Source organism: Jatropha curcas, chromosome 6, assembly GCF_041381405.1.
Source record: "Jatropha curcas cultivar XTBG-Jc1 chromosome 6, XTBG_Jcur_1.0, whole genome shotgun sequence".
Classification (NCBI taxonomy): domain Eukaryota; kingdom Viridiplantae; phylum Streptophyta; class Magnoliopsida; order Malpighiales; family Euphorbiaceae; genus Jatropha; species Jatropha curcas.
This window is the reverse complement of record NC_143156.1, coordinates 3,451,899-3,568,901: the sequence shown is the minus strand read 5'-3', so window position 1 is coordinate 3,568,901 and position 117,003 is coordinate 3,451,899. Positions and strand designations below refer to the sequence as shown.

The 117,003-nt window shown below is 33.8% G+C and overlaps 9 protein-coding genes, 1 long non-coding RNA gene and 3 pseudogenes across 18 annotated transcripts; 10 read left to right on the top strand and 3 right to left on the bottom strand.

Annotated features, from left to right (window-relative positions):
- Positions 1–14,430: 14,430 nt before the first annotated feature.
- On the top strand, positions 14,431–24,141 carry LOC149495287 (cullin-associated NEDD8-dissociated protein 1-like). 5 transcript variants are annotated; one of them, XM_089722887.1, is made up of 15 exons: positions 14,431–14,584; positions 15,777–15,887; positions 15,969–16,052; positions 16,147–16,287; positions 16,438–16,530; positions 16,612–16,733; positions 16,835–16,997; positions 17,080–17,319; positions 17,443–17,691; positions 17,785–17,961; positions 18,062–18,208; positions 23,298–23,414; positions 23,528–23,605; positions 23,840–23,901; positions 24,025–24,141. In XM_089722887.1, exons 3-13 carry the CDS (start codon positions 16,020–16,022, stop codon positions 23,564–23,566), a joined length of 1,521 nt encoding a protein of 506 aa, XP_089579013.1. In that variant the 5' UTR covers positions 14,431–14,584; positions 15,777–15,887; positions 15,969–16,019; the 3' UTR covers positions 23,567–23,605; positions 23,840–23,901; positions 24,025–24,141. The 5 variants fall into 5 exon arrangements, with proteins under 5 accessions (XP_089579013.1, XP_089579014.1, XP_089579011.1 ...); XM_089722888.1 differs by lacking the exon at positions 14,431–14,584 and adding an exon at positions 14,591–14,825; XM_089722885.1 differs by lacking the exon at positions 14,431–14,584 and having other exon boundaries at positions 14,591–15,887.
- A 122-nt stretch (positions 24,142–24,263) lies between these two features.
- Positions 24,264–32,795, top strand: LOC149495285 (uncharacterized; annotated as a pseudogene). Its single transcript, XR_016321315.1, has 11 exons — positions 24,264–24,403; positions 24,501–26,357; positions 26,747–26,994; positions 27,102–27,253; positions 27,347–27,544; positions 29,582–29,716; positions 29,804–30,827; positions 30,922–30,985; positions 31,076–31,219; positions 31,277–31,608; positions 32,221–32,795. The product of XR_016321315.1 is annotated as an uncharacterized LOC149495285 (transcript).
- Positions 27,543–29,524, top strand: LOC149495286 (mitogen-activated protein kinase kinase kinase 1 pseudogene; annotated as a pseudogene).
- A 931-nt stretch (positions 32,796–33,726) lies between the features above and the next one.
- Positions 33,727–35,820, top strand: LOC149495284 (uncharacterized). The gene is made up of 2 exons (XM_089722688.1): positions 33,727–33,874; positions 34,028–35,820. Exons 1-2 carry the CDS (start codon positions 33,727–33,729, stop codon positions 35,818–35,820), a joined length of 1,941 nt encoding a protein of 646 aa, XP_089578814.1.
- Positions 35,821–38,158: 2,338 nt separating this feature from the next.
- LOC105629767 (uncharacterized) lies at positions 38,159–41,480 on the bottom strand. The gene is made up of 4 exons (XM_037635236.2): positions 39,979–41,480; positions 39,636–39,799; positions 39,350–39,538; positions 38,159–39,129 (listed from the first exon to the last, which is right to left on the bottom strand). Exons 1-4 carry the CDS (start codon positions 41,408–41,410, stop codon positions 38,287–38,289), a joined length of 2,628 nt encoding a protein of 875 aa, XP_037491164.2. The 5' UTR covers positions 41,411–41,480; the 3' UTR covers positions 38,159–38,286.
- A 2,880-nt stretch (positions 41,481–44,360) lies between these two features.
- On the top strand, positions 44,361–50,297 carry LOC105629766 (uncharacterized). Its single transcript, XM_020677569.3, has 12 exons — positions 44,361–44,561; positions 44,667–44,751; positions 44,938–45,069; positions 46,739–46,963; positions 47,050–47,235; positions 47,373–47,578; positions 47,896–47,941; positions 48,023–48,110; positions 48,607–48,692; positions 48,767–49,000; positions 49,167–49,304; positions 49,376–50,297. Exons 1-12 carry the CDS (start codon positions 44,497–44,499, stop codon positions 50,084–50,086), a joined length of 2,202 nt encoding a protein of 733 aa, XP_020533228.2. The 5' UTR covers positions 44,361–44,496; the 3' UTR covers positions 50,087–50,297.
- A 6,236-nt stretch (positions 50,298–56,533) lies between these two features.
- On the top strand, positions 56,534–58,291 carry LOC110009051 (uncharacterized). Its single transcript, XR_002283869.3, has 4 exons — positions 56,534–56,550; positions 57,081–57,126; positions 57,208–57,295; positions 57,794–58,291. It is a non-coding gene; the product is annotated as an uncharacterized LOC110009051 (long non-coding RNA).
- Positions 58,292–59,334: 1,043 nt separating this feature from the next.
- Positions 59,335–61,554, bottom strand: LOC110008694 (mitogen-activated protein kinase kinase kinase 1-like; annotated as a pseudogene).
- Positions 61,555–63,339: 1,785 nt separating this feature from the next.
- On the top strand, positions 63,340–67,129 carry LOC149495283 (mitogen-activated protein kinase 4-like). The gene is made up of 6 exons (XM_089722191.1): positions 63,340–63,682; positions 63,915–64,044; positions 64,503–64,640; positions 65,234–65,569; positions 65,991–66,138; positions 66,799–67,129. Exons 1-6 carry the CDS (start codon positions 63,516–63,518, stop codon positions 66,963–66,965), a joined length of 1,086 nt encoding a protein of 361 aa, XP_089578317.1. The 5' UTR covers positions 63,340–63,515; the 3' UTR covers positions 66,966–67,129.
- Positions 67,130–67,764: 635 nt separating this feature from the next.
- LOC149495282 (uncharacterized) lies at positions 67,765–76,912 on the top strand. Of its 3 annotated transcripts, none has more exons than XM_089722188.1 (6): positions 67,765–67,925; positions 68,566–68,679; positions 68,804–69,141; positions 74,805–74,900; positions 76,322–76,381; positions 76,482–76,912. In XM_089722188.1, the coding sequence occupies exons 2-6, from the start codon at positions 68,574–68,576 to the stop codon at positions 76,683–76,685; spliced, it is 804 nt and encodes a 267-aa protein (XP_089578314.1). In that variant the 5' UTR covers positions 67,765–67,925; positions 68,566–68,573; the 3' UTR covers positions 76,686–76,912. The 3 variants fall into 3 exon arrangements, with proteins under 3 accessions (XP_089578314.1, XP_089578315.1, XP_089578316.1); XM_089722189.1 differs by having other exon boundaries at positions 67,766–67,925; positions 68,539–68,679; XM_089722190.1 differs by having other exon boundaries at positions 67,922–68,061.
- Positions 76,913–78,505: 1,593 nt separating this feature from the next.
- Positions 78,506–90,941, top strand: LOC105629730 (cullin-associated and neddylation dissociated). 2 transcript variants are annotated; one of them, XM_089722880.1, is made up of 29 exons: positions 78,506–78,669; positions 79,491–79,595; positions 79,958–80,127; positions 80,349–80,559; positions 80,643–80,808; positions 81,802–81,931; positions 82,270–82,384; positions 82,492–82,649; positions 82,740–82,863; positions 83,115–83,165; positions 83,242–83,324; positions 83,708–83,792; positions 83,885–83,986; positions 84,096–84,194; positions 85,789–85,899; positions 85,981–86,064; positions 86,186–86,326; positions 86,490–86,582; positions 86,680–86,801; positions 86,903–87,065; positions 87,148–87,387; positions 87,530–87,778; positions 87,871–88,047; positions 88,148–88,294; positions 88,376–88,492; positions 89,402–89,570; positions 89,802–89,879; positions 89,960–90,098; positions 90,442–90,941. In XM_089722880.1, exons 2-29 carry the CDS (start codon positions 79,560–79,562, stop codon positions 90,536–90,538), a joined length of 3,657 nt encoding a protein of 1,218 aa, XP_089579006.1. In that variant the 5' UTR covers positions 78,506–78,669; positions 79,491–79,559; the 3' UTR covers positions 90,539–90,941. The 2 variants fall into 2 exon arrangements, with proteins under 2 accessions (XP_089579006.1, XP_089579005.1); XM_089722879.1 differs by having other exon boundaries at positions 80,316–80,559.
- A 1,572-nt stretch (positions 90,942–92,513) lies between these two features.
- On the top strand, positions 92,514–97,231 carry LOC105629729 (nucleic acid binding/RNA binding protein). Its single transcript, XM_012211371.4, has 8 exons — positions 92,514–92,796; positions 93,809–93,877; positions 94,527–94,634; positions 94,810–94,892; positions 94,997–95,072; positions 95,813–95,989; positions 96,414–96,542; positions 96,846–97,231. Exons 1-8 carry the CDS (start codon positions 92,722–92,724, stop codon positions 97,005–97,007), a joined length of 879 nt encoding a protein of 292 aa, XP_012066761.1. The 5' UTR covers positions 92,514–92,721; the 3' UTR covers positions 97,008–97,231.
- A 2,407-nt stretch (positions 97,232–99,638) lies between these two features.
- On the bottom strand, positions 99,639–103,639 carry LOC105629728 (Major facilitator superfamily protein). Its single transcript, XM_012211370.4, has 5 exons — positions 103,373–103,639; positions 102,575–102,792; positions 101,641–102,078; positions 100,841–100,986; positions 99,639–100,677 (listed from the first exon to the last, which is right to left on the bottom strand). Exons 1-5 carry the CDS (start codon positions 103,518–103,520, stop codon positions 99,780–99,782), a joined length of 1,848 nt encoding a protein of 615 aa, XP_012066760.1. The 5' UTR covers positions 103,521–103,639; the 3' UTR covers positions 99,639–99,779.
- Positions 103,640–117,003: the final 13,364 nt, after the last annotated feature.

Here is a 117,003-nt window from a genome sequence, read left to right as displayed (position 1 = left end):
ATAAAGAATAATCTCTCGGGCTCCAGATTTAGGACTAATTGATAAACCTCCATACATATCCCAATTTCATTATAATGCTAATACATTATATGAATGGAATATTGATGGATTATCTGAATATAAAATCTTAAGTATTTTGCAACAAATGACCATGGCTGCAAATGCTTATAAAACCCAGTCACCTATATCTGATAAAGCAGTTGCTGAAATCCTCGTTGCGGGATTTACAGGACAATTAAAAGGATGGTGGGATTATCACCTCACTGAAAAAGATCAATTAGATATTTTAAATGCAGTTCAAGTAAATGATCAGGATCAACCTTTATTTAATGAACATGGTGAACCTATTCAAGATGCAGTTGCAACTTTAATATTAACCATTTCATTACATTTTATAGGAGATCCATCACATATAAAAGATAAAAATGCTGAACTTTTAAGCAATTTAAAATGTAAACACTTAGGTCAATTTCAATTATATAAAACCACTTTTCTTACACGATTAATGTTAAGGGAAGATTCTAATCAAGCTTTTTGGAAAGAAAAATTCTTAGCTGGTTTACCTTACTTCTTAGGCGAAAAAGTTAGGAATTATATTAAACACCAATGGTAATCCAATTCCCTACAATAAATTAACTTATGGTCAATTAATAAGTATAATTCAAAAAGAAGGATTACAGATTTGTCAAGATTTAAAACTTCAAAAGACTTTAAAATCTGAATTAAAAAAGACTAAACAAGAATTAGGAAGTTTTTGTCAACAATTCAATTATAGTATAACCCCTACTCAGCAATGTAGTGGTCAATGTTCTAAACCATCAAGTTCTAGGAAACACTATAAAAAACATTATAGATCTAAGCCTAGTAAAGAAGACTATTATCGTAAAGATAAAACTAAACATTATAAGAAATCTAAAAATAAAAGACCATATAAAAAGTCTGAAAAATTTCATACAAGGATTTAACTTGTTATAAATGTGGTAAGAAAGGACACACATCAAAATTTTGTAAATTCAATAAGAAATTGCATGAATTAAAATTAGAAGATGATGTTATAAATAAAATTCATGAATTGTATCTTACTTCTGATACATCAGATTCTGAGATACAAGAAAGTGAAAATCAAATTGATGAACTTGGTTCAACAACTAGTTCTTCCGAAAAATCAATAAATATGTTAACTAAAGATCAGAATACACTCTTAGAAGTAGTAAAAACTCTCACAGATAATGATCTTAAAAGTCAACTTCTTAAAAAATTAATTCAAAGTTTTGAAGAAGATAAAGAAGTTAAAATTAACATACCTAAATTCAGACTAATACTTATGATTTAACTACTATATTAAATAAAAATAAAAAATTGGAGACAAAACTAACATTAGAAGATTTGCATAAAGAAATTAAAGTATTAAAAAATGAAGTCAAAGACTTAAAACATCAGGCACAAGTACATAATGAAAAAATAAAACAATTAGAAACCCAGTTGGTATCTAGTTCCTCTTCTGATGAACCAGATGATAAAATCACAGATGGAATAAATGAGATAAATGAAGATGAAGAAATAAATCCACATTTTCTTTTTCTTTTACAAGAAATAACATCTAGAAAATATTTAGTAAAATTAACTTTACAAATTTCACATGATTTTATAGTAAATGGTATAGCTTTATTCGACACAGGAGCAGATTTAAACTGTATAAAATCTGATTTAATACCACATAGATTTTGGTCAGAAACCCATGAAAAACTAACTACAGCTAATAAGTCTAAATTAGAAATTCTTGGTAAAATTGAAGCAGATATTGTAAATAATGAGTTAGAAATTAAAACAATATTCTTACTTTCACCACAGATAAATTATATGGTAATCTTAGGAACACCATTTATAAACCTCATTACACCATATTCTGTAAAAGAAGATTGTATTAAATTTAAAGTAAAAGGAAATAAAGCTAGGTTAGAATTTACTGAAAAACCTAGGAGAAAAAATTTAAATTTATTAAAAGCTCATTCTATTAAAACTTTGGAAATTAATTCTTTAATAAAATCTAAAGAAGAAGAATTAAATAATTTGAGAAATCATACATACCTCCAAAGGATTAAAAATCAACTCGAAGATAAAGATATTCAAACTAGAATTAGTAAATTAAGAGCATTTATGGAACAAAAACTATGTGCAGATCATCCCAATGCATTTTGGAAACGTAAACAACACATGGTAGATTTACCTTATGAAAAGGACTTTGATGAAAAGTCTATTACAACTAAAGCTCGGCCTATTCAAATGAGCCCTGAACTCATAGACCATTGTCGAAAAGAAATTCAGGATTTAGAAAGTAAAAAATTAATTAGCAAATCCAGAAGTCCTTGGTCTTGTGCAGCTTTTTATGTCAATAAAAATGCTGAAATAGAAAGAGGAGTACCTAGATTAGTAATTAATTATAAGCCATTAAACACAGCTTTAAAATGGATAAGGTATCCATTACCTAATAAAAAAGATCTATTAAAACAATTGTATAATGCAAACATTTTCAGTAAATTTGATATGAAATCTGGTTATTGGCAGATCCAGATTCATCCTAATGACAGATATAAAACAGCATTCACAGTTCCTTTCGGACAATACGAATGGAATGTAATGCCTTTTGGATTAAAAAATGCTCCTTCTGAGTTCCAGAGGATCATGAATGATATATTTAATCCCCATAGTAAATTCTGCATAGTGTATATTGATGATGTTCTAGTTTTTAGTAGAACATTAGAAGAACATTTTAGACACTTAAACAAGTTTTGCACGGTAATTGAAATGAATGGATTAGCATTAAGTAAAACTAAAATGGACTTATTTAAAACTAAAGTTAGGTTTTTAGGCCACTATATAGAACAGGGTATTATCCAGCCCATAGAACGAGCTATGGTTTTTGGGACCAAGTTCCCTGATGAATTAACCAATAAAACCCAACTTCAACGTTTTCTTGGATGTTTAAACTATGTTATAGATTTTTATCCAAACCTCAATTGCATGATAAAACCATTACATGATAGGCTTAAGAAAAATGCTGGCCCATGGACAGCCCAGCATACACAGTTAGTAAAAAAGATAAAGGCCTTAGTAACAGATATTCCATATCTTTATATCCCTGATCCAACAGCTTTTAAAATTGTTGAAACAGATGCTTCAGATGTTGGATATGGCGGTATTTTAAAACAAGTAATTAATAGTAAAGAACGTATTATTCAGTATACGTCTGGTCATTGGAACCCAACTCAAATGAACTATTCTACTATTAAAAAGGAGATTTTAAGTATAGTAATTTGCATAAACAAATTTCAATCTGATTTATTAAATAAAAAATTTTTACTTCGTATTGATTGTAAATCTGCAAAAGATGTTTTACAAAAAGATGTCAAAAATCTGGCTTCTAAACAAATTTTTGCTAGATGGCAAGCTTTACTTAGTATATTTGAATTTGATATTGAATTTATTCAAGGAGATAAAAACAACATTCCAGACTTTCTGACTCGAGAATTCTTACAGAACGATGGGCAGGAAAAAGGATAAGGGCAAAGCCCCTAAAGAAGAACCTGCATCACCTACTAAAGCTCTTTCTGAGCATTCAGAAGATTTACCTAAAACCCTAGACACTAAAATTTCTCCAGATCTTAAAAAATGGATTGAACAGTTAAGTCAATCCCCTGAAGTGTTTAAGGCGTTACAAAGTATAGCGTCCTCTTCCACAGAGGCGCCAGGTATGTCTTCTACACCTAAAGCGATCGTACCCGTTCATGGTACGGCTAGTCTGTCTCAAACGGTAGACAGTAAAGACTTATCAAATCCGTTGATGGCTGTGGGTTTGCCAAAAATCCAGTATACTCCAAGTATACATAAATGGTTTGTTAAAAATCATTTTGATTATGAAATTGAGATTGAGGATGGATATAACAATATTAATTCTTGGTCTGTTTTAAAACAATATTATCCTGAGGATTGGTATTTTCCTCCAACAGATCTCTCAAAACCTCAGGAATATTATCACAATATTCTTTTGAATACAGGCTCCGTAAAAATTAAACATAATTATGATTCAAAAAATAAATCGATTATTTTGTATTCTTCACTTAAAATCCACAGAATTCTTCATCCCAAGGATTGGCCTAAACCCTCCCTTTATACACCTGTACAATTTAAAGTTTTATATAAACATGTCCACAGTACTGTTTATAATTATTTTGATTACCGTGATGCATGGGAAAGAGTTTTTGCTATTCAAAATCCCACTGCTACGCATTCATGGTTAATCTATTTTGATACTTCATTCCGTACCGACTGTAGAGTGCCTAACTGGTTTAAAAGATGGTGGCAAACAAGGGGTATTTCCAATGAAATTCTCCCTCCTCCAATTCAGGCCTTATATCAGTATTTTAAAGCCCATTATAAACCTAGTCCTGCGGAAGCCCATATTCCTTCCCTTATGTATTATTGTATGGCCTTCTTCACGCCCTGGGTATATCAATGGTATTTGGACACTCAGTATGCCGTAGGAACATATCAGATTCCTATATTGGTAAAACGGCACAAGATTAAATGGTGGGGATCATTCAAAAACTCTACCACGGAACTTAAAATTGATCTTTGGATACGTGATAAATTAAAACAGGTCTCTCCATTAACCTATGCAACCACTCTTGCATTAAAGGATCAACCGACTTTCGGAATCCAAAAAGCACAGTGCCAAGCAAGGTTAGCTGCTGCTAAAACTCCGGATGAGTATAAAAGAATCTGTCAAGAAATGCTTCAGCATCTTTCAACAGATTCTGATTCTCCAGTAAAACCCTCATCAAGTAAAAAGCATGCAGACTGTTCCAGTAAAATATCTAAATCAAGCAAACAGAGGTGGGCTGACATGGCTTCCTCTTCTTCATCAACATCATTCCCACTGTCCTCCAACGAAGATAGTGATGATGAGACTTTTGAATCCATTATAGTCAAAAGTAAAGCTGATACGGCAAAAGAAAAATTAAAGCAAAAAAGCAAAGTAAAGAAAAAAGAAAAGAAAAAGAAGGACCCATCGTCCTCATCTGAGTAAAAGGCAGGTGAAACCTCATTTCACCATCACTTTCTCTCCAGGTAAAAACAAAACATGTGACGGCTACAGTAAAATCAAGTGGAAGACAATTCACTGTTCATCCACAGTAAAGGTCAACACTATTCAAGATTCGATGGCAGACCAAGAACTGTTCATCTACAGTAAAAGAAGCATAGTAAAGATTCTTTTCTATGTTATTTAAAGGGAGCCTTTCCTCTTGTGAAGGCATAAGCTTGAATAACCAAATATTCTAAACTCTCTCATCCTCTCCCCTAAGAGTTCTTTGTAAGCATTCAACGTTCGAAGTCTGGATTGTAAACTTTAAACTTGTAAGTTTAAATTTGAATTTCATATTTAAATAAAGTTATTTATTTAAATTTATAAACTGCTACTACTAAGCCCTGTTAAAGGCTTCCTTCTCTTCTCCCTCCACATTCTGACTTAGTTCTGGGGATCCCAGGCTAAGGTTGCAGGAACCCTCAACCTTAATTAAAATCAAATAATTAAAATTGATTGAGTTAATTGATAAATATTAGTTTGTAAATTTATAAGTATGCTCTGTGGTTGCACCTTCGTGTGATCTTCCACATCAGAAATATTGTTCTTGTTTGTTCATAAACATATACTGTTCATTCACTGTTTAAATTAAAACGGATACTGTTCATCTTTAAACAGATACTGTTTAAATTAAAATTCTTTGGTATATCAGCTGGAAACACATAACCTCCTGGTGTTTATCATTGCACTTGATAAACAAGGGAAACTTTGTGCTACAACGCTAAGTACCATATGAATTATATTCATGTTTTTGTAAATTTAAGAGAAAATAATATTTTGATTACAATATATAATATTAATTTAAATATTTTTGAAATATTAATTAATTTAAATAATAGATCTATTTTAGTTGATATGTTTGATATAAATTTGGATAATATAAATCATTTCTTGTTTGAAATATAATAAATACTTAAATCGGTCGATCTTGGTTATTTATGGTATCAGAGCCATCGATTTGAGTATTGGTTACTATCACCCAATAAAGTATTAATTTTATAATATATTAATGAAGCTTTCAGCTTTGCCCACTGAGCCGATTCCATCTGAACCCGTTGTAAGACCCATTTGTTGAGATTTGTTGGGCAGTGAAGGGTATAACCGGAGGGCATAATCGGGTAGCGTCAAGATTCTTTAATATATTATACAATGGATCCTTTATTGTGTCGATCTGTAAGTCATGTTAAGTCGGATGATTCTGATTCCTCAGAAATAAAAAGAATAATAAATAGGAATGAATTGATATTGCAAGATTTTAGTAAAGCTATAGATGATTGGGAAATACCTAAAGTAGATAAAGAACAAATTTATAAAATTAGTAAATTTCCTTTATGGAACACAGATTATGTTATTAAAACTGAAGAACGTGATTTTCAATTAAGTAAACCTTTTGAACGGATCACTCTTCTTTCATCAAAAACATTACAGCAACATAAAAGTAAAAAGTATAAATATATTCATATAGGATTAATTCAAGTAGGAATAAAACCTTTAACTAGAGAAGGATTAAATACTAGTATATTAGCAGTAGTTCGAGATGCTAGATTTTTAAATTTTCAGGATTCGTTATTAGGATCAGTTGAAACAAGCTTAAGTGAAGGGCCGATCTCTTTTGAGGTCTATCCAGATATGACTGTTTCTTTAAATGACCTTAATATTTTAGAAAGTATAATTTTAGAAGTTAAAACTCATAATTATAAAATGAAGCAAGGATCTATTCCAATTGCTTTAATCTATAAAATCCATTATAAAGCTATGAATTCAGCTTTTAGTACTAAATATAAATTACAACCAAAAATTGGAGAAACTAAATTTCTTCAAACTGATTTGACTAAAACCAATACTGTTATACCTAAAACCATCCAATGGAAGGATATCACCTTACCAGAGGAATGGATTTTGGAAGGGATTGTCCCTCCCCCTGAAACAGAACCTATTAAACCAAATGTCAATTTACAGAAAATTGAACAATTTGAAGATGGTAAAGTAACTTTAAAATTTAATAGGAGTCAAAGCTCTAGGTATACAGGATCCACATCTTCTATTGTAACAGATGATGATAAACCAAAAATACCTTCAGTCATTTATGCCAGGTATAAGGAACATGAACCTAAACCAATTCTTCAAACCCTAGTAAAACCTAGGTATTCTACATCAGATATACCTGCATCTAGTCCATCATTTAAAATGAAAGGAGTTGATTATAGTAATATAGTTCCACAGGCAATTTATAACCCTGTAGACAATTATTTAAATCAACAATCTAATTTAGTAAACAATTCACCAGAGTCACCAACAGCTTCAGCCATCACTGAAAATGTTAGTGAATTAAATAGAGAACTAAATGTTTTAACTAAAGATGAAATTAATAAAGAGTTGGTAAAAGAAATAACAAAAACAAAGAATTTAATGAAGTTTAATAGCATAGTAAAAACTTATAATTTTGATATCTTAAAAGAAGAATATTTTGCATATCAACTTAAGACTCAGACTAAAATTAAATTTTTAGATTGGTTTTCATTAATTAACCATAATTCAAATAAAAGTCTTAACCCAATAACAATTCGAGATAAAAGACCAGAATGGATAGTAAATGATAGGATAATTCAGAGTGATTTTCCTCCTAAAGCCATTAGTAAATTTAAATATCAAGATAATGATATTACTTGTGCACCATATAAAGTAGCTAGAGAAAATGATTCAGATAAAAAATTAATTGAACAAAATAATTTTAGTAATGCTAGTCTAATCTGTTTGAATACACAATTAAAAAAGATAGAACAATTACTTCAGGATAAACCCATAATACTTGAACAATCTAAAAGTAAAGAATTAGTAAAGTCACATATGTTTAAACCATTCCAGGTATCTAAGTCAAGTCAAAAGGAATTAAATTCACAATTTATAGGAGCTTTAAAACACCAGCTTAGTCAACTTGAGGCAAGTTCGGATTCTACTCCCCAAATAGTTCAGGATTCTACTAATGCTTCTAGAAATATAAATCTTTTAGAAGAAACTTCTAGCTCTGAAAATAGTAAACCTGACTCAGATAGTGCTCAACAATTTGTAAATACTATAACCCATAAAGAAATAATCTCTCGGGCTCCAGATTTAGGACTAATTGATAAACCTCCATACATATCCCAATTTCATTATAATGCTAATACATTATATGAATGGAATATTGATGGATTATCTGAATATAAAATCTTAAGTATTTTGCAACAAATGACCATGGCTGCAAATGCTTATAAAACCCAGTCACCTATATCTGATAAAGCAGTTGCTGAAATCCTCGTTGCGGGATTTACAGGACAATTAAAAGGATGGTGGGATTATCACCTCACTGAAAAAGATCAATTAGATATTTTAAATGCAGTTCAAGTAAATGATCAGGATCAACCTTTATTTAATGAACATGGTGAACCTATTCAAGATGCAGTTGCAACTTTAATATTAACCATTTCATTACATTTTATAGGAGATCCATCACATATAAAAGATAAAAATGCTGAACTTTTAAGCAATTTAAAATGTAAACACTTAGGTCAATTTCAATTATATAAAACCACTTTTCTTACACGATTAATGTTAAGGGAAGATTCTAATCAAGCTTTTTGGAAAGAAAAATTCTTAGCTGGTTTACCTTACTTCTTAGGCGAAAAAGTTAGGAATTATATTAAACACCAATATGGTAATCCAATTCCCTACAATAAATTAACTTATGGTCAATTAATAAGTATAATTCAAAAAGAAGGATTACAGATTTGTCAAGATTTAAAACTTCAAAAGACTTTAAAATCTGAATTAAAAAAGACTAAACAAGAATTAGGAAGTTTTTGTCAACAATTCAATTATAGTATAACCCCTACTCAGCAATGTAGTGGTCAATGTTCTAAACCATCAAGTTCTAGGAAACACTATAAAAAACATTATAGATCTAAGCCTAGTAAAGAAGACTATTATCGTAAAGATAAAACTAAACATTATAAGAAATCTAAAAATAAAAGACCATATAAAAAGTCTGAAAAAATTTCATACAAGGATTTAACTTGTTATAAATGTGGTAAGAAAGGACACACATCAAAATTTTGTAAATTCAATAAGAAATTGCATGAATTAAAATTAGAAGATGATGTTATAAATAAAATTCATGAATTGTATCTTACTTCTGATACATCAGATTCTGAGATACAAGAAAGTGAAAATCAAATTGATGAACTTGGTTCAACAACTAGTTCTTCCGAAAAATCAATAAATATGTTAACTAAAGATCAGAATACACTCTTAGAAGTAGTAAAAACTCTCACAGATAATGATCTTAAAAGTCAACTTCTTAAAAAATTAATTCAAAGTTTTGAAGAAGATAAAGAAGTTAAAATTAACATACCTAAAATTCAGACTAATACTTATGATTTAACTACTATATTAAATAAAAATAAAAAATTGGAGACAAAACTAACATTAGAAGATTTGCATAAAGAAATTAAAGTATTAAAAAATGAAGTCAAAGACTTAAAACATCAGGCACAAGTACATAATGAAAAAATAAAACAATTAGAAACCCAGTTGGTATCTAGTTCCTCTTCTGATGAACCAGATGATAAAATCACAGATGGAATAAATGAGATAAATGAAGATGAAGAAATAAATCCACATTTTCTTTTTCTTTTACAAGAAATAACATCTAGAAAATATTTAGTAAAATTAACTTTACAAATTTCACATGATTTTATAGTAAATGGTATAGCTTTATTCGACACAGGAGCAGATTTAAACTGTATAAAATCTGATTTAATACCACATAGATTTTGGTCAGAAACCCATGAAAAACTAACTACAGCTAATAAGTCTAAATTAGAAATTCTTGGTAAAATTGAAGCAGATATTGTAAATAATGAGTTAGAAATTAAAACAATATTCTTACTTTCACCACAGATAAATTATATGGTAATCTTAGGAACACCATTTATAAACCTCATTACACCATATTCTGTAAAAGAAGATTGTATTAAATTTAAAGTAAAAGGAAATAAAGCTAGGTTAGAATTTACTGAAAAACCTAGGAGAAAAAATTTAAATTTATTAAAAGCTCATTCTATTAAAACTTTGGAAATTAATTCTTTAATAAAATCTAAAGAAGAAGAATTAAATAATTTGAGAAATCATACATACCTCCAAAGGATTAAAAATCAACTCGAAGATAAAGATATTCAAACTAGAATTAGTAAATTAAGAGCATTTATGGAACAAAAACTATGTGCAGATCATCCCAATGCATTTTGGAAACGTAAACAACACATGGTAGATTTACCTTATGAAAAGGACTTTGATGAAAAGTCTATTACAACTAAAGCTCGGCCTATTCAAATGAGCCCTGAACTCATAGACCATTGTCGAAAAGAAATTCAGGATTTAGAAAGTAAAAAATTAATTAGCAAATCCAGAAGTCCTTGGTCTTGTGCAGCTTTTTATGTCAATAAAAATGCTGAAATAGAAAGAGGAGTACCTAGATTAGTAATTAATTATAAGCCATTAAACACAGCTTTAAAATGGATAAGGTATCCATTACCTAATAAAAAAGATCTATTAAAACAATTGTATAATGCAAACATTTTCAGTAAATTTGATATGAAATCTGGTTATTGGCAGATCCAGATTCATCCTAATGACAGATATAAAACAGCATTCACAGTTCCTTTCGGACAATACGAATGGAATGTAATGCCTTTTGGATTAAAAAATGCTCCTTCTGAGTTCCAGAGGATCATGAATGATATATTTAATCCCCATAGTAAATTCTGCATAGTGTATATTGATGATGTTCTAGTTTTTAGTAGAACATTAGAAGAACATTTTAGACACTTAAACAAGTTTTGCACGGTAATTGAAATGAATGGATTAGCATTAAGTAAAACTAAAATGGACTTATTTAAAACTAAAGTTAGGTTTTTAGGCCACTATATAGAACAGGGTATTATCCAGCCCATAGAACGAGCTATGGTTTTTGGGACCAAGTTCCCTGATGAATTAACCAATAAAACCCAACTTCAACGTTTTCTTGGATGTTTAAACTATGTTATAGATTTTTATCCAAACCTCAATTGCATGATAAAACCATTACATGATAGGCTTAAGAAAAATGCTGGCCCATGGACAGCCCAGCATACACAGTTAGTAAAAAAGATAAAGGCCTTAGTAACAGATATTCCATATCTTTATATCCCTGATCCAACAGCTTTTAAAATTGTTGAAACAGATGCTTCAGATGTTGGATATGGCGGTATTTTAAAACAAGTAATTAATAGTAAAGAACGTATTATTCAGTATACGTCTGGTCATTGGAACCCAACTCAAATGAACTATTCTACTATTAAAAAGGAGATTTTAAGTATAGTAATTTGCATAAACAAATTTCAATCTGATTTATTAAATAAAAAATTTTTACTTCGTATTGATTGTAAATCTGCAAAAGATGTTTTACAAAAAGATGTCAAAAATCTGGCTTCTAAACAAATTTTTGCTAGATGGCAAGCTTTACTTAGTATATTTGAATTTGATATTGAATTTATTCAAGGAGATAAAAACAACATTCCAGACTTTCTGACTCGAGAATTCTTACAGAACGATGGGCAGGAAAAAGGATAAGGGCAAAGCCCCTAAAGAAGAACCTGCATCACCTACTAAAGCTCTTTCTGAGCATTCAGAAGATTTACCTAAAACCCTAGACACTAAAATTTCTCCAGATCTTAAAAAATGGATTGAACAGTTAAGTCAATCCCCTGAAGTGTTTAAGGCGTTACAAAGTATAGCGTCCTCTTCCACAGAGGCGCCAGGTATGTCTTCTACACCTAAAGCGATCGTACCCGTTCATGGTACGGCTAGTCTGTCTCAAACGGTAGACAGTAAAGACTTATCAAATCCGTTGATGGCTGTGGGTTTGCCAAAAATCCAGTATACTCCAAGTATACATAAATGGTTTGTTAAAAATCATTTTGATTATGAAATTGAGATTGAGGATGGATATAACAATATTAATTCTTGGTCTGTTTTAAAACAATATTATCCTGAAGATTGGTATTTTCCTCCAACAGATCTCTCAAAACCTCAGGAATATTATCACAATATTCTTTTGGATACAGGCTCCGTAAAAATTAAACATAATTATGATTCAAAAAATAAATCGATTATTTTGTATTCTTCACTTAAAATCCACAGAATTCTTCATCCCAAGGATTGGCCTAAACCCTCCCTTTATACACCTGTACAATTTAAAGTTTTATATAAACATGTCCACAGTACTGTTTATAATTATTTTGATTACCGTGATGCATGGGAAAGAGTTTTTGCTATTCAAAATCCCACTGCTACGCATTCATGGTTAATCTATTTTGATACTTCATTCCGTACCGACTGTAGAGTGCCTAACTGGTTTAAAAGATGGTGGCAAACAAGGGGTATTTCCAATGAAATTCTCCCTCCTCCAATTCAGGCCTTATATCAGTATTTTAAAGCCCATTATAAACCTAGTCCTGCGGAAGCCCATATTCCTTCCCTTATGTATTATTGTATGGCCTTCTTCACGCCCTGGGTATATCAATGGTATTTGGACACTCAGTATGCCGTAGGAACATATCAGATTCCTATATTGGTAAAACGGCACAAGATTAAATGGTGGGGATCATTCAAAAACTCTACCACGGAACTTAAAATTGATCTTTGGATACGTGATAAATTAAAACAGGTCTCTCCATTAACCTATGCAACCACTCTTGCATTAAAGGATCAACCGACTTTCGGAATCCAAAAAGCACAGTGCCAAGCAAGGTTAGCTGCTGCTAAAACTCCGGATGAGTATAAAAGAATCTGTCAAGAAATGCTTCAGCATCTTTCAACAGATTCTGATTCTCCAGTAAAACCCTCATCAAGTAAAAAGCATGCAGACTGTTCCAGTAAAATATCTAAATCAAGCAAACAGAGGTGGGCTGACATGGCTTCCTCTTCTTCATCAACATCATTCCCACTGTCCTCCAACGAAGATAGTGATGATGAGACTTTTGAATCCATTATAGTCAAAAGTAAAGCTGATACGGCAAAAGAAAAATTAAAGCAAAAAAGCAAAGTAAAGAAAAAAGAAAAGAAAAAGAAGGACCCATCGTCCTCATCTGAGTAAAAGGCAGGTGAAACCTCATTTCACCATCACTTTCTCTCCAGGTAAAAACAAAACATGTGACGGCTACAGTAAAATCAAGTGGAAGACAATTCACTGTTCATCCACAGTAAAGGTCAACACTATTCAAGATTCGATGGCAGACCAAGAACTGTTCATCTACAGTAAAAGAAGCATAGTAAAGATTCTTTTCTATGTTATTTAAAGGGAGCCTTTCCTCTTGTGAAGGCATAAGCTTGAATAACCAAATATTCTAAACTCTCTCATCCTCTCCCCTAAGAGTTCTTTGTAAGCATTCAACGTTCGAAGTCTGGATTGTAAACTTTAAACTTGTAAGTTTAAATTTGAATTTCATATTTAAATAAAGTTATTTATTTAAATTTATAAACTGCTACTACTAAGCCCTGTTAAAGGCTTCCTTCTCTTCTCCCTCCACATTCTGACTTAGTTCTGGGGATCCCAGGCTAAGGTTGCAGGAACCCTCAACCTTAATTAAAATCAAATAATTAAAATTGATTGAGTTAATTGATAAATATTAGTTTGTAAATTTATAAGTATGCTCTGTGGTTGCACCTTCGTGTGATCTTCCACATCAGAAATATTGTTCTTGTTTGTTCATAAACATATACTGTTCATTCACTGTTTAAATTAAAACGGATACTGTTCATCTTTAAACAGATACTGTTTAAATTAAAATTCTTTGGTATATCAGCTGGAAACACATAACCTCCTGGTGTTTATCATTGCACTTGATAAACAAGGGAAACTTTGTGCTACAACGCTAAGTACCATATGAATTATATTCATGTTTTTGTAAATTTAAGAGAAAATAATATTTTGATTACAATATATAATATTAATTTAAATATTTTTGAAATATTAATTAATTTAAATAATAGATCTATTTTAGTTGATATGTTTGATATAAATTTGGATAATATAAATCATTTCTTGTTTGAAATATAATAAATACTTAAATCGGTCGATCTTGGTTATTTATATATATATATATATATATATATATATATATATATATATATATATATATATATATATATATATATATATTGGCGTGAGGGTTGGGATTTAAATTAAGCTGCTTATGGAATCTGATCTGAAGTAGGATTGCCAAGTGGATGCAGTACATTCTTTGGGCTGCTTTTCTAGAGCCTGTAAAAGCAGTTAGTGCTTTGGGCTTGGGATTGCTTCCCCCCTTCCCACTCTTTTTTCCTTGAGACTCAAGGTTTTGGCTGCTTGGAATACTCTAACAAGTGAGTCTATCATTTGATTGCTTACTCGGTGTTGGTCTTTGATGTAGCTTGTTGGTTCCTATGGTCATGGCACTGTGATTATTGATATGATGCTGGCTTTGTCATGTTGGGAGATCGAATTGCAATGCTCTAGGTTGATTAGGAATCACTTTGAGGGCGTAGGATTTCATTGTGAGCATCGCCAGCGGAATTGGGAGAGAATTAATACTGGTGCTAAAACTATGGTTCTCTGAGATCCTCTGTGAGTGTTGCCGCATTGGGGTGTGTGTGTGGGGGCGGGGGGTGTTGAACTTGACTGTCGACTTGACTGGTACATGAATTAGGGAGTTCCATTGTGGATCTGGGACTTGCTTTTTTATAGTAAACAGACTGTGATGTTATTACTATGGATTTGGAGATAACTTGGGAGTTGGTACTTGTCGTATTATGATTTGAAGTGAAAAGCAAGTGCGCTGTTGATGTTGCTAAAAGAGGATGTGTGGAGCTGAATGACCAGTTTGGTTGTGTGTGGTTAATTGGATTCCTGCAACAATAGTGGATGATTAGAAATTTAGAATTGCCCATGTCTATCAGGAAGAAATTATGGCTGCTGATTGAGCCTTCTAATGGCATTCGCATATGCCTCTTACTGGGTTTTTTTTGGTGTAGCTTGCCTTAAAAGCTGTGTTGTCTTCTGATAATGGGACCCTCAGCCAGTTCTTTCTAGAATAGGAAAAAAATCTTTGCACTAGGGTTATCAATTTTTTTATGTACTTGTTGGAGGTTTAGAAAATTACTTTGGTGTTTGAGAACAACAAATTGACTTTTTGAGCTGTGCTCACACGACGAAAGCCAGAAAGCTAGAGTTTGATTTTTAATTTTTTTCTGTTATTCTCCTCTGATAGATAGAAAGCACAAATATTATGTTGATGGAGGAATAAAATCTTCGGATGCTATCACAAGCTACCAACTTCTATTTTTTTTTCTTTTTTCTTTTTTAATTCCTTTTTTTTTTTTTTTTTTTTTTTTGAGTTAGGGAGGAGGAGGTGGTTTCTCTGTCTCTTTCTCTTGAGTAATTTCTTTTAGTTGGAAGTGCATATCTTAATCTTAAGTCGTATTGAATTCATATCATGCAGTATCTCTAATTATTTTATGCATGAGTGAAATGATGTTGATGGTTGGATCAATGACATTACAAATGCTGTTCATGCAGGCTCTTTCTAGTCCTGTTTTATCAGCAGTTGGAGAGCGGTACTCTAAGGTAGCAGCTGAGGCATTAAGAGTATGTGGCGAACTTGTTCGTGTTGTACGTCCAAATATTCAGGTTAGATTATTGAGTGGCCTCCTTGTTGTTCAAAATCTTGTTAGATTATTTCCGATGACATGAAATGGTCTTCTGATGTAGGGATTGGGTTTTGACTTCAAACCTTACGTTCATCCAATATATAATGCCATAATGTCTCGCTTGACAAACCAAGACCAAGACCAGGTGAGTGTTATTGGCTTTCTGCTTTCTATCTTATATGCATAGTGCCTCAGTCAGGCATTTCCTTGCTAAAATTCACTGGCTTCTTTTTCTCCAGGAAGTCAAGGAACGTGCTATTTCTTGCATGGGACTTGTCATTTCAACATTTGGTGATAACCTCAGAGCAGAATTACCTGCATGCCTTCCTGTACTTGTTGACCGGATGGGCAATGAAATAACACGACTCGCTGCTGTAAAGGTCAGTTTGTTTTACCTATGCTTTTCTAACTGCAATGTCTCTTAACTAAGCCTTCTCATCTGTTTGTTACTGTTATTTGTTTAATGAATTTAACATGTGTCGGTCATCATAGTGTATGATTACTTATACCTTTTGAATTTCTGAATTCAGGTTTTTGCTGTCATTGCTTCTTCTCCTCTTCGGGTCGATCTATCTTGTGTTTTGGAGCATGTAATTGCTGAGTTAACAGCATTTCTGCGGAAGGTGTGGAGTTTGTTTACTTGCTGTCAAAAATTGATGAGCAATATAAGCCCAATATTGACCTCTGATTGTTTTGGAAAATAGGCTAATCGGGCTCTAAGGCAGGCAACACTTGGGACACTAAATTCCCTAATTGTTGCTTATGGTGATCAGATTGGTTCATCTGCATATGAAGTTATTATTGTTGAACTTTCAACTTTGATAAGGTTCATTATTTTTCATTTCATTCTCATGGTGACCTTTGAAGTGATGTATGATTAATTATTATGTTATTCTTAATGCTTCTCTTGTTTGGCTTGTATTTCAGTGATTCGGATTTGCACATGACAGCTCCTGCTCTGGAACTTTGTTGCACTTTGATGGCTGACAGGAGATCCAGCCCAAATGTTGGCTTGGCTGTTAGAAATAAAGTTCTTTCTCATGCCCTAACATTAATCAAAAGCTCGTTGTTACAGGGTCAAGCCCTTTTGGTACTTCATCTGCTACTGCCACTTATTATAATTTTCTTATAGAATTAATGCTCAGTTGCTTATATTTTGTTTGATATTGCAGGCTTTACGAAATTTCTTTGCTGCATTAGTCTATTCTGCAAATACAAGTTTTGACACATTGCTGGATTCCCTTCTTTCAAGTGCTAAGCCGTCTCCCCAGTCTGGTAGTGTTGCAAAACAGGCATTATATTCAATAGCCCAATGTGTGGCCGTTCTCTGCCTTGCTGCAGGTGATCAGAAATGTTCCTCTACAGTGAAAATGCTGACTGACATTCTTAAAGATGACAGCAGTTCCAATTCAGTAAGTTTCTTTAGTATGCTTTTCTAACTACTCTCTTTTCCTTGATGGATAATTTTTTTTTATGTTTATAATAATTATTATTAGTATTAATTGAGCTTAAACTTTTTCTTGTTTGCTCTCTAGGCTAAGCAGCACCTTGCCTTGCTATGCCTTGGGGAGATTGGGAGAAGGAAGGATTTAAGCTCACATGTACTTACAGAAACTATCATTATTGAGTCCTTCCAATCTCCATTTGAAGAGATAAAGTCTGCTGCTTCCTATGCTCTTGGCAATATTGCTGTTGGTAATCTATCCAAGTATCTGCCTTTTATCTTGGATCAGATTGATAATCAGCAGAAGAAACAGTATCTCCTGGTTCATTCTCTGAAGGAGGTAGGTTTTCTGATTTAGGAATCTATGCTGGGTTCAATCTTATAGTTCAAAAATACTGACCTGTTTTAATTCCTAACTTCCTCCACGATGAAGGTTATTGTAAGGCAATCTGTAGATAAGTCAAAGTTCCAAGATTCTAGTGTTGAGAAGATACTTAAATTGCTATTTAATCACTGTGAGAGTGAGGAAGAGGGCGTTCGAAATGTTGTAGCTGAGTGCCTCAGTAAAATTGCACTTATAGAACCTGCAAAACTTGTTGCTGCGCTTAAGGTATTTTTCCATAAAAAATTAGCGCACTGGATTTTGTACTTATTTAGTACTTGGTGTTTATTGGGTATGGTGTTTGATTTGTACCCTAATTTTCATAAAGGTGAGAACAACTAGTCCAGCTGCATTCACCAGAGCAACAATGGTCATTGCTGTAAAATATTCAATAGTTGAACAGCCAGAGAAGATAGACGAAATTATATATCCTGAGATTTCATCATTCCTTATGCTCATCAAGGATCATGATCGGGTGAGGTTTAGATTTGTGAAAAAGAAGAAGAATGAGAGGAAAATTCACTCTGATATTCCCTCCAGAATTGGGGATATAAATAGTACTACATATGTACAATTTATGACAGCTAATTACAGCTAATAACAGCTAATAATAACACAGCAACAACAGCTAATCATAACACAGCTACAACAGCTAATCATAACACAGCCACAGCATCTAATCATAACACAGCTACAGCATCTAATCATAACACAGCTACAGCAGCTAATCATAACACAGCTATCAATTAATGACAGCTAACAACAGCTAATCATAACAATCATAACACTCCCCCTCAAGCTGGAGCATACATGTTGTATGTTCCTAGCTTGCCACAAATGTATTCAATTCGAGGTCCTCGTAAAGATTTGGTCAGTATATCTGCCAATTGATCGTTCGAACTGACAAAGGAAGTAGATATGCATCCTGACTCGATCTTTTGTCTGATGAAATGACAATCGATCTCAATATGTTTCGTTCTTTCATGAAACATTGGATTTGAGGCAATATGGAGTGCTGCTTGATTGTCACATATCAGTGTCATCTGTTTTATTTCTCCACACTTCAATTTTTGAAGAAGTTGCTTGAGCCAAACAAGTTCACAAGTGGCTAATGCCATGGCTCGATACTCTGCTTCTGCGCTTGACCTAGCCACAACATCCTGCTTTTTACTTTTCCATGATATCAAATTTCCTCCAATCATGATACAATAACCAGAAGTGGACCGTCTGTCAGAGGGAGAACCTGCCCAATCTGCATCTGAATAGCCAACCACTTCTGAATGACCCTTGTTCTCATATAACAGACCTTGCCCAGGAGTTCCTTTGATATATCTCAGAATGCGAACAACTGCATCCCAATGACTATCACATGGAGACTGAAGAAATTGACTAACCACACTCACAGCAAAAGAAATATCCGGTCGTGTAATAGTAAGATAGTTTAATTTTCCAACAAGCCTCCGATATCTGCCAGGATCTTTAAATGGCTCCCCTTGTCCTGGAATAAGTTTTACATTGGGATCCATAGGAGTATCCACAGGTTTGCAATTCATCATACCTGTTTCTTCTAGTATATCAAGAGCATACTTTCTTTGTGAGATTGCAACTCCAATCTTGGACTGTGCTACCTCAATCCCAAGAAAATATTTTAGCTTTCCCAAATCTTTAGTTTGAAAGTTGTTGAATAAATGCTGCTTTAGTTGAGAAATCCCTTCATGATCATTGCCAGTTATGACAATATCATCAACATAAACAACTAGATAAGTACATTTCCCATGATTTCCATGTCGATAGAAGACTGAATGATCAACGTCACTTCGACGCATGCCAAATTTCTGGACAACAGAACTAAATCTTCCAAACCATGCACGTGGAGATTGTTTCAAGCCATAGAGAGATCGACGTAGTCGACATACCAAACCAGACTCCCCCTGAGCAACAAAACCATGAGGTTGCTCCATATATACTTCCTCGGTCAATTCCCCATGCAAGAAAGCATTTTTGATGTCAAGTTGATGAAGGGGCCATTGATAGATAGCTGCTAAAAAAAGAAGAAGACGAACATAGGCTATTTTGGCCACAGGGGAAAAAGTATCACTATAATCAAGGCCATAAACTTGTGTGTACCCCTTTGCCACAAGCCTAGCTTTTAACCTATCAATTTTACCATCTGGTCCAATTTTAACCGTGTAAACCCATCGACAGCCAACAGTGCTCTTCCCAGGAGGCAAAGAAACAAGTTCCCATGTACCATTATTATGCAAAGCAGTCATCTCCTCAGTCATAGCAGCAGACCAACCAGGATGGTTAAGTGCTTCACTGACACTCTTAGGGATAGAAACAGTAGACAATGTGGAGATAAAGGCATAATATGAAGGAGATAAACGGTGATAGCTCAAAAAATTGTAAATAGGATGAGAATTACGAGTGGAGCGAATACCTTTGCGAAGGGCAATGGGAGCATTGTCTGCCTCTGTGTTTGGCACGATCGGTGCAGGAGATGAAATCGGAATAGGAGATGAGTCACTAGGCTGTATATCTGCATTCAAAACAGGGTTAGTAGTAGGACGACGAGAATAGACCTGAAGAGGGCGAGATGGAGCTGAAGGAGGAAGAATAGTAAAGGGGAGAACATTGGAAACAGATTGTTCAAGCTCCGGCTGTTTAGAAAAATAAGGGGTAGTTTCAAAGAAAGAAACGTCAGCGGAGATAAAGAACTTGGAAGAGATTGGGTCATAACACTTGTACCCTTTCTGAAAACGAGGATATCCTAAGAAAATGCACTTAATGGACTTTGGTTGAAGCTTGTCCCTGCCAGGGGTATGATCGTGAACAAAACAAGTACTCCCAAAAACACGAAGTGGCAGATGAAAGGGGTCCTGTTTGGGAAACAAAACAGAATGAGGGCTTTGACTCTGTAAAACAGAAGAAGGCATCCTGTTAATAAGAAAACAAGCAGTATGTACTGCATCTCCCCAGAAATGAAGTGGGACTTGATTATGAAGAAGTAATGTTCGTGCTGTTTCAATAAGATGACGATTCTTTCTTTCGGCAATTCCATTCTGTTGGGGTGTATAAGCACAAGAAGATTGATGGAGAATACCCTGAGAAGACATAAACTCATTAAATTGCTGAGAAAAATATTCCCGAGCATTATCACTACGTAATGTTTTTATGAAAACACCAAATTGAGTTCGAATTTCAGCACAGAATTTTTGAAAGATAGAGAATAGTTCAGAACGACTTTTCATTAAAAACACCCATGTACAACGAGAATAGTCATCAATAAAGGTAACAAAATAATTAAATCCCAGAATTGTACTAACACGACTAGGACCCCAAATGTCTGAATGAACAATATCAAACATAGCCAAAGCTTTATTATTGACAATCTTAGGAAATGAAACACGAGATTGTTTTCCAAGTTGACAAGATTCACATTCCAAAACACTTAATGAAGATAAGCTAGGAACTAAATGTTTAAGTTTAAGAAGACTAGGATGACCAAAACGATTGTGTAGAAGCTCAGCGGAAGCAGTAGAAGCTAATGTAATAGTGGCTTTCAGAGGGGATATGTAATACAAGCCATGTGACTTATATCCTATTCCAATCGTCTTCCCCGTACGCCGATCCTGCACAACACCATAGTTAGCTATGAAAATGACAATGCAATTAAGCTGTTCGGTGATTTTGCTAACAGAAATTAAATTATAAGGACAGTCAGGGGTGTATAAGACAGATTGTAAAGTTATTGATGGAATAAGCTGAACGGTCCCAATGCCTTTAACTGTAGTTTTGGAACCATTAGCTAAGGTGACTGTGGATGAGTCTAGAGTAGGAATGAGAGTAGAGAACAATGTTTCATTACCAGAAATGTGATCGGAAGCGCCGGAATCAAGTATCCAAGGAGTACCGGTTGAGGACTGAGACAAACAAGCAATTGAAGTGCTAGAGTGCTGTAGACTAGATGACTGTTGTTGAGCTTGTTGTTTGGCTGCTTGGAATTGGGCATATTCTTCATATTGTGATCCTGTCAGAGTGATGCATTTGCTTGATGTACCAGGCAAAGGAAGAATTCCAGCTCCATTACTCTGAACCATATAAGCTGCAGGTCGTCCAGTACCAGCCGATTGATTCTGAGACGGTTTACCATGTAATTTCCAACAGGTTTCACGAGTATGTCCTGGTTTATCACAATAAGTGCAGTGAACCTTATACCTATTACCTTTCCATCTTTGATTACTATTCTGGATGGCCAAAGCAGAAGCTTCAATGTTAGGAGGTGCAGCTGGAGTGGTGGAAATACGAAGAAGTCGAGCAGAGATATCTTCTAAGGTAGGAACAAAGGAACCAGTCAAAATTTGATCTCGAACAGAGCTAAGATCGGGTCGAAGGCCGATTAGAGCCAAGACCATAAAAAACTTGTCTCTTTGTTTTTCTTGTTCAGCAATATTCTCTGTGAAAGGCATAATGGAAACAAACTCATCTTTCAATGTCTCAACTTGCCCAATGTAACTAGCCATATCCATTTGATTTTGCTGCAAATGGACAATATTAGAGACAACATTATAAATTCGTTGTATATCATTGGTATACAATGTTTTGGCTTTTGTCCAGACCTTACAACAGGTTTTACAGGACTGAAAAAGAGGAAGTAATTTGGGATCAAGAGTATGCCATAATAGGCTACACAACTGAGCATCAATTCGAATCAATGCTGTCCTATCGGTTGCAACGATATCAATAGCATTCTTCATAAGATGATCATCATATCCTTGGCCTAAGAACCATAGCTCAATAGAATTGAACCAAGAAATGTAATTGCTACTGCCTTGAAGTTTTACAGTAGTAATACCAGTAGAATTAGGAAGAAGAGACTTGATTAGACCTGATTCAGCCATATTCAGTAGCAGAACAGTGAAGAGGAAGGTTGTCGGAGAAGGGCAGGCCTGGGATAGTGGCTATGACTATAGAAGAGAGAATGTATTCAGGCCCTTTGCAGAGAGCGCAGAGGCAGAAAATACAGAGGCAGAAAGTGCAGGAAATGCAGAAAATATAGAAGCAGAAAGTGCAGGGGCAGAAAGTGCAGAGAAATGCAGAAAATATAGAAGCAGAAAGTGCAGAGAATGCGGAAAATACAGAGGCAGAAAGTGAAGAAGCAGAAATCAGCCCTTCTTTGGCTCTGATACCATGTGAAAAAGAAGAAGAATGAGAGGAAAATTCACTCTGATATTCCCTCCAGAATTGGGGATATAAATAGTACTACATATGTACAATTTATGACAGCTAATTACAGCTAATAACAGCTAATAATAACACAGCAACAACAGCTAATCATAACACAGCTACAACAGCTAATCATAACACAGCCACAGCATCTAATCATAACACAGCTACAGCATCTAATCATAACACAGCTACAGCAGCTAATCATAACACAGCTAAGTACAACTAATGACAGCTAACAACAGCTAATCATAACAATCATAACAAGATTCAATAATGCTTTGAGGTGGGTTGATTGGGTCTTCAACCTGACAGCTATTTTCGTATATTATGTGCAGCATGTCAGGCGTGCAGCTGTTTTGGCCTCAAGTACATTTGCACATAAGAAGCCTAACCTTATTAAAGGACTTCTTCCAGAATTGTTGCCACTTCTCTATGATCAAACAATTGTTAAGGTAACCTGAAAGTCCTGGAGTTTCTTATGCCTGTGCTGTATTTTAATTGGTCCTTTCAACAAGTAAATCAAAACTTTGGTTTATTTATTTATTTGTGTTCTTCCTTGTACTAGATCATGGTTTTATTCCAAATGAAGGGTATTTTCTACTGAATTTATAAATTAGCATTGAATGAGGACCAACTGGTTCAGGTATTTTCCACCTCTTTGATGCCATATTTTTTCCTTTTTCTTTGATGATTGTTGTGGTGGTTCTGTTTCCTGATTCATGTAGAATTATATCTTTTGTGTTATTTAATGGGGTGATAATGCTTCTTCCACTTGATGGGCATGTTGCAGGTAGAGAAACTTGCAATTTCAAGTTAATGAGTCAGTTTTTTTTGAAGGAAACTGACAAGATATGATGCAATTTTTGTTGTTCCATAGGTCCTTATGGAGCCAAAAAATCTCTCTGTAAACAGTACAAGAAGATGTTCAATATGAATAATGTAAGTTTTTGTTCCTTGCTATGCATGGGAAACCTTTCTGCTCTCTTCTCCTTTTACGTGTAATAATTGATGCTGATATATGGGGCCAATTATGGTTTGCTTGTCATCTCTATAATCTTTCAGGTCACTACATTTTCCTGAGAATTCGTTGAGATCAATTGCCAAGAAAGCAATGGCTAAGAACACCGGTGCCCGAGGATTGAGAGCTATCTTATAAAATATTCTTACAGAAGCAATGTATGAGGTATACTTCGATTTCAAATTCTACCACTCTTGATCCATCGAGTACATTAAATGTTGGGAGTATATTTTATTTGTTATGCTAATTATTATCTGGTTACAGGTGCCAGAGAACAAGACAGGAACCAATTATATTACAGCAGTTTTGGTTGATGAAGAGGCTGTTGGGTCAGTGGATGCACCAGGATGTGGAGCAAAAATTCTTTATTGGGATGGTGCATTTGGGTGTAATTTTCATGAAATGAAGTTAACAAATTCTAAGGTATTGCATACTTGCAACCCCTCTTTCTTTACTAGAATTTATATTGAATTCACCGCAATGCTGTAAGATTGTCTGCCATTATTAACATTCACTACAGGATGATAGTCGGGTTGCAGAAGGAGAGTCATCGGAGTGTGAACCAGAGTTTCAATCGAGAGCCCTGTGCCTGTAACTAATTAGATAGCCTGTGTATATTATGTCTACATGTATACTTTACATGATATGATTGCAATGCAAAAGCCTAGCAAGTTCCTATTACTTATGCTCGCTTTCCGCAAGTGAAAACCGAAGACCAAGTTTAGCTTGACAGTGAATGAAGTCATGATAATGGTTGTGGATTGGTTCATCAATGGAGATGCATCTGGGGAGAATTGGGAGTCGGCTCTCAATACTAACTCTAAGTACCTAGACTCAACATCAAAGAGAAATTTCAGATCGGAAGCAGAACAACATGAACTTCCCAATCCTTCTTCATTAGTTGATGGCACTGAAATATAAACCTAGATATTGCAACTTCTTATCCAGTATTTTGACCTGCCAAGTATTCAACATGCTTTCTGCATTAGTGCTAAAACTTCTAAACTCATCTCAACTCAATAGATTAAGTTCTTGCAAGTTGAATAGTGATTAGTACTGATGTGAGAAAACTGGTCTTCAACTTACTGGAGTAAGTTCTTGCAAGTTGAAGATGAATTGAGCACTTTTGGCACTATTGTTGAAAGTAATAGGACTAACATTTCTGCTATTGGTGGGCAGTGAGCAGTACTATTGTTAAGAATCCCAAATTGAATAAACACCGCATCCATGAAAAACATACAAGGGTGGAAAGTTGCCTAGTTAATTGGTTAGTACTAACATTTTAATATTTGTTGGCCCAAGATCAAGAACCCCACTAAAAATTGTAATATGGTATCATGACATTGGTTGAAGTCCAGTTTTGTCACATTAGTACCAATCACAATTTAACAATAACAAAACTTAAACTAGGAAAACTATAGAAGGGCTGAAGAGACCCAAAACCTACGAAGTGTAGGTTGAAGTCCAGTTTTTCTCATAAATAGAAAGGTAGCGCCAGCGGCAAAAAAGGACAAGTAGCAGGAGATTTTCTATTTATGAGATGTGTGCATGTGTTAATGTTTTGAGCCACTCAAAAGGTTCCCCACATAGGTCTTCCCCACTGGAATGCCAGGCGGAGTGTTACTGCCTTTTGTCACATTAGTACTAATCACAATTTAACAATAACAAAACATAAACTAGGAAAACTATAGAATGGCTGGAGAGACCCAAACCCCACAAAGTGTTATGCAACAGAAAGCTGGAATATACATAGGGAAAAGCCCTTACCCCTTGGTAATAAGACAATAGAGGATCGGCATCAGCTTCCTTCTTCCTTTTGCCATTAGTACTGTCTGCACTATGATTAGATCTCCGGGGTCTATGCAACTCTTTATTAATGTCTTCAATCTCTAAACCTCCAACACGCCTCAATTCTTCGATTGACACACGATATCCTCCTCTGTTGAGTTGTTTATCAATTCCTCATCTGGTGCAGAATCACTCACAGTCTGTTTCTACATATGTGAATTGCTGTTTTTTAAACATTATAAGAGGTTCAAAACTCTCTATTGGTGTGGCTGTTTCGTAACTTCCAAATGATGCTGTTGGACTGGAGCTATCAAATGATGTAGACTGTACAGACTTAGTTGCTTCAATTGACATAGCTGTAAAATAACCAAACAAGTATTTATCTGTTTGCATCAAAATATTCTGGTTAACAATTATATATTCTAATTTTAGCAAAGTTAATGCTTTAGCAGTGGAGGGTGCTAAAAATAGAAGAGATGTCGTTGAAGATTTGCAAGACAGGTTGGTACGGGATTTAGATTCGTGCAACACTTCATCTTCAAGCAACGAGAATGCAGAGTCGTTTTTGAATGATTTTAAGGACTTCAAGGTATTTTCATGCCTTTTCTGTCACTTGATTCAAAAATTGAACCCTTCTCCTATTCCAGCTATTAACTTTATTTATGATGGGAAAATCGATTCTCTAAATTGTGTATTTCGTAAATTGTTGAAAAAAATGGAGCACCTGCTTGAAGCACTTCAAATAGACTATAGTGGCAAAGAAAATGTCCGACCTGAATGGTCTCTGTATCTTGCCATTTTAGAAGAACTGAATTTCATATCTAAAATTTTTGAGGATGCAAACGAGGAATTTTGGGACGTATTAAAGAAGACGAAGGTTTCAATACGAGTACTGATTCTTTGATGCGCTGGTAGAACAGATGATTATGACTATAGGTGGCTTCTTAAGCATAATGATGTGACTTATTCTGAATCCAGGATGCATTTAGCCTTGTTGATGATACCTCAAGTAAAAGAACCTGATGTGAAGACGATTAAGAAGGTTTTTGATTGGTCTCAAAACAATCTACTCGCTAATCTGTTGGGAGTTTTCGTGAATGAGGAACTTACAGATCCTCAAGTTTTGAAGGATTGGTTGTGTAAGTCCAGTAGAGCTATATTCAACTCAGAAAATCCCCTTTTCCTGGCACGTCCAAATGATCCTACGAGGTTCTATCTGAACCACGGTAAATTTCCAAACTTGCTTTTTCTGAATACGATATTACTGAAATAATGACACTAGTATATAATGGAATTAATACCATTTCTTTCATATATACATGTGCATAAACAGAGCTCATCCCACAATTCTTTCACCGTGAATGTGTGAAATTTGCTGGAGAAGTGATTGCATTAGCTTTGATATATAAAGTGAGAGTAGGTGTCACATTGGATCCTGAGTTGCTATCGCCCTTTAAGGTTTCATCTTTGGATAGTAAGAGCCTGGTAAGTTCAATAATTCACAAGACTTGAGATTCTTTTCAAGGGAATTTGTGATACAGCAAGGTTCTTGAACTTTCCACTGTTATCTACAAGCAGGTATCATGTTTCTCAAGTGGCTTTTTGAATGTTTTTGGTGTGTCAATCGAAGAATTGAGGCGTGTTGGAGGTTTAGAGATTGAAGACATTAATAAAGAGTTGCATGGACCCTGGAGATCTAATCATAGTGCAGACAGTACTAATGGCAAAAGGAAGAAGGAAGCTGATGCTGATCCTCTATTGTCTTATTACCAAAGGGTAGGGGCTTTTCCCTATGTATATTCTAGCTTTCTGTTGCATAACACTTTGCAGGGCTTGGGTCTCTCCAGCCATTCTATAGTTTTCCTAGTTTTAGTCTTGTTATTGTTAAATTGTGATTAGTACTAATGTGACAAAACTGGACTTCAACCTAGACTTTGTAGGTTTTGGGTCTCTTAGCCCTTCTATAGTTTTCCTAGTTTAAGTTTTGTTATTGTTAAATTGTGATTGGTACTAAGGTGACAAAACTGGACTTCAACCAATGCTATGGTACCATATTACAATTTTAGAAGGGTTCTTAAGCTTGGGCCAACCAATATTAAAATATTAGTAATAACCAATTAGCTAGACAACTTTCCACCCTTGTATGTTTTTCATAGATGGTTATTTATTCAATTTGGGATTCTTAACAATAGTACTGGTCAGTGCCTAACAATAGCAGAAATGTTAGTCCTATTACTTTCAACAATAGTGCCAAAAGTGCTCAATTCATCTTCAACTTGCAAGAACTTACTCTAATAAGTTGAAGACCAGTTTTCTCACATCAATTCTAATCACTATTCAATTTGCAAGAACTTAATCTACTGAGTTGGGATGAGTTTGGAAGTTTTAGCACTCATGTAGAAAGCATGTTGAATACTTGGCAGGTCAAAATACTGGGTCGTGATATTCAGAATTGGCAAAGGGGCTCAATGTTGGGGAGTGGGTCATTTGGAGAAGTCTATAAAGGAATGGATGATCCTCAAGGGTTCCTTTTTGCTGCGAAGAAAGTTCCACTTACTGATGCACAAAAAGTCAGCTCAATTGAGCGTGAGATTGATTTATTATGTCACCTACGTCATGAAAATATAGTTGAATATTTTGGCACAAAAAGGGACGAAACAGATCTCTACGTTTTTCTTGAGTTTGTAAATGGGGGCTCCATTGATAAAGTTTATCGAGAGTTTCCCCTTAATGATTCCCAAGTGTCCTACTACACCAAACAGATACTGAAAGGTTTGGAGTATCTCCATGAGCAAGATGTTGTGCATGGGGACGTTAAATGTGCAAACTTACTGTTGAATGAGAATGGAGTCGTGAAAATTGCTGATTTTGGATTAGCAAAGGTAACTGACTTGAAGACTCTTCGCAAGTCAGGTAGAGGGACTCCAGCCTGGTGCGCTCCTGAGGTCATTAATTTGAAGAGACAAGGATGGAATGGATTCCAAGCTGATATATGGAGTCTTGGCTGCACGGTCTTGGAGATGTTAACAAAAAACCATCCGTACTATGGTTTAGAACCTTGGACGATATGGTATCAGATTGGAGAAGGTATACTGCCTAAAATTCCTCAGACTCTCTCTGAGGATTCGCAGAAATTTATTCTGAAATGCCTGCAAACTTAGTTTTCTATGTAAACACACTTCTTATCACAATATTATGTTTTAATCTTGAAAGTGATAGTCAATGTAATTTTGTTAATGAATGAAGAGATTAAGTAAAAGAAAATTGTTGACAAATAGGAGTGGGTAGAAGAGTAGAAGGAGATATAATGGGGAGAGAAAAGTGTTAAAATCATTTGTGTCAAAGAAAGAAAAGAAAAATTTTGATAAAATCGCGAGAGGCTGTTAGACAGAGAGAGAGAGAAAAGGGATTGAAGAAAGCAGAACCAAAAAAAAAAAAAAAAAATGTGAGGGAGAGGGAGAAGAGAATTGGAGAACGTTAGGAATAGCTTTGCTGTGCTCTTACAATAGAGCAATACCTGGTTCAGTGTAGGCCACGAATGGTTCATTTAGTACTCCTTTTCTGGTGAAAAGCAACTTGTTGATGGTGTCATATCTCATCTAGAATGTTGAGAGTTAAATCAATTTGATAAATCAAACACTAAGAACATAGTCTCATGCCTAATTGAATGCACCTTGCCTAAAAATTTGGAATGGCATCGGCGCTGGGAGTCATGCCTTGCACCCTTGGTGCCAGTTTAAGAAATCTGCCCTTGCAGCAGATCTTATTTTGTCGTCCAGAAGCTGTAAATTCTGAAGAAACAATTTCTTGTAGGTTATACTGCATGAAGTAATAGATGTTGAAAATGATGAAGATTGCCCTGATGTCATGATTCTTGATGCGAAAGCTGACACAAACTGTAAAGGGAAAGCTGTAGGACATAATTCTGATGGTTACAATCAACTAAAGGTATTATGTGCATCAAATAGTTTTCTTCTTTAGATGTGTTTCGTCTGCTTCAATTTTGTCTTTATTTTATGTTTTCTTTTTCTCTAGGATGCTAAGGCCAATTATCTGTTCTTTCAACCTAAAAGCTCTGCTCCAGGATCACATAAGACAATCAGCAAAGATGGTGTTGGTTCTGGCTTGGCATATTGGGACAATTATATTGACATTTCCGATGACTTCACAGATTTTGATGAATATGCATATATACAAGCTCATTTTGATAATGTGGATATTCCTCCTGGTGTGGAGGCTCCTATTCCTTGCTTACTGGATTCTGTTCAAAGGAAAAAGACTACTGCTAATGAAAGTGTTTCTTTTGGAAACCAACAACATAAGAATACTCTTGGTCCATGGTCATCAAAACCTGCTGATGTTGGTGAGAAGCAGGCTTCAGTGAGTAGTTCGCGTTTCCAAATCCCTGCAGACTCTGAGTCATGCTTCTGGAGCAGACCTATCTTCTCATTGGTCATTTCCGCAAACTGTCTCAAATAAGGAGGAGCCAACTGCTATGCAACATGGTGGGAGTAGTACAGCTCCCACAAATCTCCAGACGAAAAAGATCCCATTTGTTTCAAGTAGTTCAACTAATTATAATTCCGAATATCGACTGAAAAGAGTGGAAATTCCTCATAGTGTTGTGTCTTTAGGAAATTATACTTCATTCGGTATAAATGACCAAGGTGGTACAAATGATCTGTTTTTTCCTAGTTTTCCAGAAAATATGGATAGTTTGAATCAACCTGGTACAAATCACCAAGGTGGTTCAAATAATCTGTTTTTTCCTCGTTTTCCAGAAAATATGGATGGTTTGAATCAACCTTCTGTAGTAGGTCCGTCAATGTCTTGGTTCACATCCAAATTCAAATCTACACACACTAACCCTGCAAGTTACCAAAAATTCCATAAGCCATTGCATGCTGCACCTATTCTTTCTGAAGATGGTGTTGCCAGAACTCCAAAAAATGTGAATAAAGGTGATATTCTAAGGAAGTACCAACTTTTTAAGCATTTTGATACTGTGGAAGATCATTCAGATCATCATTATAATTCTAAAGCTACTTCAGTTAAGCAGGTAACTAATTTAGAAGCAGCAATTCATTTCTTTTATGCTTTCTGATCTCATATTCCTTTGTAATTTTAGTGTTATGTTTTTTCATTCTCCCCAGCCGCCCAAGAATTGGGCAAAGAGAATTCAGGAGGAATGGAGAATTCTGGAGAATGATTTGCCAGGTAAGTACTACGCATACATTTTCCATGGATCTTGTGTCCTTTTTTCTGCTCAACTATTTTCTGAGAAAATTTGTTATGTTATGTCAACAGATACTATATTTGTTAGGGTTTATGAATCAAGGATGGACCTATTGAGGGCTGTAATTATCGGAGCAGAGGGTACTCCCTACCATGATGGCCTTTTCTTCTTTGATGTTTTCTTCCCTAGCAGTTATCCCAACGAAGCACCGGTATGTGGTTGAATCGGTGTATGATTATGAATGAAGCTTGTGTAAATTTTTGGTCTCACAGTTTATGAACTCTTTGTGTTGCATGTCTACTATCATTCTGGCGGCCTTCGACTCAACCCGAATTTGTACAGTTGTGGGAAGGTATGCCTCAGCCTTCTTGGCACCTGGCATGGGAACAAGAATGAGAAGTGGCTTCCTGGTGTTTCGACTGTGTTACAAGTACTAGTCTCTATACAAGCATTGATATTGAATCAAAAGCCCTTTTTCAATGAGCCAGGATATGAATATTTGAGTGGGTCACCAAATGGTGAAATGCAATCACAGCAGTACAATGAAAATACATTTATGTTATCACTGAGGACAATGGTTTACACAATGAGGAGGCCACAAAAGGCACGTCTGTTTTTAATCATTCATTCTAGCTTTTGAGTTGTCATTAGTTAACCCACATTATTGGAAATATGAAAAAGAAAAATCCACTAACCAGCTTAACTTGTTCTCTTTTTATTTGAATAATCATCTTGTGAAGACATATTAAGACAAATTAAAGTGACATGGGCAATTTGTCAATGACACCTATGGTACATTGGCATATATTGTCATTTTTCTAAATAAGCACAATTGCGCCAACCGTGTCTGTTACATTTTGGCTGAAATACACTGACATGTACTCAACCATGACCACCACTGCAATTCAAAACCTTGTAAGTTAAGCTTAAACAAAGAATATTACCATAAATATTCCCTTAAAAAATTCTATGTATGTCGACTTTCGAAGCACAATTTTTTTCCCGAAATTAGAAGCTAACTGACCAATTCCAATGGTAACCAATTGTCATGAATAGACTTAGAATTTTGATGCATCTATGATTATCTTGGAGCAAAGTGTTGCATTTGTTATTTGCATTTGCTGGATTTGTGTATTCTGAGAATGCTTAATTGACTTGGTTTTTTTGTTATCTCTGGATACAAAACTAAATAATTGAAAACTGTGGTTGAACACAGCATTTTGAGGACTTTGTTTTGGGCCATTTCCACAAGCACGCTAATAACATTCTGGTGGCATGTAAAGCATACATGGATGGTGCTCAGGTGGGGTGTTTGGTCAAAGGTGGGGTTCAGGATGTTGACGAGGGCGACAAGAGCTGCTCAAAGGGTTTTAAGGACTCTTTACCAGGATGTGTTGATCTGCTTTTGAAAGCATTTTCGGAAATTGGAATCAAGGACACCGAGTATTTTCAAAATTTAGCAAAAGGAGGGAATACTCGAGCCAATAATCTGCCTTTAGCTGCAATATGAATGAGTTCTTGGTGAGTAGTCAATTTTGAGACATGACGCAAAGCGTCTTAACATTTCTTACTTGGAAATATAGGCCTCTAATTCATAACGAAAAGTTCAAATTCAGTTATGGAGAGGATGCTTTAAACATACTTTTCAAATTGTATAGAGGTATAGATATGGAGAGGAAGATGGATGGTATAAAATCTTATGTAATTAATTATTTACTTAACTAAGATGGTACAGGATTCAGTGTTTATATTTTACAATAACTTGTTTTATTGACATTGAAGCCTTTTGCAGCTGCCTGCTCGTTAACTTTCTTTAAAGTAGTACTTTAATTAGAGGATCAAAATGTTGAGCAAATTCAAGATAAACTAAAAGAATCATTTAATATTTTTTTAATTAATATTCAAGAATTATTTATATTTATAGTTTTATCAAATACTGTCTAGTTAGTTGTTCAATCATTTAATTTTTGGTCCTTACATTAACAATGGATTTTTATTAACCAACAAGGTGTTAGTTGAGGTGGCAAGCGATTTTAATTCCGGTAAAAATGAAAACACATGTTTGAAGAGTTAAACTATACTTAACTCCGACTATTTTTCATTGAGCTTTGGAGTTTCCACTAACCTTTTGTCACTACACGGGAGGAGTTCCAAGCCGGCCATTATTGTAGTTGCAAGAGAGAGAACTCCTCCAACTTAGTGTATGTATCCATCAATTTATTTTTTTTTATCATCAAAATTCAGCCGGCATAATTTGACAATTAAATGATAAATCAAGCTTTAGAACAATTCTTCTCCACTATAGAACATAATCACGAGTTCTTCTTTCATATTCATACTATCAAGAAAACTATGCTCATCTTAATTAATTCTTTCACGTATTTCCTTCTTCTATTGTCTTTCTCTTCTTTAAACTCTGTTGTGTCCTATGCAAGCCAACTCTCTTATTCTGATCATTGCTCTTTAGTAGTAAAAGACTCTCCTCCAAAGCTAAACACTGATCCACCATTATTCCCACTAGGCCATTTCCAAACTGGTTATGGAGGTGGCAATGAAATTTTCAAGCAAAAATCTTCCATTTTCTCAAAATCGTTCGTTTTTCGCACTCGAAATTCATATTATACTGATACTAAAGGTATACTCAAGAGTTGAAGCGGATTTTATTTTTCCATTCCCATACATATATAAATATGAGACCAACCTCACAAGTGGAAGTCCTAAAATGGGGAGAGAATTGGTAAGTCTCTTTCTTGAAGGGTTTTGGTCAGAATCTTCAGGTAAACTTTGTATGGTTGCTTCAACTAGTAGTTTTCTTGATTTTAAAGCTGTTCTTAAGCTGGAAAACGTGAAGAATTCAAGTAGCGTTAAGAGTTTGATTAGAGGAACTTTTGAATGTTTGGATTCTTATTGCTTTGAACCAATATCAATCTTGTTTCTTCCTCAAATGAATTATGAGTACAGTTTGATTCCTGAAGAATTTGATTATGAAGTCAAGAATTAACCTTTTAGTTTCTGCAATGAAGGATGGTGGCCACCTAATGGATTTAATTTGCAATATGCAACTAATTGTGGTTCTGCGAAAAATTGCAGCCCTTTCGGTGATTCTGACTTAGGATTCCCTAATATTGTATTCATTAATGGATTTGGATGTTTGAATAAAGAAAGAAAATTGCGAGTTCTAGTAGAGTTTACTAAGAGCAGCTCTAGTGGGTTTTACCAGCCTTTTTATCCAAACACAACATTGGTAGGAGAAGGATATTGGAACGAGACAAAACTTTCTGTTGTTGCTTGTAGGTTCTTGGATGTTGTTGGATCTTTGGCTGATGCTCGTGTTGCAGATTGTTCGACAAGGTTAAGCTTGATTTTTTCTTCTGCATTATCGATCGGAGAGACTAGTAATGTAGCAGGTGAAATGTGGACTGATAAAACAGTGAATGATTTTGGTTTCTTTGACAGAATCCTGTTTCGAAATTCAGAGAATCGGGTAGTTGATATTCCTGAATTGAAGTATGAGTACACTCAAATGGAAAGGGTAAGGCAACTATGCCTTAAAACAGAATTAGTTAAAAGTTCTCAGGTGAAATACCCAATTGGGAATTCGATTCATATGAGATTTGACATGTCAGTTAGTAATTCTCACGGAAAAATCGCTTCGGGTTATGCACTACCTTTTAATGTTGGTGGTCAGTTTTATAAGAAGCTTTTAGATGAAGTATCTGCAAATTCTGCAGATGATGCAAAGTTCAACAGTACCGTCAATATGAGCTATAAAATAGGACTTTCAGTGATGCCTGATATAAAAATAGGAGAAGGCATTTCTCTTTTTACTAGTACTTCACTTTTAAATGAAGTAGAAATTTCTGCTGAAGGAGTCTATAATGAAAAATCAGGGGGCTTGTGTATGGTAGGCTGCAGAAATCTCGTGTTTGATAATCAGACAGATACGGGGAAGTCCTTGGATTGTGAAATTCTTCTGAAATTTCAATTCTCTCCATTGGAAGAAATCAAAAAGGAAGGTTACATTAAGGGAATTATTGAAAGCCTGCGCGAAAAATCTGATCCTTTTTACTTTGAACCTTTAGAAGCATATTCAACTGGCTATAACATAATCCAAGCAAGACAGTTCATTTGGAGGATGGATATGGAGATTGCCATAGCTATTATCTCTTGCACACTTGCTAGTTTCTTTGCAGTATTGCAACACTTGCATCTAAAAAGGCGGCCTGAAATGCTTCCTTTGATTTCAATCGTTATGCTTATAATACTTACTTTAGGCTACCTTATGCCTTTTGTAATGAACTTGAGCTCATTTTTCTTGCAAGATGGATTTCTTCAGGTAAATGAAGTGACCATAAACTTACTGAAAACAGTAGCTTTCGCCTTCCAATTTCGTCTTCTGCGGATAACTTGGCTAGCAAGAGTTAGAGATGAAAGACATAAGGGAATGAAGCTGGTTGAGAAGAATACTTCATTACTTCTTATAGCAATTTATGGTTTTGAGGCCTTAATTGGTTTTATAGTTAATGATAGGCTTGAGTTAAAAACCTATGGTGAAGTGATCTCAGATGGGTTTCTTCTGCCACAAATTCTGCTAAACTTTCTCAGCAACTCTAAAGAGAATGTTCTTGCTTGTTCATTCTATATGGGAAATACATTCCTCCAGTTGCTACCCCATTTGTATAATCTTTATGATGCTTACACTTATTTTTATCGAGTTTCTCCGTTGGATGTGATTATAGTATTTGGAGATCTGCTGTTTGCAGCAATCATTTTTCTGCAGCAGAACAAAAGATCAAGAGCTGGAATGGTATTATAATGACTGGGGTGTTTAAGCGTTCTCTCTGATTCTCACCTTGTTTTTCCTTCTGTAGTGTAAAAGAAACGAATTTAATTTTGTTTTTCCTTCTACAGTGTAAAAGAAACAAATTTAATTTGTCCATATTATTAATGTTTAAATATTGTTATTTTTTTTGAGTAAAAAATATGCTGCCCAACCATGGAGGATGGGTTGGCTGAAAGGCCGTAGCTGGTCCCATGTTACTTAACAATGTTTATATAGATATAGAATTAATTCTATTGAAGAGACACTTTAATATATTAATTTGTTATAAAACTGAAACATATAGTAATTTTTATTTTCAAAATTTTTTAATTTTAATTAAATTAAAAATTCAAATTTTCGATCTCATAGATTACAAGTGTTAATAATTATATTCAAAGTCTAAAATCGCAAAGTTGAGCTCTAGCTCAAAAATATGTTATCGAAAATTCTAGTCGAGAACTTTCTAAAATTTTCAAGAACAAATATTGAGCTTTAAATATTAAATCTATTAAAAATAAATAAATGAAAATAAAATAATAAATAAATAGTAAGACAACTATTTAAATTAATTGTCTTAAACTCAATTATTATTATTATTATTATTATTATTATTATTATTATTGAGTAGATTGCAGAAATATTCTAAAACCTAATTTACACCGATTAAAATAAATCACAAACCAGTAAAAATAGGTTAAAAAATCTAAAATTTTCTATTGAATCGGACCAAACTCGAATTGGACCAAATCAAGGCATAAATATCTTTTTGGGTTTAGGAGAGAAAAATCCAAATTTTCCTCTCCTTTCTTCGTAGCGCGATCACAGCGCCGCCTCCCTCTCCTTCCCGTTTTCCGGCCAAATGGCCATCGTTACCGACTAGTGAGAGCTCTAACCTCAAGAGCTCAACAAGACCAACACTCCTGTGGCTGTAGTTCGCGTGATGAAGGCCTGGATCGAGGGGAGTGGCGAGTAACGGGATTCGGTGTCGCGCGGCGATACTTTTCGGCGATTCCCGCCGTTACCGGCGATGACAGCCTTCATGAGGGCCTCCGATCAACTCCTCATCAACTCCCAATCATTGCGCATCAAAATTAAGATCAAAATTGGGTTCCCCATGGTAATACTGCAGTGGGTGTTTTTTGAGTTTTCTCTTATCAAAATAAGTTTCTCATTTGTGACTAATCCGAATTTGGTAATAGTAATTCTAAAGTTTTCTTCCGCATTGACTAAATAAAATAATAAATAATAATAGCATTATTACTATGCATAGACTAAAATTTATTATGAGAAAATAATTCAAAAAGGATATAATTAATGTAATAATGATATAAATTATTGTTTTCTTAATATTATAAAATTTATAATGGAATAAAACATAATTAAATACAAAAGAAATTAGAGCACATAAAATAGCTAATATATAATATTGAGAAAAGGCTGTAGATGGATGGAGCTAACCTCAAGAAATAAAAAATTAAGTGTAGAAAATTAATCGTTTGATCACTCAAAATTCAATTCAATATTTACTTTAATTTCTTTTGATTTAATAAAAAAATATGATTTAATTGATTGAAATAAAAGAAATTCAATTAATTTTCATTCGACGCGGGATGTAATTTATTTTTGTTAATTCTTTGTCTAGAGAATTCGAAAATAGATTTTAGGTGGCTTTCCACTGGATAAAAGATTTTTATACCCTTAATTCAAGTAGTTTGCACAACAGTTTTATCCAAATTCTCATAGAATCAAAATGAATTATGAAATATCATATAATAATTACAATATAAAATACAATTTCATAAATTTTCTTTTTTAAACAAGCACTCAAACAATAATTTTTTTAAATAAATATAATCTTAATTAAAAATAAATTTATTTCCGGCATTTTTATATCTCTCTGAAGAAATGGGCGCTGCCTTCCCCTTGTCTTCTTGATTCTCTTTCTGTTCCTGAATAGCATGGTAATAAAGGCGTGAAAATGCCTTGAAGTCACGAAAATCACTCAATACAAGGACTATGTTAGGATATATTATAATAAGTATTGATATGGGAGCTTTATTGTGATTAGTTGCAAGTACATGAGAAGCAATTAATTAGGTGTTGAACTGATATTAGTGTTGAGCAGGCACATTGTATGTACTCTTGTATTGAGATATTGAAGGTTAATAAATTAACGAATGAATATACTATCCTCTTTTCTATTCTCTCTCTCTCACCCTTTCTTTTCTTTTCTCATCTTCCAAACACTACTGTTATGTTATTCTCGCATGAACAGTTAGGATCCATTGTATATGATCCTAACAGCGAGTGTTGCCATATAAGAAGATTCCTGTGATACCAAATTAAAGATTCTAAGCAATTACATTTCCCAATCCAAAATCAGCAATTTGCACCATATATCAAATTAAATCATACATCGCTCTTTACTATAAGCATTAATCAATCCATTTTGTCGTCAGTTCATGACATATTTTTCTCATTCTGCTTGCAGGTGCTGCTGATTGCTTTGACCTCTTTCACAAATGTATGCTGTAAAAGCTGGGCCGCAGTTGGACGTGCCTTTGGATCAATTTGTAGGCATTTCTCGATAAAGTCACGTGAAGTATCAGAGAGAAAATCAGGAACATCAGGTGGAATACCTTCTCCAATCCAATACCATATCGTCCAAGGTTCTAAATGACAATATGGATATTCTCCACTTAGCATCTCTAATACGGTACAGCCAAGGCTCCATATATCTGCTTCAAGTCCATATCCTCCTTGTCGTGTCGAATCAATGACCTCAGGAGCGGACCAGGCTGGAATCGCTCTGCTTGACTTGTGGAGATTCTCTGAATCAATGACCTTTGCCAATCCAAAATCAGCAATTTGCACAACTCCTTTATCATTCAACAGTATGTTTGCACATTTGATGTCTCCATGGATAACATTTTGCTCATGGAGATACTTCAAACCTTTCAGTATCTGTTGTGTGTAGCAGGACACTCGGGCATCATCAAGGATTAATTCTTTATGAACTTTATCGAGAGACCCTCCACTTACAAACTCGTGAAAAATATAGAGATTTGCTTCCTCCTTTTTTGTGCCAAAATATTCGACTATATTTTCGTGATGTAGTTGACGTAGTGAACCAACCGTATGCTCAATTGAGCTGACTTTTTGTGTGTCTTCAAGTGGAACTTTTTTTGCAGCAAAAAGGAATCCGTCGGGATCAGCAGTTCCTTTATAGACTTCTCCAAACGACCCACTTCCCAACATTGAGCCCCTTTGCCAATTCCTAAAGTTACGTTCTGGTTTTTTGACCTGCCAAATTCATCACGCTTGCTTTAGTTCTCGACTAGTCTACAACGGTGGTAGATTAAGTTTGCAAATTTAACAGCAGTTTAGAACTTTTAGCGCTACTGTAACCTGAAAGGGTAAATCCTTGCAATACTTGAAGACTTGTGGAGAACTTTTAGTATAAATAATTTACTCTTACAGAAAAAAAAAATAATAATAAAAAAAAAACCAGAAAAGTCCTTACCTCCTTGCCGTGAGACAATGGAGGATCGATGCGTATCTCCTTCTTTCTTTTACTATTAGATAGTACTGAACTTGTCGAGGGTCTACACAGCACTTGATTAATGTCTTCATATTGTAATCCTTTGAAAGACAACAATTCTTTGAATGACACGCCAAAAACACTGGCAAAGCCTTGAGCAAAAAATGATACCTGTTTAAGATATAATAGCGGCAAATTAAGTTCAAGAGCCTTACTGTATCACAACCTATCTGAAAAAATCCCAAATATTCTGAATTATTGAACTTACCAACACATCCTTATTACACCTATAATACGAAGATGAATTAGCAAGCTGCGATAGGAACACACCATCCAATGCAACACCTATTCTCACTTTATGTATTACAGCTAATGCAATCACTTTGCCAGCAAATTCCACAGACTCATAGTGGGAGGGTTCGGGATTGAATTCTGCTTATATAACATGTTTATAAGTTAGGAAATGATATTAATTTCACTAAATATAAACAAGCTTGGGTTCTATTTCCTTAACTAAATGATATTAATTTTGCTTATTACTATCCCACTCTTTGGATAGAGGAAATTATTTTATGAACATTAAACCATAAATAAGCATAGAAAGGCATTACCAGGATTGATATCGAAGCTTGGAGGATCGCCTGGATGGGCTACGAAAAGGGGATTTTTTGGGTTGAATATAATTTTGCATGACTTGCATAACAATTCATGCAATACTTGAGGATCTGTAAGACTCTTATGTTCGAATACCCCAAATTGATCTGTGTCCAAATCTTGAAACCAGCGAGCTAGCGTCTTCATCAACTCTGCATCTATAGACTCAATAACTCTTGGGATCATCAACATCGCCAAATGCATCCTAGAATCACTATCAGTTACATTTTTGTGCTCAAGAAGCCACTGATAGTCATGGCCGTCTGTTCTCTTGGCAAATCGAACAATTAGAGCACGTAATGGAAGCTTTGCATTATTTAATACAAGCCTAAATCGACGGGGACAAATTCTAGAAATGAAATTCATCTCTTCCAAAATGGCGAGATATATAAACCATCCAGGTTGGACTTTTTCTTCGTTGATCTTTCCTTCCTTAGTTAGACTTAATTGTACTTTATCGAGCAGACCTGCAATGTTATCCAACAAATTGAAACAGATAAAACGAAGAGACTTTTTTTCCGTGGCATATTCATCTCTTTGTGAAGAAATTGGCGCCGGCTCCTTCTCTTTCTTCTTTTCCTCTCCCAGTTTTTTATTTCCCTTCTCTTTAATTTTCTCTTTCTCCTTCTCCTTCTTCTGCTCTTTCTTCTCCTTCTCTTTTGTCTTCTCCTCTTCCTCCTCCTGCTCTTTCTTCTCCATCTCCTCCTGCTTCTCCTTCTCCTGAATAGCACGGTACAAAAGGCGCAAAAATGCCTTCAAGTCACGAAAATCGCTGACTAATGAATCCGTGGTCTCCTTGGTTGAAGGTGAATTGAAGGACCGATGCAAATCAAGAAGCAATCTTTCTACCAAATCCTCAAAAATGGCTAGAATTTGGTCCTTCAAGTGAAATGTTTTATACTTGTCATTCAGCATATAATTACCCTTCTCCGCCAAATCTCTTAAATAGCGAAGACTTAAAACATACAACGAATCCTCACAACTAACCTTTGACCTCAAAAACTTGCATAACTTCAGAATGATCGAAGCACGTTCATCAAGAAAGCCTGTTGCCGTTTCAGCAACCATCAAATGCAACAGGTGCCTAATAAAATAATCGGCCTTCTCTCTGTATATTGTATTTTTTGATGTGTGAAAGTCAGCGAAATGCTCAATGACACAAGACTGAACTAGAGTGTCCAGTGGCTCGGGATTGTTCAAGTTGCCGAGCAAATCGTGCATGTAGCAGGTCATACATCCGTAGCCGTTAGTGGATTCCCCATCACGCATCCTATGTAAAATTGAAATTATTGCTTCGATGTAATCGGATGGAGATGGAGCTGGAGCTGGTAAATTCCGTTCATCAAATGAGGATGAGGGTAATGACTGTTCTGGTCTGTCGTTTGCCATACCGGAAGAATAACAGGACTGATCGTAACGGCGGTGGGTGATCTATTTGCTTCGAATATTTAGTACTAGCGTTAGGCCCGTTCTTTGCACGGATTTTTTAAAGATATGGTTTTTTTATAAATTTTGTCAAAATTAAATTTCAATTCTAATTAGCTTTTTTTAAAATTAATTTGTACAATGAATGCTTTTAATATTAAATTCAAGATTAATTTTTATATTTACCCATCAATATACGGGTTTAAAATTTAAAAATATTTAAAAGTTAAAAGTAAAAAATATAAAGTTTCTGCAAATCTAACCGTCTGTTTATTCTTAATTTGTCAACTAAAAAGTTTAAAGTTACAATATTTATTTTTTGCATTGTATAAACTTTAGTTTCGGGTTTTTTTTTAAAAAATAAAAAAGAACTGAACTGTTAATACAAATATTCAAAAAAAAAAAGATTAATTTGCATCTGAATTAAAATTGACAGTTTATGTAAAAGGTTTTTACATCACTTGACAAAAGGAACTAAGTCCTAAAGTGATAGCATATAATTTTCCTATAATAACAAATATTAAAAAACAATTACATATAAATATTTAAAATGATAGCATTATTTTTAATTGGTTATGCAAATAATAAAAATGTTAAAATATTATACTTACACCTTTTCGTCCAACAATATCATTTTTGTACTCGTAAAATATCCACTATTGTTGAAAGACACATTCCACAATCATTATACCCTCACTTTTATTTTTCAATTATCTCTATTTGTATTCAAATTTTCGATTATATCATTATATTTAAAAGTTCATGGCTACAAAAAGATACGTTAGGGGAACCACAAGTGAGATTAACTCACTATTTGAGTTTTTTTTTTTTTTTTTTTGAAAAGTACAAAAATAAGAAAAAAGGAATTACAAGTCATTGTCCCTGTCGATTCAGACCACTGATCAGGTTTTGACGTTTCGATTTAAAACGCCCTCGCAGAACGCACTAACCTTGAATTTGGCGCACCAATTTTGAATAGAAAAAGTTTACTTCATGCCTTTTCTAGAACAATCGTTCAAGGACAAGAACCGAGTATCTGATGCTTTAAAAGCTCCAAGAAAAAAAAAAAAAAATTTGCTTTGTATTTCAGCTGTTTCAAATTTATTTTCAAAGATTTTTCTATATTGTGCATTATATAACATTGATATGATGGTTGTGGACGGACAGGGAAGACATCCTCTTCATTTGGGGTGGAGCATTTTTTTGATTTGGAAAAAACCATCTGAGAGAAGTAATTCCCCCGCTTAGATTTGTTGCTCAAGACTCTTGGTTCTAAACTGTGCCTAACAATGTTTTACTGCTACAATATTGGATTTTTTTCGGTTCTTGAGTTGGTGTATCACTTTCAATTATTCTAATAAATATATTAATTATTATATCCTTGATATGCATACTTTCTCTCTATTCCGTTAAAATTAAAATTGATCGCTAAAAATAATTCATTGCCTCCTTTTTCTTTAGCATTGAGAGATGTGAATTCCAACTAAATTTATTTTGGAATCATACATGCAACTATCATTCAATTATGCTTTAGGATCCAATTAATCGCTTCTTTAGTTCATAGTCTTAACTAAAAATAATCCACGCCTGGGCGGCATTGCCATAAAATATATAATGCATCATGATTCATGTCTATATAAAATGCCAATATTCTTCCAAAACTTTTAATAAATCAAAAGCTGGAAAAGAAAAATCAATTCTACTTTTGTTAAAAAGGCAAATGAAATGAAACAAAGAAAATTTTTCTGTCCTTTTTTACCCCAATTTCGTATTAATTAATTAAACCTACATTATTTAATTAAATTGAATAAATTAAACTTTTCTATGATCATTGTCTACCCTAATTTCTTATTAATGAAATTAGGTACGCGTGTGAAATGAGACTGTTCTGGCTAATGTTAGGTATGCAGGAACGCGAAGACATTGCGATTCAACATTTTATTTAAACATTCCAAAAACGACAATGAAATCTTTAAAATAGCTAAGCATAAGGATCAAGAAACGACAATTGGGTCTTTAAAATATGATTTTTTTTTTTCTTTTATCATTGAAATCAAGCCGCCGTCTATGACCTTTCCACCTTAGTTTCCAATTATATTTCATCATTTGGTCTATATAGATATATATATTGTTTACTAATTTGTTTTTTAATGTTAATCATGATTTTTAACATGTAAGCCCATTCCCATTAATGAAAATGAAATATACTGTCAACATGTGTAGAAATGATTAAAAATTACATTTTTGTATATTTAAATCTACAACTTTAAAGAAGGAGTAATTTTTTAAAAATATAAACATGACTTTGCACACCAAAGCGATTTGACTTGACTTGGCATATGTATAACGATGGTATACCTACTAATAGTTACGTATATTAATCCTATAATTTTTTTTTTTTTAATTTGACTCCCTAAATTTTTTTAAATTTTTTTCTCCCCAAGTTTGATTCCTAATTCCACTACTGCTTAAAACAAATCTCATAGTTAAAACTTGAAAGGCATAATTGCGAAGAGAAACCCCTCCAAAAATAAATAAAGGGAAAGAAAATCGTTTCAGCGTGATGGTTTTATCTCAAAACACAAGATAAGTCGTTTAAAAAGTAATAAATAATGTTTTTCTTTTTTCAATTTCTTATTTATATTATATACAATATAATTAATGATGTAAGATAAAGAGTAATGATTTGAGACAATGGTACTTTGATCAAATTATCCTTGACTTGGTTAGAATTTAAAAGAACTAATTGCTTATCTCCAGGTACAAACTTTAAACAACTTATATTTTGAGACAGAGGGGATAGTTGCTTGCAGCATTGGCTATTACCAACCACTCTGTTTATTTATTATTCTTAATAGACCTTATTAAATTAGTAATACAGGGGTATTCTTGGCTTGATAATTGTGAAACCAATGTTACAACGCCTAGCCTAGCTATTTATTCAACTGTATATTACACAGAACTTTCTGATTTTCTCCTTCAGTTCAAGATTTGCGCTCCACACTATAACATAATCTGTTCTTCATCAGGAGAAAAAAACAAAGATATTGATGGCTGAAAAACCTAATCTCAGTATTATAGTTCCCCCTGAAGAAGTTTCAGTTTCCAAGTTCCTGTATGTCTGCTACTTTTTTTTTTTTTTCTCTTTTTCCTGTATTATCTCTCTCTCTCTATATATATATGTATTCGGGTTACATTTTTGGCTGATTTTCGTTTGCAGTACCAAAAATGGTACGTTTATGGATGGCGATCTGCGTGTGAATGGCAATGGACTTCGAATTGGCTCGCCAAGCGAAACTGAAACCGTAAGATTTTGTTAATGTTAACTTTCCACTTAAAATTATTATCTGATATGATGTGTGAATCAATGTAGATTTTAGGTAAGAGAAAAAGCTGAAACGCGGTCAAAAATTTCTTTATATGTAGGAAGGATTGTTGTTGAAGGACAATTGCAATGTTCATTTGTTGAAATTAATAAATTTTGTATTCAGCCACTTCCGATTTCGACATCGGACAGCAAATGGAATATAGCAGAAATATGCAAAATTAAGAAGATCGGCGAGGCAAATAGTATTGTTTGGTTGGCGCAACACAAGAACAAAGAGCAGCTATTTGCATTAAAGGTAATGGCCTTATGCACTTAAAAGAATATATTAGTTCTCTAATGTTCATAAGTTTTGGTCTTCTTTGGCAACATCGTCTAAGTTTGCATTTAGCGTTTTGATTGGAGTTAAAATGGCTAAATGTAAAAATTCACCCCTATATTTTATTAAATATTTAGAGTTGTGCCAATCTAAACTTTGCATGGGACTTATCATTGTGAATTTTGGTAGAATTATGTACCTTTGGTAATAAAATTTTTTTGGTGTTTTTGATTTTTATATGTAAAAAATTAAAATGATGTATGGTTAATATAACTTTTTAAGATAATAATTTTTACATTTTTTAACTATCCAATAAATGTTTAATAGATCTAATTTTACAAATTGGAATTTTCAATAAAATAATTTTGCAAGTTAGAAGTGTTCTATAAATGCAATTTTATAAGTTTAAATATTTAATTTTAAAAGTAAAAAATTTAAGAATACCAAGATTTTTATATAAAACATAAGGATAAATTTATGCATTTGGCCGAATTAAAATATTATATTTTATTAAATGTAATATTTATGTTAGGTAGCGGTGTTAAAGATCGGGAAGTGTTTGATGAAATGTTACTCTTAGTTAATGTCTAACCGGTAAAATAACTCAAAACTACTGCTATAATATTTGTTGAATGATTGGATGTTATCCCTCCGTTCAATATTCATCCAAAAAATTATAATTATTGTTGAAACAGATGAAGTGGCATTATTTTTTCATTATAACTAATATTTTTTAAATTTAATAAAAATTAATTTTTTATAAAATAATGGAGTTACAAACTAATAAATTTTTTATTATAATTAATATTTTTTATAATTATAATATTTTTTAATTTAATAAATATTGAGTTTTTATTAAATAGTTTTTATCTATAAAAAAACTAATGGAGTTATAATAGGGCATAATTAATAAAAATGAATTAAATAACATAGTTACATTAACAAATAGAATTAAAATATTAATTTCAATTTCACTAAAATTTTATTTTATTAAAATTAAATATTTTTATTCTTCGTTTAATTTGAATATATGAGAATTTTAAAGAGAAAAAAATTAATTAACTATATCAGTTGAATTACAATAATTTACTTGCAATGATTAATTTTGCAAATTAATATTTTAATTAATATTTTAGTTTATCATTTGAGAATTTCAAAAAAAAAAAACTTATAATTTTACTTTTTATTTTTTAATTAAAAATAAATAAATAAATTATTTAAATTAAAGCAACACAAATATAAAGTATGTTAATTTTCTTGAAAATTACACTCAATTTAATTTCAAAAAATATTAAATTATAAGGTCTGCTCATCCTGCAGATACATGTCTAGTCTTTCATAAAATCCTCTTGGTAACGGATTAGTGTTACTTGAAGTCTATAATTTTTCATTTAAGGTTTGTTATTAAAATAAAAGTTATCATATTATTTTGAGTCACGTGATGCGATTAAAATTCTATAAACAAAGGGTCTGTTTGGCAAAAAATTAAAATTGTTGGCCAGAATTAAAAAAAAAAAATTTATTGCTTTTGTTACGATGCATTTTGAAATATTAACAAAACACCATATCAGTAAATAAATTTTAGAAAACACCGTTTCCATACTTTTTTTTTTTTTAAAACCCGAATTTTGACTCTATTTATATTCAGGTTATAAAATTGAACCTTGACGATACTGCTCGAAAATCAATTCGGCGGGAATTGGAAATTAATCTGTCAGTGCAATGTCCATATGTTGTCAAGTATTATGAGTCTTTCTATGCAAATGGTGAATTTTCGATTCTTTTGGAGTATATGGATTGCGGAACTTTGGAAGATCTTCTGCAAAATGTAAAACAAATTCCAGAACCATATATTGCAGCCATTTGTAAGCAGGTGAAACATTCTGGAAAATTATAGAATTCCTGAATTTTCATATATAATACTGATTGTATTATTCATTTCCCTATTGTTGCATGCAGGTGCTTGAGGGTTTATCATATCTTCATCATCATGAAAAACACATCATTCACAGGGACTTGAAACCTTCTAATTTATTAATCAATCAGAAAGGAGAAGCAAAGATTAGCGACTTTGGTGTGAGTGCAACATTAGCAAAAACCTATGGACACGCATATACTTATACAGGGACGAGATACTATATGGCTGTGAGTATTTAGCTGTAGTGATGCCAATTTCTTTTCCCTTTTGTTAGAATTTTCCCACTTACCTATGGCTACAAAGTCCCACAATTGTTCTGCTTGCAATTGAAATTTGATAGATGTGTGATTGTTTCATTTTGTAGCCTGAGAGAATTAATGAAGCAAGATATCATGACCACAAAAGCGACATTTGGAGCCTGGGTTTGGTATTTCTGGAGTGTGCAACTGGTCAATTTCCATATGACCGGGAAGACTACTTTCGTTTTCTGAAGACTGTTGTTAACCAAGAACCACCTCGTGCACCTTCTGATCAATTTTCTCCGGAGTTTTGCTCCTTCATATCTTCATGGTAACTCAAGATTATGGTGCTTCCATAAGACTTATTTATAAAGTAATTTTTGATAGTGCTTTTCATGTTTATTATATAATATCCATAACCTCTATGTCTTTGCATATTTTTCATCCTGGAGACCCATTCTTACGAGTATGAAGCAATTTGGAAGAAAATAAACTGTTCAAATTACACTGGTGCCTGTTATTGTTTTCCGTTCTTTCTAATTTTGAAAATTGTGTGTATACATTATATAATAGTTGGTTTTTGCATGCCATTTCTGTTTTCTTTTTAATTAGTTATAGTTCCCATCCTTGAATTAATTATCTTTTCAGTTTGCAGAAAAAACCAGAAGACAGAAAATCAGCACGTCAACTTTTGGTATAGGAAATTGTATCTTTTCATTCTTTTATATAAACATATAAACATGTGCTGATTGAGACCTTTCAATGCAAATACCAGGAAGATCCTTTCTTGAAAAAGTATGAAAGTCAGGGAGTAGATCTCTCAGCTCTCTTCAGAAATACTCTCCACTCTTCTGAAACTTTTGGTAGGTCCAATTTTTTTCTTTTTTCCTTTTGTTAAATCCTATCTTGAAAATCTTCTTATACTTGTGAGTTTAATCCACATCCTATTAAGAGTCACATCTCATAGCTGTAGTAAACTGTGTTAGACAAAAGTTTAACCGAAGGCGGGTAGCAGATGGTGATCAGGTGAGAATATGACCTCAAACTTTTCTAGAGATGTTCATATAGCATGTCCATTTACCATTGAGTTCACCCTGAATTGGACGAAACAGTGATAAAAGAAATGTGTTTCTTGTAATTAGCCCTGAAAAACCGTCAATCCAGAAGAAAAAAAATACAAGCATTGGAGGTGAAGAAAAAGATAAGAAAGCTGAAATGAAATAAAAGAGATTCGATAAAGAACAAATAGAAATTTTCGGTGTTTTCCTTTCTTTTATTCTGAAAGGTCAAGAAGCTAGAGTTCTTTTGCCCTTTCAGCCTTGTCATTTTAACCCTTCTTGGCTATTGTCTGTTTTACAGATGCAACTGAGAAACCCATTCCTGAAGGACCTCCAGTTGAACTAGAATCAACGGAAGAGGCACCAACCCCGAAAAGAAAATCTAATGTACTCATAGTTTCCTCGTTTTGTCATGTGATTCTCTTTCTCTATTTACGAACTTGAAACATCTGATTCTACAGTCTTTCGGAAATCAACCTGGCTTGGAGAGTGAAAAAACTACTGCTTCCATGCCGAATCCTCAGATAGAACAAGCGACTCCTTCAACATCATCGATGAATAAATACATAGGTTCTGAGGTAAGAGTTTCGTCCAAGAGAAAGCATAAAGAGGTGACAAATCAACCAGAAAAAGTAGACTCGTTGCCTCCCAAGAAATCTTTGCCGGTTGTTCAGTCTGAGAGTGTCCAATCTATAGTAAGTTCTCTCCCCAATATTGATAAACCTTCAGTAAGTTCTCTTGAACCTACAGAAACCAGTATTCATAAAAACCAGAAGCCCATTTCTGTTGGTATGTGGCTATGTTCTGAGATTTTCGACCCAATAAGATTAGCTTATAAAATGTCCACAACAAATATGTTAGGGCACTCTCAATATCTTAGTGGATCATTTTCCGGCGTCGATCCTTCCTGAAAATTCGGCTCCATTGGTCTTGAGGACGGAGAATACAACTGTCCAAGCCACTGATTTTTCTGTCTCTCAGTCAAATTCTTCACTGGCAGTAAGTATCGGCTTTCAGTTTCACTCTCAGATATTCATTTCTTGTCTGCTATTAACCATTTCCTATTTCAGGCCGATCTTTCTAAAATAGAAGACGACGAGGACTTTTTTCGACAGATCCTTCTTTCCTTGTCTCAACCAGAGCCTGGCATTCCTACAGCTCCCTTTTCTTCGGTCTTAGCTAACTCGAGCAAAGTGCCCGTGGGGACACAAGTGTTGAATGCTCTGGATATTATCAGGCAGATTTTGGAACAAGGGGACGACGTCTTCACTATTCCCCAATTGTTTGACCGATTTGTTGACAGCTTGGAGACTGTAGTTCGTTATGATGGCGGCGGCCAGATGAACGTTCATAGTTTGACGATCGTCAAGAGTATAGCTCGAGACATTCGGCGCTTAAAAACTGATTTCGATGCCCCTTACGCGTTTGGGATATCCTTAGATCAAAAGAAGAAGCAGCAGGAAGACTTGCATGTCCAGTGCAAGTCAACTATCCAGGCTGGGCTGGCCAAGACGATGGAGAGGAAAGCTGTCTCCGCCAAAGTCATAGAGCTTGAAGCTAGACTAGCCGAAATGAAAGTAAAGGAGATGGCACTTAAGGCTGAAGTCAACAGTTTAAAAGACAAGGTGGAGGCCCAACAAGAAAACCTCCGTTCACTGGCATCCTCGATTTCAGCAGATGAGAAAGAACAAGAAAGGCTACTTGCAAAAAAAGAATTGGCCTGTCAAGCACTGCTGGACTTTGGTGCTAGTATCTTCCCGTCCGATGAGACTCCTCCTTAATATTATCTTCTTTTTTTTTTTTTTTTTTTTTTTTATGTATTCTAAGCTTTGCCTCTGTATCTGCCACTGTGGATCTGGTGACGCACGTTAAGGATATAGAAATAGAATTCAATTGTGTTAGGTTGTTAGTTGTAAACATTGGTGGCCCATTAAATCCTAGTATCGGGAATATAACCTTCCCCTTCTTTTAAAAGAGAAAGTTATTTTGATTTATGGAGAGCCTAACATCTGAGATACCTCTTTTAAAAACAGAAATCTGCGATTTTATCATTGTACAATTGGCTGGTCAGAATGATCTCTATGATGTTGATATATGATATTATGGTTTGTGGTGATAAAATATAATGTTGAGTTGGATCACCATTGTAAATCCAATGAGACATATAAATTTAAAATGGTGGTTGCATTGTTGTGGACTGTGGAGTCATTACTGAGCTGATCATTTCCAAGTGATTTTTTTATCAGCCATCTCCATAAAATGCGTATTTTGATCTGTATGCAGAGTACTCTCTTGTTTGAGCAAAACAATCAAAACTTTGTTTGCTCAGAAATCCATTTAAACTGACCATTTTTATTCTTATATTCTGTTGACTTGAAATATATTATTATCCACGGCTTTCAGCAATGTTTTTCTTGGAATTTTGCGGGTTTTCTTCGTGCCGCTCAGGCATCTGAATTTAATGTGGAGGCAGCTCAGACAAAGATTGTTTGAAATAATTATAACAATATCAATAGTAATGACAACAATAGTAGGACCCAATTTCAATAGCACCTTGTTTGGAATAAATGAATTCCACCAACATCAATAGTAATGCTGTTTTTTTCCCTCCTCTTGTTAGAATCTTTTCACTTACCTATTGCTACAAAAAGTTCCACAATTGTTCTGCTTGCACTTGAAATTTCATACATGTGTGATTGTTTGTTTCGTAGCCTGAAAGAATTAAAGAAGATAGATATGACCACAAAAGCGACATTTGGAGCCTGGGTTTGGTATTTCTGGAGTGTGCAACTGGTCAATTTCCATATGACCGTGCAGACTACTTTCGTTTTCTGAAGACTGTTGTTAACCAAGAACCACCTCGTGCACCTTCTGATCAATTTTCTCCAGAGTTTTATTAAAATATCACCGATTAATTTAAAAAAGATAACCACTAAAATGGATTACTACAATAAAGATAAATACTCGGCAAGCTTAAAGCCCAAAACCCCAAGCCCAAAGTTGGAGGTCCAAGCCTACATTCTAGAATACTCCACAATTTTTCACACATGAGATGTAATGAAAATATCTTACCTAACTCTAGAATGTTCCTTGTAATCTAGACCGTCCATTTTTGTAAACAAATCTTAGCCGTACATTGAGGAGGTGGAAATGCCTATAAATACACCCCTCCTCTCATTTGTAACCAACCAAGCAAACACAAAACAAAAACCAAGTAAGGAATCATTTCCTTAAGCTTTGTGAATGTTTGCTTCTTATTAATACAATTATATTTGGTGTTTTGTGTTACTATTATTTTGGTTTCCTTTCCCGTTATTATTTTTGGTGTTATAAATTATTAATCAATCTTAGAGTTTATCACTACACTTATATCCAACAAGTGGTATCAGAGCATTAATCCCAACAAATGGTATCAGAGCCTGGTTGTAGTGGTAGTTGTTGTAGCCGTGATATTTTGTGGTGTTCATTTACAAGTGTAGAGTATCGTTACTCTGCTGGAATTAACAGTCGGGGACTGTTGTTGAAGCAAGATTCACAAGCAAGGATTGTGATCTTGATTGGTCAAGGACCGTTGTGCATTAGTTAGTGTCAGAACACCGGTACCTAATGGCGGATTTTTCTGGAGTTGCTAATAGCATCGAGAAGCTAAATAGCAATAATTACGGGAACTGGAGTACCCGTATGAGATATTATCTCATAGGTCAAGACTTATGGGATATCGTTGGAGGAGATAATATTACACCACCAGTTGGGGATGCGAAAGCTCTGAAAGAGTGGGAGAAAAAATGCGGGAAGGCGATGTATGTGCTGACAGTTGCAGTAGAAGATGAGCAGATGCAACGAATCAAGTAGGCTAAAACACCAAAGGAAGCATGGGACATTCTCAAGTCTGCTTTTGCCGAGAAGAACGAAGTAAAATTGCAACGGCTCGAAAACGAGTTATTCTCAATCTCGCAACAGAATCTCACTGTAAGTCACTACTTTTCTAAAGTAAAATCTTTATGTAGGAGATTTCGAAATTAGATCCAGACAACGAGATCAATGAGACAAGGATGAGGAGGATCATCATCCATGGTCTAAGACTTGAGTTTAAGGGTCTTGTGACTGCTACTCGTGGTTGGGCTACACAACTAACCTTAGACGAGTTAGAGAATATCTTATCCAATGAAGAGACTTTAGACGAAAAAATGTCTAAAGTAGCTTTGAAGGATGATGAGAAAGCTCTCTTCGCTAAAAAGAGGGGATTTCGAAACGTTACAAGAGTAGATGGTGGAAAAGAAAGTAACAATCAATAAGGATGGAGAAAGCAAAAGTGGAGACCATCACAGCAAGGGAGAGCAACGCCAGGTCAAAGGAAAGATGACTGGCGAGAAAGTGATCGTTGCTATAAGTGCAACAAAAGAGGATATTTCGCCCAAGAATGTTGAAGTAGACGAGTAGAAGGAAACACAACATCAACCCAGAATGAGCAACAAAGTGAAGAGGAATGAGATATTCACAGTTTCTTTGTTCAGGAGGAAGAATATTCTCTACAAAAGCCAGTAGAGATGATGATGAAAGGACCCGAGCAGGAGTCGTCATTAATATCTGTAAGTGATAGAATCAACTATGATGATGATTGGATAATTGATTCTGGAAGTTCTAATCACATGACAAGAAACAAGGAGAAATTATCAGATGTATCCGATTATAATGGAGGTCGTGTTGTAGTCACAGCTAATAACACGAGATTGCCAATAGCTCACATTGGAAAGACAACCATTGTTTCTCCCTCCAGTAAAGAGAAAATGGAGTTACAGATGGTTTACCATGTGCCAAGGATGAAGAAAAACTTGCTCTCTGTATCACAAATAGCAAGTGCAGGTAATTATGTGATGTTCGGTCCTGATAATGTGAAGGTTTATCGTAACCTTAAATTAATCGGAGATCCAGTCATGGAAGGATGGCGAGTAGAATCAATCTACGTCATGTCAGCACAAGAAACCTATGTTGACAGAACAAGGAAGAGATGGAGTTACAGATGGTTTACCATGTGCCAAGGATGAAGAAAAACTTGCTCACTATATCACAAATAGCAAGTGCAGGTAATTATGTGGTGTAATGTGAAGGTTTATCGTAACCTTAAATTAATCGGAGATCCAGTCATGGAAGGACGGCGAGTAGAATCAATCTATGTCATGTCAGCACAAGAAGCCTATGTTGACAGAACAAGGAAGAGTGAGACAGCTGACTTGTGGCACGCTCGTCTGGGACATGTTAGTTATCACAAGCTTAAGGTGATGATGAAGAAGTCCATGCTTAAAGGTCTTCCTCAGTTGGAATGCCGAGAAGACACTATATGTGCTGGATGCCAGTATGGAAAAGCTCACCAACTTCCCTTTGAAGAGTCAAAACATAGAGCCAAGGTGCCATTAGAGTTAATACATTTGGATGTTCTTGGACGGATCAAGCAACCTACAAACAGTAATATGAGGTACATGATTACTTTCGTCGATGACCACTCGAGATATGTTTGGGTAGATTTCATGCTAGAGAAGTCAGAAGCTTTTGAAAAATTCAAAGCTTTCAAGAAGAAATTTTAAAAAGAAGTCGGGAATAAAATTAGATGCCTTCGCACCGACAATGGTGGAGAGTACACGTCTGACGAATTCACTAAATATTGCCAAGAGCAAGGCATTCAAAGGCAATTCACATGTCCAAGAACACCACAGCAGAATGGAGTTGCTGAGAGAAAGAATCGACACCTAGTGGAGATCTGCAGGAGTTTGCTCCATGCGAAGAATGTGCCAAATAGATTTTGGGCAGAGTGCATGAAGACAGTTATGTACGTCACCAACAGACTACCTCAAGCAAGACTGGAGTTTACATCCCCATTCCAGAAATTGTGGAACATTAAACCAACTGTAAGTCATTTTTGTGTTTTTGGATGCGTGTGTTATGTCTTCGTTCCGGATGAACTTCGAAGCAAGTTTGACAAAAAGGCACTTCACTACATATTCTTTGGTTATGATGAGCAAAGAAAAGGCTGGAGATGTTGTGATCCTACAACTAACAAGTGCCAAATTTCACGAAACGTGGTCTTTGATGAGACATCATCTTGGTGGTCATCTGAAGCAACTCTGCTACCAGACTTAAAAGAAATTCAAGAAAAGGTTGAAAAGAAGATAAGAGAGGGAGAGTTCATCCCAGAGAAAGGTCAAGGAGAGCCAACCAGAGTTCAAGAGAAATCGAAGAGCCCATGGAAGATAGGTGCATACGAACAACAGCAGCCAAGTCAAGAAGAACAAGATCTAGATTATCCTCTACTTTGGCGATCGGGTCGAGAAAGAAGGCCTAATCCAAAATATGCAAATGCTGCTATAGCAGAGATAAAGGAGCCAACAACTTATGAAGAAGCATCAAAGAAGATGGAGTGGACTACTGCGATGGAAGAAGAAATTGCTGCTTTGTAGGAAAATCAAACATGGGAATTAGTGCCAAAACCAAGAGATGTGAAACCCATCTCTTGCAAATGGGTCTACAAAATCAAAACTCGCCCAGATGGATCAATTGAGCGATACAAAGCAAGACTGGTTGCTCATGGATTTTCTCAGCAATATGGCTTGGACTATGACGAGACATTTAGTCTAGTTGCCAAGATCACTAGTGTGCGTGTATTACTAGCTTTGGCAGCTAGTAAGTCATGGCCTTTGTGGCAGATGGATGTGAAGAACGCATTCTTACATGGTGAAGTTGATCATGAAATTTACATGGAGCAACCACCAGGGTTCAGAGGTCGTGAGAATCCTAACTATGTGTGCAAAAGCGAAGGAAAGCTCTTTATGGTTTAAAACAAGCACCGAGGGCTTGGTATGGCAAGATTGCAGAATTTCTTGTCAAGAATGGTTATGTTATGACACTAGCAGACTCTAGTTTATTTGTAAAAGATCGGGAAGGAAGACTAGCTATAGTGCTAGTATATGTTGATGATTTAATAGTCACTGGCGACAACATCGAAGATATTCACCTCATCCGAGAGAATTTGGCTACTCATTTCAAGATGAAAGAGCTAGGTAAGGTCAGGCATTTCCTTGGATTGGAGATAGAAGAAGCCAAGGAAGGTTTGTGCCTCGGACAACAGAAGTATGCAAGAGATCTACTAAAGAGGTTTGGAATGATGGAATGCAAGCCAATATCCACTCCAATGGATGCTAATGTCAAGCTGTGTGCTCATGAAGGGAATGATCTCGAGGATGCTACTATGTATAGACAACTAGTGGAAAGCCTAATTTATCTCACTATGACACGGCCAGACATTTCCTTTGCAGTTGGAGTAGTCAGCCGATTTATGCAGAAGCCTAAGAAACCTCACTTGGAAGCAGTTCGAAGAATATTAAGATGTGTCAAAAGTACAATCGATTATGGGATCTTTTACAAGAGAGGTGAAATTATCAAGTTGGAAGGATATTGCGATGCTGATTATGCGGGAGATCACGACACTCGGCGCTCGACAATAGGCTATGCATTTAGTCTTGGTTCAGGAGTAATCTCTTGGTACAGCAAGAGACAACCTACAATGTCGCTTTCCACAATAGAAGTTGAGTATCGGGCAGCAGCAACAGCAGCTCAAGAACGTGTTTGGTTGTCACAGCTTATGAACGATCTGCATCAACCCATCGACTATTCCATTCCGTTAAATTGTGATAATCGTTTGGCTATACACATGGCTGAGAATCCGGTGTTTCATGCGAGAACAAAACACGTGGAGGTTCACTATCACTTTATCAGAGAGAAGGTTCTATAAGGAGAGATTAAAATGAAATATATCAAGACGAATGATCAACCAGCTGATATCTTTACAAAGAGTTTAAACGCAAATAAATATGAAGATTTTCACCAACAGTTGGGAATGATGAAGAAAGAGAAATTAATCGTTGAGGGAGAGTATTAAAATATCACCGATTAATTTAGAAAAGATAACCACCAAAATGGGTTACTACAATAAAAATAAATACTTGGCAAGCTTAAAGCCCAAAACCCCAAGCCCAAAGTTGGAGGTCCAAGCCCACATTCTAGAATACTCCACAATTTTCCACACATGAGATGTAATGAAAATATCTTATCTAACTCTAGAATGTTCCTTGTAATCTAGACCGTCCATTTTTGTAAACAAATCTTAGCCGTACATTGATGAGGTGGAAATGCCTATAAATACAACCCCTCCTCTCATTTGTAACCAACCAAGCGAACACAAAACAAAAACCAAGTAAGTAATTCTTTCTTTAAGCTTTGTGAATGTTTGCTTCTTATTAATATAATTATATTTGGTGTTTTGTGTTACTATTATTTTGGTTGCCTTTTCCGTTATTATTTTTGGTGTTATAAATTATTAATCAATCTTGGAGTTTATCACTACACTTATATCCAACAAGTGGTATGCATTAATCCCAACAAGTTTTGCTCCTTCATATCTTCATGGTAAGTAAAGATTATGGTGCTTCCATAAGACTTATTTATAAAATAATTTTTTATAGTGCTTTTCATGTTTATTATATAATATCCATAACCTCTATGTCTTGGCATAATTATCATCCTGGAGATCCATTCTTATGAGTATGAAGCAATTTGGAAGAAAATAAACTGTTCAAATTACACTGGTGCCTGTTATTGTTTTCCGTTCTTTCTAATTTTGAAAATTGTGTGTATACATTATATAATAGTTGGTTTTTGCATGCCATTTCTGTTATCTTTTTAATTACTTATAGTTCCCATCCTGGAATTAATTATCCTTTTCAGTTTGCAGAAAAAACCAGAAGACAGAAAATCAGCACGTCAACTTTTGGTATAGGAAATTGTATCTGTTCATTCTTTTATAAAAACATATAAGCATGTGCTGATTGAGACCTTTCAATCCAAATACCAGGAAGATCCTTTCTTGAAAACGTATGAAAGTCAGCGAGTAGATCTCCCAGCTTTCTTCAAAAATGCTCTCCACTCTTCTGAAACTTATGGTAGGTCCAATTTTTTTTTTTCTTTTGTTAAATCCTATCTTGAAAATCTTCTTATACTTGTGAGTTTAATCCACATCCTATTGAGAGTCACATCTCATAGCTGTAGTAAACTGTGATAGACTAGAGCTTAACGAAAGTGGTTGGAGATGGTGATCGAGTGAGAATATGACCTCGAATTTCGCCAGAGATGTTCATATTTATAGCATGTCCATTTACCATTGCGTTCACCCTAAATTGGATGAAAGAGTTATAAGTGTAGACTTTAATTGAGTAATGAAACTAACATGTTTGAATGTGTAGAGTTGGAGGAGTCAATAATTCAGGTTTAGATATTTAGGCCTTGAAAAACCGCCAACCTAGAAGGAAAAACACAGGCGTTGAAGGTGAAGAAAAAGATAAGAAAGCAGGAAATAAATAATAAAGATTTGATAGAGAAAATTTTCTCCTGAAATCGACCAATCTTGTGTTTCCGTTTGTGCTCATTTGTCTGTTTTGCAGAGGCAATTGAGAAGTCGATTTGTCCAGAATCAGCTTTTCCGGTTGAACTAGAGTCAAAGGAAGAGGCACCAACTCCGAAAAGAAAATCACATGTACTACTCGGGTTGTCATTATATGACTCTCTTTCTCTATGTACTAACCTCCGGAAATCAGCCTGCCTCGAAGAGTGAAATAACTACTGCTTCCATGCCGTCTCCTCAGATAGAACAAGCAACGTCTTCACCAAGATCGATGAACATTAAATACATGGGTTCTGAGGTAGGAGTCTCTTCCAAGAGAAAGGATAAAGAGGTGACAGATGAACCAGAAAAAGTAGACTCGTCGCTTTCCAAGAAATCTTCGCGGGTCAATCTTCAACTTTTAGCTATCCCTTCACACTGTCCACAGTCGGTGGTTCAGTCTGACCTGAGAGTGTCCGATCTATTGTGGCAAATGTGGTCATGGAAGTGTGCTATCCCAAAACTGATAAACCTATAGTAATTTCTCTTTAACCTCTTATTTTTCAATACCAGCATGTATGCCTCCATGATTTTATTCCTATTTTATTTTGGACAAATAAAATAAATATATATATATATATATATTTTAAATAATTAAAATAATCAATTAACTAAATAACCAAAATCATTTTTTATTTTATAATTGATCCCTGTGAGTTTTCACATTCTGATTTTAAATAAATTTTTTCATTTTCAATACTATGAAAAATGTCTTTCATCATTCGTTAAACCATCTCCCATATTTCTATTTTTATAAGTGAAAAATCATTCTAACGAACTACAACAACTAAAAGCCGATATACACGTACTAAATATTTTAGAGTGCCTTAAAAATTTTTTACCGTTATTTAGCACTTAAACGGTTTCGTATTGACTTTCAGAATTTATTTCAGGAGCTAGCTCCTAACATGCTTGACTTCTTTTCTTCAATCAATGATTTGCCTAAAGAGCTTGGTCAGGATGAAATGGAAATCATAGATGTTCCTAAAAGTCCACGTGCGCGTCATGGTCATTCTAATGATCTTTCAATCAAGCTGAACAAAACAATGGACCGAGTTCGTGCCTTTGCAGAGCAAGGCCTTGCTTTCATCCTAGACGAACAACAAAGTAACCAATTTCTGGAAGACATCAAGTTCTTGGCGGAGCATTCTGAAATATATTATTATCCACGGCTTTCAGCAATGTTTTTCTTGGTATTTTGCGGGTTTCCTTTGTGCCACTCAGGCATCTGAAATTAATGTGGAGGCAGCTCAGACAGAGATTGTTTGGAATAATTATAACAATATCAATAGTAATGACAAAAATAGTAAGATCCAATTTCATTAACACCTTATTTGGAATAAATGAATTCCACAACAATAGTACAAATTATACATAAAATTTTCATATGGTTACAATCTGTACAATCCATGAATTCCACTATACGATTCATTTATAACCAAGCATTAGTGGGTCAGTTTAAAATCAGAGCTGAAATAAACATTAATCACTAAAGCATTAGTGGTCACTGACCTAATGCTGCAATTCAAGCTGAAATTAACGCAGTTGTTTTGGCAGGTGGTGCTGCTTCCTGTGACCTTTTAACAAATGGTTGCTCTAAAAGCTGGTGGTAGTCGGACGTTCCTTTGGATTAACTAGGAGGCATTTCAGGATAAAGTCCTGCGAATCAGCAGAGAGATAATCAGGAATAGAAGGCAGTCTACCTTCTCCAATCCAATACCATATCGTCCATGGTTCTAAATGACAGTATGGATGTTCTTTGGTTAACATCTCCAAGACAGTGCAGCCAAGACTCCATATATCAGCTTCAAGTCCAAACCCTCCATATTTTGTCAAATCAATGACCTCATGAGCGCACCAGGCTGGAGTCCCTCTGCCTGACTTGCGAAGATTCTTCAATTCACTCACCTTTGCTAATCCAAAATCAGCAATTTTCACAACTCCATTCTCATTCAACAGTAAGTTTGCACATTTAATGTCTCCGTGCACAACATTTTGCTCATGGAGATACTCCAGACCTTTCGGTATCTGTTTGGTGTAGTAGGAAACTTGGGAATCATTAAGGGGAAACTCTCGGTAAACTTTATCAAGGGAGCCTCCATTTACAAACTCAAGAAAAACATAGAGATTTGCTTCCTCCCTTTTTTGTGCCAAAATATTCAACTATATGTTCATGATGTAGTTGACATAATAAATCAATCTCATGCTCAATTGAGCTGACTTTTTGTGCATCAGTAAGTGGAACTTTCTTTGCAGCAAAAAGGAAACCATCTGGATCAGCAATTCCTTTATAGACTTCTCCAAATGACCCACTCCCCAACATTGAGCCCCTTTGCCAATTCTTAATATTACGACCAAGTATTTTGACCTGCCAATTATCAACATGTATTTTTTACACCTTATATTGTTAGAATGTTAAGTTCTTGCAAGTTGAATAGTGATAGTACTGATGTAAGAAAACTGGTGTTCAACATATTACAACAAGTTCTTGCAGGTTGAAGATCAATTGAGAAGTTTTGGCACTATTGTTGAAAGTAATAGGACTAACATTTCTGCTATTGTTAGGCACTGACAATACTATAAAATTGATTTCTAGAAGAACATCACTAATGTTTAGCTGCTTTGAAGCTTCTATGATTAGGACATGTGAAATTCACCTACTAAGTCTTAGACAACAGAAATCTAGTATACAGGGGAAAGCCCTTACCTTTTGGTAATGAGACAACAGAGGATCAACCTCGGCTTCCCTCTCCATTTTGCCATTAGTATTTTCTGCACTATGATAAGGTCTTTGGGGTCCATGCAATACTTGATTAATGTCTTCAACCTGTAATCCTCTAAAACACATCAATTCTTTGATTGGCACACCAAAAACATTGGCAAAGCCATTTGCGAAACGTGATACCTGTTTATATATAACAGAGCGAAGTTCAAGAACCTAGCTGTACCCTAATTGAATTCAGAGAATCCCAAATCTTGTGAATTATTGAACTTACCAGGATCTTGTTATCAAATCTACTATCCAAATATGAATCATTCAACTGGTCGTTCTGCTGCGATAGAAACTCGAGATCCAATGCCACACCTACTCTCACTCTATATATCAAAGCTAATGCAATCACTTTGCCAGCAAATTCCGCACATTGATGGTGGAAGGGAGCTGGGGTGAACTCTGTTTATACACACATATATATATATGAAAGGAACTGGGTTTAATTTCACTAAAATAAGAGGTCTCCTCTCTAATTGCATAATAAGCGAGTTTGACAATTTACCGAGGTTCAGATAGAACCTAGTAGGATCATCTGAACACGCCAGAAAAAGGCGATTGTTTGAGTTGAATATAGCTTGACTTGACTTACACAGCCAGTCCTGCAAAACTTGAGGATCTGTAAATTTCTTGTTCTTGAATACTCTGAACAAATCAGTGTCCAGATTCTTAGACCAATTAACAAGCTCCTGAATCAACTCTATAGCAGGTTCTTTTACTTCAGAGATCATCAACAAAACTAAATCCATCCTGGATTCAGAATCAGTCACATCATTGTGCTCAAGAAGCCACCGATAGTCATAGTCATCTTTTCTATCAGCGAATCGAAGAACCAGTGCACGTATTGCAACCTTTGTCTTTTTTAATACGTCCCAAAATTCTGTCTCTGCACCCTCAAGAAATTTAGAAATGAAATTCAGTTCTTCCAAAATGGGAAGATACAGAGACCATTCAGAGCGGACATTTTCTTCATTAATCTTTTCTTCCTGTGTAAGATCATTGATCTTTCCTTCCCACTATGGTCTATCTGAAGTGCTTTAAGCCGGTGCTCCATCTTTACCAACAACTTAAGAAATACAGAATGCAGAGAATCCATTTTTCCTTCACAAATAGAATTACTCTCTGGAGTAGGAGAAGAGTTAAATTCTTGAATTGCCTGAAACAGAAGGCGTGAGAATACCTTGAAGTCCTTAAAATCACTCAAGAACGACTCTGTGTTCTCCTTGCTTGAAGGTGAAGTGGTGCACCAATCTAAATCCCGAACCAACCTGTATTGCAAATCTTCAACGATGAATGGAATCTGGGAAATCGTTTGCATTTTATATTTAAAACGGAGCAAGTAATTTCCCTTTTCAGCTAAATCTCTTGAACGACGAACCGTTAGGATATACAGAGGATCCTCACGACAAAATTTGGTCCTCATAGACAAACATAATTGTAAGACGACAGAGGCACGTTCGTCAAGGCAACTTGCTAGATGAGGCGCAGTAATCAATTGCAGAAGATACCGAATATAGTCATTGCCTTTCTTTCTGTGCATCCCATTTTGCGAATTGTAAAGCGTCACGAAAGTCTGCAAAATACCAGACTCAATTAGTGCTTTCAAAACGCTCTGGAATATCGCAGTCGTCCAGAAAATTTTCAATGAAGCACGTTAAACATGCGCGCCCAGTAGGTTTGCCTTGACGTATCGCATCTCACGTTGAAATTATGGCCTTAATGAAGTCGTATGGATCAAATGAGGTCGATGAGAGTTTGGCCATTCTTTACTGTGGATGAATGACGGAGAGGGAGGAAATAATGCTAACTGATTCTTGATTGCCTTCTGGGTTAGGGAAAGTCAAATTGAAGTATTTTTGGTTATTTTCTTTTTACAGCAATAATTACTTTTCAAAATTCAAACCATCCTTAAATCGATTTAAATATTTTCTTAAACCACTATTATTATACAAATTTCCAAAACAAACAATCAACACGCCTCGTAGAAAGTCATAGATAGTGGCTTTATTTTTTTTTTTTTTTAAAGTTATTAAACATAAACAATTGCAGACTCTTTTCATGATATTTATGGCGATTAAGAAAATAATTTATTTTAAAATATTTATCACATTTATAATTTTAATCAGTAATAAATTTTTTTTTATATATTTATTTTTTATATATAATTAATAATTATTATTTTAATTTAATAATTTTTAAAAAAATTAATATTAAATTAAAAATAATATAATCAATTTATTATAATTTAAATAAATTTAATTATTTTATTAAAAAATATAAAATTTTAAACGTGTCAAATATTATAAATCACAATACTACCAATAATAATGGTTTGTAAATAAAGAGACCGCCATCGTTTGATTCTGGAAGACAACGCTCATTTCACGCGCATAGTCTGAAGCCTGAAGCCTGAAGCCTGAAGTCTGAAGTTAAGCTAGCCTGGACATAATTTTTGATGTCTAATTCATTGATGGCAATTCATGGAAAATATATTTTTATTTAATTAATTGGACGGTGGAATACCTACCATTTAATAATAGGAAATCGTAGCATGGTTTAATTAAACATCTTAATTATCCTGAATTCTAATATTTTTTTATGATATATTCTATTTTAATTAATTATCTTTATTTTTTTAAAATTAAAAATATTTTAATTCTTATAAAATATTGACTACAAATAAATATTCCATTCAAAAGTCATCACTTACCACCAAGTAGAAAATGTTCTTCTAAACTTGCTGCTTCAGTGTTCATATTATTTTGCAAATGAAAAGACCCGTACACCTCCCGCACAAAGGCCACTATAGAAAAGTATAAATAATCTTTACATTAACACTTCCAACTCTATTCTAACCCTTCCTTCAATTTTTCTTCCTCTCTCTCTGGTCTCTCCTGTAAACTCTCTTTGAAATCGGGTTCGGATTCGGATCCTCATAGTTGCTTTTGCAGAAATGTCAATGGAGTCAAGCTTTGGCTCCGGCGAGCATAAAATCGAAGGAACACCTACTCACGGTGGACGTTACGTCCAGTATGATGTGAGCAGCATCCTCTTTGAAGTATCCAGAAAGTATGTCCCTCCGATTCGTTATATTTCAAAAGGTGCTCATGGTATTGTGTGGTAAGATTCTTAATTACTGATTGTCCTTTTGTATCTATTGTTTGAGGTGCTAACCAGAACAACCGCTCCAGGTTTTTATCAGAAAAACTAAATTTTTTGGTTCAGTTCAGTTGTGTATGCGGACAAATGTTGTTCTGGTGGACTATAACTGATTACGTTTTCCTTACATTTGACTCAATGGCTTTGTCTTACCAACAATGGAAAGGAAGATGTGATTTTTTATTTCCTTCAGTGCTGCCAAGAATTCCGAGACAGGGGAGGAAGTTGCCATTAAGAAGATTGGTAATGCTTTCGACAGCCAGAGACGTGCTAAAGGGACTCTCCGAGAGATTAAGCTTCTTCTGCACATGGACCATGAAAATGTGAGGTTCCTTGCTGTTGTGATGCTCATGGATTGACTTATTAACTTTGTCATATTGCTTTCTAGAGGTGTCTTCAGTTTTTTGCTCTGTTTGAGTCAGATATGGCAGCAATAATTTGTGCAGTTCTAAACTTTCCATTTCTTCTTTACTCCATGATACATGAGATCATTAATTTTAAGTTAAATTTTCATTGTTGCAAATAAGTATTTCGATTAAAGAAGTTACTAGAGCATGTAATAAATTTCAATTGGTTGTTGATTTCTTGCTTTTGTTTTAATCCTGAAAGCTTAACTCTAAGCAAGACAACTCAGAAATTATTTTTTTGACCGGGTATGAAATATACTATCACTGCTCTTTTCCACCGCGCGTGGATGGGGTTTGGGGGGAATATTATCTTACTCTCTGTATACATATATTGGAGGAGTTATAGACTTATATCTCTCTCTTTTTTTCCTCAGATAATTTCTATCAAAGATATTATACGGCCTCCCCAGAAGGAGAACTTCAGTGATGTTTACATTGTTTATGAATTGATGAAAACTGATCTTGATCAAGTAATGAAATCCAAACAAGAATTGACAGATGATCATTGTCAGGTATATACTATTCTTGTTCTTGGATCGCTTTCTTTACATTTCTAGCTATATATATATAATTTTTTTCTCTTATAGTCCCGCCATCATACTTCGTCTGAAATTCTTGCCTCTTGCCCTTGTGAACAATAAGCGTCGCATGCATTTCCCTTGGGGCATTGGACATCAAATTATTTTTCTCACATCCATCATCCTCTCTTTCTTTTTACATTTCTTGATTTAAAGCAATCGAAACGTAATTAAAGAATAGAGCCAAACATTGGGAATATGTGGTGGCTGGTAGCAACAAGCGTGAATTAACTTTAGGTTGGGGGAGGATTAGTATGGCCTTTCTCTGAGCTTTACATTTTACATAAACTGTTTTTAGAGTTTAGGTGTTCCACCAACCTTCCCATCCTAAAAAAAAATTGAAAAGGAAAAAAAATCTTTTGTCACTTTTGAATTTAGCGTCATAACGTGTGGCAGCCCATGGAACTATTCCAGTAAAGCTAATGCTTGACCTAATGTATGTTATTGTTGTTTACTATCCATGAAAACAGGAATAAGCATAAATTACCAACACATTTTTTACGTTTTTTTTTTTCTTTGTTTTGTAGTACTTTCTATATCAATTGCTCCGAGGGCTCAAATATTTACATTCAGCAGATGTTTTGCATCGTGATCTAAAGCCGGACAATTTGCTCTTGAATGCTGAGGGCCACCTTAAGATTGCGGACTTTGGTCTTGCAAGGATAAAATCAAAAACTGACCCCATGACTGAAGAAGTTGTTAAACGCTGGTACCGAGCACCAGAATTACTCATGAAGCATTCATCAGATTACACTGAAGCAATTGATATATGGTCAGTGGGTTGTACACTTGGTGAGATAATGACAGGCGAACCTTTGTTTCCTGGTAACAGGAATAGTCGTCAGCTGAAGCTTATCAATAAGGTATGTTATTGGACATTTCTCAGCAAATCTTCCATGGACTATCCCTGCAGCTCTTTTTTTTTCCCCAAACTGAAAGCTTTTTATCGTTTCTAGTGGTGAAGACCTAAAATCTTTTGTTTCACTAATTTGTCATGTCATCTTTCTCCTCCTTCTCTCTATCCTTTTCCCATCTGTGTCTTCCTATCTCTTGATGCATGGTTTATTTCTGAGAGTGGTGGAATTACATTAGCACAATCCTCTTTGGTTTGTTCTCTTCTGCTAGACAAAGCTTAATTTTAAACATGCATGCCACAACTGCTTAGAATGTTTGGAAATGAAATATTTAACTGGTGCACTGATATATGGAATTGCATTGTCTTTATTTATAGTGTCAATTACTTTAAGTCAAATATCTAATCCATCTTGTTTTCTCCTTCTCTAGCTCATTGGTTCGCCAGATGATAATGCTCCAAGGCAAGATTTTGCAGCTAGATTTCATGATATGTTTCCAAATGTTCGTAATATGTCTAAAGATGCTGTTGATCTGCTAGAGAGGATGCTAGTCTTTGATCCAAATAGGCGCATTAGAGGTATTAATATAACATGATTTTATATTTTTTTTTTTTTTTTTTTTTTTAATTTCCCACGAGCATCCTCATACTCAGTGGTTAAGAGACTAATCTTGTTTCAGAGTTAGCAACTGCCTCTCCCCTCTGACCTTATAGAGGTTGTTTGCTAAACTTATGTGTGTCTTACCACTTGAATTATAACTTATGGGTGACTGATTGTTGATTCTAATGACTGGTTTGTAGCAGAGTGACAAAATTAATTATCTCAGCCTTTATCTCCATGACAATTAGAATAAGTATAGGTGGTTTAAGTTAAACCTTGTTCGACTCAATAAAAATAAAAAAATCAAATGGGTGCACCCATGTTTTAATAGGCTTGGTACCCCGAATTTCACCACTGAGAAGAACTCTCTCTTTGCACTCTCCTTCACTTTCTCTGTCATCCTTTCGTTTCCATCCTCAAAATTCTCTCTTTCTAAAGTAGAGAATAACACAAGTAACAAACTGAAAAAAGAAAAAGAAAAAGAAAACTCAGAACTTGATTCAATTTGAACTATCAAAACTTGCTCGAGTAAAAATTGCATAATAATCAATTAATCATGTTTGATCTTTATTAAATTCTTAAATTGGTGTACTTTGCTTATTGGCAAAGCTTCTCCCATTTTGTTTCCTTCTTTGCAGTTGATGATGCTCTAAGCCACCCTTACCTGGCACATTATCACAATGTCGAAAAGGAGCCGGTTTGCCCGAGTCTTTTCAACTTTGATTTTGAGGAGTCATCACTGCCTGAGGAAACAATCAAGGAACTCATCTGGATTATATCTGAACAATTCAATCCAGATCCATGAAAACTTGTCGCTTGAGAAAATATTCCATGATTCCAATTCTCGTTGTAATCATCCGTTTTTTTTTTCCCTTTTTAAGTTAATTTTAAGAGTAAGGTAGAATTTTGAAGTTGATGGCCATTTTGTTCCTTCAATTATAATTTTTTTTCATTCCAAAAATAGTTCGATTTGTATTTAAATGATTGAGTCCTTTACATTTACACCAACTTCCGTTGGTTTCTACTAAATTTTTCTAGTGTCTCTGTGATGATCCACAGTTCAAAACCAAGGGGATGAAAATTCTTTTCAAAATTAAGATATAATAAAAGAAATTTTACCAATTTTATTAAATAAATTAACATTGGTATCTAAATTATAATCGAACTTAACTATGATATGCATGACTTATTATTTTGTTGATACTTTGATATTTTAAAATAACTTCTTTTGGTTGTCAAATAAAACTAACAACGAAATATCTAATTTATAATTTTTCATTACCACTTTAGTTCTTCTTTTTAAATTCCATTAATATTTTGGTCCCTTTGTTTTGAAAGAAATAAGGATATCATAATTAGTTTTTGAAAATAAAAGTGTATATATTAATTTAACAATAATTTAGATATAATTTTATTCTTTTCTTAAATTATTATAATATAATTACTCATGCAAAAATTAATTTCGTTGGATCAAATATAAATAAAAAGTAAACAGCTTAGACCCTAAACACAACAACAATAAACCAAGAAACGAGGTCACACATTACCAAAGTTGACTACAAACCCGTTCTGAACCGGACCGAGGTTGCATCTTAGCGTACTCGGGCATTTTTGTCGGGCACAGAGAACACCTGTATTTACAAACAAAACTGGTTTTTAGGGTGAGAGCGAGTCACTGATACAAAAGCAACAGGAGCGGACACAAAACACACGTCAAACTTACTTGCGGTAAAACAATTTCTCAATCAATCAACTCCTTTTCACGGTACGATCTCTCGGTCTCTCTCTGCTTTCTCCGTCAATGTACAATGGAAAATAGGAAAAGAACTAATTCGTTTTCTACTTTTGTTTCTCTGTTTTCTTTGCTATTGTGGTTATCCGCTTTCGATTTCGCTGTTCAGGTTAGCTTCGAGGGTTTTCTGTTCTGTAAAATATTTGATAATTTCATTTCGTTGGGTTGATGGCGACTATTTCGGGTTTCGAATGTATTTGTTAATTTGGATATATTTGTGTTTTTTTAGTTTGATTGGGAGACAGATAAGTTGCTAAAACAATTTGAAAATTTTTTAAAATTTCATTATGAGCGTGGTTTTTTTCTTAAATATTTGGTTCGTCTTGGTTAATTGGTAAGTCTGTTTGTACTCATTAGAAGAAATAGTTATGCTTGCTTGTGCTCCCATTTTGTGTTTATTTACACCTTTGGTTGGCGTAATTGAGGATTTTTGATTTATTTTTTTGTTATTTTTGCGTTCTTTTATGTTTTACATACAAGCATATATGGGGATATGCGGCTGCATAATTCTTGCATTTTGGTCCAGAAAATTTGTGCATTTCGGTTTACAAATTAACAGAAAATTTTTGCACGCCCCTAATAACAGACTACTGCTATTTCTCAATCTTGCCAGCGGAATCAATGAGAAGAATAACCAGTGTTACTCTACGCTCCTATAGCAGCAGCTTATCCCACCTATTCCTCACCTCCAATTTCATAAAACCTCTTTCTACAGCTGCTCCTACAGGTTCACCTCTCTATCACTTTGCTATTCTTCAAAAATTCTGTAGTAGAGTATTCATCTTCGCTTTATCGGCTATCTGTTAATGTTGCTTATTGTGTTTCTTACTGTTCTTTTGACATTTGGACAGGTGATCCCAGTGGTGATAAGGGAAATCCTAATTCCTTTGAGTCCATTGATGAGTTTGAGTCGCGAATATTTAATACCTCAGATAACAGTTCCTTTTACCGAAAGCTTGATAGAATTGAGAAAGCTCGTAAATTTCCTGGTTCTAGACTGAGTGAAGGAAACAGTCGGCAGACTTTGGATGGCCTAGATGAGAGTTTTAACTCAGTATCTGATGGCATGGGTGGAAAGTTGAAGGAAGCGGCCACATATTTTGAGTTTGATCCTAACGAAATAGACAGTTATAACTATGTTTTCAGATCAGATATGAATTTTCATCATGGATCAACTTATGACGTTAAGGTATGTAGTATAATAGCCGTGACACTGTACTTAGAATATTGCAGTTTGAATGTTATGAGTTTCTACAAGTATTTTCAAAGCATAAGCCTTTTTAACTATATGGTACTTTATGTTTCTTTCTGAGAAGAGTTTTGATATAGAACATAAGCTACAGCTCAATCAGCTGCGGCTATGGCATGAAAAAAAAGTCAGGCGGACATATGATCAATTAATGGTTTAGGTGTTAATTAAATTGTATGTCGTATGCACTATGCATTTTGTATTTTTACCGTTTATAGATGTTGTCCATAATGTTGAAATCTTTGTAATTAAAGTCAATATTGTCTTTCCTAGTTTAGGTTTATTGTCTTTCCTAATTTAGGTTTATTCCTATTTAGATTTCTTCCTATATTGGAACAATCTTGTGTATATATATAGTGGTGTAGAGATTGAAAATATAATACACAATAAAAAGAAATACGAAATATTCTTTCAACATGGTATCAGAGCCGTCGCCGTGAATTTTTTTTCGGCAACAGTTTTGGTTTCCGAGTGGACTGACATACACCCAGTACCGCCGGGAGTAGGAGTTGATCGTCACCGCCCGGCTCAGAAGGAAGCGCGACCGCCGATCGGCCCTCTGTCCAAAGCGCGTCGTCGTCCGATCACGCGCGTGTGCACACGCGCCTCCAGAAGATTCTGGCCGTTCTTCACGAGCCGGCGCGTGCGGCTATTTCCGGTGAGCTCCGTCGACGTTTCTTGTTCCGGCGGCCTCAATTTGTTGTGGCGTTCTTCCCTTGCTGGTCCTTCAGCACCAGTTTTGCTTTTTTACAATTTTTCTTTTTTTTGGGTTTATTTCTGCCGCTGCTAGTTCTACGCCACTGCCGCTTAAAATTTTTTTTCTGACAATATGGGTGACGGAAAAAAGGTAGATATGGGTTTTCACTCAGAGAGTCCCTCTCTTCAGATTAGTCCGATGAAGTTAGATGGAACGAACTATCTGGCTTGGTCTCGATCTTGCTTATTATTCATTGAAGCAAGAGGTTTGCAGGGATACCTTGATGGTGGCGCAACTAAACCAGTTTCGACAAATCTAGGCTTTAACAAATGGAAATCCGAGAATTCTCTTATTATGTCTTGGTTAATAAATTTCATGCAGCCAACTATTTCCCGAGGCTATTTGCTTCTTGATACAGCTAAGAAGATATGGGATGCCGCTTCACAGACGTATTCGCAAACTGGAAACTATGCTCAGAGGTATGAATTGCGACAGAAAGTTCATGAAACCAAACAGGGAGATCTGACTATCGCTCAGTATTTTGCTGAATTTAGTGGGTTATGGCAAGAACTGGATTATTACCAAGACTTTCAAGCCAAATGTACTGATGATGCGACTCAAGTTCAGAAGGTGATTGAAGTAGAGCGTGTGTATGATTTTCTGGCTGGCCTAAACAACGAGTATGATCAGATTCGAGTCCAAGTTCTTGGACGAGATCCTTTTCCATCCTTGCGACAAGCATATTCTTTTGTACAGCAAGAGGAGACTCGGAGGAATGCAATGGTTTACAGATCTACAATTGATAAAGCAGGGTTGATTGCTAATTCTGCAAGAGAACATATACAGGCGGCCAAGAAAGGTTCTTCAGACAGAGATCAATTATTTTGTGACTATTGTGGTAAGAACAGGCACACTAAGGAGTTCTGCTGGAAATTACATGGACGCCCAACTAAAGGGCGTGGAGGAAAGCGGGTTAGTTCTTCTAGACTGTAGGCACACATATCTGATGGTGGAGCTTTATGTGAGGAAACATCTACTACTGGTAGTTTTTCTGATAAGGAAATTCAGTCCCTAAAATGATTGTTGTCACAGCTTGATTCTTCCTCAACTCAGACTGCAGCTTCTAATTTTGTTAATTCAGGTAATGCTTTTCTTACATTTCTTGCAAAAATTGCAAAACCCTCTTGGGTTATAGATTCAGGAGCAAATAAACATACAACAGGCTCTATAAAACATTTCCTCACATATTCTAAGTATCAAGGCACAGAAAAAATTCGCATTGCGGATGGCTCCTTAGTACCCATTGCTGGCACAGGTTCTGTTAACCGTACTTCCAATATTAAACTCTCCTCTGTTCTTCATGTCCCTAGATTCCCTATTAATCTGTTATCTGTTAGCTTAAGCACAAAAGCGCTTAATTGCAAAGTAACCTTTTACCCTACTCATTGTATATTTCAGGAACTGAACACGGGGAGAACGATTGGCAGTGGTAGCTTGCGTGATGGACTGTATCTGTTGGATGACGTTTGTCGTTTTTCAAATTCGGGTACCGGTCAAGCTTTGTTAGGAACTTCTAGAAATCCTTCCCATGAAGTTATTCAATGGCATAGGAGATTAGGACATCCCTCTTTTTCTGTTTTAGGACGTTTATTTCCCACTTTATTTGCCAAGTGTGATTTCGATTCATTAGTATGTGAAGCTTGTGAACTTTCCAAACACACCAGGCATTCTTATTCTCAAATTAATAATAAAAGCTTGATTCCTTTTGCTACTATTCATTCTGATGTATGGGGTCCTACTAAAACTGTCTCTTTTTCTGGTTATAGGTGGTTTGTGACCTTTATTGATTGTTGTACTAGATTAACTTGGGTTTATTTGATGAAAACAAAAAATGAAGTTTTTTCGTGTTTTCAGAACTTCCATAGAATGATTTGTACTCAGTTTGATGCGCATGTTAAAATCCTAAGAACTGATAATGATACTGAATACATGAATGCAGTTTTTCGTACCTATTTAGATTCTAATGGTATTATACATCAAACTAGTTGTGTCAATACTAGTGCTCAAAATGGAGTCGCGGAAAGGAAAAATAGGCATTTACTGGAAGTAGCTAGGTCTCTTATCTTCACTATGAATCTTCCCAAACCATATTGGGGGGATGCTATTTTCACTGCTGCTTACCTTATCAATCGTATGTCTCTTCGTACTTTAAATTTTAAAACTCCATTAGAGGTTCTTCAAGGAAAAAACTCTTATATTGTACCTCCTAAAGTCTTTGGTTGTGTTTGTTTTGTTCATCAGAATGGTCTAAGCAAATTAGATCCTAGACCCTTGAAGTGTGTGTTTGTTGGTTACTCTGCTACTCAAAAAGGATACAAGTATTATCATCCTCCTTCTAGAAAATATTTTGTGAGTATGGATGTTACCTTTCGGGAATTTGAGTCTTATTTTCCTTCCCAATCACCTCTTCAGGGGGAGAAATATCAGATGGAAGAGGTGATGAATGACGTTCCTTTCCAGGGGGAGTTTCCTGTAGACATAGATAGTAGGAGGGAACAACCCAAACCTCTAGAAAGATTGGATAGACCTGATTTGAAAACCTACACACGACGGACTAATGCAGATACAACCATGGAGCATGAGACCTCTGATCAACCGTCTTCTCCAATTTCAGGCTCTGAAAATACAGCCGAACAAGAACTTGGTGAGTCTTCTTTAATTCCTGATGATTCTGATCCTAATCTTGATTCCAGCCCTTCTGACAATGACCTTGATATTCCTATTGCTCTTAGAAAAGGAGTTAGAACATGCACTAAACATCCCATCTCCCATTTCATCTCCTATAATGCTCTGTCCCCTTCCTATAGAGCCTTTGTTTTGTCTGTTTCTTCTGTTTCTATACCGCAGGATTGGCAAGAGGCATTACAGGACTCAAAATGGAAGGCTGCAATGGTTGAGGAGATGAGAGCTTTGGCAAAAAACGAGACATGGGATCTTGTAACTCCTCCATCAGGAAAGAAGCCAGTTGGATGTAAATGGGTGTTCACAGTTAAACATAAGGCAGATGGTTCCATTGAGAGGTACAAGGCCAGATTGGTAGCCAGAGGGTTCATTCAGACCTATGGAGTTGATTACCAGGAAACTTTTGCCCCTGTAGCCAAAATGAATACAATTAGAATTTTGTTGTCTTGTGCAGCTAATCTTGACTGGGAACTACATCAGTTTAATGTTAAAAACGCTTTTCTACATGGTGATTTGAAAGAAAATGTGTATATGGAGATTCCTCCTGGATTTGATGATGACAAGACCAGAGGAAAAGTTTGCAAGCTGAAGAAGTCATTATATGGGCTGAAGCAATCACCAAGGGCATGGTTTGAAAGGTTTAGTAAAGCTATGCTTTCTTTTGGGTACATGCAGAGCGATGTTGATCATACTTTGTTCATTAAACATCATAAAGGTAAGATCACATTGCTTATTGTTTATGTTGATGATATAGTGATGACTGGAAATAATAAAGAAGAAATGACTCACTTGAGAAATTTGTTAGCTAGGGAGTTTGAGATTAAGGATTTGGGAAAGTTGAGATATTTCCTTGGGATAGAAGTTGCTAGATCAGAAAAAGGGATTTTTATTTCTGAAAGTACATCCTTGATCTCCTTAAAGAAACTGGTATGTTGGGATGTAAACCCGCAGAATCACCTATTGAAGCCAATCATAAGCTTCAAGCTGGAGTGGGAAGTTCAGTTGATGTTGGCAGGTATCAGAGATTGATCGGGAGGTTGATTTACCTTGCCCATACTAGACCAGATATTGCCTATGCTGTAAGTTTAGTGAGTCAGTACATGCATGACCCTCGGGAGTCTCACTTAGAAGCTGTGCATCGGATTCTAAGATATTTAAAATCAGCTCTTGGTAGAGGACTTTTATTTTCTAAACATGGCCATTTGACAATAACAGGCTAGACAGATGCGGATTGGGCTGGTTCTCTTGATGATAGGAGATCAACCTCAGGATATTGTGTTTTTGTTGGAGGAAACCTTGTCACATGGAGAAGCAAGAAGCAGGCTGTTGTTGCAAGGTCCAGTGCAGAAGCAGAATATAGAGCTACGGCACAAGGAATATGTGAACTCCTATGGTTGCGCAGATTAATGGAAGAGTTAAAGTTGGTTGAAACAACAAATATATCATTGTTTTGTGATAGTAAAGCAGCCATCAGTATTATGAATAATCCAGTCCAGCATGATCGAACTAAGCACATAGAGATTGATCGTCACTTTATAAAAGAGAAGATAGTTGAAGACCTTATAAATGTCTCCTATATAGCTTCAAAAGAGCAACTAGCTTATGTTTTCACAAAGGGTTTGAATAGCAAACTATTTCATCCTTTAGTTTGCAAGTTGGGCATGAGTAATATCTATGCACCAACTTGAGGGGGAGTGTTGAAATCTTTGTAATTAAAGTCAATATTGTCTTTCCTAGTTTAGGTTTATTGTCTTTCCTAATTTAGGTTTATTCCTATTTAGATTTCTTCCTATATTGGAACAATCTTGTGTATATATATAGTGGTGTAGAGATTGAAAATATAATACACAATAAAAAGAAATACGAAATATTCTTTCAACACATAATTGCATTAAGTCATACAGTACATGTTTGAACTGACTGTTAAACCTGAGACATACTGGCGACTATGAAAGTGATGATTTTTCAATTGATATCTCTTTTGAGGAAATTCCTTGGATCATAGAAGTAGTAGGATTTCTAGGTTAATCTTGTTCTGTCTTATAAATGTCATCAATAAGTGTGCTCTCTTTTCTCTGGCACTCTTTTGCTGGTGCCGTTTTGAACATTTTGTGCCTTTTTAATGCTCATGTTTGTCTTGTCTCAAGTTTGCATGCTTTTGCAGGATCTCGATCTTAAAAGGCCAGGAAATCGTAAACCTCCTAGAAGACAGGAATTTGAAGTAACAACAGAGGAAGTTCTCAGAAAAGCTGATTTCCGGGTGAGCTTTGTGTATAGTTTTTGTTTCATGTGCTACAAATAGGTTTAAACTGATGCTGCTATTTATGATTTGTTTAAAGCCTGTAACTGTAAATGCTGTTTATGAGTTGCTTATATTAGCACCTGGATTGGGTTTTGTATTCCCATTGATTATGAGTTAGCCATTGCTCTTATAGCTGTTGGCTCATCAGCTGGATTGGTAATTTGGTGGGAATAGAATACCATCTCACTTAATGTAATTGCAAAATTCAGGGAGCATACATCTTGCATGATACTACTTCAATGTTACAAAATGGTAAGATGTCCGTGCTTATTGCCAAAGCCAATCAAATGATCCTCACCAGTCATCAGCCTGTCTACTAAAACTAGAAGACAAGATGAATCTCTAGAACTAGAAAAGCCAGATTAAACTTCATAAGCACATTCAATTAACTGTTTACAATCAATTGAAATTTGAAAATAAATACATCTTTGAAAACATTGAGACAAAAAGTTGCCTCCTAAACTAAAAGCCTAAAACAATCCAGTTGGATTCATTCTCAGATTTGATGCTTGTAATATGTGGCAGAGAGTTTATCAGACAATGATAGATAATGAATGGGACAATAAAAAGCAAAGAATTTTTTTTTTTTTTTTTTTTTTTTCTGTGGAAGTGTTTCTGTAAGAGAACTTAAGGATGTGTATGTGTTTGTGTTTTCTGTTCTATATACCCAACATAAGAGAATGACTAATTCACTAAGAAAAAGATTCTTAAAAGAATCAAAGAGGATCTCTATATTTAAAAGCTTTTCTTTGGTCTGAAGTTCTGAATCTTCTGTCAACTGATTCCGTAAATGTCTCCATATTCATATTTGTGGTTATAGCTTCATAATAAAAACTAAGACCTTAAGAGTATCTATTATAAAAAGATTTTGATTTTAAATCTTTTTCGAGGTAATGATGAGAGACAGTTTCCTCTACCTTATTTTTATTGTAGTGGGGATCATGGAGTTTGCAATTTTTTTTTTAGATGGTGCTTATTTCTCCCTCATTTAACTTTTTTTAGATGTGAAATATCAATTTGATATGCGTCCTTACCAATATAAACCCATGTAGAATAAGATATTTTAACTATTATTTAATTAATTCAACACCTATTATTATTTAACCTTGTTTAGTATAGATAAATCTGCATTATAAAATATATTTCGAAATGATATAATTCTGTCATAAACCCCTTTGTTAGATGTCTGGCTCCTGCTGCTTTTGTGATTCTCCTTTGGCTGCCTCTTCCTAGAATAATGTCTTAGTTGAATGCTTTTACTTTTCATTTATCATTTTTCAAAAAACTAGTTCTAAACATAAAATCGACTTGTGACTATCCCAAATTGATCCTTGAAATTGTGGTGTGAATCTAAATTAAGTGGAAAGTTTTTTGTGCAGAATGTTAGATTCCTTGCAAAATTCATAACAGAGGCTGGAATTATTATTAAGAGGAGCCAGGTAATGTGCATTATGGAGTGCAAATTCAAATGTTGTAATTGATTGAATCTAGATGATAAGATTATCCATATCTCTCACAGTTTTATTGTTCATTTTGTAGACTGGCATAAGTGCAAAGGCGCAGAGGAAGCTTGCTAGGGAGATCAAAACAGCTCGTGCTTTTGGTCTAATGCCTTTCACAACAATGGGAACAAAGTCATTTGTTGTTGGGAAAAGTATGGAGAATCTTGACGAGGACTTCGAATATGAGACCTACAATACAGTTGATGATGCGAATGGGAAAGATGATTTTGTTGGAGCTTAAGTAGATTTTGCTGTGATGTGGGAGTAAACTCATGCTCCCCCACCCTTCTTTTCAGAACATTTAGGGAAGGATTGCTCTATCCAAAAGCCAAGATTGTATACCATTAGATGGTGAATTGGCAAGATAATTTTGAGTCTTTGATTTTTGTATCTTCCAACTGTGAAAGTGTTAGTTGCGGCCTAATAATAACTATTAACACTGAAGATGCCTTTCTCAGTCATGATAAATTATGTTTGCAATTATAACTTATCTCCGTAAATTGAAGTTCAGAGCATATAACACAAAGGACAGGTTTAGAGTTCAAGAACTCTGTTTGGATCCATGGAATTTAATCCATGAAAACATTTCATGGATTTATCCGTTTCCTTTCTTTGTGTCTACGAATTCATGAATTTAGCTTTCTTGGGAATGTATTGTCAAATACTGAAAAATTACATTTTCTAGTCATTTTTCGTGTGATTTCAACAGTCAAATTCTTTCTTTGAGTCTTGTAACTCTCTAAATAATATTTGGTAAAATGCAATATGCTGGGAAAAAATAAAATTGGTTTCTAAATTATAATCTAACTCAATACAAGAGAATCTTTTGAAAATTCTATGAAGTTCTTCAACCTTTCATTTTATTAACACTTTCGTCATTTCGTTTAAAATACTCTATTGATTGCCAACCGATTGAAAATTTTGTTCTAAATTGATTTTTAAATTATAATCAAACTAATTATGATATGTATCCATTTACATGTTGGTATTTTAGATAGAAGGATAAAAAAATGTTAATAGATTCATAATTTAAAGTTTTCATTAAGTATAGAAGTGAGGCGAACACCTGCTATATTAGAATTACCCACACCTAAATCTGTTTAAAAATTCTGATACTCATATCGATTATAAACTCGTTTAAGTTTCTTTTGGAATATCCATACACACAGCCATTTAAAATTTTAACACACACATCCACACCCATCGAACTAATATCCAAACCCACTTTAAATGGGTTGGAGTAGATAAGATACCCATGAAAATCTATTTTATTTATTTATGCAATATTTCACTAAGTCTGTTATAGTTAATTTTTGTACAGTCTTAAAAGATGGATATGAAAAATAAACGATAGGACTATAAAATGAAAAGTACGAATGAAAGATAATTCTAAAATTCTAGTAGTTTGATATATTTTTTAAGTGATTAATTTTTTTTAGTATTTGATGATATTAGTGATTGGAGCTTTAGGTTTGGATTTTAATTTATTTTAATTTTAATAAAATACCCAATATATATATATATATATATATTTACTTGAATTTTATTATATTTAATAAATATTAAATTATACAATGAGTTTTTGGTGGGCAGAAGGTACCATAACTTTACATCCATGTCCAACACAAACCTAATAAAAATAATTAATTTGATACTCATATATTTAATCAATACCCAAAGCTCCTTAAAAAAAATTTTTAGGTTGGGTACCCCCACGAAACCTCAACTTGCTTCCATTGCTAGCTTTCATGTACTATTTTGACATTTTGACTATAATTGTATTTTTTTTCCTAAAATATTTAATATAATTTTGCATACAAAAATTAATTTCGTTGGATCAAATATAACTAAAACAAGTAAACAGCTAGGACTAAGCATGTAGGTCAATCCGATAGACAAACACGAATTTAGGCACTCAAAAAAAAAAAAAAAAAAAAAAAAAAAAAACAATTAACCAACGGACGAGGTTACTCGTCACAAGAGTTGATTCAAAATCCTTCCTGAACCGGACCGAACGTACTCGGTCTTCTGTGGGCTTTTTTGTTGGGCACAACACAAAGAACACCTGTATTTCCAAACAAAAGTGGGTTTTAGAGTGAGAGCGAGTCACTGAAACAAAAGCATCAGGAGCAGAAACAAAAGCATCAAAGTAGAAACAACTATAAACAGATCAATTTTACTTTCGATAATACAATTTCTCAATCAATCAAGCTCTTCTTTTCGCGGTACGATCTCCTCTCTCTTGCTGCTTTCGCTGTCAATGTACAATGAAAAAAAAAAAAGAAAATAACTAATTTCGCTTTCTACTTTTGTTTCGTTGTTTTCTTTGCTATTGCGGTTATCCGCTTTCGATTTTGCTGCTCAGGTCAGCTTCTAGGGTTTTCTGTTCTGTAATATATTTGATAGTTTCTTTTCGTTGGGTTGATGGTAACTATTTAGGGTTTCGACAAATGAAAGTAGTGTTTAGTGCCGTATGTTTACTTGTTTATGCTTATGTAATTGAGACGTAATGGGTTTGCTTAGGATTTTGTTTTCAGTGTTATGCATTTTAGTTTGTTAAGCTTTTGTCAATGTATTTGTGAATTTGGATATATTTGTGTTTTTTTAGTTTGATTGGGAGATAGATAAGTGCTAAAACAATTTGAGATTTTCGTTTTAGGTAATTATTACTTGTTCTAAGTTTTGTAGAAAAATCGAATGATTTTGTTTCAGCTGAGTTGATTTTGTTTTTTTATTTAACTTGTATGGTGCTTATATAGCCATAATGTGCGTGTTTTTTCCTTAAAAAGTTTTTGAGTTCTTCTTGGTTATGTGTTAATTCCTTTTCTATTCATTAGAAGAAATACCAATGCTTGCTTGTGCTCCCATTTTGTGTTTATTTACACCTTTGCTTTTGTTGGGTTCATTGCTTGTGCCATCATCAAGTGTGGAATGGGGGATTTTTGATTTATTTATTGTTTTTCTTTGCATTCCTTTCTGTTCTACAAGCAACCATATATGGGGATATGCAGCTGCATAATTCTTGCAATTCCTTTTTCCTTTCTAGGTTGTAATATCAAGGGAGCATTAAAATCAGGTTTGAATTCTGAGAACACTGCAAGCATAGTTGCCAAAGATGGCGAATTTGCAAATTACTGGTATTCTGGAAAAGGTATTGCCCAATTCAGTTGTTTAATTTTTGCACACGTGTATGTATAAATTTTTATTCAACGTCCTCTTGTTCTTCTATGTTTTATAATAGTATGTATTCTGGAAAAGGTACTGTCCAATTCGGTTTTTTAATTTATGCACGCACGTGTATGTATTAATTTGTATTCTACATCTTCTGTTTCTTCTATGTTTTATGATAGTATGTCATATCTACTGGAGGGTTAGCATTGTGCAAAGACAATTTTCTTCCTTTGTGATGAGATCCTTGCTCCTTTATACTATTTTTGGCTGGTGGTGACTGTTAATTATATGAAGCTTTTTTCTTTATCGTCATTCAATTGATTTTGTTCCCTTTATTTGCAGATGACGGGTAAGGATAAAGATTACAGATATATGGCAACATCTGACTTGCTGAATGAGTTAAACAAGGAGACATTTAAAGCTGATACTGATTTGGAGATAAAACTGTCAAATATTGTTCTGCAGCAACTTGATGATGTGGCTGGTGATGTCTCTGGATTGGCTGTGAAGTGGTATTCCTTTCTTTGCAATTATTAGATTTTGAGGATGTGACTAATCGAACTGAATATTTCGAAATTTATGATATTATTTTCTCAACTGGCTTTATGTGATTTCAAACTCTTTTCTTTTGATAAATGTTGAAGCCAATGAATGTCTCTTTGGATTCTGTTCCTACCAATATCGTGATTTATCTTTACAGTACTTTTCCCTTGTCCGGTCTGTGGTATTGCAGTCTTGCCCCATTGGTGAAGAAGGTTAGTGAGCCACGAGTTGTGGAGATGACTAATAGGCTTTGTGATAAATTGCTCAATGGCAAAGATCAACATCGTGACATTGCAAGCATAGCTTTGAAGACAATTGTGTCTGAAGTTACAACACAATCTCTTGCTCAATCCATTCTTATTTGTCTATCTCCACAGTTGATAAAAGGAATAACTAGTCCAGTGAGTTTCTAATGGAAATGTTTTACTGACTCATCATTTTGAGGCCTTGTGCATAATTTTTTCCTGATTCTTTTCTGCCTCAGGGAATGAGCACAGAGATAAAATGCGAATCTCTTGATATTCTATGTGATGTGCTCCATAAATTTGGAAATTTGATGGCAACCGACCATGAGTTGCTTTTAAATGCTCTTTTGTCCCAGTTGAACTCCAATCAAGCCAGTGTCAGAAAGAAGACTGTTTCTTGTATTGGTATGATCAAGATAATTTTTTTTAATTTTCCAAAGATGTGTTTTTTGAAGGCATTTAACCAATAGTGTCCGTTCATAGTTTCTATGCTTGGTTCCCCTTTTTGTGTTAAACAAAAAGATCTAGTGCCAGTTTGGTTAAACTTTTAATCTTTAGTGGTCAGTGTTTAAGCATGCAACTGCTGGAGCAAGGCATTTGGTAAACGAAAAAACAAGAGCTAGTGATTGCATTTTTAACTGCAAGTTTGACATTTATAACAAGAAACTAGCTTTTGGATTGAAATCTCAAGATTCAAGCTCTTGGATCGAAAGCTAAAGATTCTAGCTTGTGGATTCAGAATCTAGCTCTTTATAAAAAATACCATTCAACTAGCAAAAGTTTACTGAAATACTTGCTAACAGTCTTAAAATAACATCAGTTGCATATATGAATTCTTGTGTACAAATAAAAAATAACTCAAGTTACATATGTGTATATGTGTGTGTATATGTACTTATAGCTATATGCATAAAGAAAAACTGTATCTATTTATATGTGCTAAATACAGAATACTGTTGAAATATTAGATATAGCTGATTGAAAGTGAGCCAACCATCCAAATGGTTAGAAAGTTTTGTTCCAAAAGTTTAGGGAACCTTTATGTGGTCTGCAGTCAACTATGGCAGTTAGAGGTTCTAATTTATTGCAAAGTGTGAGCAGGACTGGTATGAGTTTGCATTAGCTGCTAGGGTGCCATTATGAGGACTAGACATGTTATTGGCAAGTTGGTGATTTATCCTGCACTTTTAGTTCTCAATTTTGACAATTCTCTCAATGCTTGAACAAAGAGAGCAGATAGGTTTTTGGAATGGATTATGTTATTCATTTTATGAGATTTGCAATTAATTATGAAATGTTGATTTGGATGTCTGTTTTGGGCTGCGAATTTAAATGAGAGATTGAATTTTCTGTCAACAAGAAAGGAAATTTGGCATAACATATTTTCTCTTTTTTCAGCATCTCTTGCTTCAAGCTTGTCAGATGATTTGTTGGCGAAGGCAACAATTGAAGTCGTTCAGAGCTTAAGAAGAAAGGGTGTAAAGCCTGAAATGACCCGTACAAACATTCAAATGATTGGTGCTTTAAGGTAAGCTACACTGCAATTGTTAGTTTATACTTTATTCCCTTTTCATTGTCCTGTGGGCATGTTATGAAGAAAGTACACGATCTTCATGGAAAGTTAAATTTTGCATTATTTCGTGTGATCACTGGAGCTAGAACTTAAAAGAGGTTGGATATGATATCCAACATGTCAGTCTCTATGCATGTGCTTGTGGTGTAATCTTGGGATTTTCACTGCTGCAAAAAGTGAAACATAGAGCTTTATGCTTTAGATATCAATAATCATATTAATTGTCCAGTCATGCTTCAATGTATAAACCAAAGTATGGTTGTGCTTACAAATGTTGCTTTATGGTTTTTTAGCCGTGCTGTCGGTTACCGATTTGGACCTCATCTTGGAGACACTGTGCCAGTTCTGATTAATTACTGCACAAGTGCCTCAGAGAATGATGAGGAGCTTCGTGAATATAGCTTGCAGGTGCTGTAAATCTGCCCACTCATTTTCTTTTCCTTGATTTATTTTCATAAAATGCCTTATTAGCTTGTTTCATAACTGTGCTCTTATCTATTAAATTTTAACTGTAGGCACTGGAAAGTTTTCTTCTTAGGTGCCCTAGGGACATTTCTTCTTATTGTGATGAAATTCTTCATCTTACTCTAGAATACCTAAGTTATGATCCAAACTTCACTGATAACATGGAAGAGGATACTGATGATGAGAGTCATGAAGAAGAGGAGGATGAGTATGTTTTCTGCAAAGTATGTGAGTTGATGAATAATGCATGTTCTTGATGAACTTGGTACTTAGTTCTGGTCCTTCTTTGTTTTTGCAGTGAGAGTGCAAATGAATATACTGATGATGAGGATGTCAGCTGGAAAGTTCGAAGGGCAGCTGCTAAATGCTTAGCAGCATTAATCGTTTCTCGTCCTGAGCTGCTCTCAAAGCTTTATGAGGAGGTATATATGCATTTATCTTGTCAATCATTTTCTTGATATTATCCTATGTGGTGGCTTAGCTGGACTTTTGATTGATTCATTGGTTTGAAACTGAATATAAGCTTCAAAATGGGTGTCTTAAAAGATTTCCCTCTTTTGACATATGATATATTCATGAGATTATGTCCTGATTTGTCTGATAAATGGGTTTCCTTTACAATTTCAGGATCTCTGATTAATGTCATTGAACATTCAATTATCTTTTTATACAGGCCTGTCCTAAACTGATTGATAGGTTTAAAGAAAGGGAGGAAAATGTCAAGGTGAGCTGGGATCAATCAATTGTTGGTGTTTAGTTACTTTTCCTCTGGCTAGTAATCTGATTATGTTTTGATACAGATGGATGTGTTCAATACATTCATTGAGCTACTACGTCAAACTGGAAATGTTACAAAAGGGCAGATTGATATAAATGAATCGAGGCATGTATCTGATGTGTTTCAAATTTCTCTACATCTCTCCTTTTGACTTTAAATTTACATTACATTGAGTTTGAATGTCTCATGGTGCCCTTTTGAGGCATTTCTTGTTCCCGTTATTTGCTTTTCATTTGTTCTATATTTATCTATCTAGTTTATTCTATGATTTCAAAACCATCCTGAATATTATTAGAACTTCTAATACATAAAGGTGAATTTCAAATTGACTTTGATGGTTTATAGAGAAGCCACTGGGAGGAAAGTGTGGAACCATATATTATGCTTGAATTTAGATATTTAATAAAATGGAATTATTTCATTTGCAATTTATTTCTTGTTTTAAGAGTTGTCTTTTGTTGAATTACTTATATGCTGCTGTTGTACAGCCCAAGGTGGTTATTGAAGCAGGAAGTGCCAAAGATTGTTAAATCTATAAATAGGCAGCTTCGCGAGAAATCTATCAAGACAAAGGTAGGGATTGGCAAAATCCGTCATGTATTTAGTGTGTTCATTAGCTCATAATGTTTCACAACTATAGTTGACAACATCTCATTCGCCTGCAGGTTGGTGCATTTTCTGTTCTGAAAGAACTTGTGGTCGTCTTGCCAGACTGCCTAGCAGATCACATTGGATCACTTATACCAGGAATAGAGAAGGCATTAAATGTAAGTAAAATTGCTTAGAGGTGATTATCTATCATGGTCGCTTAATTTCTTACCTGTAGTTAAAGTTATTGTTTTTGCTTTTTTTGATTCTTCATGTCACCATATCTAGGACAAATCTTCAACCTCGAATTTGAAGATAGAAGCTCTTATATTTACAAGATTGGTATTGGCATCACATTCTCCTCCTGTGTTCCATCCTCATATAAAGGTAACAGCAATGATTCTTCCTGTATATCTTCATTGTACTTTTTATCCAAACTAGTATATATATTTATATATATCTAAAAATCCTTGTCTTGTTACTGGTAAGTAGGGTTGAACTCAGTTTTATGTGAATTGTCTCCTTTAAATCTATAGGCTTAGCTATTGCATCAATCTTCCCTACATTTTCTGATATTTGTTCTGATTGTTTATATATATCTATTGGCGCGGGGGTTGGGATTTAAATTAAGCTGCTTATGGAATCTGATCTGAAGTAGGATTGCCCTAGTGGATGCAGTACATTCCTTGGGCTGCTTTTCTAGAGCGTGTAAAAGCAGTTAGTGCTTTGGGCTTTGGATAGCTTCGCCCCCTCCCCCCTCTTTTTTCCTTGAGACTCAAGGTTTTGGCTGCTTGGAATACTCTAACAAGTGAGTCTATCATTTGATTGCTTACTCGGTGTTGGTCTTTGATGTAGCTTTTTGGTTCCTATGGTCATGGCACTGTGATTATTGATATGATGCTGGCTTTGTCATATTGGGAGATCGAATTGCAATGCTCTAGGTTGATTAGGAATCACTTTGAGGGCGTAGGATTTCATTGTGAGCATTGCCAGCAGAATTGGGAGAGAATTAATACTGGTGCTAAAACTATGGTTCTCTGAGATCTTCTGTGAGTGTTGCCGCTTTGGTGTGGGTGGGAAGGGGGGGGGGGTGTTGAACTTGACTGGCACATGAATTAGGGAGTTCCATTGTGGATCTGGGACTTGCTTTTTTATAGTAAACAGACTGTAATGGTATTACTATGGATTTGGAGATAACTTGGGAGTTGGTACTTGTCGGATTATGATTTGAAGTGAAAAGTAAGCGCTGTTGATGTTGCTAAAAGAGGATGTGTGGAGCTGAATGACCAGTTTGTTTGTGTGTGGTTAATTGGATTCTTGCAACAATATTGCATGATTAGAAATTTAGAATTGCCCATGTCTATCAGGAAGAAATTATGGCTGCTGATTGAGCCTTCTAATGGCATTCACATATGCCTCTTACAGGGTTTTTTTGGTGTAGCTTTCCTTAAAAGTTGTATTGTCTTCTGATTATGGGACCCTCAGCCAGTTCTTTCTACAAAAGGAAAAAATCTTTGCACTAGGGTTATCAATCTTTTTATGTACTTGTTGGAGGTTTAGCAAATTACTTTGGTGTTTGAGAACAACCAATTGACTTTTTGAGCTGTGCTCACATGACGAAAGCCAGAAAGCAAGAGTTTGATTTTTAATTTTTCTGTTATTCTCCTCTGATAGATAGAAAGGACAAATATTCTGTTGATGGAGGAATAAAATCTTCGGATGCTATCACAAGCTACCAACTTCTATTTTTTTTTCTTTTTTCTTTTTTTAATTCCTTTTTTTTTTTTTTTTTTTTGGATGAGGTAGGGAGGAGGAGGGGTTTCTCTGTCTCTTTCTCTGAGTAATTTCTTTTAGTTGGAAGTGCATATCTTAATCTTAAGTCGTATTGAATTCATATCATGCAGTATCTCTAATTATTTTATGCATGAGTGAAATGATGTTGATGGTTGGATCAATGACATTACAAATGCTGTTCATGCAGGCTCTTTCTAGTCCTGTTTTATCAGCAGTTGGAGAGCGGTACTATAAGGTAACAGCTGAGGCTTTAAGAGTATGTGGCGAACTTGTTCGTGTTGTACGTCCAAATATTCAGGTTAGATTATTGAGCGGCCTCTTTGTTGTTCAAAATCTTGTTAGATTATTTCCGATGACATGAAATGGTCTTCTGATGTAGGGATTGGGTTTTGACTTCAAATCTTACGTTCATCCAATATATAATGCCATAATGTCTCGCTTGACAAACCAAGACCAAGACCAGGTGAGTGTTATTGGCTTTCTGCTTTCTGGATCTATCGTATATGCATAGTGCCTCATTCAGGAATTTCCCTGCTAAAATTCACTGGCTTCTTATTCTTTTAATGTTGCTCTCTTTTCTCCAGGAAGTCAAGGAATGTGCTATTTCTTGCATGGGACTTGTCATTTCAACATTTGGTGATAACCTCAGAACAGAATTACCTGCATGCCTTCCTGTACTTGTTGACCGGATGGGGAATGAAATAACACGACTTACTGCTGTGAAGGTCAGTTTGTTTTACTTTTGTGCATGTAGCTATGCTTTTCTAACTGCAATGTCTCTTAACTAAGCCTTCTCATCTGTTTGTTACTGTTATTTGTTTAATGAATTTACATGAGTCGGTCATCATAGTGTATGATTACTTATACCTTTTGAATTTCTGAATTCAGGCTTTTGCTGTCATTGCTTCTTCTCCTCTTCGGGTTGATCTATCTTGTGTTTTGGAGCATGTAATTTCTGAGTTAACAGCATTTCTGCGGAAGGTGTGGAGTTTGTTTACTTGCTGTCAAAAATTGATGAGTAATATAAGCCCAATATACACTTATATGATTTCTGACCTCTGATTGTTTTGGAAAATAGGCTAATCGGGCTCTAAGGCAGGCAACACTCGGGACACTAAATTCCCTAATTGTTGCTTATGGTGATCAGATTGGTTCATCTGCATATGAAGTTATTATTGTTGAACTTTCAACTTTGATAAGGTTCATTATTTTTCATTTCATTCTCATGGTGACCTTTGAAGTGATGTATGATTAATTATTATGTTATTCTTAATGCTTCTCTTGTTTGGCTCGTATTTCAGTGATTCGGATTTGCACATGACAGCTCTTGCTCTGGAACTTTGTTGCACTTTGATGGCTGACAGGAGATCAAGCCCAAATGTTGGCTTGGCTGTTAGAAATAAAGTTCTTCCTCAGGCCCTAACATTAATCAAAAGCTCGTTGTTACAGGGTCAAGCCCTTTTGGTACTTCATCTGCTACTCCCACTTATTATAATTTTCTTATTGAATAAATGCTTAGTTGCTCATATTTTGTTTGAAATTGCAGGCTTTACGAAATTTCTTTGCTGCATTAGTCTATTCTGCAAATACAAGTTTTGACACATTGCTGGATTCCCTTCTTTCAAGTGCTAAGCCGTCTCCCCAGTCTGGTGGTGTTGCAAAACAGGCATTATATTCAATAGCCCAATGTGTGGCCGTTCTCTGCCTTGCTGCAGGTGATCAGAAATGTTCCTCTACAGTGAAAATGCTGACTGACATTCTTAAAGATGACAGCAGTTCCAATTCAGTAAGTTTCTTTAGTATGCTTTTCTAACTACCTAATGATCTTTTGCAATACTCTCTTTTCCTTGATGGATAACTTTTTTTATGTTTACAATAATTATTATTAGTATTAATTGAGCTTAAAATTTTTCTTGTTTGCTCTCTAGGCTAAGCAGCACCTTGCCTTGCTATGCCTTGGGGAGATTGGGAGAAGGAAGGATTTAAGCTCACATGTACTGATAGAAACTATCATTATTGAGTCCTTCCAATCTCCATTTGAAGAGATAAAGTCTGCTGCTTCCTATGCTCTCGGCAATATTGCTGTTGGTAATCTATCCAAGTATCTGCCTTTTATCTTGGATCAGATTGATAATCAGCAGAAGAAACAGTATCTCCTGCTTCATTCTCTGAAGGAGGTAGGTTTTCTGATTTAGGAATCTATGTTGGGTTCAATCTTTAGTTCAAAAATACTTACCTGTTTTAATTCCTAACTTCCTCCACGATGAAGGTTATTGTAAGGCAATCTGTAGATAAGTCAGAGTTCCAAGATTCTAGTGTTGAGAAGATACTTAAATTGCTATTTAATCACTGTGAGAGTGAGGAAGAGGGCGTTCGAAATGTTGTAGCTGAGTGCCTTGGTAAAATTGCACTTATAGAACCTGCAAAACTTGTTCCTGCGCTTAAGGTATTTTACCATTAAAAATTAGCACATTGGATTTCGTACTTATTTAGTATTTAGTGTTTATTGGGTATGGTGTTTGATTTGTACCCTAATTTTCATAAAGGTGAGAACAACTAGTCCAGCTGCATTCACCAGAGCAACAGTGGTCATTGCTGTAAAATATTCAATAGTTGAACGGTCAGAGAAGATAGACGAAATTATATATCCTGAGATTTCTTCATTCCTTATGCTCATCAAGGATCATGATCGGGTGAGTTTTAGATTCAATAATGCTTTGAGGTGGGTTGATTGGGTCTTCAACCTGACAGCTATTTTCGTATATTATGTGCAGCATGTTAGGCGTGCAGCTGTTTTGGCCTTAAGTACATTTGCACATAATAAGCCTAACCTTATTAAAGGACTTCTTCCAGAATTGTTGCCACTTCTCTATGATCAAACAATTGTTAAGGTAACCTGAAAGTCCTGGAGTTTCTTATGCCTGTGTTGTATTTTAATTTGTCCTTTCAACAAGTAAATCAAAACTTTGGTTTATTTATTTATTTATGTTTTTCCTTGTACTAGATCATGGTTTTATTCCAAATGAGGGGTGTTCTACTGAATTTATAAATTAGGAAACGTAAAATGGATAACAACTTTGGTATACACTTGTTTGAGAAAACTAGATTAGTATTGGTCGATAAGGGCATCTATATTTTTAGTTATTGAGACTTGTGATTATACCATGCTGGTGGTGCAATCCCTGTATGATATATAAGTAACAACAAAGCGAGAAGGGGAAAAAGTAATTAGAAGTGTGTTGAACAAAGTTTATTTTGGAGCGGACTATTGAGTGCAACATAATGAAGATGAAGGAAAAGTGTAATGACTCAATTGGCTCACAAGGATATTCAATTGCTAAGGTAGATCTTGTATATTGTATTAGCTATCTTTGGAATTATTGAAGCTTTGTGGTGATTGAATCTCTCCTGAATTAGTTCATACCTTTATATGCTCTAGATGCTACTTTGTTCTTTATTTCTTTCAATTATATCTATTATTTTTTTGTGCATATCCTTCAGTATGAAAGGGAGAGGATCAGATGTGTCATTTCCATTTTTGCCCTGTTATTACACCCTTTAGTTTAAAACTTTGTCAAGTGTTCTTGCCTCGACTGTTTTCTTTGTTATTTACCTGTCAAATAAACAATTAAACTGTTTATATAATGAGACCGATTGGAGTTTGTGGAGACCATATTTGCTGTTATTTACTGTATTTTTTATTATATTGTCATTTGAGTTGATTTTTGCTGGTTATATTTACTAATTGGACTGTAACAGATGCTATCGATTTATTGATCTAAAACTTTTGCTTGGTGCAGCAAGAGTTGATACGGACAGTTGATCTAGGCCCTTTCAAGCATATTGTTGATGATGGACTGGAGTTGAGGAAAGCAGCATTTGAATGTGTAGATACATTGTTGGATAGTTGTCTTGATCAAGTAAATCCTTCGTCTTTCATTGTTCCTTACCTCAAATCTGGTCTTGATGGTAAGTGTTAAATATCATCTATGCAGTGATCGCACATTGTTTTGTTAATTAATTCATTCATTTTGCCATTTGGTTGGTTTATGCTACAATGTTGGCTTTCTAATTTCAATTGCATATGGGAGCTTTTTCACAAGCGGAAGAAACCCTTTGAATTTGTTCTTTTTTCCTCTCTACTGTATCAATCATTTATCTTATCACCTAGACTAACTTGGTTTTTTGGGAATGTTCCAGATCATTATGATGTTAAAATGCCTTGTCATCTTATCCTCTCAAAACTTGCAGATAAATGCCCGTCTGCTGTTTTGGCAGGTCAGTCAATTAATCAACCTCTAAAAACTCGAGTCATCACGTGTTACAGATTTTTCTGATTTTCTTCTTGAAATTTCCAGTGCTGGACTCTTTGGTTGACCCTCTTCAAAAGACTATCAATTTTAAGCCAAAGCAAGATGCTGTCAAGCAAGAAGTAGATCGTAATGAAGATATGATCCGCAGTGCTCTTCGAGCAATTGCTGCGTTGAATCGCATAAGGTTGGTTTTAAACCTCTGTAAACTCAATTCAGCAAATTAATTGAATTAATTTGATAGAATTTGGCATAAAAAAAAAAAAAAAAACTAGCTTCTGTAGCATCTTCCATTGTGTCTCTGATGGTCAGGGTGTTATGAGATGCATTGGGAATTTGGTTAAATTAATATTCCTTTATAACTTTTAAACTCGGTAACAGTTGTGTGTAGTATTCTTTAATAAATTGCATATCTTGCTTTAATGATTAACCATTCTTTAGGAAGGTTATTTAGAATTTGACCACTATTAATCAAAATAGCAGATAGGATCCCATGTACAGGTGGTTGATCATTATTTTTTATTTTGCAGTGGAGGGGATTGCAGCCTTAAATTCAAAAACCTTACGAATGAAATTTCAAAATCGCCTACACTTTGGGACAAATACTATTCCATTCGGAATGAGTGATGACCAAGTTGATCCTACTATGAAGTGGTTTCGGTGAATTGCACGAGGGAGTGATGATTATCATTGTTTTGATGTGTTGTGCTATACAAGCTCCCTTGCATAGAAAAGCAAAAGAAATGGAAAGGTTATAGCCCCCAGTTAAAGATGTCTGATGGGGTTGGATTAAGAATGCTGAAGTTTTGGTTGAAGAAGCTGATACTTATAATGCAAATACAGGCTATGGATTTTTATGTATAGGGTCAAGTACTGATCTTTTGATAGTATTTGCTATTGTTAGAGTTGCAAATGCAAATGCAAATGTCGCTTTTTCCATTTGGGGAAAATGCAGTTCTTATTACACAATGGTTGTACTGATTATTTCATATGGATCAAGATAGAAGATGACTGCAATTTTTTAGATTCAGTCTATTGCTTTCTTGGGTCTATTTTGGCAAAATTGAATTTGATTTTGGCTTGATCGTAATTTACCATGACCTCCTTACAGCAGTCACCTTTGGCCCTTGACTTCAACTTTTGACTATTATTATCGAAGGACGAGAAATCGATGTTAGCATCAAACGGTACGTGAAATTTCTATGTTAGAGTTTAGAATAATATCAAAATACATTTCTAGAGGCTAGTTCGAAGCTGCCACTCAAGTTGGTCTCGTTTTTTTTTTTTTTATTAGAAAATTATAGTATGAATTTTGAGGTTTGCCAAATATAATTAGTTTTTTTTGTCTTTTTTAAAATATACTAATTTTTCTCTTCCATTACATTGCAATCACCTTCTATCTAATTTTTACATTTCTTTTATTAAGTTAAACTAGAAAATATAGAGGTCAAAGGAGAAATATTAAAATATTGTATCGAAAAAATTACGATCGCTATAGTTTGAAAAATACAATTAGTGCGTTCTTGTGTTTATAAAAATATACCAAAAGTAAGGAGAAATAAAGAGAATATTTTTATCATTTCATAAGGTATTTAACAAAAAAAAATGTAAAAATTAAACGGAAGAATCTTATAGTCTGACGGAAGTAAATTATAAAGAAATTTTAGTCTATTTCCTGAAAGATAGGAACAGACTAGTTGTATAAGTATGCGGTTTCCACTTTTAAACCGTTTGGATCGGTTAACAAGTTTATTGACTTTCAATTTTTTCGATTTTCGGTTTCGGTGCGGTTTTCAGAATCGAACCGCTCGAATGCACACCTCTACCAATCATTTGTAGGGGGTGAGCATTCGATTAATCCGAATCAATCCAAACCGAATAACTTAATCTAAATATAGCCGAATTTCATAAATCTATTATCCATTTCAAACTATATTTAAAATAAAATCGAAAATAACCAAATCCAATGATATGCGGTTTTATTACAAAAAACTACAACCGTTCGAATAACTGAATTAGTATTTTCAGTTGGTTAATTCAAACCGATTACGAGAAAATATCCAAATCTAAAATTTTTCAATATATGTGTTATTGTCCCCAAATTTGCAATTTGCACTTTTAAAGCAATTATATACATATGCTTATAAATTTATAGACAATTGTATAGAATAAAAAAATAATTTGATTAATTTGGATTAACCGAAGTTTTTTTCAAACTAACCGCACCATAATCGAAAAAACAAATTAATATTTATAACTAACCGATCCAAACTAAAACTAATCTATTAGCAGTCAAACCAAACTAAAATTAATTGGTTCGGTTTGAATTTTCGGTTATATCCGCGAATTTGCTCATCCCTAGTCATTTGGCATCCTACAAAATTATGCATAGTTTTTGTTCTATTGTCACGACGTCGTTGAAGTAAACAATGTCTCTAGCTGGGCCTGAGCCTGGGCCTATCTCAAACAGCAAGAATCCAGAACCTACGATCCAATCGGGATATGGACTGCCAACTACAGGATCTGGACCAATGACCCGACCGTCCAAATTGTTATTGGGTTGATTATAAAATTCAGAGACCTTTGAGGCCTTGAGGGGCATTAATGCAATTCAAAATCGAAAACAAAGTAAAATGGAATTTTTGATGGCACTTTCGTGGTTTCAGTTCTGATAGTCTTGTCTTTAGGGTTTCTGTTCTTTGGCTGTTTCTCTGTTATCTAACAAAAATATCTTCCCTTTTTCTTTCGATCTCTACAAATTAAACTAAAATATTGAAATTCAAGGTCTAGCACATAACTAATTAAGAAAAATGCAAGGAGGAGAAGAAGTAAGCATTGAGGAGCTCGCTTCCAATCTTTCCACATACAAAGAACAGCTTCACAAGGTACTTCTCCTTCTCTGTTCCATAATTTTTTTTTTATTTTTTTATTTTTTATGAGTTGGTGTCTTGAATTCTCTGAATTGGGTATCACGAATTAGGGTTTTTTTATTTTATTTTGTTGGTGGACTTATTCTCGAGGTTGTTCCGTTGAAACTTTTGTTTGATCATGAGTTTTGCGGTTGTGTACTAATTATATGACTTAAGATTATATTGAGCTAAGGTTTTTCTTCAAATTAATTTTAGTTATTTTTCTTTAAATTAATTTTTTTGACCATCTCAAAGAGATAAATAATCGCATTCTTGTATTAAATTGACATAAGGAGCTAAATTTTGGTTTTCCTGAAACATTAGGCTCTTAGATCCATTTATCTACTAAATTTTGGTTGAGAGACTGTAGTTCTGAACTTCGTTTTATGTTTTTGTGACTAGAGGAAAAGTAGAAAGCATAATTAAGATATTGAATCTCATGATTGGTAAAAGAAGAAAGCCTTGTGCACTGAATTTAAATTGTTGATTTGTGTTGTTGACTGGATATGCCCATGATTCTAAAAACCTGAATTATGACATATGTTTGGCTAGCAGTTGATCTACTTTGTGGTAGTAAAAGTAATAAAGAGCTGCTCAATGTTTGTACACCAAGTAACAAGCCATGGTTTCTGAGGAGTTCCTCATAGCCACCTTTTCAATACAATTTCTTTTTCCTAAATTCTTGGCGTTTCTTGTAACGATTATGCAACTGGTTGGTTTTGATGGTGTCAAATAGCCTGTTATTCTTGTGGATCATCTGTCGTAACAATCTAAAATGAATAAAGCAGTGGAAGAAAAGTTGGAGCAAATCGACCTTTGTGATTTTAGTTGTTGGGCAAATGGAAAACCAAGATATTTGATATTTTCTCATTATAATTCTTTTTTTTTTTATTTTTTTATATACTGTACACTATGTAGAATTATCTAGCATTTCTTCATATGTTGCCAGATCATTTGTGTGATGGCTTCTTTTTTGCTTGTGGATCAGGTTAGACAGATCTTGGCTGACGATCCTGATAATTCAGAATATGTGGACATGGAGAAGGAGCTTAATGAGGTGATCTTTGCGTATGGTTTTTTTTTTCCCCCTTCATTTATTAAGTTGCATATTTTCTCTTTCCTTGTCTGTTTTTCTTGGGCAGTTTCTTTTGAATAATTATTTTATGGAAATAGTTAACTTCCTCTCTAGGAATGAGGGATCATAAAACAAACAATAGGTGTTTCTGTTCGGGTGTTGGGTAGATGTTACTATTTCAGCGTCTAGGTTTTTGATGCAGTTGTCTTCTTTTTATCTCTTCCTCTCCTCTATCTTGAAGGATTCAACATGTTGCTCAAACAAGCAACATTAATTAGCTGCTAATGGCTTCCGTGGAGATTTGTTTTCATTTCAGGGTTGAAAAGGTGAGGTTGGTTATTATGCTAACTAAAGTTCATACGCTCCTGAAATAGGAATTGTATGGAGAATTATTTTAAAAAAGTATTGGAGCTGTTTGTAAAACTTAGAACATCAAGATGCCCATCACTTCTATCTTGGTTCATTTGCAGGTGTACTGTGTGTCGTGATGGTCAGCCCGCCTCTCTTCCTCACCTGATTTGAGATGTTCAGTCTGAGATTCTGATTCTAAGTCTGATTTTTAATGGATTGCCATTTATGGCCATAAAGATTCTGTTTCACATTATACTAGGCTAACATTGTCTAGGTGCAGGTCATTGCTTTGACGGAGGAACTTCTTGCAACTGCAAAGCAAAATGAGATTTCTGGATCAGATATTGGGACAGGAATTAGTGCATCCCCTAATCTGCCCCAATCTCAGGTGAATGAAACTATAAATTGCACTACTTTTGCTTTGTTTATACATGTTTTGGGAAGTGTATATTATCACAAGATGCAATAAGGAGTGTAAATAGTTTATATAAATATATCATAGTTGTACATTTTTGTAAAGAAACATGCTAGGCACTTACATGATGTTTTTTCCTCTCAATTAGGATCTAACGAACATTGCAAATCAATATGAGAAGTTTCCTGTTGGTACTAAAGTTCAAGCTGTGTGGAGTGAGGATGGAGAATGGTAAGTGATGCACATAGAGAAATTCAATTTAATTAATATTATTTAGTTTCATTCTTTTTTTACCCTGTTTTTGTCTTTGTGTGTTTGATTAGTTAACTGTTCAGGTACGATGCAACGGTCGAGTCTCATACTCTAAATGGATATTATGTTACTTATGATGGATGGGGGAATAGGGAAGAGGTAAGATTCAATCACCTCACGTTAAAATCATTAATGTTTTCATGCATGTAGATCACCTTGTCTGAGGTTTATCCTATCTATCTGGATCATTGCTAAGTCTTGCAATATGTGGAAGTATATTGGAAGTATCATGGAGGGAAATGGACCATTGCCGTTTCACCAAGATTGCTTATAATTGTGATCTAAATCATAACCTACTATACTTGATCTACAAGCCAAGCCTTGTTGCATTTCATGTCGCCTTAGGGTTTCCCCCCGGGGGGGGGGGGGGGGGGGGAGGAATCAAGCAGTGTAAGAAGTATAGTGTTGAGTAGTCTTATTAGGCTAAATTTTCATTGCTGAACTACAAGGAAGAGTTAAGTGGCCATTTGTTTATGAATGAAGAAGTGGGCAAAAACAGGCTGTGTCTAACATTTTGGTTAGCCATTATGTTATGGGCCAGTCTGATATTTATATGGGAATGAGGCTATTATCCTATCATCATTGATTTCAATTAATATCATGGCTGTTATACTATATAGCACTGTGGCTATTATTATTATTATTATTATTATTATTTTTTTTTTTTTATGTACGCTGTGGTAGTTCTTTCTAGAGGAGGCAATTGCCTGCTATTACATAACTAGAGTGGGCTAATTAAATTTTTATTGTGCAATATTGTTTGTTGATTTCTCTATGATGCATTTGACTACTTTGAATCATACAGTTGATGTTATGTTCCTAATAAGTGGTAATCCCAGGTGGATCCTGCCAATGTAAGACCAGTTGAATTCAATGCTTTACTGGAAGCTGAAAAAGTTGCTGAAGCTACAAAACAAGCTATCAAACGGAAGATTGCTGAAGCTGCTCATACTGACTACCAATCACGAAGTTTGCCAGCAAAGCTTCGAATAAACACTGATGATCCAGAGGATGTGGTAAGCCGAACTATGTTTTTTTTTTTTTAACTGACGGAAAAGTAAAATTATTTGTTTCCTATTTGGAATCTGGTAAGTATGAAAGGATTTTTTTTTTCCTTTCAGTTGGAAAGTATATGATCATATTGGGTTTCTGTCCCATTAGATGAGGCAGATTCAAAATGATACCTTATTTTCTGCGTTACCAGGGAAACCCATATGCTTCTATGCGTTACATCTACAACATCACCTGATCCCAAACTCGTTGTTTTCTAGAGATGTTTGGTTGATTTATAGTTTATATCATCAATCTCACTGATAAAATGGCTATATATTATTTTTTCCATTCTAGTCCACCTTGAAGGATGCTGTTAAGATATTCTTTATCGTCCTCAATTTTCTCTGTAATGGAGATGATTACCTAACTAGAAGTGATTACTTACAGAAATCTGCCAAACGTAAGAAGATACATGCGTTCAAATCAAAGATGCGTTTTGAGCAACTTGAAGTTGCACAGAATAAGCGGCAGAATGCATGGCAGCAGTTCCAGACATCTAAAGGCAGTACTAAAAAGGTACACACTCGCAAAATTCACTTTTTTTAAAAAAATTATTTTTGTAGCATTAATTCTATCTTTACTGGAAATGCTCGTCTGAAACTAAATGATTGACTATCCAAACTCTGTATGTCTGGACTTTTCTTCCCCGGGAACATAGAGTTTTGGTCTAATTGTTCGCAGATTTGATTGGTTACATTGATAGAAGTTCATTCCTGGAGTGCATTTAGAAATCATGATGCGAATGTGTAATGTGAAACATTTGAGCAATTACTTTTTCTTGTAAATCATTCTGGCCTTTACCTGTACGAGTTTTTCCAGGTGGGTTTCTTCTCTGGACGAAAGCGAGAGAGCATTTTCAAGTCTCCTGATGACCCCAATGGCAAGGTTGGTGTCACTGGAAGCGGCAAGGGCTTGACGGAGTTCCAGAAAAGGGAAAAGCACTTACATCTCAAAGGTGGAACTATTGAGGCTGATGATTAGATTACTTGTTGCTATGTTATTTCGTCATCATATGTAATTTACTCCATGAATTACAACTTTTGTCAACTGATGCACTAGTATGGACACCAATCGAAGTGTTGTAGTAATCAGATGCAAGTCTGTTGGCATATAGTACATGCCTATATAAGGATTTTTCTTTAAGAATGTGCCATTGGCAGATCTCTGGGTATTACAATTGTTTAATTCCAGCTAAATTAGTTTTCTTTCTGGGTGCTATATAGTTATTCGGTGCAAGCTTAGCGTTTGCTAATGGCCTGAGGTCATACGAGAAGGTTGTGCTGTGTCATTTCAAATTTAGGCCTTTTACTCCATTCTTCTAGAAATTAGCTAATTGATCATATTTGGCGTTACTGTTTTAATTAGTCGTTAAAAGAGAATACCGTTGGAAATGTTTATTAGAGATTAGTGAAATTTACCATACCGTTGGAAGTGTTTATTATAGATTAACGAAATTTATTTTTAAGGTAAATTTTATGTTTTAAAATAAAATATTCAAAAAGACTAAAATCTTTAAAATTGTAGGCCTAATCTCATTTTGAAGAAGATATCATCTCATGCATGTGCATTGTTAAAGTTTCCCTAATATCCCATGAAAGTGATACATGATATTTTTTGGAGAAAGATATATATATATATATATATATATACCTAATAGTACCCTTTGATGAATGGGAAGTGAGTCAGGTGACTAATCATCTTTTACTTCCTTTTCTTTTTGGTTAGCCAAGTGGCTAACCTTGTATGTGTAAAGAGGAAACAACTTCAATTGAATAGAAAAGAAAAACTTTTGCCTTTTCAATATCTATAAGCATCTATATAATGGAAATAATAGATAAGCATCTATATAATGGAAATAAAATTATTTCCATTTGTGATTTTTTTATTCCCCACCACTTAAAAGTATGCCAGTAATTCTATGAACTAGATAAGCAACCAAATTCCATTGATGGAATATAATATCCATAAATTATAAAATCCAAAAAATTCTCATATTTTATCATCTTGTTAAAAATAAAATAAAATTCACAGATTTGAATAATTTTTTGAAAATAAAACTAAGAAAAAGAAAAGAAAAGAGAATTCGTCAATCAAACAAAGGAATTTGATAAATCCATAGAATGTTCAAATTCCATATCGTTTATTTCATCCATCCTAACAATCACTAACTGATTTTAATCTTAATTAATCATGATTTGATTTCATTACAAGGCTTCTATATATATCTCGTCTGACTTATGGATCGTGTGCATGTCATTGTAAAAGAAGCCATCATCCAATTTATGACCAAAAGAATGGAGCTCCATTTCCACAGCAATGGTAGGGAACCATGCTTGTCTTTTAGCCCACATCTTGATGAATATCAAACCAGCGGTGTTAGTGAATGGTTTGTGCAGGTGAGGGGCCAAGCCAGGCCCAATATCTAGACATGTTTGACGACATACAAGGTACAACAAACATAGAACACAGAACATTATCTTTCAGTATATATATATTTTTTATCCAGTGGTAATCTCTCCGTCCATTTCTAAAATAACTTCTCTTTTTGATAAAAAAAAGCTAAATGTCTGTTGGACAATATTAGCTGTTTTCGTAATTACTTAACTGTTGTAGTAGATGTTAGTTATTCTAGCTCTCCAATTCTGCGGATTGATGTGATAAGAAAGTGAAATCAAATTGACTAATATCAATCACATAATGAAAAATTATATATATATATTTTTTGAATTTCAGAATATGAATGAAAGTCCCTCTGTGATATTGAAAGAGAAAATATAAATCAAAAAAACTTTAAATATTGTAAAAAAAAAAATTTATGTTTTTCTTAAATGTTGAATTATTATGTTCCATATTCATGCATCATATTATAGGAGTTAGATTGCTCCAAAAGACATTTGTTCAAGTAGTACAGCACTAACCAAGCACTATCATATGCTTCCTTTTTATTTATATTCATTCAAAGGAAACTTATGAGGTCCCCATGATCAAACAAATTGCATTATTGTTCAAGGAATTTAAGTTGATGTATGTACATAAAGGAGAATGCAATGAATCTTGTAAATGCGTTTGAAATTGACATAATGCATAAATTTAATTCTGAATTTTTATCGATTATCTTTATGCTTCTCGAGCTTCACGAGGATTCAATTAAAATTCTGCACTTTCACATTTTAATAATAATTATGCCTCTAGTTAAAATAAAATATTTTTACAGAGATTCAATCATAACCCTACATTTTTACATGTTACTTCAGCGAGTTACATAATTATTATTAAAATATGAAAGCGCAAAATTATAATGGATTCTCTACAAAATTCAGGAACTGTAAGGATAATCGTCAAAAGTACAAGATGAAATTTGTGGATTATTAGACGGTCTGCAATTATAATTCTTCTTGCATCCTTAGCTGGCACTTGAAAAGTGAATATTCTTTTCTCTCTTCCAAACTTGCATCTTAAAATAATCATTATTCTAAGTTAATTAACCTATAATTTTCATGATATATTCCTCTAATAAAACCCATAGTGAAAATTGATTCATAATATCATCACACTGTAAAACATAAAAAAAAAAAAAAAAAACATAAATAAACATAAAACTAACAAAAAAAAAAAAGGAAATAATAATCATATTTCATAATTCTTTACTTATACATTATAATACAAGCCTATAGATAATTTCAAGCAATTAAGCTTCCATTGCCTATCATATGTATATAAGTAATACTATATATTTATATATATTTCATTTAACTAAGGTATACTTTCATCTCCAATGCTTTTTGAAGGATTAAAGCTATAATGGTTGAAGTAATCCTCTCCTTGTGTCTCGTGCTTCTGTGTGCTTGATAAAGATGGATTATAAGAATACCATCTTGCCCAAAACAGATAGTTGAGGAAGTTGAGGAAGCTAAGAACAGCAAGAAGCCAATAGAAAAGGTCAAGCCTGTCTTTGTTCAGATTATTGTCACTAAGCCATCCTTTTTTTGTTGAAGAACTTGAAGAAATTTTGTTCACTAAAGAAACCAGTAAAGAGCTTAAATAAAACCCAAATGAATATGAGCAATAAGTTATTGCTGTTAGAAATGCTTGCATCCCCTTTAAAGATTGCTTGTAAAAGAACTCAATTAGACCAACTGCCGTAAGCATTTCTGATAATCCAAAGATTAAGAACTGTGGTGTGATCCAAAAAATTGATATTATTTTATTCGAATCGACGGCTTCATCCCTTCTCTTCTTCTCCATTATAGCAGCAGCAACCATTGAAAAGGTAGCAAAAAATAAACCAGTACCTATTCTTTGTAAGGGGGTTATTCCTGATTCATGGCCTGTGAATTTTCTTGCAAAAGGGACAAAGAAGGTGTCATACAGAGGGACTACAATAATAAGAATAATATAAGGGATGGATTGAAGTGAAGCAGGAGGGATTTTGAAAGATTTTGTAAGATGGGTATCCATGGAACTTCCTTGTTGGACTGAGAATGTTTGGAGTTGAGCTAAAATGGTGTTGAAAATAATTGTGCAAGCAAATATTGGAATAACTGAAATTAGTATTTTGACTTGTTCCACTTGGGTTATAGTGCATAATCTCCATGGACTCTCCTTTGTATTACTCCCGTCTTGAATTTTAATGCAAGCCTTATCCAAGAACCTGAAAAATTGTTAAAGGCAATAAATTTAGAAAAAATGAAATCTTTGCGTCGAGAACCCGAATCAATATATAAATTCAGAAGTAAAACAAATTAACTCAAGAAAAAAAAATTCAAGAAATTGATGATAGAGTGTGAAAAAGTTAAAGAAAAATTTAAAATTACCTGAATCTTTGAGTGTGAACAAGTTTGCCAGAGTCTGAAGATATGCCAATTATGTTATTATTTGGCATATTATTTTGGCTTCCATGTAACATTTCTGGATTAGATGGACAAATTTGTTTTCTTTTTAATATGGCAGCCACAAAAACCTGGCAAGAATAGAAAAAAAAGAAAAAAAGATAAAGATAAAGATAAAGAGAATCCAATTAGATTATTAAAAATGATCATGTTCCAATAAATGATTAGGCTATAAGCTCTAGGGAAATAGTATGAAAACCTCCTCTAACAATGAGTCATCAGACAACCCTTTTAATCAATTGTGATACAACCTTATGCTATTCAATAATGCACATGTTAATTTTGTCTCTTATGGTATAAGCAAACAAAAATTTATACATATAATACGTTAATTTTGTCCTTAATGCACGTGTTAAGCAGCAGAATAAAATAGATAAGCCCACAATAACTATTCAAAACCACTAAATCAAAATATATATTCCTGATGGACACTACTAGCTAGGGAATATTAAAAAATTATATTTCTTGGTCATAATCAACAATCTAATGATGACTAGTTCTGAAATATAAGAAATTATACATTTATATGGTCATTATCCAGATGAAATAGTAGAAGGAAAGTGTGAATATTTATAAATAAAAATATATATGCATAAAATATGCGTAAATTGTTCAAATATCGAGTGTCTGTCTAATAAGATAAAAAAACACGTAAAATTTGAAATATATCTGATAACTTAATTTCCACGTAAAATTAAAAAAATAAGAGAGAAATTAGAAATTACCTGAGCAATGGGGGTGAAGATGCTTCCTTGAGGTGGTTTATTTCTGTAATATAAAGTACCAGAAACCAAGCTGATGAGTCCCATAGCCATAGCAGCTGCAGAAACTCCAAACCCAACATCCATGCCAGAATGTGTTTGCACCCAAACAAGAACTGTTAGGGCAATAAGTTCACCCATGGAGAAAGCAAAATAGGCAGCATTGAAGTAGGTAGAGAGCTTCTTGGATTGCTTTTGGTTATTTTGGTTGAATTGGTCAGCCCCATGAGCTATCATGTTGGGTTTGACACATCCACTCCCTAATGCCACCAAATATAAAGCCACAAAAAAGATTAAGGCCTTGAACCCTTTTGCCTCTTCACAGTTATGTTCTACATTAATGTTGCACTGTGGGGGCTTCAGTTGTGGAAGATGAGCTTGGACTGATAGTAGTATGAAACCCTAAAAATTCATTGAAAGAAAAAAAGTAAAAAAAAAAACATTTGGGAAAGAAATTCAAGATTATCCTTTTTCTTTTGGATTATATGAAAGTTGCCTTTTTCTTCTTTTAATCAATTTGAAGAGTCTGTGTATATATGATTAATAAATTTTGATTTAATGTTTTTAAGTCGTTTCTAACATCATAACATTCCTTTGCTCAATGCTATTAGTCACAATCACATTGATGGGAGAAGATATTTTTAGAATATTCTCTATAAATATGAAAATTAATTTTTATCCTCATATATATGATGGTGGAAAAAGGGTGTGGATGATGCAAATGAACTTTTGGGATATTTTATTTTATTTTCTCAAGGGAGAAAAATTAAAAAAGAAAGAAGGTATTTGAGGATGAGTTGAGAGAAAGGTTAGCTATGGCTAGAAAGACAAAAAGGTGGGAGGAGAAGAGAGGGGAAAAAGGTGGATGATTGATTGGAGAGAAAGAAAAGAGACTTACAGACAGTTCCACAAAGCCAAAGATGAGCATGGTCCAAAAACACCCAAGATAAGAGTCTGAAAGGTAGCCACCAAAGAGGGCCAAGATAAAGACAGTTCCAACAAAGTTTGTCACTATATTTGCAGACCTTGACAAAGAGAAGTGCATCTCATTCATCACATAAGTTATCAGATTGTTCCCTACTGCTGCTATTCCCATTATCTCAAATGCTTGAAGCCCTGAACAAAATTCCATAAACATTAACTCATTTTTTGAAGAGAGTCCTAACATATATAGACAAAATAATGAGTAAAAATGGAGAGAAAAAAAAAAATCATGTTCATACTTTATGTTGTGGAATTTTCCAAAATATTGACTCCAGTTGCTTTCACTACCAAAAATCAAACTTTGTGCAAAATACCCATTTTCTAAAAGTTAAGTACCACTCATTTGAAAAAAAAAAAAAAATCATCCTTCGAAAAGGAGACTTTTTGCATAAGCAAAATGGTATAGCACCTTCTCGTGGTTGAAATGACATTCATAGACTTTACAAACAAACTAGCTAGTGCTTAATTTAGTGGTAAAAGCTAGACTATCAGGGTTTTAAATTATTCTCAACAGCAATTTTCTACTCTACACTTATTCAAAAAGAAAACAAAATCCCAAATAATCTCATATTACTTACAAGATAAAGAAAAATTTCTTCACAATAAAAATTATATATGATTGAAACCCATGAACAATATTAGCAAAATCACTCAAGCCAAACTATATATGTGTGTGTGTGTGTGGGAGAAAAAGATGAAGAAAGAAACCTACCAAGAACAAATGTTGCAGCTCTCATTCCTCCATGCTTGTTAGGGTTAGAGGGTCTGCCTCTCCAATCAATTGTAGAAGTATTCTCTTCACTAACAATAGCACTACTACTCTTGGTATCTCCTTTGTTATTATGCCTTCTTCCTTCCATTTCCGCTCTCTTTCTTTCTTTCTTTCTTTCTTTCTTACAAAGAGAGAGCTTTCTTGGAATAAAGATGAGAAACTAGTATTTGTTGTCTTACTCTATGCTGAAATTGAGGCAATTGGCATAGATTGTGCTAAATTTATAAGGAGAGAAAAGGCTAAAAGCTTGTTCGTAATGAAACTGCCTAAGAAAATATGTCAAACCCACACGCACTTCAACTACGTGGAAAACACTTGTAACAGGGAAAATTTTAAAAAGGTGGTTTTGCATAATTTCTCAAACCCAATTAATTATTTTAGCACACAATTAATTGGAGCTTTTTTTGTGGGTTGTATTTTATTGGATAGAGTTGACATTTGGGGTTGGTCTTTTTGGCCTTCTTTGGTGGTCCACATTCTTCTTCTTCTTCTTCCCTTCTATTATATCTACTTTAAAAAAAAAAGGAAAAAAACTATTTCTTTAATCCCATTTAATTAATTCTTAATTCCCATTTAGAACATTTTTAATGAATTTAATTGATTTAAATGTGGTAACAATTATGTAATCTCATTTGCTCCTTAGATTTTCATGTCACCACCAAGAAAAGGACCACAATGTCACAAAATAATATTGTTGCACGAGGTTCATGTTTTTTTTTTTTTTTTTTTTTTTCAGATATTCTTAATTTATTTATATTTTTGTTCCTCACTTTTATATATGTGGTATCACCTGATTCTTAAAAGTTGGTGAAAAATAGTTAAGAGTTATACCGTAAATCCAATTTCTGACAGGCTTTGAGTTTGTGATAATAATTATATATAACAGCAATAAAATTTTATTAATCTAAATAATAGTTGAGTGACAAAAAGTATTTGAGAAAATTGAAAGATTCACGACGTCGTGGGTTCAAGCCCCTTTCAGCCAAAATACCTATGGGCTAGCTTCCTATCTCTCAAAGTAAATAAGGAGTTGTTGGATTATGTGAAAATTCTAAGTATAATTTTTTTCCCCTTAAATTTTATTTGTACTTTCAAAAAAAAAAAAAAAAAAAAATATATATATATATATATATATAGATTTAGCTTTATTTTTAATCTTATTCCGGATATTAAAGTCTAGTTTTTCTATCTTGCTTTGAAAAAAATATTATGTTATGTGCTATCTTGAATGTTTAATTTCTGACACATGAGAGGCCCAATAAACCCGAATAACTAATTAATTTCGACCATCTTTAAAATTTATTTGCAAAATAATTTTTGTTAACTTATAACCAATGTAAATATTCAATATATAAATAACTTTCTCAATTCTTCTATGTTAATAATAATAATAATAATAATAATAATAATAATAATCATAATAATAAGTTCAAAATTTATTAACCAATTATCAAGTGTTGAAAGGATAAAGCTAAATACAAAATTCACTTATAAAGTTTATTATTTTAATTTTACGACACTTTCAATTTTTTTTTATTCATCAAAAACTTTAACTTATAAAATTTACATCAATTAGACTCTTTAACTTAAAAATTATTTTATATACATCAACTTACAAAATTAAATCAATTAAACGCATATTAAATAGTTGAAAATTATAAATTATTATTTCAAAAGCTATATTAACCACGTATCAAATGAATTTTTTGCATATAAAAATAAAAAACTCTAAGAACTATCATTATTATTTTAAAAATGTATACAATATTATAAAAATAGAAAATTTAAGTGCACAATAAATCGTCCATAAAATTTAGGATGACACAAAATTAAAATTGAAAAGTCGAAGGTAAACTTATGTATTCGGCGAACAGAATGATAATAATAAAAATAATCAAGAAACCATTTGTCTTTTCCTTTTCTGAGAAAGAACCATTTGTGATAATTATTATCTCACTGCAATGTACAGTAGTGCACTATGCAAAACGACATTCCGTCTAACTCTCAGTCGTTTGTCACATTCCTAATATGCTTTGTTTTTCGTTCTTACCCATCATGAGAAGAGAAGAAAAGAAAAGAAATCTTTGTGATAATTATTATTATCTCACCGCAATAGAATAGCCAAAAGTATACCTACGGGTGGCCACGGTTCCAGAACTGCCGGTTTCAGTTTCGAAACCAAATCGAAAATTAACGGTTTGGGTTACGGTTTAGAACTGAACGGTTTCGGTTTCGGTTTCAGTTCCTCAATGATTCCAAAATCGACAGTTCTGGCCAGTTTTTTTGCCGATTTTTGTACGGTTCCGGCCGATTTTGGACGGTTCCAGCCGGTTTTAGATGGAACTAGAACCGTCGGTTCCGACTGGAGCTGGAACCGCCAGTTCATGGTTCCAAAACTGGTGGAATCAAAATCGAACCGGTTTGAACCGATTTCGGTTCCAATTCGGAACCGATGGTTTTAGTTTCGAAAACCGGATTTTGGCCACCCCTAAGTATGCCATATATATCACAACCAACATTAAAAATGTCTTGTGAAAAAAACAAAAAAGAGAAAAGAAAAGAAAGAGGTTCAACCACGTTTAAACTGAAATCATCAATGGGTTAAAAATCTCCGCAAAACTAAAAAAATCAATTTTAAATTCTTATTAACTAAAAATTTAGTTAGAGAAATCATAAACGAGTGATATGATATATCATGAATGAATGTTTACGAATCATATTAAATAAAGTTTTGTAATTAAATTAAATTAAATATATAAAACAAATGAATTAGGAGCTTATAACATATAAAAAGTGAGTAACAGAGAAATGAATGTTAGGACAAAGTGAGAAGCTTTTATTAATTTTATCAAAGTTTAAAGAGACCATACCGACAATATTGTAAAAGAGTAATAAAGAGAAGGGGAAGGAGAGGGAGTAGGTATGGCCGGCAATGCACATGGTGAATTTAAAATTATGAATTTTGAATTTATTATATATAAATATAGAGTGCAGTTTACTGTTAAAGACCTAATATATGAGCAGTTAATGTGGGTGAAAACAGGGACAAGGGAACCAAGTCAAAAGTTTGTCGGTGTTAGGCAAAGAATTGGGACATCTGCTTTAATTTTTTGCATGATCCTCTAATTAATTAAGCTTCCATTGGCTTAATCAATCTCTTTTAGGTGGATGGTTTGTGTTTTTTTTTTCAATGTATGTATTTCAAGAACTAAACTAATAATTAATCGTGTTACACTTAGACTCTGTTTCTATTTATTTCTGGAAAATAACTTATCTTGGATTTTTGAAAAATATCTTTTAAATAAATTATTTTATGTTGTTTGGTTACAACATTGAAAATTAGTTAAAAAAATTTAAATTTTTAACTGTTATGATTGTAAAAATATTTATAATAATAGAAATTTATTATTTTAAAATTTTTATTATTAAATAAGAGAAAAAATTTAAAAAAATAATAAATTATGAAAGTCGCCGGTAATCAGTGGTGATAGATTCTAGTGGACAGTGACTACCGGTGATTAATAAATTTATAAAATTATAATAAGTTTGTCAATATCCAGAAAATGTTTTCTTCTCTTGAAAATGGAAAGTCATTTTCCTTAAAAAAGATTTAGTTTTCCTTTCATCAAAAAAATATTTTATGTTGATTTATTATCTTGAATACTCCAAACTACGAAAAGTTGTGAAAAATATTTTTCTATAAATTATTTTATGAAAATAAATAGAGCTTTAATAATATCGTAATAATGTATTTGAAATCTTTCCCCTTTAATATTAGAAAATAATGATTTCACACATAATATGGTTCCATGTCTCTTTAAAAGACCTAAATATCATTATCATTTTGGTTTGGTTTCTTTATTAATTCTTATATGGACGAGGTTTCATCTTAGATCAATTAGATATTGAACAAAATTTATCATTGTTTTTGGGGTTGATAGATAATTTTAAAGGTTTATTAAGTGAAATTTAATAATTTCAAATCTAATCCAAATTATTTTTATTTTGAATTTATTAATTTCAAGATCTAAAAATTGAAGCACATATGTACATACACCTATACACATGTGTGTGTATATATATATATATATATATAATGTCCTTCCAAAAGTTGGGCATTAATGAAAAGGAGAGAATAGCCAAGTTGAAGTTTCTCAATTGATTTGATATTTTTAATTTTAAAATTTTTTAAAATTTATTAGAATATCCAATGATCCGAAATAAAATTATGGACTATAAAATTGGAAAACTCTTTTCTATAAACGCATTCCAACTCTTTTCTATAAGCGCATCAAATTAGTAAAAACTTTTTCAATATATATAATTATTGACTTTTAATTTAAGTGCAAAAATATCATTTTTGTTTCTACTCTCTCTATATCTAGTGATGGTAAGTAGAATATCTATATCATTTTTACGGTGTAATTCAACTTTCACTTTAGTGACATAATAAAAATCACAACTAACAACCTACAGATTGTAACTCAATTAGCAACGCAGGCTGAGTATGTGGAAAGAGCTCTTGAATTCGATTTCCATTAAATATATATGCAGGAAGGGATAATGAGCCTTAAACTGTTAGACAGTCCTTAGTAATGGGGTCCGGATACCGGTTATTTATAAAAAAAAAAAAAATACAATTAACAAATATGCATTTTTTTTTTCAAATTAATTACACTTGAAACCTATAATTTTAAGCAAAACCTGATTTTAAAAGAGCATATACTATTCTTTTTTCTGTTTATATAAACCTCTAGTTCCCAAGGATAAGTTTGAATCCAAGACCTTTTAATTGGAATTCAAAATTTTTGAGGGTTGAGACATATTTTTAAGGACTATGTAAGGATTATTTTTTTATTCAACCAAGCACCACAATGATCTTTTATTTTCTTCCAACACGTGGCAACGATGGATTGGTCCGTCGGCAAAAATTTGTCAAAGTTGAAGTGCAGGACAACCTAAACATAGGTGATCTTTGTTATGCTCAAATTCAAGAGTACAAGGAAAGAGGGATTGAGGTCAAAGCGGGAGACAAAGTGGAGACAAGGCATTTGAATCCAAAGTGGATCCCATAATAAGCTTAAATTAAAAAAATAAAAAGGTTACTCCATTATTGATCCTATAAATTTATATATGGATCAACTGTCAAAAAATTAAATATATAATTCTCAAAATACATAAATTATATATATATATATATATATTCTATGAGTCGAATGTAATTAAATACATTTCAGAATAATATTTATATTATAATTACATTTCATTATATCTCTTTTTTTTAAGTATTAATAGGAAATATATCTCATTACCATTCATGAAAAGTAGGTTTAAATTTAAAATATGTACAATTTGTGTCAATATCATCCATAATTGCATATTTATATAATATATTTGCCATATAAAGAAATAAAAATAGCAGAACAGGAAATATTTTGTCATCATCCAATTTTAAGGCTCCTAATAAGTGGCATAGAAGAAAGTATGTAAGCATGATAGAGACTGTTTATTAAATGGATACATACCCTTAAAAATTGGAAATGACATAATCCACTACATATAAATATTTATGGAAAAACATGTCTAATTTCCCTGTAATTGAGGATCAATAAATAAATTTTTTAAAAAAATATAAATTTTAATTAAAATGTACTTTGAAGTGAAATTTGATTCCTCTATGGTGGCATATGGTTTTTGCCAATCACAGTGAATTTGTGTGATGAAGCACTAATTGCATTCCACAACCCACCTCTCAATTACAAGATGAAGTGATTGGTTATGTGTTTAATAATTTAAAATAGCAACATAATTCTTCCTCTTTAATCAATTTCTTGAATGAAAAAGGAAAGAACAAGTAACAAAAATGGGAAATTGGTAATGCAAAAATCTTAAAATTTTTTTTAATCCATTGAAGGAAACTTCCATAGCATTAGCTTCCATGTTTATCTCTAAGCATTGGTGTGGATACAAAAATAAATAAACTAACAAAAGGCCAGAAATTGGCCACAACCCAAATAATTTTTAGCAAGACATGTGTTATGCTTTTCCCCTCCCTTTTGCTTAGTGGATAATCCTGTACATATACATATACCTAAGTCAAACGCAGCTTTTGAACTTGGACATAAAATTTAACCCACTTTATTTATTTTTTTTTTTTTAAAAAAAAAAAGCCAAAATTTAGGGCCAATTGATGGGTCTGGTTCAAGGCACCCTATATATATATAAACCACATTTAAAAAATAAAAAATATAGAATATAAAGAAAATACTTTACTGTGGATTGAGTGGTCAAAAAGACAAAATGGAAAGGTATAATTCCACTCACCTTCATCACCTATACCTATCTTTAAACTTTAATTCCCATTAATTTCATTTTCTTCTTTTTGGATTTTATTCATATATATTATATATTAGTGTTTGCATTTCCACAATTGCTTGCACAAATTTTTAAAACTAAACTAAGATTATCCACTTGGCAATCTCTAATCTATAATTATATTTTTAATTAATTATTTTTTTTAATTATTTGGATAAGGTGTTCATGTGTAATTTTTTTATTAGTTAGCCGACATTCAAAAGATTTGTGTTATAAAGTATATGTGATTCTTGATTTTAATTTTTTTCCTTTTTTTGTGGAAAAATGTCAATGAAAGCTATTTGTTTGGTTAGAAAAGTCTATACGCATGCACATACATCTTTGACTTCAAAACTAATTTCATAAAATCAAACATTTGCAGTATTGTAACCAATTTTTTAAGGTTGATTACTGTGAAACTCCAATTCGTTTTCCACATTTCCATCGATAAATAGTTTGGTAATAAGGAGTTCAGCCGCTGGTGTTTAGCCAAGAGCACGTGCCTCTGCAGATCGGCAAATTAAGAAATAGTTTTTTTTTTTTAATTAAAAAACTTCCAAAATACCAAAGATATGCCATTATTTTGATATTCCTTAGCCTATTCTTATAATCAAACAAAGGAACCAAAATAGAAATGATGCGAATATAATAAATTCACGTGGTATTATTAAATTTTGTTTCCCGATATTTTCATTCCACCATGAATGTAATTTTCTTTTATTACCCAAAAAAGCAGTGAGCAAATTTTGACTTATGGTGTGTGATAAATAAAAAATGGACCGTCAAAGCTTTTGACTTTATAATATGCTTTAGCAATTAGCACTGGAGATAGGTGGAAATCTAATCGAAAACAAGGTTGAAGATGCTTCCTTCGTAATGGGTAATCATACTTCTTCCCATTATAGCGACCTCCTCCTCCTCTTCTTCTTCTTATATATATAAAAAGTGGAAAATATATATATATATATATATATATATATATACCGATAGTTAAAAGATTCCAGCAGTTGGTGGTAGTGGTGATGCTAGTGATTAATATTAATGACAAAGTGTAACTTTAAGTATTTAAAAAATAAAAATAAAAACAATATTCATTATTTGATAATATAAGATATATAGAATAAGATGCAATTTTTCAAAAGAAATATAACAATAATTGCAATAAGTTAAAAAATTAGCTAGTAATAGGAGAATAACTAATTTCATTCAGTAATCATTTATTGAGATTATATATTGTTTAAAGTATTGAAAATAAAAGTTTATGAATTAACTATTTGAAAGTTTTAAAGTTTGGACAAGTTTAATTATTTTGAGATAATTGTATATAGATAAGGTTCAATAATTTAAATAATTAAATATGGATAATTTATTATTTAAAATATTTAACTTGTCCAATCACAATAAAAAAATAAGGAAAATTTTTTAAAATTTCTAAAAAAAAAGAGAAATAGAATACTGAATAAAGAGAAAGCGTTAAATTTTCTATTTGTTTCGGTTTTCATATAGATATATTTAGATTGAACATTAGGGGAAAAAAGAAAGTCACATTTATGGAGTCATCCGTCAGTAACTATTTGTCTCCCTTTCTTTCCTTGCATTTCAACTAATGATCCACCTAAGCAAAATGTTGTTTTTATAGTATTTAGCTGTTTGAATAAATAGTTAGTAGTTTTTCATGAAATACTAAAAATAAAATGTTACAAGAATTAATTTTTTTTTTTTAAAACGCTATATTAACGTCTAAAAGCTAACTCAAGTGCTATGTTACCGAACAGTATGAAGTTAATATTTAACATTTTAATTGGTCTAAACCTAAAAGCTACTTCAGAAGTAGTTGTCGAACACAGCTTAAAAAGATAAATTTCAAGATTTTTTTCCTTTTTTAGCATTAAAAAAAGAGAGATTTGAATCTGAGTCTATATTAAAATTATATATGTACTTTCTGTTCATAAGTATTTCAAGAAATTAAACTTTGGTATTTCTCTTAAGAATACAATAAATTTGATAATTTTGTCTTGAAAATAAAATGGAAATGAAAACATAAGTTGATATCCACATCTTATCAAAAATCTTATCCTACACATAAAGAATATACAACATATGCATTTTTTGAAAATGAAAGAAAAGAATAGAACCATATATGTATATTTCAAGGTCTATTTTCATTCTCAAAACATTCCAACATTACGTTCAAATGGTTTGACGCACGAAAACCACTGGTGGAAAATATGTAGTTAAAGAGCCAATAAGGGCAAGCATTCTCGCAGAGATAGTACGTAGTATGATTCAGCCAGGGATAAGGCAATCATGCAATATCTCAAACCCTTGACCAGGATCTTTGGATGCTCTATTGGCCGCACAAAAGTAGGGTTTCTGTTCTAATTCTTGAAAGGGCTTATTAGTATTTGTAAAAATATTTATACTATCTCAATTATGAAGAGTTGGAGATTATCTACATCTCGTACTCTTTCTCTGCATGTTTTCGATAATTTTTTAGATATCGTTTTTTATTAAATTTGATAAATTTAAAAAATTTTAAATTTTCAAGTTATACCACCATAAATTACATTGTAAGGGCGTCTATATATGATAACGACAAATACTAACAATATATACGGTTTGTATATATCTTCCTCATGATCGGAGATAGTTTAAAATAAGTACAATTGTTACAATATTTCCAATAAATTGATATTAATTAACAATAAATACCCAAAATGAGAGAATTAAACTTTGAAATCTTTAAATCCCTATATCTCAACTTTAAGAATTAAATTAAAGCATAGATTCCAAGATTTAAAATAATTGGTATTGAAAAGTTGATGTCGTTGATGGGGACAGTGCTTAGGTCTTCACATTATCCGATTGTTCCCTAGTAGGACAAGCCTACCATTTGCATGCCCAGTTAAAGCCATTTAATACAGGTGTCGCATCATCATCAACTCAAAAACTTATACTACCTTCAATTACTTTGTCACAAATTAAATTGGGGATGAGTCTCTGCTTGCTCTCATTTTTTTTTTTTCTTAATCAATATTTAAATAACCCTAGTTGCTAAACTTTTAAAGTAAGTAGTGCCTACTAATAAAGTGTTAATTGGTATGATAAACGATCTCAATATCCGTTATGGTGAGAGTATAAGTTCACTTTCTAAGGAGCGCACTTTACTTTGAGAGCCGAATAATATGTCTATTTAGCACTTTACTGCATACTTATGATGTTTTTGCAATTAGCTAGTATATATCTAGATTTTACAGTAAGCCAAATTTACATTCTTAATTTTATTTAACTCCGGATTCTTCTTATTGAATATTTGATAATAATGACAGTAAATTGATTTTTTAAAACTCAATTATAATAAATAAACAATGGATAATTTTTAAAAATTACAGATTATATATATAAACATTTTTTAAATATATATAAATATATAAATTAGATGCGATTTGGTTAGTTTCTTGCCATTATGAGATGCCAGAGATTTCACGTCCAAATTCTTTTCACCATAAAATTTTTTATTAATTTAGTGAACTGTTGAATAAAAAAATTATTAAAATTATTAAAATATATATAATTTGAACCTTAGGACAAAGGTGACGATGCTGCACATATAATTTAAAGTGTAAGACATTGAAATCTTTCTATTATTATTGTGTTTACCGATATTAGTTATTATAATAATTGTTACACGGTTACTATTCAAAATATTAAGAGAATAACGTTCTATGAAATACACTCTTTATCTTTAAACACTACTTATATCATACACTATAATTGATAAAAATAGCACTTTAAACGCTAAATGCTATTAAAAAATGTACATATATATATATATATGTGCATGCACGTGTATGTATGTTACTTTATTAAAGCCTAAGACAAAAGTGAAAACCCTAATTTTTTTTTTTAAGGAAAGGAAAAGGTATAAATATAAAAGCTAGATCACTAAATTGATAACTATATATGATTCTAGTGCCTCAAGTGTCACTATTGAGTACAAAAAAAGAACTATATAGGTAGAGATATATATACTACAGCAGTTTTGTTTTTTTCAAACTCATTGGGGGAAAAACTATAGGCTATGTCAATAGTGACATGCCACTAAAATGGTTATTCTTAAATGCTGTCTAGATAAAATGGCCTATCCATTTTCTTTTTCAGTCTCTTTCTCAGCAAGTCTTTGGATATTAGCATTTCTTGCAAGGAAGTAACAAAATAAGTTGGTTGTTCAATGCATCTCCTCCAAGAAAGAAAAAAAAAAAAAAGGAGCTTTTAGCCTAAAAGTAATGATCTCAAAGAATCTGACCTTACAGAGAGGGTAAAGGATGATAAAATTTGTACTAACAAGACAATCAATGAAGTTGGACTAAGGCCTTTCAATTTCAAGCCATAAGAACATGTCTGTTATGGTGTACAATGGCGTTTAGCTCCCACAAATCATCATTGTGTCAAGAAACTATGAATGGAATCATTTTATCCTCGGAAATGATATTATCTGTCGGCTGTATATATAGAATCATCATATTTGACATATCATTATAATATATAAGAAGAAAAAGATTTACTTACGTTAGCAATAAAAATCGCCAAGTGGGTTTTTTTTACGTAAAATAACGTATCTTTTACTGTAATACTATAGACAATTTGAAAAGGATGTAACACAATTTGATAATGCGATTCCTTCAAATGCGCAAACTATGTGTTCACCTTAGATATTCTTTTTCTTTAAGGATTGATAAGGACATGAAAATTTGAACCCCATTTAGAGAGGAACAAATTGTTAAATCTTTGAAGATGGAAAATCTTGCTTGTATTTATAGAAATGATGTCATATCAGAAGGGACTTATTCAGAGTATATATAGTGATGGGGTTTATTATTGGTGCATAAAGAACAATGTGTCAAGGAATTGGACTTGACAACTTTCATAAAATTCATTACAGGTACTTTCATGCTTTTCTGCTAACATTGAATATAGATACTTTTAATTAATTTATATTTTTTTTATATATGAAATAACATAATATTAATTAAATATGGTTTGAGTTTTGTAAGTACTTTATATCATCAAACATATAGTATAAATTGATAATTATGTATATTGTTTTTTTTTTTTATTATATTTCTACAATTCCAAAGAATCATAGGAACTCCAAAGAAAAAAAAACAAAGGCCTAGCATCTTCTTCCACTTCTTTGTTGATGAATAGGTGAAATTTGTGAGACCTATACATATATCAAAGGTCATGTCTTCTCGCAAAAGTCCTATGCCTATGCACTAGTTATTGTTGTCATTTAGCCATGCACAGACCATAAAAGCAGCTCAACCGCTAAATTTAACAGGTCCGAAAATTTCTCCCAAAAAGAAGAATCTAAGAATCAAGATATAGAGAATGATTCAATGCATAACTCCATTTTGATTAATCACAAGCCATTCAAATGATTGACAATGACATTAGGGCTTTCCTTCTTTTTTTTTTTTTTTTTTCAACTTCATAAAACAGAGTGTGTATATATGTATATATGATCACTCAAACAATTAGCACTAACCATCATCAAAAGAAAAGTCAGCTCATACTTCTTCATTAGCTACTAGCCATTGAAAGTTGAAACCAGCATTACATAAATAGAAGTGAATCTGACTTGCATACACAGAAATTTCAATTAAGTCAAATTAAGAAATTAAGCTAGAGAGATTAGGAGTTCAGGTCCATCTCCACTGCGAAGAAAGCGGCACTAGAAACGACTTTTTAACCGACTTTTGAGGCTTTTTCTTGTCTATCTCATCCACTAACAAACATCATTTGTGGCATTGATACCTCCAGGTCATCACATCAAACGTATACTCAATCCACAGCACACAGCTTAAAAGGTTGAAACATAAGATGAGGATTCAAATAGAAAGTACAAGTGAATAATTATGGTGGAGATGGTAGGTTACTACTATTTCAGCACAGCACTTCATAGAATAATAGTCCATGATGTGAGATTAAAAGAGTTACAAGACCAAAAGGAACGGTTCAATAGTAAAGCAGCTTAATTTCTCCACCATCCCCACTTCTCGTTCTTTTTCACCTGCCTCCATTACAAAGGTGCAAGCATAATTTGACACAACTAAGCTCAAATATGAAGGCGACTCGACAGAGTTGCAAGGACACTAAAATATGAAATAATGAACTACATATTCCAATTCAAAAGTGCTAGAGAGAATTAGTAGTAACTAAATATTTTATTTATCAACATTATATTCATCAAAAGAACTGCAGTGCTGAGAGAATTATCGACTTGGAATTCCAAAATAAGACATTTTCAGCAGTTCATTTCAGCTGTAAATACTAAAAAACACCAAATCTCTCTTCAGCAGCGATATGATGCTAAGCTGATAGCACATCAACTGGGAAAGGGAATCACTAAAAAAATATGCAGATTCTAACAACATATGAGAAACCGGGACCATCTGGTTATTTTGATTTTCTATCAAGATAGAGTTCTTTTGTTGAAAGTTTCCACTGTCAAGTTGGCTGTGAAAGCTGGGATAGAATTCATCTTATGAATAAATATATCAACCTGTAAAAGTCAGGCTATGGATTAGTACAATTCACCAGCAACACAGGCAAGCAATTTTTCAAGTAACTTGAGAAACAAACACACAAAAAGCATAATTCAGGAGAAATTAAGTTAAGCAATCAGCCAAGTAAAAGAGTGACCGATAGCAAGTTAATTCTCTCACTGAAAGTTAATTAAAAAAATAATGCAGATGTTTGGCATTCTTGTAGCTCTTTATCTGGGTTTTTCTACCGTCTCTCTCTATGTCATTAGAAATTGTCCATTTATACCACATTACAAAACTTGGATTAAAGATCAAGGACAAACTTGTCCTTTTGTGGCCTTGATTTTCTATTGTACCTATATGACATTATTAGAGGTAACAATCAGATTTTGACCAAGAAGAGGCTTAAACCACAAAAATACTCCGAACTATAAGAATTGTTGCAAAATCACCCCAAAATGGCCTTTATACCCCGGGCACCCTCATTTGGAAACTTGGATATATTAGCACCCTAATTTTAAAATCAGACCATGAAAAGGACTAAAATGATATTTAATATGGGACCAACAGCTTGACCTTGTGTTAGTTTAACCCGAGAGAGCCAAAACTCATTGTTTTGCTTCACCCATAATTCTTTCAAAGCTAAAATCATAACCATAGTTAAGGGCA

Coding starts and splice junctions, on each gene's coding strand:
- LOC105629728 (XM_012211370.4), bottom strand. CDS start 103,520: ATGGAAGGAAGAAGGCATAATAACAAAGGAGATACCAAGAGTAGTAGT. Junction 102,793..103,372: donor AGCTGCAACATTTGTTCTTG/GTAGGTTTCTTT, acceptor AATTTTGTTCAG/GGCTTCAAGCATTTGAGATA. Junction 102,079..102,574: donor TTGGCTTTGTGGAACTGTCT/GTAAGTCTCTTT, acceptor ATGAATTTTTAG/GGTTTCATACTACTATCAGT.
- LOC105629729 (XM_012211371.4), top strand. CDS start 92,722: ATGCAAGGAGGAGAAGAAGTAAGCATTGAGGAGCTCGCTTCCAATCTT. Junction 95,073..95,812: donor GATGGGGGAATAGGGAAGAG/GTAAGATTCAAT, acceptor TGGTAATCCCAG/GTGGATCCTGCCAATGTAAG. Junction 96,543..96,845: donor CTAAAGGCAGTACTAAAAAG/GTACACACTCGC, acceptor GAGTTTTTCCAG/GTGGGTTTCTTCTCTGGACG.
- LOC105629766 (XM_020677569.3), top strand. CDS start 44,497: ATGGCTGAAAAACCTAATCTCAGTATTATAGTTCCCCCTGAAGAAGTT. Junction 47,236..47,372: donor GGACGAGATACTATATGGCT/GTGAGTATTTAG, acceptor TTCATTTTGTAG/CCTGAGAGAATTAATGAAGC. Junction 48,693..48,766: donor CCCCGAAAAGAAAATCTAAT/GTACTCATAGTT, acceptor CTGATTCTACAG/TCTTTCGGAAATCAACCTGG.
- LOC149495282 (XM_089722188.1), top strand. CDS start 68,574: ATGAGAAGAATAACCAGTGTTACTCTACGCTCCTATAGCAGCAGCTTA. Junction 74,901..76,321: donor TCAGAAAAGCTGATTTCCGG/GTGAGCTTTGTG, acceptor TTTTTTGTGCAG/AATGTTAGATTCCTTGCAAA. Junction 76,382..76,481: donor TTATTATTAAGAGGAGCCAG/GTAATGTGCATT, acceptor TTCATTTTGTAG/ACTGGCATAAGTGCAAAGGC.
- LOC105629730 (XM_089722879.1), top strand. CDS start 79,560: ATGGCGAATTTGCAAATTACTGGTATTCTGGAAAAG. Junction 83,793..83,884: donor AGAAATCTATCAAGACAAAG/GTAGGGATTGGC, acceptor ATTCGCCTGCAG/GTTGGTGCATTTTCTGTTCT. Junction 84,195..85,788: donor TGTTCCATCCTCATATAAAG/GTAACAGCAATG, acceptor CTGTTCATGCAG/GCTCTTTCTAGTCCTGTTTT.
- LOC149495283 (XM_089722191.1), top strand. CDS start 63,516: ATGTCAATGGAGTCAAGCTTTGGCTCCGGCGAGCATAAAATCGAAGGA. Junction 63,683..63,914: donor GGTGCTCATGGTATTGTGTG/GTAAGATTCTTA, acceptor TATTTCCTTCAG/TGCTGCCAAGAATTCCGAGA. Junction 65,570..65,990: donor AGCTGAAGCTTATCAATAAG/GTATGTTATTGG, acceptor CTCCTTCTCTAG/CTCATTGGTTCGCCAGATGA.
- LOC149495287 (XM_089722885.1), top strand. CDS start 15,720: ATGAGTGAAATGATGTTGATGGTTGGATCAATGACATTACAAATGCTG. Junction 15,888..15,968: donor TTGTACGTCCAAATATTCAG/GTTAGATTATTG, acceptor CTTCTGATGTAG/GGATTGGGTTTTGACTTCAA. Junction 17,320..17,442: donor ATGACAGCAGTTCCAATTCA/GTAAGTTTCTTT, acceptor TTTGCTCTCTAG/GCTAAGCAGCACCTTGCCTT.
- LOC149495284 (XM_089722688.1), top strand. CDS start 33,727: ATGGGGAGAGAATTGGTAAGTCTCTTTCTTGAAGGGTTTTGGTCAGAA. Junction 33,875..34,027: donor GAATTCAAGTAGCGTTAAGA/GTTTGATTAGAG, acceptor TCTGCAATGAAG/GATGGTGGCCACCTAATGGA.
- LOC105629767 (XM_037635236.2), bottom strand. CDS start 41,410: ATGGCAAACGACAGACCAGAACAGTCATTACCCTCATCCTCATTTGAT. Junction 39,800..39,978: donor AAGCTTCGATATCAATCCTG/GTAATGCCTTTC, acceptor TTATATAAGCAG/AATTCAATCCCGAACCCTCC. Junction 39,130..39,349: donor CATTGTCTCACGGCAAGGAG/GTAAGGACTTTT, acceptor TGAATTTGGCAG/GTCAAAAAACCAGAACGTAA.